Here is a 144,179-nt window from a genome sequence, read left to right as displayed (position 1 = left end):
CTTCCCTAACGTCGCCAATGGTACTGCTTCTTTCTTGGAGCCGTCTTCACCATTTGCCCCTAATTCTTCTTCCCTGATACTCAGAAAGTGTCTGTTCTGTATAGAGGAGGCACCTTTGTTTTCATTAGAGATCCAGGAACTGAAAACAGCAGAAAAGCAAAAAGAAAAGAGAATAAAACAGCTGTATGTGAAATATTATCAGCAGGATCTAAGGTTTGAGTTCATGCTGCCTAGCGGGTATTGGAAATGGCAACCCACTCCAGTGTTCTTGCCTGGAGAATCCCAGGGACGGGGAAGCCTGGTGGGCTGCCATCTATGGGGTCACACAGAGTCGGACACGACTGAAGTGACTTAGCAGCAGCAGCAGCAGGGGGTATTGGCCCAGATGTGATAGAGTCTGCCTGCAATACAGAAGACCCGGGTTTGATCCCTGAGTTGGGAAGATCCTCTGGAGAAGGGAATGGCTACCCACTCCAGTATCCTTGCCTGGAAAATTCCATGGACAGGGGAACCTGGCGGACTACAGTCCATAGCATAGCAAAGAGTCGGACGCAACTGAGTATCACTTCCACACTTTCAGAAGGTTGACCAGATGTCGTATAGAAACCTGGAATAGTTCTGACCTTGTAATTACGTGCATGGCCACAACACCAAATAATTCACCTAATTAGGAATATATCTACGCAAGGACAACTCCTAAGATGCCCATTGTGTTGGACCACCAAGGATATTCTTAACAATAGCACTGTCTCTGTAATCAGAGAAGCTAGACGAGTTGACTCACTGGAAAAGACTCTGATGCTGGGAGGGATTGGGGACGGGAAGATAAGGGGACAACAGAGAATGAGATGGCTGGATGGCATCACCGACTCAATGGACATGAGTTTGAGTGAACTCCGGGAGTTGGTGATGGACAGGGAGGCCTGGCGTGCTGTGATTCACGGGGTCGCAAAGAGTCGGACAAGACTGAGTGACTGAACTGAACTGAATGGCAAAAAAAAAAAATGTTGTAAAATTCTCACCTTAGTTTTATGGGTGGTGGGTGCTTCATTGCAAGGACCCCCTTAATTTTGATCCCAACACTGCACTTTCCCTTTCCATGCTAGTCATAGGGAAAAAAAAGAAACCTTGAAGTGGAATCTATAACCTGTCCCTTTAAAGAACACATTAAAGTATCCAGTCCTAAGTGGTTTTCGGCACACAGCATCACAGGACTTGATAAATAATTGATTTAAATTAATGGCCAATGAAAGAAACATATCTGCACTGATCTATAATTACTGGAAGCAACCTCATATATTTTTCATGAAAATGTCATTTCATAGCAGTTTTTTTTTCTCTGAAATCCCATGTATTTAGAATTTAAATTGCTTTCAATAATTGCTTTCAACTGCTTCCAGTGGTGGGGTTTCTCTGTCAGTACGGGCACCAGAGAAGCCTGTGACTTGGGTATTCCTTTCTTACCTTCTGATTCTGTCTGACTCTCTGACCAGGAGCGGTGACATCAAAGAGGGAGACTGTGTGGGTTGGGAACACCTGTGGACACCCTTAAGTGCTGGTTGCTCTGAGGGTGGCTCTCCCTGAGCCTCAGGGGGAAGGCCATTGCTTCAGGAGTTGGTGGGAGCAGAAGCCAGGTCTGCAGCTGGCCTGAGAATGAGTTTACAGCCCAGACAATTGAGGGTTCCATAGGGTCTGGTGTAGACATAGGATTTCACAATGAAGTGAACATTTTAGGCAATGATTGAGCTTTCAGCTAGGGTTCTCAATTATCTTTGCCAAAGCAATCATTCAGACAAAACAACAATAAAAACAGTTCTGATTTGGTAACTGACTTTTGTTAGTGAGTCATTGGTGAAAGGGAAAGTATAAAAGAAAGACGAGGAAAGAGAGAGAAGGGAAGACAGAGGCAGACAGAGATACAGACAGAGAAAGAAGGAAATATTCTTCAAGGAAAGAGAATCACGTTGAAACTCCCGTGCTTTGGCCACCTGATGCAAAGAGCTGACTCATTGGAAAAGACCCTGATGCTGGGAAAGATTGAAGGCGGGAGGAGAAGGGGACGACAGAGGATGAGATGGTTGGATGGAATCACCGATGCAATGGACATGAGTCTAAGTAGGCTCTGGGAGTTGGTGATGGACAGAGAGGCCTGGCATGCTGCAGTCCATGGGGTCGCAAAGAGCTGGCCACGACTGAGCGTCTGAACTGAACTGTGAAGATAAGTATTCATGTGCACCTCCATTTCACCTGCAGCATAAATAAGAGGGTGCCTGCTGCTGTCTACCTTTGACAACTTTCTGTCACTTGACCCTAGAAAGAGAGTCGTTTGCAGACAAGAGTATCCTGATAAAGGAGACGTCTTACCTTCAAGTGAAGGTAGAAAAGGGACTCAAATTCAACAGGAGGGGGAAGCACAGGTGGAAAACCTGTGTTTGTTCTCACTGTCACATCATAGCATGCATCTTGGCCATCTGAAGTCACTGTGGTTTTATGCAGATGACTCAGTCCATCCATCAGTCAATGAACATCTCTTTGGCACTGGTAGTGCCAGGAACCATAGGAGACACATTATTGGGCTGTTACCTCTCCAAGGCCTAAGGTGGCTGACGCCTGAGATATCGCATCACACAGGAACTAATTTTCCATCCGTTTGTGGTTTACAGGAAAAACAAGCAGACATCTAATGTATTTACATCTGGATTATTTATCCAATTCTGGGATTAGGAAAAAGTTCCGTTCAGTTCCGTTCTGTCGCTCAGTCGTGTCCGACTCTATGCGACCCCGTGGACTGTACCCTACCAGGCTTCTCCGTCCATGGGATTCTCCAGGCAAGAATACTGGAGTGGGTTACCGTTTCCTTTTCCAGGGGATCTTCCCGACCCAGGGATCGAACTGGGGTCTCTCGCATTGCAGGCAGACGCTTTAACCTCTGAGCCACCAGGGAAGCCCCAAGAAAAAGTTAGGGGCCAGAAAATTTCAAAAAAGTTCAAAAGTTCACACACCAGCGCACCTACGGTTCCTAGGACTCCACATCTATGTGTGTTGAGTCTTGCTTGTTGTCAGAGCCATAAATTTATAGTTAAAGGCTGAAAATGTATATGTTAGATCCTCAACCCACATTTTCTAATTAATCAAAGATGATATACTCCAAAGAAAGTACAAAACTTTCTTCTGCTGTGTTTTGTGGCTCTAGGCTTCCCCATCCTGAGGGTCCTACGTACAGATGCAGATAGCACCAGGCCCTTCCTCGCATCCTTTGATGCTTGCTGGTATAGCTGGCTGCCATGGCTTTAGCCGAGCTTGATTGAGCATCACCAGGAGCCGGGTGCTTTGTTACATGAACCCCGGGAACAGCATGGCAACCCCAGGGAACAAAGAGAAACCAAGTGCAAATAGGGCTTTCCCGCATATGAAAACTTGCCTCCTGAGGCAGCCATGTCCAGGCAGGCAGCTGTCACTGTTTAGCCTGAACAACTGGGAGCTCTGAGGAGCAGAGCAGTGCGGTGGCTTCCAGGGCGAGTGCCGAAGCGAGTGCCCAGGCACGGGTCTGTGACTCTCGTTTCCTGTGTTTCTAACACAGCCTTACCATTGCCAACAAAACATGATCCTGTTTGCTGGACTTCATTTTCCATCTTTACTCTGTTACTGTGTGTGCTGTGCTTAGCTGTGTCTGATTCTTTGAGACCCTAGAGCCTGTAGCCTGCCAGGATCCTCTGGCCACAGAATTTTCCGGGCAGGCGTACTGGAGTGTTGCCATTTCCTCCTCCAGGGGATCTTCCTGACCCAGGGATTGAACCTGTGTCTGTTGCCTCTTCTGCATTGGCAGGCAGATTCTTTACAGCTGTGCCACCTGGGAAGCCCACTCTGTTACTGTAATTAATGTAATAAAGGCCAATAAAAGTAATAATAGTACCAAGTACCAATCAATAAATAGTACCAAGGAAGTGTTCTTCATTGGTCTCTCCTTAGCTGAGTCCTGAGTTGAAATTGCAACCCACTCCAGTCTTCTTGTCTGGAGACTTCCGTGGATATTCCATGAGGTTGCAAAAAGTCAGACACGACTGAGGGACTAACACACTCACCTTTTTTCCACTTAGCTGAGTCACTACATGTGAATGGTGCTATTAATCTGCTCGGTAGAATCTTCTGGATTTGGTCCAGGTCACATCAAATCCTTGCTGCTACTCAGTCACTTTTTAGAAGGACTTTGAACCTCTCCTTCTACCACTGATGGAGAAGGAAAAGCAATCCACTCCAGTACTCTTGTCTGGGGAATTCCGTGGACAGAGGAACCTGATGGCTGCAGACAATGGGTTGCAAAGAGCTGGACATGGCTAAGTGACTAACACGCAGTTTCCACCAATAAAGGAAGCTGTTAAAACCAGCCTTGGTCCTTATAGCTAGTAAGGATAGCTTGTACGTAACTAGGATCGTATCACTTCAGTTCTGTTCAGTCGCTCAGTCGTTTCCGACTCCTTGCAACCCCATGGACTGCAGCATGCCAGGCCTCCCTGTCTGTCCATCACCAACTCTCAGAGATTACTCAAACTCATGTCCATTGAGTCACTGATGCCATCCAACCATCTCATCCTCTGTCATATCACTTGTTTGCTTGCTTGCTAAGTCACTTCAGTCATTTCCGACTCTGTGAGACCCCATAGATGGCAGCCCACCAGGCTCCGCCGTCCATGGGATTTTCCAGGCAGGAGAACTGGAGTGGGGTGCCATTGCCTTCTCCAGTCACATCACTTAGGTTTGTGTTATTCTCCTCCAGCCTACCGAACAACAGGCTCAGGGAGTTGAAAGAAGAAAATCCTAAGAGCAATGAATTACGTGCTCTTGTAAAGAGTGCTGGTGCCAGGAAGCAGCCAGAGGACTTTCAAGAAAGGGATTCTGACCCTGATTCCCTAGCTGGACATCTGCTTAGGCAACAGACTGGTTGACATGCCCTGCATTTCAGGTGGTAGGATAAAGATAAGTCTACTATGGGGCAGTTAGGATTCCCAAGGTTTAGCAGGACAAAGATGACAAGTGTCCCATGGGCAATGTGGACACCTCAGAGAGAAATTAACCTGGAAACTCTTATCATAATTCACCCAAGAGGGTTGGTCATGTGCAAAGAAATCCCATCAAAAAAGTATAAAATAACTGATGAGAACCTATTGTATAGCACAGGGAACTCTGCTCGATGATCTGTGGTGACCTAAATGGGAAAGAAATCTAAAGAAGTGCATATAGATATATGTTGTTGTTGTTGTTTCGTCGCTCAATTGTGCCCAACTCTTCGTGACCCCATGGACTGCAGCTCGCCAGGCTCCAGAGGGAAGATGTCCCTCGCCATCTCCCAGAGCTTGCTCAAACTCATGTCCATTGAGTTGGCGATGCCATCCAACCATCTCATCCTCTGTCGTCCCCTTCTCCTCCTGCCTTCAATCTTTCCCAGCATCAGGGTCTTTTCCAATGACTGGGCTCTTTGGATCTGGTGGCCCAAGTATTGGAGTTTCAGCTTCAGCATCAGTCCTTCCAATGAATATTCAGGACTGATTTCCTTTAAGATTGACTGGTTGGCTCTCCTTGCAGTCCAAGGAACTCTCAAGAGTCTTCTCTAATACCACAGTTCGAAAGCATCAATTCTTCTGTGTTTAGCCTTCTTTACGGTCCAACTCTCACATCCATATATGACTACTGGAAAAACCAAAGCTTTGACTAGACAGACAGACTTTGTCAGCAAACTAATGTTTCTGCTTTTTAATATGTTGAGACCCTGATGCTGGGAAAGATTGAAGGCAGGAGGAGAAGAGGATGCTTGTAATTACCTTGGCCCCATTGGAGAATCCAGGAAAATCTTCTTACCTAATTCCCCTTGGTCACATGATCTAACATGTTAGTAAGTTCTGTGGAAAATTCTTAAAGAGATGGGAATACCAGACCACCTTACCTGCCTGCTGAGAAATCTGTATTCAAGTCAGGAAGCAACAGTTAGAACCTGACATGGACTGGTTCCAAACTGGGAAAGGAGTATGTCAGGGTTGTATATTGTCACCCTGCTTATTTAACTTATATGCAGAGTACATCATGCGAAATTCCAGGCTGGATGAAGCACAAGCTGGAATCAAGATTGCCAGGAGAAATATCAATAACCTCAGATATGCAGATGACTCCACTCTTGTGGCAGAAAGCAAAGAGCCTTTTGATGAAAGTGAAAGAGGAGAGTGAAAAAACTGGCTTAAAACTCAATATTCAGAAAACTAAGATCATGGCATCCAGTCCCATCACTTTATGGCAAATAGATGGAGAAACAATGGAAACAGTGACAGACTTTATTTTCTTAGACTCCAAAATCACTGCAAATGGTGACTGCAGCCATGAAATTAAAAGCCTCTTGCTCCTTGGAAAAAAGCTGTGACCAATCTAGACAGCATATTTAAAAGCACAGACATTACTTTGCCAACAAAGTTCTGTCTAGTCAAAGCTATGGTTTTTCCAGTTGTCATGGGATGGGAGACTGGACCATAAAGAAGGTAGAGTACTGAAGAATTGATGCTTTTGAACTGTGGTGTTGGAGATGACTCTTGAGAGTCCCTTGGACTGCAAGGAGATCCAACCAGTCCATCCTAAAGGAGATCAGTCCTGGGTGTTCATTGGAGGGAATGATGCTGAAGCTGAAACTCCAATACTTTGTTCACCTGACATGAAGAACTAAGTGTTTAGAAAAGACCCTGATGCTGGGAAAGGTTGAAGGCAGGAGGATAAAGGGACAACAGAGGATGAGATGGTTGGATGGCATCACCGACTCGATGGACAAGAGTTTGAGAAAGCTCCTGGAGTTGGTGATGGACAGGGAAGCCCAGAGTGCTGCAGTCTATGGGATCGCAGAGTCAGATATGACTGAGTGACTGAACTGAACTGAGGTTCTGGGCATTAGGACATGGACATCTTTGGGGGCTATGATTCAATTTGCCATAGCATTTTCAATTGAATGCATCTCAGGAGTCTTTAAATTTTTGCTGCCCTTTAAAGAAACTACATCCTACCACGAGCTCTGATGGTGGTTTGCTAGAGGGTTTCTTCTGTAGTTGCAAGGAGCACAGTGCAAGTGAGTTAGAAACAATTGTGTGTGCGTAAGCCTCCAAGCGTGATCTGGACAGCTTGGCTGATTCCCCTTCTTTCTCATATCCTATATTCTAGACCTTTTATGATAATAAAAACCATCCCTCCTCCTCATCATCACTATCACTCTCCTCTTTCCTTGTTGAGACAGAATTGTTTCTTCATTTTCATTCTTAACTTGACCACTGGGAAGACTCAAGGATGATCTTCCTAAAACACAGCTCTGGAGATGACCCTGTGATAAAGTTCTTCAGTGCCTATGTGCTCCCAAGATTCATTCCGAAGTCCTCTCCCAGGCTCACACAAGGCCCCCTCCCACCTGCTCAATCTCCAGTCCCTCAGTCCAGCTTCCACCCTTAAACTCTAGCCACAGCCACCTATTTGCTGACAGGCAGTCCATGTTTGGGCTTCCCAGGTGGCTCAGACACTGAAGAATCTGCTTGATGTTGGGGAGACTTGGGTTGGATCCCTGGGTTGGGAAGATCCCCTGGTGAAAGGGAACAGCAACCTACTCCAGTGTTCTTGCTTAGATAATCCAATGGACAGAGGGGCCTGGAGGGCTACAGTTCATAAGGTTGCAAAGAGTCAGACATGACTGAGCAACTAACACACACACACAAATCCCGCGTGTGGTTCTTGCTCCTGTAGGAACATGGCGGTCAGGTAGGAGGTCTTATCCTCCTGTTCCGTGATGCGGCACCTTCATCCTCTACTACACTGCGAGGCGTAAAGCAGGTGCCAGGTCTTACCAGCCTTGCAGACTTGGGTGCTCAGTGTCAGATCAGTTCGTGGTTGGTGCTCAGTAAGTGGCGGGTTGATGAACGAATCGAAGGATGGGTAAAGAAATAAATCAGTGTGTAAAGAGAGAGGGGAGAGGGAAATACCAGAAGGTGTGTCTGCACTTGGGCGCCAGGCTAGACTTGCCGTTGAACCACAGAGAGCATTGACTGGATGGCAGCACGTGAGACCCGCAGAACGTACCACACAATGTCAAGACCGCCTGTTAAGGTTTGAGGCGCAGCAATGACTGGACCGGCGCAGCAGAATAACAACCCCAGGGAACAAAGGGGCATTTCCATATGTGCAAAACTGACTTCTGTAACTTATTTTGTTCATTTGGCTTTTGCTGATCCCTGGCAGCTCAGAACAGTAAAGAACCTGTTTATAATGGGGGAGACCTGGGTTTAATCCCTGGGTTGGGAAGACACCCTGGAAAAGGAAATGGCTCCCTACTCCAGTATTCTTGCCTGGAGAATTCCACGGACAGAGGAGCCTGCGGGCTACAGGCTCCATGCAGAGTCAGAAACGACTGAGCAGTTAACACAACACCATGTGCTACAAGCACTACTCCAGGCCCGGGGGGAACCCTTGTCAAGAAGACAAGGCTGCTGCCTCCCTGGTGAGGCTGAGTAAAGGTTGGGGGGAGAGAGAGGAGATCAGCAACGTGGAGCAGCAGAATCGAAGAGCTGGTGGTGATCGATGCGAGGGTGGAAAACAGGACAAGGCGCCAGAACACAGAGTGATTGACCTGGGGGATCGGGGAGGACTTCCTGAATGAGGGGATGGTCAGAGACTGGGAGAAGGCTGTTAAGAACACGGCGATGATGATAATGAGCATTTCTGAATGCTTCCTAGGTGCCAAGTGCTATCTTGAGTGTGTGGCACAGATTAACTAATAAAATCCTCACAAAATATCTGTGAGGATGGTATAATTATCTGCATGTACAAACGAGAAAACTGAGCCCAGAGAAGTCAGGGAACTTGTCCAAGGTCACACAGGGAGTGGTGGTCTGACTCTCGAGTCAAAGCTCACAGTTGATTTGATGATAACAGTAATAACAATACCACAGTGCACATGCTTAGGGAAGGCAGTGCTCTGAGCGCTTCACGTGGGTTAACTCATTAGTTCTCATGAGAGCCCTGGGTAGATACTGTGATTATCTTCACTGTTTTCTAGGTGAGGAAACAGCACAGGGAGGCTAAGAAACCTGCCCAAGGTCACCCAGGGGCAATGGTGGAGGCAGTGCTCTCCTGGAGCCTGAGTTCTTAACCTCCACCCTCCGCATCCTCAAAGCAGCCACGTGCTGGAAGATCTGGGGGAGATGGGAAACACCAGGAGCTGGATGAGGACAAGAGGGGCAGGTCTTATCCCAACTTCAGTGGGAGGCCACCCAAAGAGTGTAAGGAGGGGGCTCATACGGTCTGATGCTTTGACGAGATGGCTTTAGAGAAGCGGGAGAGGGGATCGTGGGAGCAAAACTGGCAGATCAGCTTCCAGGAGACAGGTGGCAGAGACTGAGCAGGAGGAAGGAGTGGCAGGAATCAGAGAGATGGTGGGTTTGGGGTTTGCAGGATTGGAACTGGAGGCAGAGACAACAGGGATTATGGGTGGGTTGGGTCACAGGGGAAAAAGAAACGGGAATGACTCCAGAGTGGAGGATGACTCCAGGAGCCTGTGAGCTGCCATGGGGAGGGTGTAGATTAAGAGAGAGAGGAGATGGTTGGGACTCAGACACCATGGATGGGACCTACTAAGTCTGGGATGTGCATATTGGACACGTCAGTGAAGACGTCAAGGGCAGTCCTTGGAAATCCCTGAAAACATAACTTGTCTCACCATAGGAAGGCTGGAAAGGACAGCTGAAACAGCCCTGACCTTTGCTTTTGATTTGGGCCACCTTGCCTCCCTGTGCCTCTGAGCTGAGTAACTCTGAGTGTATGTGTGGGTACGTGTTTGTGTGTGCGTGCATGTATGTATGTGTGCGTAGATATGTGTTTGTGTGTGCGTGCATGTATGTATGTGTGTGTAGATATGTGTTTGTGTGCGTGCATGTATCTATGATGAGTGTGTAGGTACATATTTGTGTTTGTGCGTGTATCTCTGTGTGTGGGCACGTGTTTGTACGTATCTGTGTCTAAGCGTGTATTTGTGTGTGTGCGTGTATCTATGTGTGTGTAGGTATGTGTTTGTGTATACATATCTGCATAAGTGCCTGTAACAGAGAGGTCAGACAGAAGGGCTCCAGAACCACGCAGTCTGGTTACCAAAGCTGGCTCTGGCACTTGTTCATAATGTAACTTTTGGCAAGTTGTCCAAGCCATCTGTGCCTCAGTTGCATTATCTGTAAAATGGGGTTGGTGGTAGTATGGCACCCCCCACTCCAGGTTTTCTGGACGGTCCCATGACTACGCACACGTCAAGAACCAAGAAGTGTGCCTGACGCAGAACAGGCTCTCCGTAAATATTAGCTGTTGTCATAGGTGTACACATGCACGCAGTTGCAGAGCAAGTTTGTGATGGTAAATCTCAGAACCGAAATTTCTGGTAAAATAAGCAAATGGTCCAATGATTTCCCACCTGAGATGTCATTCAGTTCAGTTCAGTTCAGTCGCTCAGTCGTGTCCAACTCTCCGTGAACCCATGAATTACAGCACGCCAGGCCTCCCTGTCCATCACCAACTCCCGGAGTTCACTCAAACTCATGTCCACAGAGTCGGTGATGCCATCCAGCCATCTCATTCTCCGTCGTCCCCTTCTCCTCCCGCCCCCAACCTTTCCCAGCATCAGAGTCTTTTCCAGTGAGTCAACTCGACGCATGAGGTGGCCAAAGTATTGCAGTTTCAGCTTTAGCATCAGTCCCTCCAATGAACATCTAGGATTGATCTCCTTTAGAATGGACTGGTTGGATCTCCTTGCAGTATAAGGGACTCTCAAGAGTCTTCTCCAACACCACAGTTCAAAAGCATCGATTCTTCGGCGATCAGCCTTCCTCACAGTCCAACTCTCACATCCATACATGACCACGGGAAAAACCATTGCCTTGACTAGACGGACCTTGACAGAATGGATATAAGGAGGAACGCTTAACAGAAAGCCTATCCTTGGCTGTTGGATGGACTGCCTCACGGAAACTGACCAGAATCCCAATTCAGACACCAGTTTCTCCTGCAAGATTCTTCTTACTGGACTGAATTCATAGTGTCCAGTCTTTTCCTTCAATGTATTTGAATTTGCAGCCCCTAGATTGGATCCTGGGCTTCCCTGATGGCTCAGCTGGTAAAGAATCTGCCCGCAATGTGGGAGACCTGGGTTCGATCCCTGGGTTGGGACGACCCCCTGAAGAAGGGAAAAGCTACCCACTCCAGTATTCTCGCCTGGAGAATTCCATGGACTGTGTAGTCCATGGGGGCTCGCAAAGAGTAGGACACAACTGAGTGACTTTCACTTTCACTTTTCAGCCCGGATCCTGGCAGCCAGTCAATGCTGGTTGGATGGATGGGACTTCTAGGGGTCAGCAAACTGTAGTGGTTGCTCTCACCTTGGAAAATGTCTTTCCCGTCAGGTTACTTTGAGGACAAATATTTAGTTATAATTTGGGTTAGCTAGGCTATTTTTGATTCTGACTCTTGAACCCTTTTCCACTTAGGGACCACTCTGTGGGATGGTAATACTTCTAATAATCCTAATTGTCCACTGTTTGCATGTTCTTTTTTCCATTACACTTCATCAACCATAGCCATCATGCTTTTAAATAGCATTCAAGCATCCTTTCTGTCTTTGGATGGGTTTCCCTTCCCCCAAAGGAGAAAGAAGACAAGCAGTTCCGCTAATCCAAGTGGGCCTGGAATGCGTTTTTCTTCTCGCACCATTACCACATAAAAGTGGTCAGAAATCACTCAGAGAGTCTTTTGTCTTCTCGAGCAAAGTTTCGGTAATTTGGGTAAAAGGGAAGAAATGTGTTCTTATTGCCCGAAGCGCCAAAATGGGATGGAGAAAGGTCATATAGGCCAAATGGACCACTGTGAGTATTTTCAATATTCAGAGTTTCATTTCTTCTCATACTTGGAAGCTGGAGCACACTCAGGCTGGAGGCAGGCCAAAAACATTTCCTCAAAAGACACTCTTCCATCTCACCACCCCATTTGCTTAGTCTATCGGAATTGCAGATTTCAAAGTGCACTTTCCTCCGTGGCTCTTTGAAAGGATCTACTTGAAGTCTCATAACCCACTTTGAGTTCTGTTCATCAGTGCCACGGACACGCTTGTCTGACACTCACGGAGTGTTTGTGCATTGTTGTCAGAGAGCACACTGCGGTGTGTAAGGAGCTTAATTCTCTCAGCAGTGCTGGATGTTCACTGACTCTTTACCCTGTATCATGACCCTTGAGCTGAGAGCTTTAGAGGGGGTGCTGGAGGGGAAGACGTTGAGTCAGGGAGGTCAGGGACCTCGTCCAAGGTTGTCCTGGAGCCTGGGCTTAAATCCAGACCTGTCTTCCGGAGGTGGAGTGCTTGGTGCTACGGTATTCTGTCTCATTCTGAGCGTTCTTGTAAAAGCCTCAGGAACATTATCAGAGTTTACATTTATGTAGTGAACGGCACCTACTTGGTCTCCGAGTCTGAGTTACTCCTGGTCCGCTTCACTTTGGTGCTTCTCTCACCTCCACCTCCACCTCTGCCTTGCTGCTTCTTCGTCCACATCTCCATCCTCCTCTCTCGTCTCCACCTCCACCTCTGCCTTGCTGCTTCTTCGTCCACATCTCCATCCTCCTTTCTCACCTCCACCTCCACCTCTGCCTTGCTGCTTCTTCGTCCACATCTCCATCCTCCTCTCTCGTCTCCACCTCCACCTCTGCCTTGCTGCTTCTTCGTCCGCATCTCCATCCTCCTCTCTCACCTCCACCTCCACCTCTGCCTTGCGGCTTCTTCATCCACATCTCCATCCTCCTCTCTCGTCTCCACCTCCACCTCTGCCTTGCTGCTTCTTCGTCCACATCTCCATCCTCCTTTCTCACCTCCACCTCCACCTCTGCCTTGCTGCTTCTTCGTCCACATCTCCATCCTCCTTTCTCACCTCCACCTCCACCTCTGCCTTGCTGCTTCTTCGTCCACATCTCCATCCTCCTCTCTCGTCTCCACCTCCACCTCTGCCTTGCTGCTTCTTCGTCCGCATCTCCATCCTCCTCTCTCACCTCCACCTCCACCTCTGCCTTGTGGCTTCTTCATCCACATCTCCATCCTCCTCTCTCGTCTCCACCTCCACCTCTGCCTTGCTGCTTCTTCGTCCGCATCTCCATCCTCCTCTCTCGTCTCCACCTCCACCTCTGCCTTGCTGCTTCTTCGTCCACATCTCCATCCTCCTCTCTCGTCTCCACCTCCACCTCTGTCCTGCGGCCTCTTCGTCCGCATCTCCAGCCTCCTCTCTCACCTCCACCTCCACCTCTGCCTTGCGGCTTCTTCATCCACATCTCCATCCTCCTCTCTCGTCTCCACCTCCACCTCTGCCTTGCTGCTTCTTCGTCCGCATCTCCATCCTCCTCTCTCGTCTCCACCTCCACCTCTGCCTTGCTGCTTCTTCGTCCGCATCTCCATCCTCCTCTCTCGTCTCCACCTCCACCTCTGCCTTGCGGCTTCTTCGTCCGCATCTCCATCCTCCTCTCTCGTCTCCACCTCCACCTCTGTCCTGCGGCCTCTTCGTCCGCATCTCCAGCCTCCTCTTCTCCATCTCTTTACCTGCCTCTGTCTCTATGTTTACCTCCATTTCCATTTGTCTATAAAACTCCTGTTCATTCTTGCATCTGGCCCCCGTGTTGCTTCTCACGTGAAAAGCGACTTGGCTGACATAGCAAAACTATGGAAGAGCTTCATCTAGTCTCTTAGGTCTGGTGTAACGGAGGAGGGCTAGCCATGATGTGAGAGAGTTTTAAGCCCCTGCTTCTTATCAAGTCACTCAGGAAAACTCTGATCTCTAAACAGACGTCAAGCCACACAGTTCCCTTGTCAGTTCACCTGCAATGGAAGTGGGATGCAGGGAAATATAAGTGGCACAGGGCAAGTCAGGCTGAGGCTGGCCAGCGCTCTGACACCTTGAAGTCATGGCTAGAACAGGAGCCTGTCACTGGAGACCAGAGGAGAGACTGGTGCCTTAGTGAGCCAGCTACTTCTGATTCTGCCAGTGGAGCAGAATTTGGGGGGGCTGGGGAGATGACTGAGGAGCACAAAATCCAGAGGGACCCCTTCTCCCCTAGGCAGAGGTGGTTCCTGGGTTCACCTGAAGGACCATTTTCAGGTGGGTGGCACTTTATCCTGACCACTTTTCTGGTTCCTCCCTTTCTCATGGCTGCTGGTCTTGGAGTTGACTGTGGTCCTGGCAGAAATCTGGTTCTTTCTGTTAAAGATGTAGCATCCTTGATCCTGACTTCTATCTGCTGAGCCAGGATCTGCCGTTAACAAGATCCTCAGCTGGTTCATGTGCACTTGAAGGTTTGAGTCAGGGCCAGGGCCGAGTTTAGGCAAATGGTCAGGGAAGGATGGTCTCATGAACTCATGAAAAGTTGCAAGTGCAGCCTCTTCTTGAGGGTGGACTCTTCATGTAAGGCTCACATGGGTCCTCCCACCCTGGGGCAGAGGCTGTGTCCTTGCAATCAGCTCCAGTGGAGCAGACTCAGTCAGAGGGAGAGGCTGCCACGCACAGCTGTGCCCGGTCTTTGGGGGGAAGGATGCGGGAGAGCTGGCCCAAGTGCCTGGAGTGGAGGCAGCCCCAGTGGACCTGGAAGTTGGGAGTTTAGAGAGGGAGCAGCTTGTGAAGATGGAAGGGAGCCAGGGCAGGGCCCTTGCACACATGCTGACGTCTGGGCTCTGTTTCATGGCCTCTGTACATCTCCTATAGGAAGCCTCTGTACCAGGGGTGGGGACCATGGAGGAGGGCAGGACAGCCCTGCTTTGAAGATGGGTTCTTTTGGGGGCACAGTTGGCCGAGAAATCTCTCCCATGACCTGTGGGGTCTGCAGTAGCTCAGAGTCAGTATATAGTACACATTGTATATATACTGCAGATAGTATGTATGGGCTATTTACTATACTCTCTGGTGGCTCAGATGGTAAAGCGTCTGCCTCCTCCTAAAGCAGGAGACCCAGGTTCAATCCTTGGGTTGGGAAGATCCTCTGGAGAAGGAAATGGCAACCCACTCTAGTACTCTTGCTTGGAGAATCCCATGGACAGAGGAGCATGGTAGGCTAGAGTCCATGGGGTCGCAAAGAGTCGGACACGGCTGAGCGACTTCACTGCACTTCACTGTATATATGGGCTTCCCTAATAGCTCAGTTGGTAAAGAATCTGCCTGCAATGCAGGAGACCCCAGTTCAATTCCTGGGTTGGGAAGATCCCCTGAAGAAAGGATAGACTACCCACTCCAGTATTCTTGGGCTTCCCTTGCGGCTCAGCTGGTAAAGAATCAGCCTGCAGTGCGGGAGACCTGGGTTAGATCCCTCTGTCAGGAAGATCCCCTGGAGAAGGGAAAGGCTACCCACTCCGGTACTCTGGCCTGGAGAATTCCATGGACTAGTTCATGGGGTCGCAAAGAGCTGGACACAACAGAGCGACTCTCACCCACTCACTCATACTGTATATATGGTATTCATGTATGGTGAAAGTGAAGTCGCTCAGTTGTGTCTGACTCTTTGCGACCCCATGGACTACTGTAGCCCACCAGGCTCCTCTGTTCTTGGGATTCTCCAGGCAAGAGTACTGAAGTGGGTTGCCATTTCCTTCTCCAGGGGCTCTTCCCGACCCAGGGATCAAACTGCAGGCAGACGCTTTACCCTCTGAGCAACCAGGGAAGCCTATGTATATAGCATATAGTAAGGAGACAGCGGTATAGTAGAAAGAACCTTAGCTCTGGGTGAAAAGTGCACGTGTTGAACTTTGCTTACGCTTGCGGACAAGGAGCCTTGTAGGTGACATTGGGGGTCCCCCAGGGAGTGTGGCCACTCTTCTGTGTAGTGGTCCAGCTCCCTGTCCCCGGACAGCACATTCACCGACACCCACTGGCCGTGCTCGGCCTTGTTCAGCTGACTGCATTTCAACTGCTGGCACTTGTTTCTTCAGAGCTGCAGTGGTCAAACTCTGTCACACCTGAGAAACATCGGATTCCTGGTTCAGCAGGTCTCAGGGGTCAGGGGGGGAGCGTGGATGTCATTTCCAAGCTGAGGCCCTGAAAGGCTGATGCAGGAGGTCATGGGTCACAAAAGGAAACGTGGGCGGAAACACACTGGGGCTCGCCTTCCTGCCTCCGTGGGTGCTGGCAGACAGAAAAAGGCGCCTGCCCGGTCTGCAAAGAGGCGCCCAAGACACAGGGCTGCCGAGCTGAGCGGACAAATGTCAGAGGAGGAAGGATGCTAACATGGTCAGTGCCTCCACAGCGGCTGTCCTCTCAAAATTCCCCCCAAATCCTGGCACAGCCTGAGATGCAAGTGTTAGGATCCCGCATGGTGGAGAGGAGCTGGGAGTCGGGGGTTAAGCTGCTTTCTTGAGCTCCCACAGTTAGCAAAAGCTCAGAGCCAATTTCATTCAATATTGTGTGTATGTGTGTTTGTGCGTGTGTGCGTATTCACCTGAATAGTCAGGGAACTTTCACCTATTTTATTTAGGTTTTCATTTATTCGAATTCCAACCAGAAGCTAAATACAACTGGAAACGGGTAAGCACTAAGTTTTACTCCAAACGAGTAGGATCATTCAGATTTACTCCAATTAAAGTAGGCAACCCTTAAGCAAAGATTTTCCTCATTTAAAAGAAAAATGAAACAAAACAAAACAAAAAGCAAAACAAAAACTATACAGTAGTCTTTCCTTATGTTCATTGCACAAAATGAGTTCTGCTTTTAGGACTTTGACACTCAATGGTGCTTTTTTTTTTTTTCTCCTCGCACAATTTAAGATCCCAACTTTAATAACTTTTCTACATCAAAAAAAAGACAAAAAAACCCCAAACAGATTGCTAAGGTTTCCTTTCAGTTCAGTTCAGTTCAGTTGCTCAGTTGTGTCTACTCTTTGCGACCCCATGAACTGCAGCACAGCAGGCCTCCCTGTCCATCACCAACTCCTGGAGTCCACCCAAACCCATGTCCATCGAGTCAGTGATGCCATCCAACAATCTCATCCTTTGTCGTCCCCTTCTCCTCCTGCCCTCAATCTTTCCCAGCATCAGGGTCTTTTCAAATGAGTCAGCTCTTCGAATGAGGTGGCCAAAGTATTGGAGTTTCAGCTTCAACATTAGTCCTTCCAATGAACACCCAGGACTGATCTCCTTTAGGATGGACTGGTTGGATCTCCTTGCAGTCCACGGGACTCTCAAGAGTCTTCTCCAACACCACAGTTCAAAATTCTCAATTCTTTAGTGCTCAGCTTTATAGTCTAACTCTCACATCCATACATGACCACTGAAAAAAACACAGCTTTGACTAGATGGACCTTTGTTGGCAAAGTAATATCTCTGCTTTTTAATATGCTGTCTAGGTTGGTCATAACTGTTTTTCCAAGAAGCAAGTGTCTTTTAATTCCATGGCTGCAGTCACCATCTGCAGTGATTTTGGAGCCCCAAAAATAGTCTGTTACTGTTTCCACTGTTTCCCCATCTATTTGCCCAGAAGTGATGGGACCAGATGCCATGATCTTAGTTTTCTGAATGTTGAGCTTTAAGCCAACTTTTTCACTTTCCTCTTTCACTTTCATCAAGAGGTCCTTTAGTTTCTGCCATAAGGGTGGTGTCATCTGTATATCTGAGGTTATTGATATTTTTCCCGGCAATCTTGATTCCAGCTTGTGCTTCTTCCAGCCCAGCGTTCCTCATGCATATAAGTTAAATAAGCAGGGTGACAATATACAGCCTTGATGTACTCCTTTTCCTATTTGGAACCAGTCTGTTGTTCCATGTCCAGTTCTAACTGTTGCTTCCTGACCTGCAGGATGGTGTAAAAACCAGTATTTCTGCACAATTCACTGGAATTGTTTTTCTTTAGAATAAAAATCTCTTCTTTTCAAAATAAAAAAACAAAAACCAAAAGGAAAGTCCTCTGTCCTCTGTCTGGTTCCTGCAGCTATGAATGTATTTCTCAGTTTCACAGTCACTTAGCATCTTAGACTCCAGATCTGCTTTAACATGTGTAATTGTATCTACAGTTGGCAGAATACTCTTTCATAACAGCAACTTAGGGAAAGAGATCTGGAAATAAAATACATACATTTATGAGTACCAGGAAACAAACATAACCCAGTAATATATGAGGCAAGACTGCCTACAATGAGATGCTTTTTCATTCAACATTTAAAAAAAAATATTTTTCATTGACATATGAAATCATTTCGTTGACCTGACATAAGATCTGCCATCTTCCCCATTTTTAAGCGTCTAGTTCAGCAGCATTCATCACATGCATCCATGCTATATCGCTCAACATCACCTGCTAGTGGTAAAGAACCAATTTACTGTCTGTCTGCCAGTGCTGGAGACAGAAGAGACACAGGTTCAGCTCGTGGCTTGAGAAGATCCCCTGGAGGAGGGCATGGCAACCCACTCCAGTATTCTTTTCTGGAGAAGAGTCTGGCAGGCTACAGTCCATAGATTCACAAAACGTGGGACACGACTGAAGCGACTTAGCACACACCACCATCAGCTTCTAGTTTATTCAATTTTGGCTTGTTTTCTCACAGCACAGAAAACAGGGAAGCAAAAGTGAGAATCTGGTCCACGCACTGAGCTGATGGACTCTGCTCACTGTTGTGGGGCTGAGAGGGCTCTGAGGGACTCGTCGGGCCAATGCCAGTTTTCACCTGTGAAGCCTGTTCTGGGCATAAAGGTGACTGAAAGGTCTCTCTGGCTTGCCAATGAATTTGCTCAGAGAAGCCTCCTCCTGGCACAGAAAGAGAGCACAACCTTGTACAGTATTTTAAATTCTCTAAAAAAGTCATGTTTGTCTCCGTAGAGGAATTCGGGCATTTCAATAAGTCTTGGATAAAATGAGAAAGTTGTAGGCTATATACCTATACTCTGTATTTATATGCACACATCTTTGCTATGTCTATGCCTGCACTTCTGCTTCTATTCCTATATGTCTACATTTACCTGTGCACCTCTGGGCTTCCCTGGTGGCTCACATGGTAAAGAATCTGCCCACAATGTTGGGAGACCTGGGTTTGATCCCTGGGTTGGTGAGATCCCCTAGAGAAGGGAATGGCTAATTATTGCTTGGAGAATCTCATGGACAGACCATGGGGTCACTAAGAGTTGGACACGATTGAGCAACTAACACACACACACACACATCTTCACCTCCATCTTCATTTTCACCTCCATCCTTCCCGTTGGACAGCGTTTACTTATGTTAAGGTTCCATTCACTGAAGAATTTAAGGACACACTGAAGACATTTGAATGGGGCTTGTTTAGGCCAAGTGATACTTTGTTTGCTGTGGATACAAGTTTGGAGTTACGATGAAAATTGGGACAGAGCAAAGAACTTGATGGTTTAATAATCAGAAAATAAAAGAGAAAAAGTCCTTTGTTGCTTCATTTATCTCACTCTGAGACCGAGACGGGTTACTTGGCCCCCAGTATTTCTATCAGTTACAGTAAAAGCCCATTTTACCTCTCCTCAGAAGGACACAGTTGCTATACGGTGCCGAAGATGGAGGCTGGGGATGGGGGTGCCCCACAGTCTCCCCTGGGAATTTTCTGGTCTTTCTATGGGCATCTGCGGTGGGTCTGGCTTTCCCCAGGGAGATTGACAAGTCCTCCTATATCTGGCCTGTATGAGTTTTCTCGGGCTGCCCGAACAAAATGCTACAGGCTGGGGGGCTTAAATAACACTTATTTCTTCAGTTGTGAAGGCTGGAAGCCCAGGGTCAAGTCTGCATGCAGGTTTGATTTCCTCTGAGGTCTCTCCTTGGCATGTTTTTTTCTGAGTCTTCACATGTCTTTCCCTCTGTGTCTGTCTATGACTTCTTCTCCCCTTCTTATAAGGACACCAGTTGATCAGGGTCCACCCTAACAACCCCGTTTTAACCTGATTAATTTTGCAGAAATCCTGTATCCAAATATAGTCACATCCTGAGGTTCTGGGAAAGCGAAAGTGAAAGATGCTCAGTCGTGTCCGACTCTTTGCAACCCCATGGACCATACAGTTCATGGAATTCTCCAGGCCAGCGTACAGGAGTGGGTAGCCTTGCCCTTCTCCAGGGACTCTTCCCGATCCAGAAATCGAACCGGGGTCTCCTGCATTGCAGGTGGATTCTTTACCAACTGAGCTAACAGGGAAGCCCCAAGGTCCTGGAGGGTAGGAGTTTAACACAGATTTGGAGGGAGACATGATTCAGCCCATAACGGGGGTAGGCAGCATCCAGTCCTGTCCTGGCCTCTTCATGCTCAGAGAGCCCAGCTTGCCCGAGACCTCGGAGGGCCTGCGTTTGCCCGGGGACTCTCATCTCCCCTGGTCCCAACCCCTCCAGCTCCTGCTGTTGCGACTTTCCCTGTTACTGTTGAGGACCACAGGAGATTGCCCTGCAAACCCAGAAAACCCAAGTCTAAGCCCTGAAACCTGGGGCTCAAAGCCGGGTTATTCTGATTCCTCAGGACCGTGACATTCCTCCGGTCTCAGCCCGGTTGGTTCTCCCCAGCATCAAGGCAGCCTCCTTCTCCTTTGGTTTTTCCTCCCTAGGTATAGTTTAAACCCCAGAGGAAACTGTACACCCTGTTTTGGAACTCACACCAATTACTTGGCAGCATGTACTTTTTGTCTTTTTAGAGATTTTTTTATGTGGACAATTTAAGAAGTCTTTATTGAATTTGTTACAATATTGCTTCTGTTATAAGTTTAGGTTTCTTAGCCTCAAGGCATGTGGGATCTTAACTCTGCAAACAGGGATCCAACCAGCACTCCCTGCGTTGGGAGGTGCAGTCTTAACTGGACCATCAGGGAAGTCCTGGCAACAAGCATTTTGAATCTTCTTCTGCAAACACAGCTCTAAATCCCCTCGTTCAACGGCTCTCCATGGTTCACCTGAGGAGCTCCTCCTCCCCCCACCATCTCTCACACCTCCCCCACTCTGCGCTCATCCCCCTCTGCTCTCGGCTTTCCTTCTGCCAGCCTGGGGTCACTGCACCGCCAGCTTTAACAAGGATTATTCTCCACAGCAGAGCAGTATGCAGTTGGTTCTTCAGTCTCTGTAATTTCCTAGCTTTCTAGCCTTTTTCAGTTCATAGCTTGGTTTTCAAACTAAACGTTAGGCTCTGCTTTCCAATTCCTTTGCATCTCTAAAATTACCTGGAAGGATGCCGTGCAGATTGCAGTCTAAGGACAGAGAGGACGAGATCCGTGGCCTTGTCTGTGTGTGTGTGTACATGGGTGTGTGTCAGAAAGGAAATTGTGGGGTTAAGGGTGTGAGAGTGTTTAGTCCTGGGCTCCACATTTGTGGCGATTTTGAGATTGCTCTGATTCTCTCTCTGCTTCTGGCTAGATCTCTTCTTACGTGGGTCCTCATTCAGATGCGACTCCAATGTTCCCAGTTTTCCACAGTCCTCACCCTTCCCTATTGCTTCACACTAGGTCACATTATTCATTTTCATTGCCTGTCTGACCCTTGGAGTATTTGTGGCCGTATCTTAAGCTTTTTCTTAAAGATTTTCTTTGTCAACAGGGTTTCCTCCCTGAATTGAATAAGCTTTTCCTAGGAGTTACCACTATAATTAATTATGTCATCTCCCTCCTTTCACATTTTGATCAAACCCCTCTGTCTTTACAAAATTGCCCCTTGACTTCCATTATATTTAATCCCTAGCCTCTTGGCATTTGCTTATCAAATTTTAAATTATACCATCCTATTTCTACTTACCTGAAATGTATACTTCATATATGGCTACACAACAGAATCGGTTGGAGAAGGCAATGGCAAGCCACTCCAGTACTCTTGCCTAGAAAATCCCATGGATGGAGGAGCCTGGTAGGCTGCAGTCCGTGGGGTCGCTAAGGGTCGGATACGACTGAGCGATTTCACTTTCACTTTTCACTTTCACACATTGGAGAAGGGAACGGCAACCCACTCCAGTGTTCTTGCCTGGAGAATCCCAGGGACAAGGGAGCCTGATGGGCTTCCGTCTATGGGGTCACACAGAGTCGGACACGACTGAAGTGACTTAGCAGCAGCAACAGAATCGGTCAGTTGGTAAAGAACATGCCTGCAATGTGGGAGACCTGGGTTCGGTCCCTTGGTTGGGAAGATCCCCTGGAGAAGAGAAAGACAACCCACTCCTGTATTCTGGCCTGGAGAATGCCATGGACTGTAATCTATGGGGTCGCAAAGAGATGGACACGGCTGAGCAGATTTCACTTCACTTTTCAAGGAACATTATAACAAAACTGTTTAAATGATGCTTGTGGTACATCATTTAAATAAAGTGACTGAAAATTGTCCACCACTGATTATTATTTTATCTCTCCTAGTGGAGTTTTCACAAAGACAAAGCATAGTTTAAAGGGGGCATGGAAATAACAATAAATTAATGAAGCCAGGCTTGCTGAGTTTTAAAAAATATTTATTTATTTGACTATCGAGGCATGCCAGTGTGGCATGTGGGATCTAGTTCTGCGACCAGAGATTGAACCCAGTCCCCCTGCATTGAGAGCAGGGAGTCTTAACCACCGGGCTGGCTGGGAAGCCCCCCGGCCTTGCTGAGATCTCTTGAGACTTGCACCTCAGCCCTGCCAGCCATCCCAATACTGAATATATGTCAGTGTGGAGAAAGTTAACAAAACCAATGAAAATACATGTGCTAGATTTCCTCTACTTAAGAAAATTTCTTAATCTTCATCATTAGCTTTTAATCTATTAATTAATCTTGTCATGACTTTCCATAATGAGCGTTTCCTATTTCATTTGTGGTTTTTAAAGTGTGCCATCATTGTAGAAATTCAGCTTTAGTGTGTATAATACTATGATACAATTGGCAAGCCAAGAGTGGGGATTTGGTATTCTGCTTTATGAGCATTTAAAATACTCTGTTCTGTGAATATGCATTCTTTACTCAAAGTCAGTGTATTTGGTGCCTGTAGTTATTTATTTATTTATTTTGGTTCCTCCTCTTAAAAGAACTTCAGAGAAGAGGGCGGGGCTGAGAAGGCTCAGGTTATAAAAAGCCACTTCCCTGTGCAAGCTATCAGAGGAGCAGGATCCTTGGAGTAAAGCAAATCCTGTCTGATAAACTTCCAGGGGTAAGTTACCTACTTTTGCTTTTCATCTTTCCCTAAGTGTTGCAATTGTGTAACTTGTAGAATTGATGTGTGAGTTTCGTGTCTCTGAGGAGGACACCCTTTGTTTTTTCTATGAAGGTAAGAAACTAAACGAAGATGAAATTGAAAATTTCTCAAAGATTTGTGTGGATAAGCAAAATGCTAGTGCACAGGTGTCTTTAGTCTCATTCGGATTTATTTAGAAATGTAGAAATCTGTGCTGGATTTTTGAGTGATTTAAAACAGATCTGCAGTTTTTTCCCCTCTGATCGGCAGAGTCAGAAATGTCCTCAGATGAGTTTTACTAAAATGTTGTCAGCTTCTTACTTCTGCAACTGACTACTTTAACCTGTCCTGTGTTTCCAAACCTATTGGGAGCTAAACAGGTTGTTCTTTTTTTTTTTAATTTTTATGACTTCAATTAAAAAAATATTTTTTTTTGTATCGGAGTATATCTTATTAACAATGTTGTGATAGTTTCAAGTGAACAGGGAAGGGACTCAGCCATACGTATACCTGTATCCATTCTCCCCCAAACTCCCTTCCCATCCAGCCTGCTTTAGAACATTGAGCAGAGTTCTCTGTGATATATGGCAGGTCCTTAAAACAGGTTGTTCTTAAATCTAGACTATGGTGACATGTAAATGAACATTCAGAAAGTATGCATTCAGATGGTCAATGGTCTTGATAATAAAAGGAGAAAGGTATATTTGACTTACTTTTACACACTGTGGTTTCTTTAGTTTTTTTTTTTTTTTTTCAGCTTCTGAAACATGCTCATTGTTTGTATCATTTAGAAGCAAGAAAGAAACTCTGAGGAGTTGGATGAATAATTAAAGGTTTTATTTCTGTTTAATTTTGAAGCCATTATTGCTCATGTTGACTTTTTCAGTGTAAAGATTCTTAAGCAGAAAGTAAGAAAATGGTTATTCCTCAAGTCTGTTTTATATGTATGCCTACAAATATTCTTATTATGGCAGGAGTTTTAGCTTGTCAGTATCGTAGAGGATAAAGAAATTTCTTCCAAGGTTAGGGCTTTGGATGTACAATTCTTTAAAATTTGGAACAAAGTTGTTATCATCCATTATTAATTTTTTTTCACTTTTGCCTAAGAACTGATGTGATTCTTGGCATCACATCAGACAATAGAGTTCCAGACACCACAGGGACCCTCTGCCTTTCTTCTTCAAGCATCATCTGCTGCCCTGTCCTGCCTCCTGTCTCTTTCCTCTTCCTATCTTTGGTTCAGGATATGTGGGGACTTCCCTGATGGCTCAGATGGTAAAGAATCCTCCTGCAATGCAGGAGATGCGGGTTCAGTCCCTGGATGGGGAAGATCCCCTGGAGAAGGGAATGGCAACCCACTCCAATATTCTGGCCTGGAGAATCCCACGGACAGAGGAGCCTGGCGGGCTACAGTCCTTGGGGTAGCATAAGAGTCAGGCACTTATAATAGCGACTAACACTGTTATTTCATTTCACATGAGATTGATGACTTTAGGAGCTCCATTGGCTTCTGCTGTTTCCCCAGTTCTTAGCCATCTATTCAAATCTCAAAAAAATATGGTCGACAGAGGCAATTAGAAAAGCAGGACGACTCCTCTAAGCAAACAAATCTCAGTTCTTCTCTAAGGGTGAGTGAGGTGTGGAGACAAGGGCGTGGGCAGCAGACCCTGCAGGCCACTGTAACTGTCGCAGCATCGCTGCAGCACTTCTGCCAAAGTGAGAGTTAAGATCTCTCTGGATGCTGTCATTCATTTTTGAAGCCTCTGCAAGTGTCACACTCGTCATTACAATGAATAATTGATGGGAGTGAAGAGTGGAGATGTCTGGGGTTTGGTTTGGGGCCTTTTGGAACATTTTCAACAAAACATGAACAATTTACTTCCTCTCTCATTCAGGATTGATTAGTAAGGAGAACTTCTTATTTATTCTTCCTTTTCTTTCTGTTCTTTTAGAAATCAGAGACTTACAACTTGAAAATGGCATCTTAGAACTAGTTTGAACATGGTGATAGGCAGGCTGAAACACAATTCTAAAAGCATGCAAAAAGCCACTCATGTGTTAGAACAATAACAAAGGAAGTTGACTTTTGTTTTTGTTTGGGGGGTCACAGGACGAAAGCATATTCTGTTGTTGACGGGTGACCATTTGAAATTTCTAGACTATTTGAAATTATCGTGATTGTCAGCGATAAAAGCAATGTCAGCCTACTCCCCTCAATCAATAAAACAAGGTTTTTGATCCTTTAAATTTTGATAGTGTGTTGATACAGTAAATATGACAACCTTTTCTTTCACAAGGGCTTAGTGAAGTGGCAAAGGAGTTTGAATTTTCAGGATTAGCCTCCCAGGCCAGGCTGCTTTGGTTTGAATGCTATTTGCCCTGCTTGTCAGCTGTGTGGCTCTGGGGAAGTTACTTTACCTCTCCGTGCCTTGGTTTCCTCATCCATTTAAGAGGGAAAATAATCCATCTAATTCACGGGAGGATTAGAAAAGTTGACACGTGTGAAGAGTGTAGCACAGTGCCTGACACATGACCAGCTTTACGTGAGACAAAGCTGTTATTTATTCCTAGCTTGATGAAGATACACGTGTCATATGATGTCAGGACAACTTGTGTTGTTTATAAACTCAACTTGCAACCACAAAAGAGCACTCAGCAAAAGGTTTTTTGAGAGTAGTTTTATATTTTTCTAGTCAAAGATGCTTTTATTTACTAAAATTTCTGTAACATATTTCATTTAGTCATATACTCAGAATATTTTCTTTTTAACATTCAGCCAATATAAAAATCATACATGCCATGTTTTACATTATTTTTTCATTTTAAATCTTCGAAATCCACTGTGTATTATATGCTTACAGTGTATCTGTTATACCAGCCACATGTCACACGCTCACCAGCCACAGGTGGCTCAAGCCTGCTGGACTGGAGAACTCAGGTCTAGAGCCTGTGCTTCTTAGCAATGCAGTGTTTAGTAGAAACTTCCAGACAAAAATGCTAGCATTATTGTTTGTAAAAATGTTGTAACTGACCATAGAACTTTAATGGATAGAGCCAACATAACAAAATTAAGAGCTGGAACAGGATGAAGAGAGGAGGGTTATTGGATTTCTTAATTCCAGACTGTCTCCAGAGAGGTAAAAATCTCTTTCTTAGGCTTCTCCACATCTTGCTCCAAATAGTCCCTCTCCCCCTTCCCAGGTCTCCTTATTTTTTTTTTTTTTTTGTGAATAAAAGAGGTGGCAGAAGGTGGATGATATTGATATTGATAACAGTGTTCACTTTTGCACCCCAGGCTTACGAGACCAGGGTTTCTCTAAATAGAGACTGAGGGCTTTCCTGATGGTTCAGTGGTAAAGAATCTGCCTCCCAATGCAGGAAATGCAGGTGCGATCCCTGGATCGGGAATACCCTCTGGAGGAGGAAAGGGCAACCCACTGCAGTATTCTTGCCTGGAGAATCCCGTGGACAGAGGACCCTGGTCGGCTACAGTTCATAGGGTGGCAAAAGGTTCATGACTGAGTGACTCAACAACAAAGTACAGACTGAATACATGACACGCGACCTCCTCTCAAGTGTCCCGTCAACTACATGCTTGAGCTTGGAAAAGATTCCGGTGCCAGCTTTGATAAAGCCTGATTGGTGTTATTGGCTGCCTCCTGGGTGAGCTGAGTGGTTCTGCAGCAGCCTCAGCAGCATCAGGAAACATGTTAGAGTTGCTGAATCTGCGTCCCACCCCAAATCTGTGGGGTCCCTGTGGGTGGGGCCCACAAGTCTGAGTTTGAGTGAGGCCCCCAGTGATTTTGCTGCCCAGTCATCATGTGTTTCCATGTGGGAAATTGGAGAAAGTGGGCAGAGGTTAGCACAGAGCTGCTGTCCTGATGTGGATGGTAAGCAGTATCTTCACGATCTATGGTAAAGTTGGAAACCATGAATGCTGGTTCAGAATCCACTGTGACTTTAATTGTCACTGAGGTAGCCTTCTTGGTGGTTATTAGGACTCCATTAATTTAGTAAGAGTCATCTGCAATCTGAGAATAAGGACTATAAGTAAAAATAATTGAGATATTAATGAAATCAAGAAAGATTTTACATCATTCAACAAGTAAGAAAGAGATCCAACCAGTTTATCCTAAAGGAAATCAACCCTGAATACTCATTGGAAGGATTGATGCTGAAGCTGAAGCTCCAGCACTTTTGCCACCTGATGCAAAGAGCCAACTCATTGGAAAAAACCCCGATGCTGGGAAAGATTGAAGGCAGGAGGAGAAGGGGACAACAGAGGATTAGATGGTTGGATGGTATCACCGACTCAATGGACATGAGTCTGAGCAAACTCAGGGAGACAGTGAAGGACAGGGAAGCCTGGAGTGCTGTAGTCCATTGGGTCACAAAAAGTCAGACACGACTGAGCGACTGAACGACAAGAAGTAAGTCCTAAATCTGGCCAAACTCTCAGACATTCTATACTGGAGCCATCATTTGTCCCCAGTACAGAATTGCCTGCACTGAATTTTACCTTAGTGATGAATCTTCCACTGGCATTCAGGGTTTATACTAGATGGCCACACAGTTTGGTGCTGTAGGTATTACAGGGTTATGTCAAGATGTCTCCTATCATGTGGCCCAGTGTTCTTTTTAACTTATTATTTTGAGATAATAACAGACTTAGAGTAGCCCACCAGTCAGAGTCAAATTGCTGCCTCTGAGGCCCTCTTAGATTGTAGTTTGGAAACTGTCACTGCTTTTGCACATGCTAAGAGTCAAACTGATGCCTTTCATACACTCTCAAATATCTATGAAACGGTCTCATAGGATTATCCATTTGAAATTGAAAACATAGTACAGAGAGATCCCAGGTCACCTTCACCTGGTCCCCCACAAAGGTAACATCATGCATAACCAGAGTATACCATCAACACCAGGGGACGGACACTGCTATACCCCGCAGCCTTTATTTATTCAGATCGCTCTCGTTTGCCTGCGTGCTCAGTCATGTCTGACTTTTTGTGGCCCCGTGGACTGTAGCCTGCCAGGCTCCTCTGTCCATGGGAAAAGCCAGGCAAGAATACTGGACTGGGTTGCCACTTCCTACTCCAGGGGATCGTCCCAGCCTGGGGATCAAACCCTCTCCTGCATTGGCAGGTGGATTCTTTGCCGCTGCACCACCTAGAAAGCAGGTGTAGAGTTTCATGCAAGTTTAGCATCAGGAGATTTGTGTAACCACCACCACAATCACGTTGTGGAAGTGTTCTACTGCTGCTGCTAGAAAAACATCCCCCCCCCCATGCTGCCCCTTCACAGTCTCGCCGTCTGCCCCATCCCACCCAAACTGCAGGAGCTGTTTGTGTACTGGACTCTGGATCAGGGAATATGGGTTTGATCTTGCTTTATGGACTCTGTGAAACGTGAAATTGACCGTGTTTCCTTGCTTTCGGTTCAGTTCAGTCGCTCAGTCGTGTCCGACTCTGCGACCCCACGAACCACAGCACGCCAGGCCTCCCTGTCCATCACCAACTCCCGGAGTCCACCCAAACTCATGTCCATCGAGTCGGTGATGCCATTGATTGTTGCCATTGATTGTTCCTCCTCTGGAGGAGAAGAATTCAATCCGGGGCCAGAGACGAGGCTTAATCGCTCAGAGCTTCTGTGTAATAAAGTTTTATTAAAGTATAAGGGAGATAGAGAAAGCTTCTGACATAGGCATCAGAAGGGGGCAGAAAGAGTACCCCCCTGCTAGTCTTCACCTGGATGTTATATTGTCACTAGCAGTCTGTTAATGAAATAAAGGAATGTCTTAAAACTCAGAGTGGCACCAGGCCCCTCACCCATAAGATGCATTTTGGGATAATTTTGACACCAGATGATTCATCCCGGGCCATAAAATGATTAACTTAAATCTTGTAGAAGGGCTGCTGCTGCTGCTAAGTCACTTCAGTTGTGTCCGACTCTGTGTGACCCCATAGATGGAAGCCCACCAGGCTCCCCCGTCCCTGGGATTCTCCAGGCAAGAACACTGGAGTGGGTTGCCGTTTCCTTCTCCAATGTGTGAAAGTGAAAAGTGAAAGTAAAGTCGCTCAGAAGTGTCCGACCCCTAGCGACCCCATGGACTGCAGCCTACCAGGCTCCTCCATCCATGGGATTTTCTAGGCAAGAGTACTGGAGTGGCTTGCCATTGCCTTCTCTGAGTGTAGATTACCCCCAGTAGTTTCGTTTACATAGATTAGGGGAACAATATCTGAGTAAAACATACTGGTTTGTCAACTAGGTTCTGAGCCATTAGGCGGAACTGACTTGAAGACAGAGTCTGGGGTAAATGCATAGTATATTAAAATAGCTTAAGACCAATATTTCCATAAGAAAAATGCATTGGTTAACTCAAGGTTTGAGAATAGTTAACCTCAGGTGAAACCAGGTGTCATTATGGCAACACAGTATTTTAAGGGAAACTTCCTTCTAAATTTGTATAGAGAAGAAAAAAGTGCTGCTAGTTTGTTTCCTCCTGCCACTTAAGAGGCATAAAAATGCCTGACACTTGCAGGCTATTTCCTCCATTTGGAGACCCCTGGCCTTCCTGCCTGTTGCCCTCTCACCATCCAACTGGCTCATCCTCCGTTGTCCCCTTCTCCTCCTGCCCTCAATCTTTCCCAGCATCAAAGTCTTTGCAAATAAGTCAGCTCTTCACATCAGGTGGCCAAAGTATTGGAGTTTCAGCTTCAACATCAGTCCTTCTGTCAGGCGAGTGTATGCTCCTTGGTTTTTGCCTCGTCACAACAAAGATTTGGGGTGACAGACATTAAAGCCCCCTCGGCGTGTCACAGCTCTTGGGTCTTGGACAGACCATGTTATGGCTCTCAGGTCTCGAATGGACCATGTTATAGCTCTCAGACAAATCAGTGTTACAGCTCTATTTATTTAGAAGATAGCAGGAAAATCCATCTTCAAGGCGTGAGGGCACGTCGGTCCAAAGACACGAAGAGAAGAGCGCCCAGCACGCGGGAGAGAGAGAGAGAGAGCTAGCTTTGGCTCCTCTTTTTATGTTTTTATTTTTCCCCTGGGCCTGCCCTATGTAAATTGGGCCAGCCAGGAGTATTGTTTTACCTGAGGTCCTCACTCCGGTCCTCGGACCTTCCTTTGTTCTGTTTTGCAGGCTTTTCCCTTCCTTGTCTTTTGGCCACTGCCATTTTGGACTTCTTTTCCCTATTCTACCGACCTAACACTTCCAATGAACACCCAGGACTGATCTCCTTTAGGATGGACTGGTTGGATCTCCTTGCAGTCCAAGGGACTCTCAAGAGTCTTCTGCAACACCACAGTTCAAAAGCATCAATTCTTCGGCACTCAGCTTTCTTTATAGTCCAACTCTCACATCCATACATGACCACTGGAAAAACCATAGCCTTGACTAGGCAGACCTTTGTTGGCAAAGTAATGTCTCTGCTTTTTAATATGCTGTCTAGGTTGGTCATAACTTTCCTTCCAAGGAGTAAGCATCTTTTAATTTCATGGCTGCAGTCACCATCTGCAGTGATTCTGGAGCCCAGGAAAATAAAGTCAGCCACTGTGTCCATTCTTTCCCCATCTATTTCCCATGAAGTGATGGGACTGGATGCCATGATCTTAGTTTTCTGAATGTTGAGCTTTAAGCCAACGTTGGTTTTTCATTCTCCCCTTTCACTTTCATCAAGAGGCTCTTTAGTTCCTTTTGACTTTCTGCCCTAAGGGTGGTGTCATCTGCATATCTGAGGTTATTGATATTTCTCCTGGCAATCTTGATTCCAGCTTGTGCTTCCTCCAGCCCAGCGTTTCTCATGATGTACTCTGCATATAAGTTAAATAAGCAGGTGACAATGTCCCTTGCAATTAGGTTGCAATTTCTAGCCATGCGCCACAAGCAGGCTTTCCGTGTGCTTCAAGAGTCCTTCACCGTACTAGTTTTTCTTTCATTTTAATCTCTGCTCACCTCTTTCTCTCCAGTTCCTTTGCTTTCAATAATATCTTAGTAAGTCTCTTCAAATATTTGTGCACTGAGATAGAATACAAAACAATTAAAGTGCAAAAAAAAAAAAGAAGTTCCACCATATCTTCTCCATTTATTCTTTAAACTCATCACCCCTTCAAAACCCTTTTTCTGAACTGCTGCAAGTTGTGTGGGTGCCTTCTGACCTCCTCCTCCAATTCCTGAGGGTGCTTTCTGCTGCATTCACATTTGTATTGGCTGAGGATACAATTTCTACATCACAATCTTTCCCCTTATATGCAATGCTCTTTGTTATCTTGAATGCTATAACCAATAACAAACTTAATTAGAGGAAGAGACAGAGGGAAATCTCAGATACTGAGGTGGATTTCTGGGCAGATTTAAAACCTTTAAGGGTTGTTCACAATGTCTTTTTTTAGATGTAGGGCTTTCCTCTCACTGGGCAATTTTCACTTAACAGTTCTTACATTGTGAAGTTCAACCAGAATCTTATGCCTGTAAAGTTTCCAAGAACATCTGAGATTTAGTTTGTACATATATCTGGGTCATTTTTAAAGCTACTGTAACCTTTAATTCCGGAGAAGGCAATGGCAAGCCACTCCAGTACTATTGCCTGGAGAATCCCAGGGACGGGGAAGCCTGGTGGGCTTCCGCCTATGGGGTCGCACAGAGTCAGACATGACTGAAGTGACTTAGCAGCAGCAGCAGCAGCAACCTTTAATTCAAGAAAATTCATTGTCTTGAACATTTTTAAAAGTCAAAAATCAAGACATCCTTAATAAAGTTTCAAATTTAGACATTTAAATGTATGTGAAAGTACAAAGAACACAAACTATTCCTAACATCCATACATATCAAAGAAATTTTCTGTTTTGCCTGCTTGTATGGCTTTATTCTTATTTTTATCCTTAAATAATTTCACTGGGTACCTTTAAGCCTATTAATTTCACCTGGCATGAGACTTTTTTTTTTTTTAATATTGAAGACTCAGTTGGCAACCCACTCCAGTGTTCTTGCCTGGAAAATTCCATGGAGGAGCCTGGTGGGCTACAGCCCATGGGGTCGCAAAGAGTCAGACATGACTGAGTGACTTCACTTTCAGTTCTTTCCCTACTACAGGGAAAAAGATTTATCCTATTGACTTTCGCTATGTCTGCTGTGTGGAACTTTTTCTTCTTTCCTTTTTTTAAACAACTGATTATCAATTTATTAAAAACGTTGATTTAGACATTGGCAGTGGCAGCTTCCACCTTGACTTCTGGCTCAGTCTTGATAGAAGGGATCTGCTTGACAATCTCAGAAGGACTGTGTGGGCCCATGAGTCACTTGTGGATCCTCATCTGGAATCAATCCCAAGTCTTAGAACCATCACCACGAGGAGTTTTCCTTGCAGTTATTCTCAGAGTCTTGGAAGGCATCCAAACAGGTCCTTTCACTTTGAGATTCTTTTCCTTCATGCTTCTGATCAGGTCAGCACATACCTTCTTCAGAGACTTCACATTGAGGCTGGTGACGGTGATCTTACAGGAATCAAGATCTGGGCTTCCCGGTGGCTCAGTGGTAAAGAATCCACCGGCAATGTGGGAGATCTGAGTTTGATCCCTGGGTTGGGATGATCCCTTGGAGAAGGGAAAGGCTACCCACTCCGGTATTCTGGCCTGGAGAATCCAATGGACTGTGTAGTCCATGGAGTCACAAAGAGTCGGATTCGATTTGCACTTTCACTTTTGAAATTCTGGCCTGTTTATGAAGCTAGTGTTTTCCTGATGCATTGGCCAACCCTACAGTTTTTTAAGAAGTAGAATAATAGAGTAAACTGTGTGTGTGAATTCCATGAAATCCACCTTATCAGACGTCATATCCACATTACGGAGCATGTTTGGTGTCGTTTTTCTGGTGGATTCTTACTTGGGGAGGTCCCCCCGGTGGGGTTAGTCCACATCTGGTGCTCTCACTTTCCTACTCCTCAGTGAGAATTTCATTAACTTAGAGAACTACACTCAGACAAAGCAAGAAGAGGGTCCTAGGCTTGAAACTCATGCTTGACAACATTATACTCCACTGCCCTCCAACTGGGTGGAATATCTCTTTCATGTGGATACCAAATACCTCATTAAAAAATATAATTTATTTACTTTTATTTTTGGTTGCTCAGGGTCTTCACTGCCGCACGCAGGCCTTATTACTATGAGCAGGAGCTAGACTTTCTTGTGGTCAGTGGGCTGATTGCAGTGGCTTCTCTTGTTGCTGACCACACAGGCTTCAACAGTTGTGGTCCACAGGCTTAGTTGCTCCTTGGAACCAGGCATGGAACCCATGTCCTCTCCATTAGCAGGCGAATTCTTAACCACTGGACCACCATACCTCATTTCTGAAGTCCCAAACATCTCAATTCTGATCGAGAGAAAGTAACATATAAGAGATAACTTTGGCTAGGCTTTAAGACCATAAGAGTTATGTATTATGCTTATGTCATGTTCCATTGTGTCGTGTTACAGTTTGAAAGTTACATGATCATGTATTCCAAGATGTGTGTGAAACTCTGACTCCTAAGTGTTGGGGTTTTGGGCAATCAGCCCATCACCTTTAACTTCTGGAGCTTGGTAAACCATTCACTTCTCCTCAAGTAAAGTTGTTCTTTCTTCTCCATTCCAAGAGATGGAAGCCGCCGCAGACGTCTCCTGGCTGCCTGTGCAGTTGGGTGACCAGGAACGAGTGTGCAGCCAAGCCCCAGAGCAGATGTGTCCAGATGCTTTTGGGCAGCATAAACCCTTCCCCAGAGGGAGCTTGTTAGGAACCTGAAGATACAAATCTGAAGGAGCAGCACTCTTCCCACAGGTGTGGGGAGGGGTCCTTGAGCCCCTCACAACCGGGAAGCCCTAAGCTCCACCTTTGAGACCACTACTCTAAACTTGGCTTTTTAAGCGACTGCTCTAGAGTTTCATAGTGTGCAGTTTCACTTGCGTGCAGTGTCCCCAGCCAGCCTCTCGTCTGGGGCAGACTTGGCATTTCTTCTCTGGAGTACGTGTCAGACAGTCCAGTTGAGACCAAGCACCTGGGGTCATAGGAAGTCAGTGTCATGTCCAGGAATGATTTCAAAGAATACGAAGTGAGAGGGGGAAAAAAAAGATCCCCCAAATTGTCATCAGCATTTATTATTCTCGACTCCCTTTTCCTTTTCTCTTCGATGGATCGTTCATCCTCAGTTGATCAGTTTCGTGCTGACAGTCTTACTGCTCCCAGCTACCCCACGAAGTCCTACTCTGTACCTCCCCCAGGATTGAAACACGGATCCCACCCCTCAGGGGTTAGCAAGTCAGCCTGTGACCCTCCCCTCCGCGGTAGCTACCCACTCCCCATGTGGATGGGGAGGTCCGTCCTGTGGTCTTCAGTCTCCCACCCCCACTTACTGAAATGTCATCACTAAGGTCATCGCTTATCTTTGCCTTACCCAGGCTCTAGAGACTTTTCCTGTTTATTAAATATGTTTTCAGGATTGCATAAGGAATATATTTAATTTTGCCAAATATAGAAAGTGAAAGGATGGACATAAAGTCGCTCAGTCCCACCCACACTCATAGCAACGGTCACCGTCTCGGTGCACTGACTTCCATGTGCCTTACACACGTTCTATGTAATGACTGTACACTCCCTTCTTTGATAGCTGCCCCTCCTGAAGGTGCGTTGTGTGCTGGCTCCTTTGTTGTTGCTGTTTAGTGGTCTGGACTCTGCGACCCCAGCACCCCAGGCTTCCCTGTCCTTCACTGTCTTTCAGAGTTTGCTCAAACGCATGTCCTTTGAATCGGTGATGCCATCCAACCTTCTCATCCTCTGTCATCCCCTTCTCCCGCCTTCACCTTTATAGGGAAGCCAGAGGGTGAAAGACCCATTAAAGGTCATAGGGTGAGTGGTTGAACCCAAGCTGACTGTCTCTCTAAGGTCAGAGCTCCTGACCACTGGGATTTCTTGCCTCCTGCTGTTCTTCTGCTCACAATGCTGCTGCTGCTGCTGCTAAGTTGCTTCAGTCGTGTCCGACTCTGTGCGACCCCATAGACGGCAGCCCACCAGGCTCCCCCGTCCCTGGGATTCTCCAGGCAAGAACACTGGAGTGGGTTGCCATTTCCTTCCCCAATGTGTGAAAGTGAAAAGTGAAAGTGAAGTCGCTCAGTCTTGTCTGACTTGTAGCGACCCCATGGACTGCAGCCTACCAGGCTCCTCCATCCATGGGATTTTCTAGGCAAGAGTACTGGAGTGGCTTGCCATTGCCTTCTCCATCTGCTTACAATAAATCTTATTAATTTTTCCATGTCATTAAAATACACCTCATTCATGGTACCATCCTCTTACTCCTTCTGCATGTAATGTTTTCCTATTGTTGGAACTTAGATCATTTCTAATTTTTTCTATGAAACAAAGATCTTCTGAGTATACCCTTTAATGTCTTTCTAATGACTTCTTTTATCTAGAATTCTCCAGAGCCCCAAGGATAATATTTGAACTTTTGCTACATTGTTGCCACACTGGTTTGCAGGCTGGAAAATGATTTTTACCTCCCCCGGCCACCCAACCATATGAGAGAGTTTGCACTAAGCTCTTTTCAACATCAAATGCTGTCATCTGAGACTGTCTCCCCTGGATGCTTCATTGTCACTGGAGGTTTATTATTTTTATTACTAGGAAGGCATAGCTTATGTTTGTGTTTATTAGTGACTTGTGTTTCCCTGTTTGATGGCTTTGGATTCTTTCACCCATTTTTCTACAGGGTTTTGTATTGTTCGATCTAGTGGTATGACTTTATGATTTTTCCTTTGTATTTGATGCATTAACTGGTTTCTCCCTTGTGTGACTTTCACTTTCTCCTCCTCATGGTTGTCATTTTGCTTTTCCAGTTTGCCCCCTTTCAAGGATCCTGGGGGCCCCTGTAGACCCTCTCCTCTCCTCTCCAGACCTCCCTAGAAGCCCTTGGTCCTTGACCCTATGTCCCGTCTCCTAATCCCCTTTCACAGCCAGGCCTTAACTCCCAACTGTGTTTAGGAGATGGATAAACGGTGTACCTGGAATACCTGGCATGTGAGGCAGTGTGAAGGTGGTCCAGACCCATAATTAGTCAACTAGAATATCAGCTGACCTCAGAAAACCAAATAGAAACTAACATGGGATAAAGGCCCCTGAAATGTCAGAACAGGACTTCTTCCTGCCCTTTTTACACAGCCTTCCCATTTCTTATTTAAACTGTGATTAAAAAGCAAAAATAGACATTTTCTGCTGCAATGCAATAAGCAGTTTTTTCATTGCGAGCAAATGAAATCACTTGCTGACCGTTGGTGCCCTGCTTAGAAGCCATTTGCTGCTGTATGGGAATCGCAGTAAATCCCTGGCAGGATTGATTTGTGGTTTTACAATAATGTATGTAAAGTACCGATTAATACTCTGAGTCTCTGTGTGAAACGCCTAGAGAGAGAAGTAAAAGGAGCGCTTGTTGTTTTAAACAGCCTGGCCTGAGGGTTCTCAGCGGACTTTAAAGAGGCCATCGATCTCTGTGGCATGGGAGGGTTTTGAGGCTGGGACTGGTGATCTGGAAGGAGGAGCCAGGCTGAGAGGTCAGGAGCTGAGTTGAGCCGTGGGTCTCAGCCTTTCCACGTGCAGGGGTTGCGGAAGGCGAGGTGGAAGTAATTTGCAAACTAAAGGAGGATTTAGGGGGTGAGGGGGAGTGTTATATAATTGCTATGTATTCCATCAGTCTTGGTATTAATACATTCTGCTCTGGGCTCTGTGCCAGGCTCTGGGAGTACAGTTGCTGTTCAGTTGCTCAGTTGTGTACAGCTCTTTGTGATCCGATGGACTCCTCTGTCCTCCAGTATCTCCTGGAGTTTGCCCAAATTCATGTCCATTGAGTCGGTGATGCTGTTTAACTGTCTCATCCATCCTCTGTCGCCCCCTTCTCCTCCTGCCTTCAATCTTTCCCAGCATCAGGGTCTTTTCCAATGAATGGGATCTTCGCATCCAGGGACCAAAGTATTGGAGCTCAGCTTCAGCATCCTTCCAATGAATATTCAGGGTTGATCTCCTTTGGGATTGACTGGTTTGATCTCCTTGCTGAGCAGACAGATCTGGTTTTCGTCGTAAGTAGACAGACAGGGGGCCAAACAGATCTGAAACAAATCAGGATACTCATGTCTTGGTGGAGAGTGGATGGTGCTTCCAGAATAGGCCACCGGGCATCTGTGTCAGCCTGGGCATCATTGGTACCTCCCTGAAGAGATGGTGCATAAGATCGGGAGGTTGAGCAGGAGATAACCAGCTGGCGGTGGGGGGGAGTTGGGGAAGAGGGCTGCAGACAGACCGTGGGACTCACATGGCAAAGTCGGGGCCCAGTGAGGAGCCTGGCCCAGAAGGAGAGGGAAGTGTGTGAGGTCAGGTTGAGGTACCTGGGTCTGGGGGGCAGCTGTGGGCCACTGGAAGAGCTAGAGAGGGGCGAAGGGGTGGGACTACTCCTTGGATGTGGTGATGACAGAGGAAAGGGTGGTGGGGGGAGAGGTCACAGGCAGCTGGGGGAGCTTGGTCCCAGCAGACAGAGGGTCGGGGTGAAGGGTGGAGGGGAATGTATGCGAAGGATGATGCCATTGTTCTAGGAGCCCTGAGTTTGCTGTGTCTGCTCGACCACCATGTGGTGTAGCTGTTGGTGGATACAGGTCTGAGATAACGTTCAGGAGACAGGAGGGACATGATCTTCAGGATCATATCCTGAAGCTGGGTTAGGAGACTCGGATCCCCAGAAGAGCAGGGGGCATCCTGGGGGCAACTCCATGGCAACCGAGGCTTCTGTGATACCCCCGGCTCATGGCCTGCTCCTGGAGCCTGGGAGGAAGTTGTCAGGGGCCCCTGGGACCCGTGTGCTGGCTCCAAGTGTCAGGGTGACCCGGAGCTCACTGGTCCTCGGGCCCTACTGCCCCTGTTGATGAAAGCCCTCCTCCCCCTTCCTGTGACTGGATCAGGGCAGGAATCCTCTCTCCTGCCTGCCCACTGGTCTTCTAGCTGCAAGCTGCTGGTTACAGCTCTCTCCAAAGCCATCAGCTTGAAAGGAGCCATCCTTCAACTCTTATGTGGTGGTCAGGGATGCCGGATCCCACTCTCTAGACAAGAGGGCGCATCTGGAGGGCCCCTGCCCAGGCGGGAGGGGCCAGGGAAAGTGTAAGGAGGGACTGAACTCAGGCTGGGTCCCGGAGGAGAGATAAAGGGAGGAGAGCAGGGGTAGGGGGACAGTTACCCCATTGTGGGGGCGGTGGGTTGGGTAGGGATGGGGCTCTGGGGGGCGAGCGGGGAGGGGCTCGGGGAGGGCACTGCGGTGAAGCCTTCAGTGCAGCCTGGCCACCCCATCTTCCCTCCTCCCCTTTGTCCACAGGAGAAGAGATGTCCTTCAAGGGCGCACGGCTCAGCATGAGGAACAGAAGGAACGGCACGCCGGACAGCACCCGGACCCTGTACTCCAGCGCGTCCCGGAGCACCGACGTGTCCTACATGGAGAGTGTGAGTTAACCGGCCCCCTCCAACACGCAGTTAAGGTTCTTTGGGGACTTACTCCTTCTTTCTGGTAAAGAATCCGCCTGCATTGCAGGAGACCTGGGCTCATCCCTGCGTTGGAGTGATCCCCTGGAAAAGGTAAAGGCTACCCACTCCAGTATTCTGGCCTGGAGAATTCCATGGGCTTGTCCATGGGATCCCAAAGAGTCGGACACAACTGAGCGACTTTCACTTCACTTCACTTCACTTCGCTCCTTCTTTAAAAAGATCAAGACTAATCTCATTCATGTCTGTGTTTTATTTTCTGTGTTGTTTGTCAGACATTCCTGTTTTAAAGATTGTAACTGTAACCTTACCTTGTTAAAGAATGCATTTGTTTTGGGCCTTTAAAAAATAGATATTGAAGTGTAGTTGATTGACAATATATTAATTTTTGCTGTACAGCAGAGTGATTCACTTAATACACACACACACATACATATATGTATCTTCCTCATGTTCTTTTTCATTATGGTTTATTACAGGATATTGCATATAGGTCTCTGTACTATACAGTAGGAGTTTGTTGTTTATTCATTCAAGAGTGCACCTATTAGCTGACTTATATAATATTTTAAATACTGCACTTTAAAAAAATATTTAGTTTTAATTGAACGATAATTGCTTTTCAATGTTGTGCTGGTTTCTGCTATACATCAACATGAATCAGCCACAGGTATACATACGTCCCCTCCCTCTGGAACCTCACTCCCACTTCCCACCCCATCCCACCCCTCTAGGTTGTCACAGAGCCCCAGTTTGAGCTCCCTGAGTCACACAACAAACTCCCACTGGCTATTGTATATATGGTATCTATTTGACATATTTTATACATGGTAGTGAAATACCATACTATGAATATTTGTTTTTATGAGTTGATGCTTGGTGTTCTTGCTTCCAGCCCTGTGGGTTCACCTTAGAAGTGAGTTTTGAAGTCCTTTGATTTAATTCCGTGGCTGGTGGCTCCTGCGTCTGCGTTTCTTCTGGCTGTAGCTTCCAGCCCTTCTCTTTGGTGCCTGTCTCGCCTCTCGCCATTCTGCGTCCCCGCGCACTGAGCTGTTGCCTAGGACTCGGGCAGGGAGGCGCGAGTGGGCAGAAGGCTCCTCTCCGCACGCCCCTCCCACCCAGTCCCACCTGCACCTCCAGTGATGCCCGCAGGCTTTCCGCTCGCTCTCAGGTCCTAGAGAACACTCTCACATGTCAGGAAATAAAGACAACATTCCAGTCTGATACCAAGGTCCCCTCAGCCAGAGTGATGAAAGTCAGGGTGGTGGATGACTCCGGAAAAGGGAAGGAGGAGGAGGGACTGGGCTGGGGCTTCTGGGGTGCTGGGCATGTCAATACATATTTTTTTAAAACTATTTATTTATTTATTTTGGCCAAGCCCCTGGACATGCGCGATCTCATTTCCCTCCCCCAGGGATCAAACCTGTGCTCTTTGCAGTGGATGCTCAGAGTCTAACCACTGGTCTATCAGGGAAGTCCCCATGCCAGTATTTTGATCTGCGGGATGAGGTTCTCTGGGCACCCAGGCTCTTGCCACTCCCACCACCCAATGCCCACTTAGATTTTGTAACTGCTGCGGTCACCCTGGCCCTGTGAGAATTACACCATGGGCAGAGGACGCTGGTGACTTCTCCAATGCCCCCTCCTCTGGCTTCCAGCAGGGCGAGACTCCTGGGAAGGCAGAAAAGGTCCTTCCGGATCCCACGTGGAGGCAGGCATGGGTGCTGCTGGTAGGCAGAGACCGACTCTTTCATGTTCTGCTCCTCTGGGCTCCCCCGGAATTTCTGGATGGATTTCCCACTGTGCTCAGAGATGCCAGCGGTCCTGTGGGTAGGATTTCTGAGACCACGCAGGTACCTCCCGGTTCTGAGGGTCCTCTTTATCCCTGAGAACACACACCTCTGCAAAGTACATTTTCCAGAGGGAACTATTAGCAACAGGTAGTGTTTATCCCCACCCCTCCTCCATCACTGTCATCGATTTCAAAAGCTTACACATGCAAGCTGATAGTGTGGAGCTTTCTTTATCTGTGAGAAGTAGACTTAAAACTAGTGAAGAGCTAGAAAAAATTATGAGGAAGAAAGGACATCACAGGGCTTCGGAATTTTTTCATTCAGAGGATATAAGATTTATTTTTGCTTTCTACATTATTATTATTATTATTGGTAGAAAAGAACCTACAAACCTAAACTCCCAGCCTAAGGAAAAACAATACAACTAACACTCTTGCACCCATCACCAGAACTTTTCAGGAGACTCCCATGTGCCCCCCATGTCAAAGCCCTCCACGCTGTCCTGAATTTTGTGTTCCCCATTCCTTACTTTTATTCATAAGCTTATGGTTTGAATATATGTGCGTAAACAGTGGATGGTTTGGTTTTGTCTGTTTTGACATTTGTGGAATCCCACAATCAGTACTCCTTTGTGGATTCGGTTTTTTGCTAGCGTCCTGTGTTCGTGGTTCCTCCGAGTGACCAGGTATAGTGGTTGTTGATTCAATCCTGCTGGGCTGGGCTTCCTCCTGCGCTCCTTTGTTGCCTAAGGGGGATGAACATTTGAGTTTCTGATTTTGCTATTAGGAGAAGGGCTATTCTGAACCTTCCTGGATGTGTGAGGTAAAGGGTGGGTGAAGGTGAACACTTCTCCCTAATTGGGGTTAAGACAGGATTTATGACAAAACATCATTTAAAGGACCAGGTAAAGGGGACATGTGGTTCCCATTCTCTGATGTCTCAGAACGTAAGTGGTGGGCGCCAGATGGCTGGAGGAGACTACTGAAGGCATGGTGGACCTTTTTCCAGGACAGGGACTGTCCCCTCCTTTTTTGTGGTGGCCTCGCTGTGGGGGATGAAGAGTCAGACTTGGTTTTGGTGCAAAGACAGGAGGAAAACCCACAGGACATTGTCTGAGAACTGTGGGTGTCCAGTGACCTGACGGAAGTGGGTTTGGGCTGCCAACCCCCCCTCAATGGGGCAAGTCAGTCCCCTAAAGCTGACAGTCCTGTGCCAGGCATCTGAGCATGCAGGGCATTCCCAGGACACAGGGACTATTTTGAGGGGACAGCGGTGGCCAGTTTTCCAGAGTTGTGCCAATTTGCTCACTGCCCACAGTGGGTCTGAGGCCCCCTGCCTAGCTGTTCCCAGGCTATTGGTGCCAATGCTTTCTTAATTTTTCCAGCCTGATGCGAGTGTCGTGGGACGTCATTATGGTTTCCCTTCACGTTTGCCTCATTCCAGAGGAGGCTGAGCACCTCTCACACATTTATGGGTTGTGTATCCTCTTTTATTTAATGCCTGTTCACGTCTCCTGCTGTTCTCTTAAGACGTTGTCTGTCTTATTCTTGGTGTCTCATCATCCTTTATATATTCTATTTACCAAGCCTGTGGTGATCAATACATGTTGCAAATATCTCCTCCCACTCTGAGGAGTATACATATTTTCAAAGTAGTTTTCAACCTTTGCCAGTTGGTTTGCTTCTGTCACCTAAAGGGAAGTTTTCCATCACGAGTCAGAATTAGGTCCTGGATATGCCTGACCACCTGCCCGTTGGGGGACAAATGCAAGTCTGGAAAGAGCGTTTGCACTTTATCGTCTTTGGAAAAGCAAGCATTAGAGGAATGGGAATCTGCAGTAATACATTATTTATGCTAAGCTACCAACAGATCCTTATTTTCCCCTGGTTGCCTTAGAGTTGAAAAAACATGCTTTGTATGTGTGACATTTGTTACAAGATAATGCCAAGTAACTGTTAGAAAAATTTGCATTTAGTTATAAAAATGTAAATGTATGCCTCTTTTTCACAAGCTCTGTATACTCTAAAGGCGTGACAGGATACTGGGTGCTACTGATCTGCAGTGAATCCTTAGACCCTTTGAAGTGGGTTTAGTTCATTCATAAAGAGCAGCAGGGGTTAAGAGCAATTTAGTGATGTGTTGTTCCATGTTCTCTCTCCAAAGGACTTGGTGAATTTCATCGAAGCAAATTTTAAGAAACGGGAGTGTGTCTTCTTTACCAAAGATTCCAAGGCCACGTAAGCACCTCTTTTGCCTCCGATTTTGCTAGTATGTTCAAAGATAAATTATTAACAACCACGACAACAGACTAGTTTATTATTCAAGTTATTTGCATCTTGCAGTTCTCAGAAATGGTGTGCGAGCAGGAAGAATTTGGCAAGCAGCTTGTCCCTAGAGAGGTATCATTTCATATTTTAAGCTTTGGCAGGAGTGGGTGAAGGTTCCAAGACAGGCTGTCATTCTCCTGGTGTTCCCGTGAGCCTGGAAGCCCACCCGAGTGGCCATGGCAATGAACCTTGTTATTTCATAGCCTTTGGCAGGAGACAGCAGGCATGCACACTCGTGGCAATCTGACCGGCTCCTCTGTCTAGCTGTTGACTGTGGCTTCTCCTGTCTGATTGCGTGTTCATCTATGCTGAGTCTCCCATGTTTTGGAACATCCAGGCTGAGTCACAAAAGCCTTGGGGAGCAACCCCGGGGAGGTCCCCGGTGAATGTTACCTAACGGGCCAGTGATAAGTGGACTGATGATGTTTCCCACGGAAGGCGCCCTGGGCTCTCATGAAGAGATTTTAGCTCTCCCTTTCTCTCGTCTTCCTCTCTGCTCCCTCTCTTTTGCCTGCTGGCCATAGGAGAGAGTCTAGCTACTAATTCTATAAATAGGAGTATAGTCAATTTATAATGTTGCATTGCTTTCTGCTATATAGCAAAGTGATTCAGTTATACACACACACACATATATTCTCTTTAAACATATTCTTTTCCATTACAGTTTATCATTTATTGCTGTTGTTTAGTCGCTAAGTCATGTCTAACTCTTTCGCCTCCCCATGGACTGTAGCCTGCCAGGCTTCTCCGTCCATGGGATTTTTCCAGGCAGGAACACTGGAGTGGGTTGCCATTTCCTTCTCCAGGGAATCGTCCCCACCCAGGGATCAAACCCATGTCTGCTGCACTGCAAGAAGATTCTTCACCACTGAGCCACCAGGGAAGCGAATGGTTTATCACAGGATGTTGAATATAGTCCCCTGTGCTATACAGGAGGACTTTGTTGTTTATCCTTTCTATATATAGAAGTCTATCTATTAATTGATTGTTTAGTTGCTGCCATAGTTTATGTTTAAAGACTGACTCTCTGTTGAACAGAAGCAGTTAGAGCAAGATCAGGAGTGTTACAATCAGCCTTAGATCCAACCTATGCTTGGCTGCCTGTTCACTGCGTGAACTTGAACTAATTATTCTCTTCTGAACTGAATCCTCTTATCCTAGAAATCCAGCAAAGTATACATTCTGGGTTGTGGTAAGGATTCAGTGGGATGTTTCATAAAAGTCCTACCATAGAAGGTTCTTAGTCAATGTGCTTTCTTTGTACAAATTAGAAAATGAACATCAGAAAAAAATAAGAGATTTCTATTTTGTCATTGGTATAAACTTAGTCATTATGAAGCATTTTGACAGAGTATAAACTCTGTGAGTCAGCTGTCTACGCCCCACATTTCCCTAAAGATTTTGTGTTAATTTGTTTGACTGGTAGAAAACACCATTCATTCATTTAACAAATATTTATTGAGCATCGACTGTGTCAGGGGGACTTGATATACTTGATCGTGAATTCTACTACTGCCCTGCAACGTAGCTCTTATCATTTGACCTCCCAGTCAAGTGAGGCCTGGAGAGGCTCAGTGTTTTACCCAGGGTCATGTTGCTGGGCTTCCCTTGTGACTCAGATGGTTAAGAATTGGCCTGCAATACAGGAGATGCACATGGGGTGGCAAAGAGTCGGACACGACTGAGGGACTAACACTTTCACTTTCATATTGCTGGTAGGAGAGAAATGAAGGATGGAACCCAGTTTTCTGATTCTTCTTTGTGCATTCTTTTTTTAAATTATTTTTTAATTGGGAGAAAATTGCTTTACAGTGTGATGGTTTCTGTCATACAGCAATGGAAATCACCATAATTATACTTACATCACCTCCTTCTTGAGCCTCCCTCCCCTGCCCCCTGGACCCCCTCTAGATCAGCACTATTTACAAGAGCTAGGACATGGAAGCAACCATGTGTGCATTCTTTTCAGGCCAAGCTCCTGCCCCTTCTAAGAATGACCCTGCCTTGGGCTGACTGTATTCATCAGTACCTTGTCATTTGCAGATATCCAATCTAATTGGCTTAAATGAGTGGTAGTTGTAATGGGAACTTGTGGCTGGAAAGCACAGCCAGATCCAGGGCTTAGTGTTACCAAGACCCTGCCTCTTTTTACCTGTGGGTCTGTCCTCTGGGTGGGAAGGCTCCTCGTTTGTAACAGCAAAATGGACACCACAACTCTGGCTGATGCCATTTTAGCTTACCAGTGAGGGGAAAGAGGGCCTGGTTTAGCAATTCTACCCAAAGTCCTGGAACCTTGATCTTGGAGTTCATGGCTCTTATTGGCCTGGCATGTGCCATGGACCCACTCTAATGCTTGGGAAGGTGATGGAATATGTAATTAGCTAGTCTTGGGTCATTGGAAGGACTGATGCTGAAGCTGAAACTCCAATACTCTGGCCACCTAATGCGAAGAACTGACTCATTGGAAAAGACCCTGATGCTGGGAAAGATTGAAGGCTGGAGGAGAAGGGGATGACAGAGGATGAGACAGTTGGATGGCATCACTGACTCAATGGACATGAGCTCGAGTAAACTCTGGGAGTTGGTGATGGACAGGGAAGCCTGGCGTGCTGCAGTCCATGGGGTCTCAAAGAGTCGGACACGACTGAGCGACTGACCTGACTGACTGGATGTTGTGTCCGTATGGACCTGGTGTGGGAAGGATGGGTCCTCAAAGGAAAGTCAGGGTGTTTCTACTAGCAGCAGCAGAAGTGGATGGAGGATAGGGAACACCAGCTGAGGACAGGAACACCTCGGGGTCTCCCAGTGCCTATCTCAGAGGAGACCCAAGGTTATAGACCAGAGTCAAGACTCCATAAGCTTTTTAACTTCTCATATTTATTATTTTCATCTGTCTATCGGCAGTGCGGATGCTCTCTGTGATCTAAATTACTCTTCAGACAGAGGAATCAGGGAAGTGACTGGTAACAGTGATACTGTAACTTTGCTGCTGCTTGGCGCACCAGCTGATGTAAGCTACTGCAACTCTCCCAGAGGTGTCCCGTATATGCTAAGCCCAGACCACTCATGTTTTTCTTCTTTAACCCCTTTCGGATGTCTGCTTCTTGTGTGGTCACAGGAGAGTGATGCCTGACTGTGGCCCCTGTTGCTGAGGGTACCCTCTGAGACACTGCTGCCCAGTTAGGGGTCGCCTCCTGGCACTCCTGAGGCTGTACGTCCCTGGATCCGGGTTTGTTCTCTTCAGTTCTCACTGCCTCAGCCATCCTGGGTTCTAGGTAGAGACAGGAAGAACTTTGCTTTTGCTGTAATGGGCTCTGTGCGGTGGACCTTTCTATTATAATGGGGATATTCTTTATCTGCATCATCCCATATGAGCATGTGAAATTGGCTAGTGCAACCAAGGAGCTGAATTTTCAAGTTAAATTAAATAGCCACACATGGCTGCTGCTGCTGCTGCTGCTAAGTCACTTCAGTCGTGTCCGACTCTGTGTGACCCCATAGACGGAAGCCCACCAGGCTCCCCCGTCCCTGGGATTCTCCAGGCAAGAACACTGGAGTGGGTTGCCATTTCCTTCTCCAATGTGTGAAAGTGAAAAGTGAAAGTGAAGTCGCTCAGTCTTGTCCAACTAGTAGCGACCCCATGGACTGTAGCCCACCAGGCTCCTCTGTCCATGGGATTTTCTAGGCAAGAGTACTGGAGTGGCTTGCCATTGCCTTCTCCGACACATGGCTAGCGGCTACTATATTTACAGCGTAGTTCTGTAGGATTCTGACTTGTCCCGAGGGTAGAACTAGCATCCTGACTCTCTCCTAACCCTCCCCATCCCCCTCCTCTGTCACTTCTACGCCTCCTCCAAGTATCTGTGCTCCTAATGCCTTCCTGGCTTCTTCCCGCCTCCTCTCCATCTGTAGACCAATTCATGTGCATTGGTGCTCAGATGTGCAGATGACACCACCCTTATGGCAGAAAGTGAAGAAGAACTAAAGAGCCTCTTGATGAAAGTGAAAGAAGAGAGTGAAAAAGTTGGCTGGAAGCTCAACATTCAGAAAACTAAGATCATGGCATCCGGTCCCATCACTTCATGGCAAATAGATGGGGAAAGAATGGAAACAGTGGCTGACTTTATTTTTCTGGGCTCCAAAATCACTGTGGATGGTGATTGCAGCCATGAAATTAAAAGACGCTTGCTCCTTGGAAGGAAAGTTATGATCAACCTAGACAGCATATTAAAAAGACAGACATTACTTTGCCAACAAAGGTCTGTCTAGCCAAGGCTATGGTTTTTCTAGTAGTCATGTATGGATGTGAGAGTTGGACTATAAAGAAAGCTGAGCGCCGAAGAATTGATGCTTTTGAACTGTGGTGTTGGAGAAGACTCTTGAGAGTCCCTTGGACTGCAAGGAGATCCAACCAGTCCATCCTAAAGGAGATCAGTCCTGGGTGTTCATTGGAAGGACTGATGCTGAAGCTGAAACTCCAATACTTTGGCCACCTGATGAGGAGAGCTGACTCATTTGGAAAGACCCTGATGCTGGGAAAGATTGAGGGCAGGAGGAGAAGGCGATGACAGAGGATGAGATGGCTGGATGGCATCACCGACTCGATGGACATGAGTTTGGGTGAACTCCAGGAGTTGGTGATGGACAGGGAGGCCTGGCGTGCTGTGGTTCATGGGGTCGCAAAGAGTCGGACACGACTGAGCGACTGAACTGGACTGAGCCCAGTCATCAAGTTGGAGCCAGACAAGCTTCTCATTCGAGGTCACCCAAAACACACCCCTATTCTTGGGAGGGAAAAGGGTTCGAGAGTCACTCTTCAGCTGTAGCAAAGACAGATGGGACACGGACTTCCCTCCCCGATCCTGCAATGAACGTGGGTGGGTGTGGAAGGACGCCAAAGGGTAGTGGGACAGAAACAGCTAAAGGGAGAGGGGAGGAAGCCAACTTGGACCACAATAGTGGGGAGGATCCTGAAACCATCAGGAGCAGCCTCAGCTCAGGAAGTGCCCCTGGGGTTAGTCAGAGAAAAGACTAAAGCAGTTGTAATCAAGTCCAGTTGACTTTTAAAAATTTTTCTTAGCCAAACTGAGTGATGTCTGAGAGAACTGTTCCAAAAGAGAGGCAAGGTTACTGGTGGAGGAGTGATTCTGGATTCCAGGTCCTAGCTCAATTTTTATAACTCCAGAAAATAGCAAATGTTTTGATATCAATACAGATAATTTCGATACCCTATCGTAACTAAGATTTGGGCTTCCCTGGTGTCTCAGTGGTAAAGAATCCACCTGCAATGCAGGAGACATGGGTTTGATTCCTGGGTCGGGAAGATATTGGAGAGCAGGAAATGGCAATACACTCCAGTATTGTTGCCTGGGAAATCCCATGGACCGAGGACCCTGGCAGGCTCCAGTCCACGGGGACGCAAGAGTCGGATGTTACTGAGCTACTGAACATACCTACGTACACACACATACACAGTGTTAGTAATTAAGACTTTCAGTTACAAGGAACCCGAGTTATTTTAACCTAAATGAAGAAATTTACTCTAAAGAAAAGGAAGTACCCTGCAGAACCTTAGAGATAAGTGGCTGGGAGTCTAGAACAGTTGGGGCTATCGCCAGAGCACGTGAAGGCTCAAGAAGCCTTCTCTGTTGTCTTTGATCCCCATGCCTCCCTGCACTCCTGCTTCCTTCTTTCTCAGTGGAGATGCAAGTGCAGTGTAGTGCCTGAACCTTCCATGGCACAGGGATAAAACATCAAGATGGTTTTTAAACAACCAAGATGATGAAAACAGTCTGGAAATTAGATGTGATGCTAAAATCTCTTTTTGTGTTGATTTAAGCTAATCACGTGTGGTCTAAGAGACGTGATGAAACATTTAAGTAGGTTTAATGAAATCTGTTCCTTCCTGTCAATATCGTCCTGCTCAGGGAGAATGTGTGCAAGTGTGGCTATGCCCAGAACCAACACATAGAAGGCACCCAGATCAACCAAAATGAGAAATGGAATTACAAGAAACATACAAAGGAATTTCCCACTGATGCTTTTGGAGATATTCAGTTTGAGACTCAGGGGAAGAAAGGGAAGGTAAGCAATGATTTTCTGCCTGAACTAGCTAATCCACGTGCTAACACAGTAGGTCACTGAAGTATCTTGAGTTATATCAAATTGTCTGATAGTGTGTATGAAAGGAGAAGAGACGGGTTGTCAACCCAAACATGATACAGAAAAAGAGAAATCCTGTGAGAAATCAAGTGCTGTGATTAGATTACATGCCATGGCAACGCTGCTCAGGTGATTGTTAAGGCAGTAGTGAGTAGCGAGAAAGAGCAGAATGAGTTCCATCTGTAAGGTGTTGGTAACGCCAAGGTTGTAGGTTCAGTTCCCATATGGGCCACCAAATGTTATGGCCATCCGGGCGTGGGCTGGAAAAGAATTTCCAGACACAGAGTATTTTAGAAGAGAGGATTTATTGAGACCAGAGGACTGAGGTAGTGAGAGGTGCTGCAAAGACAGCAGGCCGACTTTCTGACAGACCAGGGAGAGACGACCGCCAAAGGGAGAATACAGTGGGAGATGCTATCAGAAGAGCAGGCTGATCCTGAGGTGTTTTCCAGAGAGAGCTGATGCTTTTGTGGGCTCGCAGCCAATTTTTATAACCTCCAGACAAAGAAAATTCTTAAGGGAAGGGCTGGCGTTAAGTCATTGGTTCTATACAGTGCATGTGTTACTTAAGATAGAGACGGGAGCTGGCTGGTTAGGGACAGGATGGCTCTTGACAAACAAGATGGCCTTTGACAGTGGTTGTCATGGAGTTTGGCTCATTCTGGAAATATTGGCCTGTGACCCCAGCATGGGGCTCCACAGGGATGGCCTGTCACCCAGTATCCTTTCTCCAGGCACAGCGCAGGCTCATGTGACAGCCTCGTTGACCCTCACTGCTACAAAATGCCTGACAGATGCATTTATGAGTAGTCTGGTTTAGTTTGGCAAATGACATTCTCGAGAGTAAACGTGGCCTTGAATAAGGTGACATTTTCCTTTGCACACCCACACTGCAGGCTCTTACACAGCATTTTACAAAGCTGTTTAATGGGTTGCGTCGAATGGAAACAAAAAGGACAATGTGAGAGTTGCGAGTTAAGTTTTACTGGGGGCAAATGAGGACTATAGCCAAGGAGACAGCATCTCAGATAGCTCCGAGGAGCTGCTCCCAAGAGGTGGGGGGCAAGGTCAGTGTTACATATGATTTCAGGGAAGGGGGTCTGTGCCGTCAGGCACCCACTTTGGTAGACGCTTGCTGCTAGTCACGAGGAGCAGGTGTCTCCATGAATGATTTTAGTGCTTTTGTAGATATGAGAAGATGCAAGAATTTGGGCTCATATAAAATCCTGAAAATACCTAACTGTCTGAAGCCCTGTTCTGTGGGTGTTCCCCAGAGCACAGACAGCTTCATTCTTGATCTCCACCCTGAACTCATTTCACGATGTGTCGAAGGTCAGTGACTACAGTGATTGACTGCATCCTTGTAAAGGCAGCTCCCTGGTGGTTAGGATTCGGTGCTCTCACCGCCGCGGCCTGGGTTTGATTCCCGATCAGGGAAGCCTTTCTTCTTCCTCTCTCCCTGCCACCTACCGACCTCCCCGGTGCGACCATACCACCCTTTAGGGCTTCCCTGGTGGCTTAGAGAGTAAAGAATCTGCCTGCAATGCAGGAGACCCGAGTTCGATCCCTGGGTTTGGAAGATCCCCTGGAGAAGGGAATGGCAACCCACTCCAATATTCTTGCCTGGAGAACTCCAAGAACAGAGGAGCCTGGCAGGCTCTAGGCCATGGGGTCACAAAGAGTCGGATACGACTCAGCGACTAATATTTTCCCTTTCAGAGGCAGATGGCAGCTGCCCGTTTTCGGTTGGCCATTATTAACAGTTTCCTTAAATTCTCCTCTGTCCACTCTGTCTCTTCCTAAGGCCTCTGTCCCCGGATGGGCCACCACTGTCTTGCCTTGTCCCCAGCTCTCCCCAGCTGTCTTGGCTCACAGTCCGTAGTCAGCACTTCTGCAGGAGGGTTCCCTAAAATGTAAATCCCCTCTGGCTTCTACTCTGCTTATAACACCTGACGGGTGCTCCACTGCCTTTAGTGAAGTTTCCAGCCCTCCAGCTGGCTGCGGTGTCCATGCAGGGGCACCCACGTCCCCTTCCACTGCCCCAAGGGGAGCTTCCTCACCTACCATGCGCTCCCGTCCCAAAGGAACAGGTAGACTGGCCCACGCCCCCGCCATCAGGAGAACACCTGCGGACCCTGATGCTTCTGCCCTTCCCCACAGTATATCCGACTGTCCTGCGACACGGACGCGGAGACGCTGTACGAGCTGCTGACCCAGCACTGGCACCTGAAAACGCCCAACCTGGTCATTTCCGTGACTGGCGGCGCCAAAAACTTCGCCCTGAAGCCGCGCATGCGCAAGATCTTCAGCCGTCTGATCTACATCGCGCAGTCGAAAGGTGCTCGGGTCCCCTGGTGGCCGAAGGGACCGTCCCGGGCGGGAGCGCGGCGCCCGTGGGTTTGTCCATTTAGGCTGCGCCGCGTCTTCAGAGACTGAACGAAATTGTCCTCTGCTATTCATGCGCAAGACTGCAGATACTCTCGAGCTGTATGATTAATCCTGATCTTAATTAGAAACAAGATCCTTAAACGAGGAAACAGATCCGGAACTCCGGGGGGTGGGGTGGGGTGGGGGGATTTCTTAATCAGAGCTCAGGAAATTGCACGTGGGTAGTTGCATGTTTCTCTTTAACTAACATTTTCATTTAGTCGTTTTTACATAAAATACTCAGAGTATTCTGGCCAATCAAAAAAGGAAGTTTAATGTTTGCTCATTCATTTGGGGACCAATAATATGCTTTGAAAAAAGTGACCTTGCCTGGCAGGTTGTGAGCGCCAGGTGAGTGTCTGATAGGGATCAAAACACATAATCCTGCTTTGTTATTTGAAATATTTTGCTTATTTTTTTTTTGTTATGATAAATGTTAAACCTACAGAAGAGTTGTAAGAATAATCCAGTGAATTGTTAACAGTTTCTCGTGTCTGTCTTCTCCCTCTCTCTAGGTATTCACCTATTATGACTTTAACAATCGTTTGCGGGATTTCCCTGCTAGTCCAGTGGCTATTGTTGTTATTGTTCAGCTGCTAAGTCGTAGCCGACTCTTTGCAGTCCCATGGACTGCAGCATGCCAGGCTTCCCTGTCCTCTGTTATCTCCTGGAGTTTGCCCAGCTTCTTGTTAGTCGAGTTTTGTTGTTCAGTTGCTCAGTTGTGTCTGACTCTTTGGTGATGCTATCTAACCATCTCACACAGTGGTTAGGACTCTGAATTTCCACTGTAGAGGGCACAGGTTCAGCCTCTAGTCAGGGCATTAAGATCCCTCAAACTGTGGGGCGCAATAGCAAAAAAAAAAAAAACAAAACTCCTTTGAGAGTAAATTTTAGGTATCATGAGCTTTAGCCCTTCAGTTCAGTTCAGTCGCTCAGTCGTGTCCGACTCTTTGCGACCCAATGAATCACAGCACGCCAGGCCTTCCTGTCCATCACCAACTCCCGGAGTTCACTCAAACTCACCTCCATCGAGTTGGCGATGCCATCCAACCATCTCATTCTCTGTCGTCCCCTTCTCCTCCTGCCCCCAATCCCTCCCAGCATCAGAGTCTTTTCCAGTGAGTCAGCTCTTCTTAAGCACACATATTAGCACATGTCTCTGAAGAACAAGGCTGTTTCCTCATGTAACTCGTATAACTTTCAAACCTGAGGAAGTTCACACTGACCAGTACAGTTATCTAACAAAAGGTTCATGTTTTAATTTTGCTAATTATCCCAACAATGTTCTTCAGAGTAAAAAACGTTTTTTGTTTTTTTTTCTCCACCTGGATTCCAATCCATTTAGCTTTTCATATCATAGAAAACTGAAAAGCTTTCTTTCCTCTGGAAATGTTCTTTATTTTGCAGAATTCCTTTCATTTGAACTTGACTAATATTTCTTTGAGATTTGATTCTGTTTATCAAAGTCTAATACTTATTTTATTAGTTTATCTAATGCTAAGATTTTAAAAACTTAATTTTTTTTTTGTTCATCATGGATTTTTTTGGCATCAGTTTTTACATTTATTTATTTACTGGCCATGCTGCATAGCATGCAGATCTTAGTTCCCGCCCGACCAGGGACTGAACCCTTGCCCCTTGCAGTGGAAACTTGGTGATAACCCCTGGACCACCCTTGAAGTCCCTTGAAAACATCTTTATTAAGAATATTAGTTGACAGAACTAGGGTAGCATGTCTCATTCTAAATATGCTTTTTCTTAAAATCAAGAAGAAACAGTGGTTTCTCCCCATATTTATTCTTAATTTCCTGATCAACCAGATGGGACCACAGTAGATACTTTGTTATGAAACCTGGCAGCTGACTTCCTCACCACTAAATCTGAACATGCATAATGCATTCCTTCAGCAAATACGTCTTAAATGCCTGTCATGTGTCAGAAATTAGGACAAATAGAACAAATAGAGTAGAACAAAGCAGACAAAAGTCCTCAGGCTGGGATTCTTAGATGAGGTGAATGGCCAGAGCTGGGGGTTCATTGTCTTCTTGTACTCTGGGTCAGCCATGTGGAAAGCAGCTTCGTCTCCCATTGCCTCATTTGAAACAGAGTATTGACAACTGTAATCTGTCTGCAGGAAGGGGACTGGGTGCCAGGGGATCTGAATTCACATCTTGTGAGAACTGGCCAAAGGAATGGGGTCTGAACGTTCTAGGGACTACATCACATTTACCGTAAAATATTGGAAGGACTTTTATGTGGGAGATGACTAAAGTAGCTCCCTATTGGGAAGTCAGAAACAAAATTGGAGAATGGAGACAACAGTGAACAAAAGGACTTTCTAACAGTTAGGGGAGGGGGCTGCCTCGGGACTCCTCAGAATTCAGGGAGGCTGGTGGCCAAGCCTCAGGCTAGATTCCTGCCTGGGTGGCACGCTGGCCTAGGCACATTTTCAATTTTAGATTCCATTATTATGTGAAATCATATTTTTAGGTATTTTTTTTTTTACTACAGTTTTGAGAACAAAACTGAAAAACTCTTGGCTTTGCAAAGATCATCAAATAAAAACCTTGAAACACCAGCGTGCAAGCTTGTGCAATTTTAAAGTTAAATCATAGGCACCAGAGTCATGCTAGAAGACCCCATGGACTGTAGCCCACCAGGCTCCTCTGTCCATGGGATTCTCCAGGCAAGAATACTGGAGTTGGTTGCCATTCTCTTCTGGGGATCTTCCTGACCCATGGATCAAACCCAGGTCTCCCACATTGCAGGCGGATTCTTTACCATCTGAGCCACTAGGGAAGCCGAAAGTTAAATCGTAGGCACCAGGGTCTTGCTAGGAAGATCACTCCAGATCCATGGGGGTGGGGGGTTTAGGAGCAGAGCGTTCCACTTTCCATGATGACATTGCTTAACTTGCTCAATAGCTAAGGGCAGGCACTTATTAGCCATGAAAAGATTTACCCGAGAGGTGGTTAAAGGGATAGATTCCTTGGTCCCGCCTCCCAGAGAGTCTGATGATGTGAGTCTAGAGTGGGGTCTAGAATCTGTATCTTTTTAACCAGCATCTCTTAGACACTGGGACATCCTCTCCTTTTTCCCAAGTCCATGCCGTAGGTTGAACGTAGTCCCAAGTGTGGCCGGCGATGCTGGGCCCTGGTGCGCACGGGTGGGGCTTCTTCAGGGATGGAGCACAGGATGAAAACCTTACTCAGAGCCTCTGTTCTCCTCTCTTGTTGACAGGCGCCTGGATTCTCACTGGAGGCACCCACTATGGGCTGATGAAGTTCATCGGGGAGGTGGTGAGAGATAACACCATCAGCAGGAATTCGGAGGAAAACATCGTGGCCATTGGCATCGCTGCTTGGGGCATGGTCTCCAACAGGGACACCCTCATCAGGAATTGTGATGTGGAGGTACAGGCAGGACACGAGGAGGTCTGCGGGGTCACGGGGGAGAGTGACCCTGGCACGGCGCTCTGGGATGCCATCAACTCTTAGGAAGTTGGCCTTACAAGGTTCCTTTGGAACCTCAGCAATTAAAACCAAGGATGACATAATCAAAGGAGTTCTGTGAAGGAGTTACTGATGGATGTGTTTTGGTCATTAAAATTTGTTCCCAGCACATCCTGTTTGAGTCAAATCTTTAGCTTTTTATCCTCTGGTACTGTCTTATGACAAAGTATCTGTAATTGCCTCTTTTCATGATCCTGTGACTATGTGCTCCTCAAGAGCTAAGGCTCCATTCTATTCATTTTCTAATCCCTAGACCCTGGCATAGGTCTTGGCATATGATGGATTCTAAACAAATATGTGTATATCAATATCTGCCTCTACCATATCCATACACACAGAAATATATATGTCTGGACACACACACACACACTTTCCCAAGTGCTATCAGTTTCAATGAATTTATACAAAAGAGCACAGGGCAATGGAACAAGAACTGGATTGGGAATCTGATTCTTACACTGCCACCGGTCATTTATGTGATAATAGGCAAGTGATCCAACTATTTTGCACCTCCATTTCCTCATTTTTAAAATGATGGCCTGAGCTATAAGATCTCTAAGACCCTTCTGCACTTAGGAATCTGGAAAGAGGCATCAGTATAGTTGAACTCAAAGAATCAGCCTTCTGTGAACCTATAAAGGTATCATCAGGCATTTTGGCCAACAAGCAAGTCTCAAAGACAAGTTGCTGTGTGCTTTTCAGGGATATTTTTCAGCTCAGTATATTATGGATGACTTCAAGAGAGACCCTCTGTACATCCTGGACAACAACCACACCCACCTGCTGCTCGTGGACAACGGCTGCCATGGGCACCCCACAGTGGAGGCAAAGCTCCGGAATCAGCTGGAGAAGTACATCTCTGAGCGCACAATTCAAGGTTAGTGTTTACGAGATGGGACATTAGAAAAACATATGAACAAAAGCAGCAGCAGCAGCATCAACAATAGCTCCCAGTTGTCTAGTGAAGCCTGGTAAACCCATCCTATCAACTGCTCTACTGCCAAAGAAGAGCCGTTGTATCTCTTCTTTAATATACTAGAAATGCTTCTGCTCATATGATAGGTACCCTCCAATGTGCTAGAACATTGATGAATGCTGCCTTGTCCCACCCTGGTTTGACAATAAAGAGACCTGCTGTCCATTCTGCTTGACAGCATTTAAGACCTGGTAAAATTCACGGTAGCAAAGTGCACTGATGAAGCAATGGGATTTGTTAGGGTAAAAGTGATAAAAACCAGACCACTGGCTTAACAGTTGGATGATTTACTTCTTTGAATATTGGCTACTTTTCTATACCATTGTTGTTTAGTTGCTAAGTCCCGTCCAACTCTTTTGTGACCCCATGGACTGTAGAATGCCAGGCTCCTCTTGCCCGTAGAAGTTTCCAGGCAAGAACACTGGAATGAGTTGCCATTTCCTTCTCTAAGTGATTTTCCTGACCCAGGGATTGAACTCGTGTCTCCTACTCTTTACCACTGAGCCAACCAAAACCATCTAAAACATTGGTTTCAGGGGGAGAATGCAACCGTCGAGCGAAAGCCTTTATTTACTTTGGAAAGTGATAAATATTCTCTTCCTGCTACTGAGATGTTGGTGTTGAGATGTGTCCGATTGTGGAACCAGATTACCACATAATCTAGTGACAGTCTCCATCACAGAGACTTGTTGGAGATAATCTCGATCTTTTCTTTTCTCAATGGGAAGTCTGTGGAGGAAAACATTGATATATGCAGTCGTTTCTCTGGAGAAAACACATAGTTATGCAAATTTTTCATGTACTTGAGAAAGCATAGATTTTGCAAAGAGTGAAAATGTAATCATTGTCAGGATAAATTTGAACCTGGCTTAATGTATATTCAATTCAGTTCAGTTCAGTTACTCAGTTGTGTCCGACTCTTTGCAACCCCATGGACTACAGCATACCAGGCCTCCCTGTCCATCACCAACTCCCAGAATTTACTCAAACTCATGTCCATTGAGTAGGTGATGCCATCCAACTGTCTATCCTCTGTCGTCCCCTTCTCCTCCCGCCCTCAATCTTTCCCAACATCAAGGTCTTTTCAAATGAATCGGTTCTTCACATCACGTGGCCAGAGTATGGGAGCTTCAGCATTAGTCCTTCCGATGAATATTCAGGACTGATTTCCTTTAGGATTGACTGGTTTGATCTCCATGCAGTGCAAAATATTTATTAGCAAAAGTCAATCATTCACAGACTTTAGCATTTTAAATATTAGTAAAAAATTGCAGTGTGACTCATGTCATGCTACTACTCGTTTGGAGCCCAGAGATGATCCATTGTGATCAACTGATTGTCAGGTTCGTTAGGTCTGCAGCCAGCACCTCCACCCTGGGCTCAAGGGGTAGAAGTTCCCTTGAGGTAGGTGAGTATTTCTGATGAGCCCAAACTATACTTTATGTTTTATATTTTACAGATTCCAACTATGGTGGCAAGATCCCCATTGTGTGTTTTGCCCAAGGAGGTGGGAAAGAGACTTTGAAAGTGAGTCTTGGTTTGGTTTTCTAGAAGATTGGTCAACACGTTTGCTCAACCAGTTTGTATTTTCATGGCTTTGGGGGCTCAACTAACCTAATCTGATTGCTTTCTTTTCTACAGCAAGTAATTAGCATTTTTCCACTCACACAGTGTGTTGCCCTAATAGACTTATGTTGTCTCCTCAGCTGAGAAGATTTAGGAAGAGACTTTGTAGCAACAGGAGTAATCTGTGTACTCACTGTAGGCTTTGGCCATCAACCCACCGAATAGAAGGGCTTGACATGAACTCAAAAGACTCAGGGATGGTAACCAACACGTATGTTGGAAAACCATGGCCACCCTGTGATCACACACACTTAGAATTACATGAAATTTCTGGCAGAGTTAGTTGGAATCATCATCTAATGCTTCTCTTTGTTTATTATTTTCTGTAACAATGACCCATTCATTTGTTCCTTCATCAGCAGGCATTTATTATGTACCTTCTATGAGACCTATCGTTGAAAACATTATTAAATAAAGATTTTTCAGGGAAAGACTTTTCAGAGAAAAATTAGAGATTTTTTTCAGTGTGAAATAGTTAGTATGGAAATACTGGAAGAGGCAGTCACATGAAAGGAAGAGAGACGGAGAAAAAAGTAACTGAAGATGGTTGCCTCTATTATCACTCAGATTTTAGATTTAGAATTAAGGTTTCCAGCGAGGTGCTGCCAGCCTAGAGGGTCGCATTTCCATAGCATTTCCCTCAAAGTCTGTTCAGGCAATTCACAACCCACAGATCCTACAGGAGAGAGGAGAGACTGCCCACTGAGCCCTTCATCCTTCAGCTCACTCTCCTATCACCCCCCTCCCACCCCACCCCAGCACGGCCCCGACACCCACCTTTGGCACAGGTAGGGAGGTGCAGATGGATCCCAGCCTGATCTGATGAAGGCTCCACTCTTTACGGGCAACGTCTTCTGTAAGGGTGACAGCACTCCTGGCTAAAGGAAGGGGCTGTGCTCACATGTACATCACTTTGTCTTGTCAAGTGATTAAAATTCTTAAGACCTGATTCCCCTATGCTAGTCTCTGTGGTTTTTAATCAAGGAAATAAAACTGTGGTATGTGTTTATCCAGAAAACAGATATATTTTTCTTTTCTTTTCATAAAAGGAGAAAAGAATATGTGAATCAGAAAAAGTGTGCCAGCTTCTGGGAAGGTATTTTCATACCTTAAAACTATGCATATTATTCACCTCTGTCAGCTAAGCCATCAATGGCAATGTTGAGTATCATCTTAAGAGCTGACATTCAAATCTATGATGTCAATATTTGGAATGATCAGTTTTGTATAGAGGAATATTTTGAAGCACTTATTTGTGGAAAACTTGGCAGTCACATGTGTCTTTATAATGGAATTTGATATTAATACAGGACATAAGACAACTGGCTTACATTTCTGATTCTTAAAGCGGTTGCAACTATTTGCTTTGCTTCTGATTGAAAATGAACCTCCCCTGCCGCCACAGATGGATACAGTGCAGAGTTGTGTCCGTGCGATTTGTTCACCAGCTTGATTAGAGCCTCGGTCCCAGGCTGGGTTCTGTTGATCCTCTGGTTGACTCTTACCTCCCTTCTCGCAGGCCATCAATACCTCCGTCAAAAGTAAAATTCCCTGTGTGGTGGTGGAAGGCTCGGGGCAGATTGCTGATGTGATTGCTAGCCTGGTGGAGGTGGAGGATGTCCTGACGTCATCCATCATCAAGGAGAAGCTGGTGCGCTTCTTGCCCCGCACGGTGTCCCGGCTGCCTGAGGAGGAGACCGAGAGTTGGATCAGATGGGTGAGTTGCAGGGGGGGCAGGTTCACAGGAAGGGAGGGGGCGGGCGCCTTCACTGCCAGCCTCTACTAGTAGCTCTGGGTGTTTATACTTTCTCAGTGCTTTGAAACTGCGCTCCAACCCAAACTGAAGCTCACATACATTAAATGACTTGTCTAGTCGCCATACCTCATAAGGTGTAGCAGATGGGGCTTAAATTCCAGTCTGCCTGTTTTCAAGGCTGATACTCCTTTCATACCCTGCCAATAAGCGTTGAGCTTCTGTGTCTTGTATCAGCAGTGGGGGATGAGGGGGTGGGGGGGTGAAACCCCTGTGATGATGTTTTAGAAATGCAGAATTCTAAATCGAATCTGTGTCTAGTAGAGAAGCTGTTACTACAGAAAGATTGCCTGTCTGAGTTAACTGGCCTGTGATTTATTCATAATCTCTCATCTTTCCCATTGGATCATGTAAGAAATGTGCGCTGATTGAAATATCTCCGGCTTCTTATTGCTAAGCCTGTAAAGTATTTTAACATAGTGGTGTGCTTTCTCACCTTTCTCTCTGAATCATGACTGGTGTTGACTTGAAATGCTTTTCATCTTGTTGACTGTTCAGTTTGTGATAGAGTTCGCATTGATAGGAGTGGGGACGTTCCCATCAGCTCATTTGAAAATGGCCTTCGATGTTTGGGTATTCTTAAGAGCATGTGCTACACTTGGAAAGATTTCCATAAAGGAAATAGCAGGATGTAGACGGCAAGAGTTATTTTAATCATGGAGCCCATTTCATCATTAGAGTGAAAGGTTGAATTTAGTATAAATAATTTTTATAAGTTCTTTAATTAGCTTGGTATTTCAGCAGCATTTCATTGTGGAAGAACCTCGAAGTGTCAAATTTGGCAAACTGAAATCTTGGAGTAGTAAAGACAGTCTTGCTCATGGTAGCATTTGTCATTGTGTGTGTGTTTTTTTAAATCTAAGCATAGTTGATTTACAATATTGTGTTCATTTCAGGTATACAGCAAAGTGATTCATTCATATATATATATATATATATATATATAAATATGCTGTGCCCATTTGCTCAGTCATGTCTGACTCTTTTGTGACCCCATGGACTGTAGCCCACTAGGCTCCTCTGTCCTTGGGATTCTCCAAGCAAGAATACCGAAGTGGGTTGCCATGCCCTCCTCCAGGGGATCTACCTGACCCAGGGATCAAACCCCTGTCTCTAATGTCTCCTGTACTGGCAGGCAGATCCTTCACCACTAGAACCATCTGGGAAGCCCCCATATATGTAACTTTCTTTTGCACATTCTTTTTCATTATAGATTATTGCAAGATACTGAATATAGTTCCCTGTGCTAAACAGTAAATCCTTGTTTATTTTATATGGAGTAGTGTGTATTGGTCTTTGTCATTCTTTAAAGCAAGCATGGACAAATCAAAGTCTTGTAAATAATGAGAAAAATCAAGCCCACCGTCTAGGCTACCAGGTACTCTATGTTAAATTAATGAACAGCAAGACTCTCTTGGTTTTATTTAATTTCACATGACTGGAGTTAGGTGATGATCCAGGGAAGGTATGGCAGGATCAAAGTGACCAGGACACAAGTCCCTTCTGGATTAAGCTTCATTCCTAAGACTCAGAATTAGAAGATGCAGCTGCATCTTCTCCCTACACCCAAGAGTCTCTGTTGGCGCTGAATGATGCCCTGTCCCACAAACGCTCACGTGATGTTCCTACTCGAGGTGCTGCGTTACGCAGATTTTGCTAAAAAGGGTAAAGCTGGTGGTTTTCTGTGAAAGTTATTGCTGGGATTTGCTTGTATCTTTTTCAAGTCCAGTTGAGGTGAATAGAGTGATATCAGCTTCATTGATGATGAAGGCCAAGTTGAAAGATGTGGCTTAGGGGTACAGCAACCATGGACCTCCTCATGCTGAGCCCCAGAATGAGACAGATGAACCCACCCAGACAGAGGCAGCCCTGGAGGACTGCCAGCCCGCTGTCAGGCAACACTTGCGGTGACAGCTGACACTGGAGCATTCGTGCCCTTCAAGGAGCAGGTCCCAGCGAAGAAGCCGGAAGGGGCTGGCTGGGCAAGGCCAGAGTCGCCAGTTGCCTATTTCACTCCCCAACCTTGAGCCGATTGAGGTTGTGGTGAAGAATCTGCCTGCCAGTGCAAGAGGGGCAGGAGACATGGATTTGATCCCTGGGTTGGGAAGATACTGTGGAGAAGGAAATGGCAACCCACTCCAGTATTCTTACCTGGAGAATCCCTTGGACAGAAGGGCCTGGTGGGCTACAACCTATAGGGTCGCAAAGAGTTGGACACAGCTGAACATGCACACTCAGAAACACCCTGAATACCTAGCAGCCTGATTTGAATAGAATGCCCTTTGGGTGAAAATATGTGGGTGAGAGAAATACGTGTAACCCACAGTGGTTATTTCCGGTTTTCCATATATTCAGACCTAAACAGCTCGAGTCATTCCAAGCATATCAAGGGAGAAACCCCAAAGCATAGATACAAACCTGACTTTGTGTGTTGAGCAATGTCCTCCAGGTAGTTTCCTGTGATGGCTGGAAGAAACTCAGCGGTCATTTCAAGGATGCTTGCAGACAAAGGAAACAAACTCTTAACTCACCCTCAGAGATGGCCCTGGGTCCATTCCAGTGACTTTCCTCTTATTCCTTATGCACATTGCTTGTAGAGTCCAGACAAGGTCATGTCCAAAGGGCCATGCCACCATATGGGTCCCCATAGCCTTTATGAAGGATATTTTTAAAGGTTTTTTTTTTTTTTGATGAGGGCCATTTTTTAAAAAGTCTTTATTGACTTTATTATAATATTGTTTCTGTTTTATGTTTTGTTTTTTTGGCTGCAAGGTATGTGGGATCTTAGCTACCCAACCAGGGATTGAATTGGCTCCCCTTACATTGGAAGGTGAAGTCTTAACTACTGGACCACCAGGGAAGTCCCTTTATGAAAGATTTTGATTTTCTGCTTTAAGAAAACTGCTACGGAAAGTCACCTGAAGCAGGCTAAATGTCAGACACATTTCACTTTCTATGATTATATTGCCCTTTCTGGGATGCATATCTAATTCATATGCTAATGATTTATCATAATTATAATCATGTCAGTCAGAAGAGATACATCAATAATAAAAATTAGCCTGGCATTTTAATTATGCACTTATATGGGGTTTTGGCAGTTGGTAGAGATTTCCCAAAAGACAAAGCTCAAGAGTGGGATTATTAAGGAATGAATGTATGCGTTCGGTCAGATACTCGTCGAGCAGCCTCTCAGGGTAATTGCGGGTGGCTTCACTGGTCATGTGGACAAGCATCCCTTAAGCCTGGCATCACAGTTCCTCATCCTCTTCAAGAGACCCCATATACTTGCCCACTGGGACCAGGCCCTCCTCCCCTACCAGGGCTCTCATAGTTCTCTAATCTGCCTACTCCCACCTTCTCAAGAACTTGACCCTTCAGGGTCTCCCAGCCTGCCGGCCAACCCGGTATCATTCATTTCCAACACTTGCATTTATTCAGTAATTTATTTATTCAGAACACATACTGATGCCTGATCCTGGAACAGACATTTCAGAAAGGAGAGTACACAACAGAGAGTGCTTGTCTTCAGAAAGAAAATGGAAATTAAAAAAAAAAAATTCGGGTTGAGTGATTACAGTACAGTGCAGTGTTTAATTTCATACCAGAAAAGGGAGTTTTGAAGAAACGTAGTAGCGTGGATGCACTGGGCTTGAGCCAAGGGAGCCTGGCCTGGTGTGGGAGGCCTTTCAGCAGAGGGCTTCTCAGAGGAGGTGGTGTGGGAGCTGAGATCTGAGTGATGGGTGGGGGTCAAGGGTGAGGGCTGGGGTTGTTTGGGGCACAGCTCCTGAGACTCGCGATAAGCCCAGCTCCCCAAGGCACTGAAAGACGGTGGTGAGGATGGATGCTTTTGGGTGGAGACTGTGGGACTTAGGAGGGGCCAGGCCAGGGAGCTCCTTGAACACTGTCTAGAGCTTTTGGTCTTGTTCCAGTGTGTTGGGAAGTCACCGAGGGATTTTGGGGCAGGGTGCAGTGTGAGCTGAGATTGTTTCAGTTGAGCTCACACGGGCTGCATTTGGGGTCAGGATCCTGGGGGACGGAGTACGGGTGGGCGCCCCTGCAGAGTCTCTGGGTTCCATCCATTTGCTCTGGATCCATGTGCATCTTCTCTTTCTTCCTTTTCATTCCGAAGGAAAAGTTGTCTCGGCCCTTCTGTGCTGCCCACCCCCAGCTGGCCCCAGAATCTTGGCACCTGGACCCCTCCTCACCTGTCATTTCTGGCCAGACCCCTTTCCTTTGCATGAACAAAGGCTGCCAGCGTGGTGAGAGGACCCTTCCCTTCCTGCCGTCAGCCCCTCTCCCTCTCCGTCAAACTCACTGTGGTCTGTGCTTTCCTGCAGTTTTCATCTATTTCCTCGTCACCCTCAGATGCCTTTTGAATGAAGCCCTCGGACACCACCTTTCTCAGGAAACTGCAACCTTAAGGTCACCTCCTAAAGTCAATATTCAAGGGCTCTCCTTTTTTCTTTTTAAAAAATTGAACTCAAGTTATAACACTGTGTTCTATCAGGTGTACAGCCAAAGGATTTAATTATATATATGCACATATAAATACGTGTACTTATTGTTGTTGTTGTTTAGTCACCCAGTCGTGTCTGACTCTTTGTGACCCCATGGACTGCAGCACGCCAGGCCTCTTGGTCCCTCACCATCTTCTGGAGTTTGCACAAGTTCATGTTCATTTCATCGGTGATGCTGTCGAGTCATCTCATCTTCTGGCCCCCCCTTCTCTTTCTGCCCTCGATCTTTCCTAGCAGTGGGGACTTTTCCAATGAGTCAGCTGTTCGAATCAGATGACCAAAATACTGGGGCTTCAGCCTCAGCATCAGTCCTTCCAGGGAATATTCAGGGTTGATCTCCCTGAAGATCGACTGGTTTGATCTCCTTGCTGTCCAAGGGACTCTCAAGGGTCTGCTCCAGCAACACGGTTTGAAGGCATCAATTCTTTGGTGTTCTGCCTTCTTTGTGGTCCAGCTCTTACAACCATGTGTGACCACTAGGAAGACCACAGCCTTGACTCTGTGGACCTTTGTCGGCAGAGCAGTGTCTCTGCTTTTCTAGGTTTGTCGTCGCTTTCCTGCCAAGAAGCCATCGTCCTCTGATTCACGGTTGCAGTCGCTGTCCTCAGTGATTTTGGAGCCCAGGAAGAGGAAATCTGTCACTGCTTCCACCTTTTCCCCTTCTATTTGCCATGCAGTGATGGGGCCAGATGCCATGATCTCAGATTTTTAAATATTTAGTCTTAAACCGGCTCCTTCACCCTCCTCCTTTACCCTCATTAAGAGGCTCTTTAGTTCCTCTTCGATTTCTGCGATTGGAGTGCTATCATCTGCATATCTGAAGTTGTCGATGTTTTTCCTGCCTGTCTTGATTCCGGCTTGTAACTCATCCAGCCCAGCATTTCTCATGATGTGCTCAACGTGTAGGTTAAACAGACGGGGTGACCGCAGACAGCCCTGTCGTACTCTTTTCTCGATTTTGAACCAGTCAGTTGTTCCATACAGGGTTCTAACGGTTGCTTCTTGACCCACATGCGGGTTTCTCAGGAGACAGGAAGGTGGTCTGGTATGCCCGTCTCTCAGCTTTCCACAGTTTGTCATGATTTACATGGTCAAAAGCTTTAGCATAGTTGATGAACAGGGACAGATGGTGGTCTGTACATAGATATGTGTGTGTCTATATTTAAGAATATATATACACACATATTTTTATGTAAAGAATATGTATATATTATTTTCAGATTCTTTTCCATTATAAGACATTGCAGGGAATTCCCTGGTGGTCCAGTGGCTAAGACTCTACTAAATGCAGGGGCCCTGGGTTCAATCCCTGGTCGGGGAACTAGGTCCCACATGCCACAACTGAGACCAAGAACAGCCAAATAAATAAAAATACATTAAAAACCCAACAAGACTTTGCATATAGTTCCCTGTGCTATACAGTACATCCTTATCATTTGGACAATCCTTGGCCACCTCGTGCGAAGAGTTGACTCACTGGAAGACTCTGATGCTGGGAGGGATTGGGGGCGGGAGGAGAAAGGGACGACAGAGAATGAGATGGCTGGATGGCATCACCGACTCTGTGGACATGAGTTTGGGTGAACTCCGGGAGTTGGTGATGGACAGGGAGGCCTGGCGTGCTGTGATTCATGGGGTCGCGGAGAGTCGGACACGACTGAGCGACTGAACTGAACTGAACTGAGCATGCATCTGTTAATCCCATACTATTAATTTACCCGTCCCCTCCCCTTCCCCCTTTGGTAACCACGAGTTTGTTTTCTATGTCTGTGAGTCTGTTTCTGTTTTCTAAATAAGCTTATTTGTATTATTTTTAGATTCCACATACAAGTGATATATAATTTGTCTTCCTGTCTTATTTCATTTAGTATGATAATCTCTAGGTTCATCCATGCTGCTGCAAATGGAATTATTTCATTCTTTCTTTATGACTAGTATTCCATTGTGTGTGTGTATTCACCACATTTTCTTTGTCCATTTATCTGTTGATGGTGTTATGACCTGGCTGTTGTAAGTAGTGCTACTATCAACATTGGAGTGCTTGTATCTTTTCAAATCAGGGCTTTCATCTTTTCTGAATATATTCAAGAACGCATATATAGCCAACCTGACCTGAGGCTTCCCTCTCTGCCCAGCCAAGACTCTGTAGTTCCAGATCTTTATGTCCAAATGTTGCTGGGGAAACCTGCCACCACCTTGAACTTGGTGTAACCACAGCCAGACTCACTTCCTCCTCTAGAGGGAGCTCTTCATTTTCAAGCTCCCTCCAAGCTGGCCTGAAACCTTAGAATCAGGGGCTCTGCCTCTCCCCAGGTTCTTGTTTTTTTTTTTTTTAAGTCTTTTATTGAATTTGTTATCATACAGCTTCTGCTTTATGTTTTTTGGTTTCATTTTGTTTTTGGCTGTGAGGTATGTGGGGATCTTAGCTCCCTGACCAGGGATTGAACCTGCATCCCACCACTGGACTGCCAGGGAAGTCCCTCCCCCAGCTCGTGAATCTTACAAAGTGTCTTAAAATTACACATTACAGAAAACCACAAAGGAAAATATAAAGAATCCTTCATCTCTTTATTCAGTCACCACGTTGTCTTGGCTTTTATTCACACTGAGTTTTCCTTCCTATCGTCTAGGCCCTTAGGACCACACTTGGACCATTTCTGTGGTTTTTCTGTTGCCTTTTCCTGATTTACTCACTGATTCAGTGATGGAGCGCCCACATGTGTCACATACACACTCTCACTCACCCTAGTCATTGGTCTTGCAGCTTTCTGATAGATTCTTTTTGATATACGTGTCCTTGTAGAAGCAGTGCTTTATGCTCATCGTGGTCAAGGACTCACTATTTCAACTTAGAAATTAGATGCTGTGAGTATGGGCACTGTAGAAGAGGGAAGAAAATCTGAAGGGTTCCTACAGGTGGTCTTTAAAAAAACGGAGCAGGACATCCCTCACCAAGAGAGAGAAGTTTATACTCCTCGGGCCTGACATCAGTTGGCTGACGATTCTGCTCTTTGAATCTTGCCAGCTCAAAGAAATTGTCGAAAGTTCTCACCTATTAACAGTTATTAAAATGGAAGAAGCAGGGGACGAAATTGTGAGCAATGCGATCTCCTATGCGTTGTACAAAGGTGAGTAAAAATAGCTCTTCTAGAAATGTGACTTTTTGTGGCTTTTAATGGCTGGCATTTATTTTTTAAACAGCTTTACTGGAAATATAATCTTGCATTTTGCATTTTGATTATCATAGGTTGAAAGTTAGAATAACTATTATTGACTTCCTTGGATGTATGTATTTAACAGAACAAGAAGTTTTATGTCATTAGAATACTGGTTAAATATGATCACAGTGCTTTCCAAAGAATTGTCTCTAGTAGTGCTTTGAAATCCTTTTCTGAGCCTCAGACACCTGGGAGAATGTGATAAAAAGCTCCAGACCTTTGTCCCAGTGTTCCACAAACATGTACACATGTGCGCACACGCTTCACACACAGAGGATTCTGCATCAGTTTCAGGCGCTAACACATCTCCTGAAGCTTGTGAACGAACCTCAGTTTTAAATCCTCATGTGTGAACTTTGCTTCCTGAGAATCCCATCCAGGTGGAAATAGATCCTTGACAAAGACCATGAGGAGTTGAGCCGCCTGGTTAATATCTGTAAGGTATGCAAAGCAGGGCAAGACACCTCGGAAGTGCATTTTAAGCATTAACTATTTATGAGAAACATTCTTGTCATACTTGTCAGAATTTGGTTGTAAGGATATTTATTGAAATGGGGCTACATCTGTAGAGATACATAGATATAGAAAATAATAGCTCTGGAAAAGACAAGTAGAACATTGTTATAATATAGCTCTTTATTTCATAGATTTAGATATAGTGTAAGTCAGATGTGGCCCTGGAAATGTAATATTTATGGAATCTGAATCTATAGGAAGATATCAATATACCATAGTTACATTGTTAGGATATGGAATGGAAAGATATTATCACCTAAATTGATCCTCATCATTTACTTTGGGACACAGAGAATACGGATAAGAATCAGTGAAAATACAGTGTCACTGAAATGACAGCTCTGAGTGTCTGATTCCTTTTTTTTTTTTTTCAAGATTTTTTTTTTTTTTTTGATCCGGACCATTTTTTAAAAACCTTTAATGGATATGTCATAATATTGCTTCTGCTTTTTAAGTTTTGGTTTTTCGGCTGCAAAGCATGTGGGAATCTTAGCTTCTTGTCCAGGGATTAAACCCACACCCCCTGCACTGGAAGATAAAGTCTTAACCACTGGACCACCAGTGAAGTCCCTCTAAGTGTTTGATTCTAAGAGAACATGTTTAGAATCTCCTTTGACAAATGGCTCTGATAATTGGCCATATGGAATGGTTCCAATGCTCTTGATTCTGGGTGTTTGGTAAGTTGACTTTCTCCCTGTCCTGTTACAGCCTTTAGCACCAATGAACAAGATAAGGATAACTGGAATGGGCAGCTTAAGCTTCTACTGGAGTGGAACCAGCTGGACATAGCCAATGATGAGATTTTCACCAATGACCGCCGATGGGAGGTAAATAAGAAGCCCTCCTTGGTGATTCCAGTGGCAGGTCTGGTCCATTTCCCAGAAGGCCTTTGATGCTGAATCTTGAAATGGACGTTCTGTCCGGTGCATCTGTGTTGCTAGGCCTCACTTTCTTCATCTGTTCTTGCTGTTGTTCAGTCGCTAAGTCGTCTCTGACTCTTTGCGACCTCATGGACTGCAGCACGCCAAGCTTCCCTGTCCATCACTATCCCCGGGAGTTTGCCCATACTCATGTCCATTGAGTCGGTGATGCCATCCAACCATCTTATCCTCTGTCACCCCCTTCTCCTTCTGCCCTCAATCTTTCCCAGCATCAGGGTATTTTCCAGTGAGTTGACTCTTCACATCAGGTGGCCAAAGTATTGGAGCTTCAGCTTTAGCATCAGTCCTTCCAGTGAAAGTTCAGGATTGATTTCCTTTAGGATGGACTGGTTTGATCTCCTTGCTGTCCGAGGGACTCTCAAGAGTCTTCTCCAGCACTTCATCATCTGTAGTATGGGGTAATAACATTGACTTTGTAGGTTGGTTGTAAGGAGATAATAAAACTAAATACACTAATGTAAGGTAACATCAAGCCACCAATGTCATCTAAAGTTTACAGCTTTTCAGCTGTGACGTGAGACGCAATTCTCCATCTGGGTGTAGAGGTGGAGATTTCCTCTTGGGGGAAATGTATGCTTGACAGCAGTACCTGTATTGTGCCCTACTCCGTCTTCCTAGCCAAATTCTAATGAGAAAATTGTCAGACGTGAGATGCATAAGAGACGAAAAGAACAAGTTGATTGAAGACATACAATGAATATCATAGAAAATCAGGCCTCCCCCAGGCAAACCTGGCTTCCAGTATGGAAGTTGTATGTCCAGGAGATCTGTATTTTTTCCAGTAAGCTGACTTTGCTCATTTAGAATTAATTTTTTCACATTTATTCCGCTGCACTGAGTCTTAGTTGCAGCATGAGGGATCTTTAGTTGCAGCATGGGAACTCTTAGTTGCAGGATCTAGTTCCCTGACCAGGGATCGAACTTAGGCCTCCTGTATTGGGAGCACAGAATCTTAACCACTGGACTACTAGGGAAGTCCCTCTCGCTTTGAATTTGGTGAGAGCTGTAAGGCTACACTTTCCAACAGCATCCTCTTGTATACAGCTAAACTGAGACCCACTTCAGGAATTCTGTTTCATAGGGACAATTATAAACTGTCACACTTGGATCTATATAGCAGGGGGCTTCTTTGTTTTCCGCTCTTCAGTCATTGGTGGGCAGTGAGAATTTCATTTTATATGTGCGTAACAGTATAAGGCATGTGTATTTTATAACTTTGTATCCTTCCCAGTCAGATTCAGAAAACACTTTTAGGCCCGTCATCATATAATCAAAGATGAAGAATTCATTTATACTAACACGATCAATTTTAATAATAAAATACAAGTAAAATCATGGCTTATGGACATTTAAATTATTCATTTCTTTAGCAAACACTGTCTTTGTTTGGTTTTTGCAGTATAATGAGCCCTATCTCATATGGTAAGCCTTGAGTTAGTTGAGGGAAAGTAGAATTGCAAGTAGATTTAGTTAATTGATTCATAAATGAACCAATGTGTGTGAACTGTCCTGTTTAAGTGAAGTTAGATGGTACAAATAAACATAAAGTTGGGCACATATTGAATTGATCGTTTAATTTTACTAACTTAGATAAAGACAGTTAAGCTTGAAGGGTCTAATGGTTGAGAGAATGGACTCCGGAACCGGCCCCACTTCATGACTTAACCTCTGCAAGTTACTTAACCTTTCCATACCTCCATTTCCTTGCACGGTGGTGAGTTGGGGTCAGCTCATACTGTTTTTAGCAAAAAACAAAGTCAACTGCTAAAATTTGTAAGGATTTTTGAGTTGGTTGTTAAATATAGTCATTAAAAATCAAATAATGTAAACTTAGAACTAAATAAATTTTATGGAAAACAAAGGCGGCACTTCATCAGACGCATCACTTTCTAAGTGTTTTATTGCGTTTGCTATGATCTAGCCTCTGGAAGTTACGTCTGTTGTGCCCGTGTGCTGGAGACACCGCACCTGGTACTCTGCGTTCAGTGATCCCACATGCCAGCTGAAGACTGGCCGTGGCGGGAGCATTTACACCATAAAAATGGGCAAATGCCACAGATCAGGGCTTATTTTCTTCTAGAGTTGGTTGTGATGTATTTGCCTGCATTCCACTGCTCATTTAAAAATGGAGATGGTAATTAATAGCAGTACCTACCTCATTGGATTGATACAATCAGATGTTTCTAAAGTGCTTAAGACATGCTGCTGCTGCTGCTGCTAAGTCACTTCAGTCGTGTCCGACTCTGTGTGACCCCATAGACAGGAGCCCACCAGGCTCCCCCGTCCCATAGGCACCTGTTAAGTCCAATGTAAGTCTTTGTTTAAAAATAAATACAAATCTTTGGAATCATGGTAATATTTGTGTAACCTCTTACACAGCACAAAGCGGTTTCACTGTGCTAATTCACGTGGCCCTCATGCCAACCATCCCAGGGATTATCTCATTTTGATGGTTAATAAGCCAGGGCTCCATGGGTACCGCAGGGGGGCATTCTGATGGCATTTTGGGGCCTGTTCTGAACTTGAATCTCTAAAGGCATCTTGACCTGTGTTACCTCATTTCATCTCCACACACACCTATTTTACAGATGAGAAAATGAGGTTCAGAGACACAGTCTCACTCAAGGCTGCACATAAGGGAAGGTAATGGTAGAACCAAGGAATGGAAACAAAGGCATGTCTGACTTTGACGCTGTTCTCTTTCCCCGTGTGCCAGGAGTTCTCACAGAGTGATCCCTGGACCGGGGGTAGTATGGGCTTCACCTGGGAGGTGGTTAGCAGTGCAGATCGTCAGGGCAGCCACCGCTTTCTGCCTCTGTCCCACTGGGAGCCACAGCGTGGGGACTCAGGGCCCCTTGGCAGTTCCCTCTGCATGCAACGTGTGATCCTCCTGAGACCAACATCAGAAACAGAAACCGCCAATGCTGCCCTTGGCCGGGGATATTCCCCTGAACCGGGGCTCAGACAGAAACTGCTAATGCTGCCCTTGGCCGGGGATATTCCCCTGAACCGGGGCTCAGACAGAAACTGCTAATGCTGCCCTTGGCCGGGGATATTCCCCTGAACCGGGGCTCAGACACATGAAGTGAGGAGAATGGCCTGGGTGGGCGACAAGGAGACATGTGGGAGTTCGGCGCTGTGGCGCCCAGGCTCCTGGAACTGCCCCCACTGGCTCCAGCTGGTGGTTGTCCCTGGTATCAGATCTTCTGGTGTTTACTCGTGAGTGTTAGTCACTCCGTCATGTTTGACTTTTTGCAACCCCATGGACTGTAGGTAGCCCGCCAGGCTCCTCTGTCCATGGGATTCTCCAGGCAAGAATACTGGAGTGGGTTGCCATTCCTTGTTCCAGGGGATCTTCCCAACCCAGGGATTGAACCCAGGTCTCCTGCATTGCAAGTGGATTCTTTACTGTCTGAGGCATCTGGATTTTAATGCTGGAATTGTGGATTTTTATGAACCATCTAATTTTTTATTAATTAATTTTTACTGCAGTATAGGAAAAGACTCTGATGCTGGGAAAGGTTGGGGGCGGGAGGAGAAGGGGACGACAGAGAATGAGATGGCTGGATGGCATCACCGACTCTGTGGACATGAGTTTGAGTGAACTCCGGGAGTTGGTGATAGACAGGGAGGCCTGGCGTGCTGTGATTCATGGGGTCACAGAGAGTCAGACACGACTGAGTGACTGAACTGAACTGAACTGAGTTGCTTTATAGGACTTTATAGTGGTTTTGTAGGACTTCCCTGTAGCTCAAATGGTAAAGAATCTGCCTGCAGTGCAGGAGACCAGGGTTCGATCCCTGGGTCAGGAATATCCCCTGGAGAAAGGAATGGCAATCCACTCCAGCATTCTTGCCTGGAGAATCCCAGGGACAGAGGAGCCTGGGGAGCTATAGTCCATGGGGTCACGAAGAGTTGGACACGACTGAGTGACTGACACACACACACAGTTGCTTTGCAGTGTGGTGTTTGTTTCTAATGCCCTGCAAGATGAATCAGCCGCACGTGTACATATGTCCCCTCCCTTCTGGATTTCCTCTTTAGGACACCACAGTGCATTGAGTTCCTGTGTTATACGGTATATTCCTATCAGTTTTCTATTTTATACATAGTCTAATTGTTAATGTTGGCAACTGGATCAAACTGTAAGAAATATTGGGTTGGCAAAAAAATTCATTCAGGTTTTGAAACACCCGAATGAACTTTTGGCCAACCCAGTACTAAGGATGACACTGGAAAACAGTGGTGTGATCTGTGGACCGCTGGTTTGTGCCTGGAGAAGGTATTAATTACCTTTATTAAGATTTTCAGTAAGCTTCTATGGGATAAGACTTATCAGGAGCCCATACAGTAGAGATGAAGGGAAATAACAACTGAGAATCATTGTCAGGTGTCCCAGTAACTCATGTTTTTTAACATGGCCAGGCGTCTGCCTCATGGTGTGTGAAGGGCAGCAGGGTGACCCCACGGCACAGACGGAAGAGTTGGTTGGTGGTTGGCTCATAATGGTGTCTACTGTAGACCTCAGAGAAATGGTGTGAGCTGGATGGCAAGTCCTGTGCCCCCTAACAGAGCCAGTGCTTCCTCTGTACCAGACATTGGGATCAATTCTTGATCAATGTTATCCCTACATGGTGCCATCATTTCCACTTTACCATAGCACGAGGCCAAGTCCCATCCAAGCCCACGTCTGGCTGATTTCAGCTCCCACCACACTGCTTCCTTCTCCTGCCTCAACGCTTGAGCTAAAATCCAACATTGTGTTACAACTGAAAAGGTAAATTTTATTCCCAAAGCAGAACTGAAAGAGAAGCTGATGATCCTGTTACTTTGTGGTTGAAAATGCGATGTAAGCTGAGAAAGAAAATGCCTTGCTTCTAGGATTTAGGGTGTGCGTTCTCTCTCTGCTCTTTCTCCTCAGTCTTCTGACCTTCAGGAAGTCATGTTTACAGCTCTTATAAAGGACAGACCCAAGTTTGTCCGCCTCTTTCTGGAGAATGGCTTGAACCTGCGGAAGTTCCTCACCAACGATGTCCTCACCGAGCTCTTCTCCAATCACTTCAGCTCCTTGGTGTATCGAAACCTGCAGATCGCCAAGAATTCCTATAATGATGCCCTCCTCACCTTTGTCTGGAAACTGGTTGCTAACTTCCGAAGAGGCTTCCGGAAGGAAGACAGGAATAGCAGAGATGAAATAGACATAGAGCTCCATGTATGTACTGGGATGGTTGTCTGCCTGAATCCTCTGATCTCTTGAGTCTTCCTTCAGAAAAATCTTTCTACCTCTCTAGATTCCTATTCCCTACCTCGTCACCATCATGTAGTCAGCATATTTGGTTTGTTAATTGTTTGGTCCTACTTCATTTATTTAAGCTAGCAAGTCCTATTGAGATAACAAGTGGTGCATTTTCTTGCTTTATTCTCTGTGCTATATTTGCAATTAGTTATTGCAGTGTTTATTAATTGCAAAGGTTGGTGTGACACACTTTCTGAAGGCACCTAACAGAGAACAGGGCCAAACAACTGTCAGCCTGTTCATGCCTTAGCCTTTTGGATGTGATCTGCCTAAACTCGTTCTGTTGTACCCATGCAAAAGACTGGAGAACTGCCAAGTTTTCCTTTGTGAATGAAAAGGGAAGCGAGTCTTTCCAAAAGGATATTTCCATTTGAGAGGATGTTATGGCTGTACCACTTATATTCTTTCAAGATTTTCTGCTTAAAGGACAGGCAGGGCCAGCTTCCTGTACCTGCAACTCTTTGCTGAAGGCTTGCTCTGGTCAGAGCCCACTGAAGGTCAAGTCGGTGTATAAATACCCCAGCAACCTTCCTGCTCAGAAGGGATAATTCTGAGGCCTGTGTCCCACACTGGCCCCTAAAGTTGCCTAGTGGGATTGTTGTTGTTGTTTAGTTGCTAGGTCATGTCCGACTCTTTGTAGGCCCGTGGACTATAACCCGCCAGTCTCCTCTGTCCATGGGATTCTCCAGGCAAGAATACTGTAGTGGGTTGCCATTTCCTTCTCCAGGGGATCTTCCTGACCCAGGGACTGAACCCACTTCTCCTGCATTGGCAGGCAGATTCCCACTGAGCCACCAGGGAAGCCCCACCTAGTGGGATTAGTTTCTGGTTATTTACCATGATAACCTGTTGGTCCTTTCTTTTCTAATCTCATTTCCTCAACCTCCTAGTGGTTTTCCTGGAATCACTTCTCACATAAAATGCTTGTCTCAAATCGTTTTACTTCTGGGAAAACTCAAGCTAGGTCATTATCTTTTATAGTTCTAGAATTTTAATATATGTGTGTGTTGCAAAAATCTAAATGAGCTAGGTGTTTGAAGAAGTTGGAAGTGTTTAAAAAGCTGTTTGATTCTATTTATAGTGAAACTCTCCACAGTATCCATAACTGTGCCAGAAACATTTTGTATCTTGGTAAAACTTGTAGGAAAGATTAAAAGGAATCTATACATAGAGTTGTTTTTCTATCTGAAAAAGATTCCCTTGGAAGATATGGGCGGCTAAATGAAGCTGGGATTCTAACTGAAACATTAGGAATTGAAACTTTGAATAACACTCCAAAGAAATAACTATAGTTTTATGTTGTGATAATTGAACTTTAACTATCGGAAAGTAGGAATTTAGCTTGAGCATTTTTCTAGATGAGAAGGAGATTTATATGGTGAGAAGGAATTGCTTTCTCTTCCGGCTGTCAGAGTCATTCAGTTTTTAAATTGCTGTCAGCACGTTTTTTTCACCCTTTATACTTTTCCATCTACTTGTACATTGCCTTTTATGATAGATCAAAGATTCCGTGTCAAATTATACCACCTGGTGCATTGTGGAGATGAAACTCTATTCCCTATTCTGTGAAAATGGATTCAGGCACCAAGTTACAGAGCCCTCCAAACACAGGGTGCTCCCCAGGGCATCCTGACCCCATTTTCATTCTTATACTAGTGTGTCTGTTAAAGTAATGTTCCAGCTGTAAGTGCTGACTCCCTGCTCTAACCCCTCCCAGGATGTGTCTCCTATTACTCGGCACCCCCTGCAAGCACTCTTCATCTGGGCCATTCTTCAGAACAAGAAGGAGCTCTCCAGAGTCATTTGGGAGCAGGTAAACGCCCAGCTCCTTGGCACATGTATGCTTTGTTGTGGTTGTTCTGACCCTCTCAGAACTCACACATGTGTGCGCGTGTGTGTTCATGCTCAGTCACGTCTGACTATCTGACTACCCCAGAGAGTGTAGCCCACCAGGCTCCTCTGTCCTTGGAATTTTCCAGGCAAGTATACTGGAGCGAGTTGCCATTTCCTTCTCCAGGGGATCTTCCTGATCCAGGTTTGAAGCTCTGTCTCTTGCATCTCCTGGATTGGCAGATGGATTCTTTACCACTACTCCACCTGGGGAGCCTAATCTTAAAGCATCACTAATGAAATGAAATATTTGATGTAAAGAAAATGGTTGTGGCTTGTTTCTATGTGAGCAGAGGTGTGTTTGGGAGGGGAGGTCTCTGGAGAGTCCTGGGCTTGGTGGTCAATCCAGGAAGCACTTACTTCTTCGGATGTGTGATTGTTTTCCAAGTGGATGAGGTTTTTAAGTTTAGTTTAAAAATTAATTTCTAGCTTTATCACATTATAGACAGGAAGGCAGGGCCTGTCCAAAATCTGCTCTGGGAAATGATTGATATTTTTCTCTGTGATTCCATACATAATGATTTTTATAAATGATTTATGAGCAGTTGAAAAGCAGTTTTTAGAGCCTACAGTTAGGTACTTAATATTAATTCACACACAGTCTCACTAACTACATTGTCGGATCTTCGTGTCCTTAGCCACTTTCCCACCTGAGCTCTTACAGCATGGGGGTGGGTCTTCAGACCTCCCACTGCCCCATCTAACTATCAGTGTGTCCTACATTTATCTTGATACTGTCTTTTTGTCCGTTAATCCCGTGTTCAAGACAGTGAATATATTCAGGCTCAGAACTCTCAGTGCACATTGCACATCTTGCTGGGAATCCATTTCCTGCTTTTGCCACAATTTTTTTCCTTGTCTGACTTTGATGTTGGCTTGACCACAAGGGATTTAGAATTAACTGCAGCATGCTCACCTCTCTGAAAGACCAGGGGCTGTACTCTGGCCGCCCTGGGGGCCAGCAAACTTCTGAAGACTCTGGCTAAGGTGAAGAATGACATCAACGCCGCAGGGGAGTCGGAGGAGCTGGCAAACGAGTACGAGACCCGAGCAGTGGGTAAGCCTCCCGGAACGGGATCTGGGGCTGGCACAGGCACGCTAGGGGGCATTTACCGGCTTTCCTAAGAGTGAAGGTGGGGAAAAATGGGGGCTTCCTCACCCCACAGCCTCCCAGAGCCATATCCAGGTCAAGTCTAAGTAGCTCAGCACTGTAGGGGAGCCTTGGAGTGTTGCTATTCAGAAACCGTGACAGATCTGAGGTTTTACCTGACATGTGAGCTCATGGGTTAGCCTGCCAGTCTCCCATACCCATACCTAGGGAGGACCCCAGAGCCCTTGTTAGGGGACACAGATAGTTTATTACTAATGGGAAAGGCAGCATTCAGAACAGTATCCAGGGTTGTTACTCGTGCCTCGATTCCCAAGGGGTGATGTGAATAAGAACTGGTGTTGACAGCCCCACACCTCCCCCAGATCAGGAGACTCAGGGCTTCTATAATATAAGACGACAGGCAAGCTGCCTAGCTCGCCTCCAGGGGAGGTTTCTCATCGCCTGGAACAGGAGAGGGCAGAGGCCTTGCTGAGTCGGATGCTCCCGGAACATCTGTCCTCTGTTTGCTGTTCACCTGCCCTTGAACAAAGCTTATCAGCGCCCCTGCTCACAAGGCCTGGACCATGCGAGGTGTGAGAAATCTAGGACCAGGTTGCCTCCCAGCAACACAGAATGTTAGGCCAGTTCAATTTTTTTTTTCCTCCACTTGGGAGTTTTAAGTTTGCAGTGTGGCACATTGCCAACTGCAGGCGTGTTTATCTGTTGTCTTATCTAATGACGAAATCCTCATGAGTTGAGCTTCTCTGCGTTGGAAAAAATAGGTGTCTGATTTTTTTCTTCTAATATATTTAAAATTTGAAGATATCATGTTGATTTCAGATTGACTTAGCTAGCCAATGACTCTTAACATTTTGACTTTTAAAATAGTTCCTCTGAGGATCAACACACCAATCTCTTTGTCATAAGAGCACAAAATATGAGCTCTTCTGTGTCAAAATTCGAGCACATCCTCAATGCAATTGGTCAGTGTTTTTTATTACATCATTTTGGCTTTTTTTTCTTTTGGCACTGTGCCTTAACTGCAAAGACCCTCACCAAGAACGCACAAAAGGTTAACAAGATAGCTGAGGGTCTGAATGCTCCCCGCAGTGGCTGAACCCCATCAGAGCGGGGACTCCCTGTGTTCACTGCAGCTCAATGGGCATTTCTGACACCTGCCATCAGGAGGTGCTGTAATGGGCATGGGGTGCCCAAAGAAGATCCCTTGCCCTGTAGAGAATTCTCTTGTGTTGGCCTCTCTGCTTTTATAAACCGGGATAGTCACAGCTGGGATTTTGTGGAAGTCGGGGCTTGGCGGGGGAGAGGGGGCAGGGTGAGAAAGTTCTAAGTTTTGGCCAGCCCTGCCTCCCTCTTCCCTCTCTCTGGGGATGCTGTCGCTTAGAGCTGTTCACAGAGTGTTATAGCAGCGATGAGGACTTGGCGGAACAACTCCTGGTCTATTCCTGTGAAGCCTGGGGTGGAAGCAGCTGTTTGGAGCTGGCGGTGGAGGCAACCGACCAGCATTTCATTGCCCAGCCCGGCGTCCAGGTAAGCAGCACACCGTCACCAAACAGCACACCCAGCAATGGGCCTTTCCCATCAGCTGGGTCTCAGGATCCAGTGTGCCTCTAGCTTGGTGTAGGGATGGGCCGGGTTATGCAAGCTCTCTGAGCCTTAGTTTTCTTATCTGTAGAATGGGCAGAGTAGGGGAAGGGTTGCTATGAGGATTCAGTGAGACAGTATGTGAGTGGAACCAGCCCTTTATGGTAGCAGTTACTGTTATAGCCATTATCAGTAGTAATGGCAGCAGAGAGTTTAGTATGAAGTGGGTTCAGCCACTAGATGCTTTCTGCCTTGAGTTACTCTCACAGCAGTTTGCATCTTGGGTCTCAGGTTTGGGAAGGGAGCTGTTTCACCCACCATCCCAGCTGGAGGAAAGGGAGGAAGGTAGGGAAGAGATGGATAGACTGACGTTCATCTACACTCTCCTTGTACACGCAATCACGCTTCATCTTCACAGCGTGAGTCCAGGTCGACATGGTCCTGTTTTACTGATGAAGACTTACACGATAAGAATTACAGTTGGTTAAGGTTCATAGGTTTAGTGAATTTGGACTCATACAGCCTCTCTTTTAAAGTCCACAGAACTCAACGTAGGACAGGACTGAAAATCAAGCAGAAGTGTCAGTGGTTTAATCATAGCCCCTTAGAATCCACGTAACCAATATAAAAGAATAAGGATCTCAATTCAGAGAGTTGGGGGAGGTTTGAGGGCTGGGAATAAAGGTCGCATACCATCCGGCAAGTCATTGCACTGATAAGGACCTGTTCCTTTGTCTGTTTCCTCTAGAACTTTCTTTCCAAGCAATGGTATGGAGAGATTTCCCGAGACACCAAGAACTGGAAGATAATCCTGTGTCTGTTTATTATACCTTTGGTTGGCTGTGGCTTTGTATCATTTAGGTATGAAAGCAAGGCACACAATAGTGTGTGTGTACATGCATCTGTGAGAGTACACGCACCTGTGGGTGTATAAGCATCTGTGTGTATACATAGATCTGAGTGTGTACATGTACTTGTGTGTGTACAAGCATCCATGTGTGTGTACATGCACCTGTGTGGGTAGACATACTTGTGTGTGTACAAGCATCTGTGTGTACATGCATATGTGTGTACATTCTTCTGTGGGTGTACATTCTTCTGTGGGTGTACATGCACCTGTGGGTGTATGAGCATCTGTGTGTATATGCATATGTGTGTGTACACTTCTCTGTGTGTACACTTCTCTGTGTGTACAGGCATCTGTCTGTACAAGTGTCTGTGTCTGTACACACATCTCTCCGTGTGTGCTCTTTTGTAAAGCATCATAAGACCTGGAATTTATGACATACACTCTAGTGCCTGCACATTAGGTATGGGGTCTCCATGGGTTTTCCCTGGGTGTGAAACAGGTAGAAGTGGGGTCATGTTCTCATCCTGGAGGCAGAATTTGGGTCTGTTAACCAAGAAATGCCAAGGCTGACTTCTGGCTGCCTGGCCCCGGCCCGGCTGTGGGTCTGTGTTCATCTGTGTTGAGAAGGAGAGATGAGGCCCACACAGCGACTTTGGCTGGGATGGTGACAGGGCTGTCCCCTTGTGGTCCAGGAAGAAGCCCCTGGACAAGCGCAGGAAGCTCCTGTGGTACTACGTGGCCTTCTTCACCTCCCCGTTCGTGGTCTTCTCCTGGAACGTGGTCTTCTACATCGCCTTCCTCCTGCTGTTTGCCTACGTGCTGCTCATGGATTTCCACTCTGTGCCCCACGCCCCGGAGCTGGTCCTCTACGCGCTGGTCTTTGTCCTGTTCTGTGACGAAGTGAGACAGGTAGGGCGGCCCTCGTGGGTGCCCCCTCCTTCCCTCCGTGGGCGGTGTCGCCCTAGTGCCACGGAGGGACACAAGCTCCAAAGTCACTGTTTCCCCCAAACAAGTGTTCTCATTAGGTGATCGCCCGTGAACACGAAGACGCACGTGCGTGAGGTCTCTTAGCCCCAAGCCCATGCTCTGCTCTGTAATTAGTGTCAGCGGAGATGAATTGCTCGGGATCGGGAATGTGTTCAAAGAGCAGGTTGAGCTTGGACTCTGAACCCACTCCTGAGTTTAGGGTTTAGGAGCTATTTGTGGTCCTGTCAGTACCATGACCGGGAGGCAGCGCCAGGAGTGGCAGGGGGACTGGAAGGACTTTCATTCAAGAGCATCTCAATGCCCAGTGTGTCAGATCGACCGTGTTGGGAATCCATGTTCGTTCTTGTGAGTTTCAGGGCGTTCTTGTCAGTGATTCATGGCGCTTTTCTGTAGTTTTTTGGGATCTGCATTGTTTGACGTCCTCTTCCCACCCTTGAATCCAAACTTGGCCCAGGCTGGGCACGTAGCACTGCTCAGTTAATAGCTGTTGAATAAATAAATGTTGATGGTAAAGCTCAGTGCTGTCCCTAAACCACCATAAAGGGTCATCCAGAAAATCCTTTTAAAACGGTAACTTACAAAGTGTTTGAGAATTGCTCTTGCTGTCACTCTTGTCCCATATGAACCCAAATGCAAGAACATATCCATTCAACAAGTACAGCCTAGTGCCTGTAGGTTATGAGGTGCTGTGCCAAGTGATACAAGATGTTTAGAGGAGAAAGGATACTGTCTTGACCTCACAGAGTCACTGCCTAGAATGGGAATCCTAAATTGGTTTCAACTATCATGCCAACTCTAATAGATTCCTTTCGGTGGCTTCTAGGATCCCTGGGTTGAGACAGACTCTAGTCCTCTGTTTTCAGCAGGAGAGCGTCTTAATGAATTAGCAGCATCTGCCATGGGCACGAGGGGTGGCAGAAGTCCTGGCACCAATGCCCTGGATCTGCCTTTGCTTGTCCAGTAGGTGGGAGTTGCAGGTGTGGACTAAAGACAAGATACAGATGGAGGTGTGTTGAGCATGGTGAGATTATCAGCTTCTGGTCTACCAGCAAGTCTTCACCGGGACCTGGTCCTGCTGATGTGCAAAAGGCTTCTATGATTTCAGATCAGCCTCATAGGAGCCCCAGCACTGGCTCAGGAGGTCACAGTTCAGTCCAGGACCCTTCTGTATGAGTTCATGAGGGCTAGGGCTGCGATGATGAAGCACCACCAGGTGGGTGCCTGAAACAGCACAAGTTCATCATCTCATTGTTCTGACGGTCAGAAGTCTGAGATCAGGTTGTCGGCAAGGTTGGTTCCTTCTGAGAACGTGAGTGGAACCTGTTTGAGGCCCCCCACTAGTTCCTGGAGATTTGCTGGCCATCTTTGCTGGCTCCTTGGTTGTATTGGCTGTAGATGTGTTGTTTGACCCCTGTCCTCATGCCCACACCACCTTCTTCCCACGTGAGCATCTCTGTGCCAGCCTCCCATGGTCATGAGGACACTAATCATTGGGTCAGGGGCCCATCCTGCTCCGGTGTGACTTCGTTTTAACTAATCCACACCCGCAAGGACTCTACTTCCAAACAAGGTGCTGGGGGGTATTCCTTGGAAGCATCAGTTTGGAGGGGACACGGTTCAACCCACAACTCTTTCCATGCAGTCTGTCAGTGCTGTCTTTACTTGTTAGTTCTCTCTCTCTCTCTCTTTTTTTGAGATTTAACTGCATATCAGCAGCCAGGGTAGGAAAATACCTGCATGAGAGAATCAGGGAAAGATGGAAGGAGAGTCAACAATTAAAACAGAAATGGGCCATCGTGAGAGTTAACCAAGTTAAACTCGCACCTCTTGAGTTGTGTTGTCATGGGAGTTGGCACTGCCCAGGGTCACACATGCTTCCTCATAGACCAGTGGGGTCGGGGGCTGGGGCACTGCCTCCCTCCCTGTGCTCCACTCCTGGGCGTGGTTGACTACCTTTCAAGGCCACATCAAAGAGAAAGCTTAGCTACTACAGAGGAAGAGGATGACAGGGTGAGTTTGGGGGACTTTGTCTGGCTGCAAGGGAAAGCCCTGAGTCTCAGGCCATCTTGGAAGCTAGCAGACCTCTTGTCCTCTGTGGATGGGGGATGCCCAGCAGGGAAATAAGTCCTGAGCACAAAAACTAGAGCGAGAAAGGGAAAGCCGGCAGGAACTGCAAACAGCATGGTGGTTGTTCAGTCTCTCAGTCATGTCTGACTCTTTGTGACCTTGTGACCCCATGGACCGCAGCACGCTAGACTTCCCTGTCCTTCACTGTCTCCCGGAGTTTGCTCAAACTCATGTCCACTGAGTCAGTGATGCCACACAACCATCTCATCCTCTACCGTCCACTTCTCCTCTTGCCCCCAATCTTTCTCAGCATCGAGGTCTTTTTCAGTGAGTTGGTTCTTCCCATCAGGTGGCCAAAGTACTAGAGTTTCAGCTTCAGCACCAGTCCTTCCAATGAATATTCAAGACTGACTTCCTTTAGGATGGACTGGTTTGATCTCCTTGCAGTCCAAGAGACTCTCAATAGCATGGTAGTGACTGAATTTCTTTGATCTTCTGGTTTCCCATCCATAAACGGGCATCTTTCCTACTATCAGCTATCAGTATAAATACCTTCCCTCCCTTTTGAGCCTCCCTTCTACCTGTCCATCCCACCCCTCTAGGTCATCACAGAGCACCGAGCTGACCTCCCTGTTACACGGCAGCTTCCCGCTAGCTATCTATTTTACGCGTGGTGTTGTATGCATGTCAACGCTACCCTCTCAGTTTGTACCCCCATCCTTGTCCAGTGTGTCCACAAGTCTGTGCTCTGTGTCTGAGCCTCCATTCCTGTCCTGCAATTAGAGTCATCAGTACCGTGTCTCTAGATTCCACAGATGTGCATTGTACGTGTGCATGTTCAGTCACGTCATGTCTGACTCTGCAACCCCAATGGACTAGCCCTCCAGGCTCCTCTGTCCATGGGATTTTCCAGGCAAGAATATTGGAGTGGGTTGCCATTTCCTCCTCCAGGGGATCTTCCTGACTCTGTGATCAAACTCACATCCCCTGCGTCTCCTTCATTGCAGGCAGATTCTTTTACTATTGAACCATCGGGGAAAGTCTATATATATGCATTAATATACGATACTTGTTTTTATCTTTCTGACTTCATTCTGTATAACAGGCTCTAGGTTCATCCTGTAAAAATTCTTCTTGAAGGAGCAGTTTGAATCCAGCAACCTTGCGTATTAAGGCAATGGTGAAGGACATGCTTAGGGTCAGGAGCGTGGGGCCCAGGCCAGCCCTGCCGTCCGAAAGCCGCTCTGATTGTGTGGTCTGTGAGCCAGTCTGCGATGCCAGCCAGCCTTGCTGATTCTTGTCATTACAGGACTCTGACACTAGAGGTCGCTGTTTCCCCTCGGGTCTGCAGTCTCAGGCTCAATCCTCCATGCGGTTGGTTTCCACAAACCATCAGTTCTGCTAGGCTGGTGCTGTCTTAATTAACCCAATTCACACTTGTTAGTGAAAATGAAAACCAGGCGGGATGTTACCTGTTTCAGATCGTGTCTGGGTGTCAAACGCATGCTCCTCATGTCTGCCTGGGTCCCCTTGCCCGTGGGGGGATGGTGGTGGCAGAGGTTGCTCTGTTAATTGGAATTTTTAACCAAGGCAATCAATAAGTGCAAACAGAGTTAGTTGCTAAATAGCTCTTAGGTCTATTAAGCAGTCTGTGAATGTTTATTTAAAATGAGGCAAGTCCCAGCATCCCTTCATGGAGAGCACACTCATTCTTCAGGCCCTTATATCCCCCAGTCCTGAGAAAGATGGTGAAATATGGCATTTTATGAATGTAGCCTGACCCTGGCATTCCATTCAGAAAAGAGACTGCTGTTCCTTTTTAAAAATGTCTTCTTACTGTAACAGTGTCTCCCAGCCGCAGAATTGATCTACTTACTGTCCCTCCCATCATGAGTTCAGAGGCTGAGCCAGGCTGGCGCTGCCCTATTGCCCCGTGTCTACCTGCCTCGCAGGCCAAGGTCTCAGAGAGGGAAGTAGGTGGTAGGTAGAGCCTGTCCCAACCACCCTCATCTTGCCCTGGTCGGGTGGTGATCCATGTCACTGGGGTCACCCAATGGACCGTTAGAGATCTGAGCCCATGAGATCTGCCACCCCACAGGGGAACAGGGTCAGATCAGGGTGCTTACATCTGGGGGATTTTTTTTTCCGTGTTCTTTTTTTTTTTTTAATTAAAGTTTTTATTTTGTATTGGGGTATAGCCAATTAAGGGCTTCCCTGGTGGCTCAGCGGTAAAGAACCCACCAGTCAAATGCAGGAGATGTAGGAGACCCAGGTTCAATCCCTGGGTTGGGAAGATCCCCTGGAGAAGAGAGGGAACCCACTCCACTATTCTTGCCTGGAGAATCCCATGGACAGAGGAGCCTGGCGGGCTGCAGTTCATGAGGTCACAGAGTCAGACACGACTGAAGCGACTGAGCACGCATGCACATAGCCAGCTAACAATGTGTGATAGTTTCAGCTGAACAGTGAAGAAACTCAGCTGTGTATATATACATGTATCCATTCTCCCCCAAACTCCCTCCCATCCAGGCTGCCACACAACATTGAGCAGAGTTCCATGTGCTATATGATAGGTCCTTGTTGGGTATCCTTTCTAAATATAGCAGTGTGTACCTATCCATCCCAAACTCCCTAACTACCCCTTCTCCCGGTACACCTGGGGGATTGTAATACTTTGCTGGTGCTTGATTTCATAACGTTCTCACCCCCTTGCCCACTAAACTTGCCATTTGCATTTATCAACGAGTGAAGAGAAGGGCTTCTTGAGAAACTGATACTGTTTCTTGAATCTCTCCCAAGTCTAAGACTGGGGGATCCCCGTGGAGTGTAAAGAAGCAGGGTGATGCTGGAGAGAGGAAACTGGATTGCAGAACCCCAAGACCCACCGCTTGCTGGCTTTCTGTCGTTGGGCGAGTGCCTTTGTTTCTTGTTCTTAGGCCTTTGTTTCAGGTGCAGAGTAGGAAAGGAGATATCTGGGTAGCGGTGGCCCGTGGTGGTGAGTTCATGTAGTGGATTTGAGAAGTGCCATGTTCCTTTGATGACGCGTCTTTGTTGTTATTTTCCTCTTCTTGAGTAAGGCAGGTACGTGGTTTCCTTATCTGACTCACTGGGACCTTTGGTCTTACCTCCCCTCCGACCCTTATCACGTTTCATTTTAAACATGTTTAACATCTGTCTTTCCCATGGCCCAGTGGATTCCTTGAGAGTCCACGTTGCACCCAATCTGATGTCTTTGTGTCTTAGGAGTCCAGCACAGGTATTTGTAATCCTGTGGACTCTCGATAAATATGTTCTGAATGGATGAGCAAATGACGGGTGAGATGACCTCCCTGGAATCTCCCAAATCTAGTGGATGGATTGCCAGAGAGGCAGTCCAGATGCAGCCTCTTCGAATGGATAATCTTGTCCCTCTTTTAGTGTTTTCCTGACCTGCTTTCTTCTGAGAAATCATGATTGATATACATACATCATGACAAAAAGATGCTCAAGATCCTTGAGACACATGGTTCCTGTCATTAATTTCTGTGACCACATCTGTTCTCTTAGGTGCCATGTATAGCACCTGCGTGCAAATAAGGGTTTTTAAATCTTCTAAAAAAGTCCCATTTTTCAAGATGTTTTATTGTCATGTGTCAGAAAATATTTATAGTAAACGCACGAATCTGTGATGACAGCGGTTTGGGTAACACCCTTGAGGAGTCGTTCAGTGCACAGCCTACACCACTGTACATGGCGGTTGGGGGAGGGTTCCAACCTGGCCCACACAGGCTCTGCAGGTTCCTCTTTAAAGAACAGTGAGGATCCGTGTGTCTTTTTTTCCTTGACTTTGTTAGCAACATATGAACAACAGAACAGCAAGCATGCAACCTTCCTTTCCAATCCCCCGGGAATCACAGGGGGCAGTTGCAGGGCGTACTTGGTACATCATGGACTCAAAATGGATCTGGAGAGAATCGTGTGAGTGTGAATAAACCTGGATGCAGCTGATGTTCCAGCTGCTATGTCCTTTCTGTCCCTCTGCCCTGCAGTGGTACGTGAACGGTGTGAATTACTTTACCGACCTGTGGAATGTCATGGATTCTCTCGGGCTTTTCTACTTCATAGCGGGAATTGTGTTTCGGTAAGTAGTCCTCACCACATTTTCAAGTGTCAGGTGTTTGGGGATTCGCTCAGGTGGAAAGGTGGAGGAAAGACATTTCAAGCCCGAGATAAGTGAGAGAGGATGAAATATGGCCCTGATATTTTATGAATACAGGGCTTCCCTGGTGGCTCAGTGCTAAAGAATCCACCTGCAATGCAGGGGACAGGGGTTCGATCCCTGGGTCGGGAAGATCCCCTGGAGGAGGAAATGGCAATCCACTCCAGTATTCTTGTCTGGGAAATGCCATGGGCAGAGGAGCCTGTGGACCATAGTCCATGGGGTAACAAAGAGTCAAATAACGACTTAGCGACTAAACAACAACAACAACGTTATGAGTATAGTGGTGGTGGTTTAGTCACTAAGTCGTGTCCGACTCTTGCGATCCTGTGGACTGTGGCCTGCAAGGCTCCTCTGTCCATGGGATTCTCCAGGCAAGAATACTGGAGTGGGTTTCCATTTCCTCCTCCAGGGGATCTTCCACCCATTTAGACCTAGGAATCGAACTCAGGTCTCCTGCATTGCAGGCAGATGATTTACCAACTGAGCTATGAGGGAATAGACTATCTCCAGAACACCATTCAGAAAAGCGGTTGCTATTCCTTTAAAAAAATGTTTTCTTACTACAGCAGTCCCTCTGAACCCCAGAATTGGTTTGCTTACAGTTCTTCCTATCACGTGGCTGGAGGCTGACCCAGTCTGGGGCTGCCCAGTTGCTATGAACCCTCCGGTCCCCCCCATTTAGAGATTATTACAAATGCCCATTGTCTCTGCCTCTTGGAGACACAGCCTGGTTGATACAAAGTTGTGTCTCCTCTCATCCCGCCTCTTGGTGATTTGTAATCGGAAACGGGTTCTTCGTGATTTTTCTCTTTGTGCTTATGGAATTTGGGGAGAGGAAATTAGAAATTGAGGGCCCTAGAGAATGATGAGGCTGTAAATATCACACAGCATTTTCCTTTGAGGCCATATAATCTAACATGCATTTAACTTCAACTCAAATGTTGGTTCTGGAGCCTGACCTCCCAGCTGCAAGGTTTCCTCAGTCTCAGAGCTTGTGATTAGAACAGCCAGTTGGAAATTGTGTTTGGAGGGGAAAAGCAACGTGCTGCACCTGCTAGGGATATTGGGGTGTACCCAAACTGTGAACCCTCTTGCCCAGTCCTGCTCCATCCAGACCTGCCTCCCCAGTAGCTTCAAGGTGAAGCTCGTGGTTCCGATGGAGCAGAGGAGCTTGACTATTCGTATTTACACCCACTTAGAATGAGAAGCTTTATAGTGAGTGCTCACGCTATGATGTGAAATGGGTAAAGCTCAATTTCCTCCTTCAAAACCTCCCTTTCTGCTTGGGTTAAAGGCCCAGCTTTTAGATCATGGTTGGACATGACTTCTGGATCATTCCAGTTAAAAAGCACACAAGGTTTTCAATGAACATGCTAGCAGATGGTTAGTTAATCAAATGATCTGGTGCAAATGAGGTAAGTTTCACTGGGGGGGAACCTGGCAGGCTCAGGTGCCAAGTGGTTGGCATCACTGTGGAAGCCTTGTGAGCAGGGAAGTTAGCGACGATGGGATTGGGTCCTACAGTAGTACAATAAATCCCCTACATTCAAACGTGTTATGTTTGGGGAGTGTGTTCCTTAAGTCTGACAAAGTTAGCCTAGGGACCCATGTAACACAATCTGCTATATAGTCCTGTACTATAATAGATTGATAGTACTTTTCACACAAATAATACGTTAAAAGCAAACACAAAAAATGAAACATTTTTGATCTTACAGAATGGTACCTTGAAAATTACCGTAGAACCAGCTATATCTCTGCTGCTTTTACACTTCCTTCTGGACATCCTAGGCTTGAAATAAAGTTACAGTACTACTATACTAGACACTGTTGTTTAGTCACTAAGTCGTGTCTGACTCTTGTCGGCCCCATGGACTGTAGCCCACCAGGCTCCTCTGTCCACGAGATTTCCCAGGCAAGAATACTGGAGCCAGTTGCCATTTCCTTTTCCAGGGAATCTTCCTGACCCAGGGATCGAACCTGCATCTCCTGCATTGCCAGGCAGATTCTTTACTGCTGAGCTGCTTGGGAAGTCCATGCTACACAGTACTGTACAGTGAAGTACCCAAAGTACAGTTCTAGAGGATGCGTGCTCTTGACAGTGTACACCAGACAGCTGAACTAACTTACATAATTGAGCATGGGAACCCATATTTGCATCTTTGAAAGTTCATACCTTGAAGGTTCATGTGTAGAGGACTTACTGTATTTAGGCTGAAGGACTAGAGTATTTAGGACTTGGGAATCTTGAAAGCTCTGCTGTGTGTGATGTCCTCATCTCTCCTGGATTCCATGAGGGCAGTGCACGTGACCTTTGGTTTTCAGTGACTGAAGGGTAGGTGCAGACCCTGGTCTGTTTCCACTTTCAGTTCCCAGGCTTTTGGCTGTTTCTTCATGTTTGGTTATTTTGAAAAGTAAAACTTTGATTATAAATCAACTGCACTTCAGTAAAATAAAAAAAAAATACTAGCAAATAAAATCCAGAAATAAGTAAAAGTGATACAAAAGCACAGCTTTGAAGTGTTTTGTCAGCATCTCACAAATTCTTTCCCCTTCTTTCCACAGGCTCCACCATTCTAACAAAACCTCACTGTACTCGGGACGAGTGATTTTTTGCCTGGATTACATTATATTCACCCTAAGGTTGATTCACATTTTCACGGTCAGCAGAAATTTAGGACCCAAGATTATAATGCTGCAGAGGATGGTAAGACTAATGAGTATTTGTGGTTAGTTGTCCATCTGCTGACTATGCCCAGGGTTCCTTTTTCTCCACAGTGATAGTTGTATTTCAGAATCAGCAGCATTTGTGTTTCTGATCTGTTTTCCTCAGGTGCCCCTTCCAGGTTAAAATTTAATGAAAGATGACTGTTGGGAGCAAACTGCATAGCTCAGCACATTGCTAGTAAAGATCTCTGTTTAGACCGTCCATATTACCAAGTGCTTTCACTTGAGTCTTAAGTATTCACTAGGGGTGGCACTGGAGAAGGCAATGGCACCCCGCTCCAGTGTTCTTGCCTGGAGAATCCCAGGGACAGGGGAGCCTGGTGGGCTGCCATCTATGGGGTCGCACAGAGTCGGACACGACTGAAGCGACTTAGCAGCAGCAGCAGCAGGGGTGGCACAGTGGTAAAGAATCCACCTGCCAATGCAGGAGATGCAAGAAACTCAGATTCAATCCCTGTGTGGAAAAGATTCCCTGGAATAGAAAATGGCAACCCACTCCATATTCTTGCCTGGAGAATCCCGTGGACAGAGGAGGCTGGTGGGCTACAGTCCGTGGGGTCCCAAAGTTGGACATGACTGAGCACGCGTGCGATAGGGACTTTTACACCCATTTCATAGATGTGGACAGTTGGGTTTGGGAGGTTCACATGTTTGTCTGGAGACATGCAAACAACTCACTAGTTAGAAGCACAGCGAGGTCTGGAACTTTAATCTTATAACCACGTAATGCAGACCTCAGGGAAGCACCGCAGACCCATTTCATGGGGCCAGATAACAGAAAGATAATTGCACACTGACCACGTTGCTTCTCCAGCTCGTTTTCCACGTGACCCAAACCTCCGTGTTTTTGTCTTTAAATCAGATGGGCGTTTGAATGAGCTCATCGCGAGGTTCCTTTCCAGCGCTGAGCTCCTTTGAGTTTGTGGTTTTAATTCAAAGCATATCTGGGGCATCGAGTCACCATGAAGTCATGCTATGTGTGCAGAACATTAAAAACAATAAAATGGTGCATTGTTGTTTAAAAAGGAGAGCTTTTATTTTCTTAAAAAAAAAAAAAGCAATAGCTCAGGGGTCAGCTGGAGAGAAGGGGGCCGCTGCGGAATTGGGGTCTCTTCTGCTCCCAGGCTGGTCTCATTCAGAAAGTCTCTGCTGCTGAGCTGGCCTGGGGACCTGCAGACAAAGATGTGTCCATCAGTGGATGCCCCGAGACCCAGGGGTGATGATGGCCATGTTTAAACATTGGTGAGAGGATGATGTTGGCTGCCTTAGGTGCCTGGGGCCCCTCTGCCCTTCTCCGTGGTCAGCGGGGCAGTCGAGCCGCCCTGGTGCAGTCCTGACTCTGCTGTCCTGTCCTCCTCCCTCGACAGCTGATCGATGTGTTCTTCTTCCTGTTCCTCTTTGCCGTGTGGATGGTGGCCTTCGGCGTGGCCAGGCAGGGGATCCTTAGACAGAACGAGCATCGCTGGAGGTGGATCTTCCGCTCAGTCATCTATGAGCCCTACCTGGCCATGTTTGGCCAAGTGCCCAGCGATGTGGACGGTGAGCCTGATGTGGTCCGGGGGGGACAGCTGGGAGGTGGAAGATGCATCCAGCACCGGCCCCCAGGGAGTCTCCAGGGCTTCCTGGTTCGAGCCTGAGACCTGTCCTAGGAACAGTCTGCTGGAGTCCGGCCAACATCAGGCAGTGGACACTAACCCTCAAAACTTTTTCCTTCTCCTGAGCGGGATCTTATGTACCCTGGCAAGCTTGTCCCCAGCATCTCAGCCTGAAATTTCTAAACCTTCTTAAAAAGAGTGTTTCTCAAATTTCTGACAGTGGCATGACCGATGACAGCCAGAACCCTCACCGGTGTAGAAACGAGTGTTGTGGGTCTGTCCGGAGTGACAGGGCACCCATTTATTTCAAAAAGTGCAATAGTGAAAAATTTTGCCCTGGAACCCGGAATTTAAGCTTCTGGTATGAGCTCACTGCCAACTATCTGGAGGCCGGGTAATGGTAGCAGAGATGGCATTAATTTGATCACAGCCAGCTGGCATAAGGAAGGCGTGGGGCATGTGCAAACTGGTGTGTGTTTTGGATAAACTGTGGAACGTCTTTGTGATGCTGGCGGTAGCGTGGGCTCATCGCGTTCTGTTCTGCCCCAGACACCGGGAATCCCCTGGTGTTCGCCCTGCCCTGGGCTTGCGTCTCCCAGCTCCTGGCATGTTCTCAGCTATCCCCACAGCCTCAGGTGGTCTTTCTGGCGTCTCCTGCCGCAGTCTCTTCCAAGACCGTGGAAACAACTCTTTTCCATGCGCTGGTGGGAAGGCGCCTTGTTATTCTTTCCCAATCTGCACTCCATACTTGCCACTTTACACAAGTGGGTGTGTTTTGTCCTCCCGACAGTCCTATGTGTTGGTGGCCTTAGTCCCACGGGAGGCGGTTCGTGGTGGCAGGCAGTGTCCGAGTCCTGGCCCCACCTCTCGTGGGCTGTGTGACCCGGGATACAGTGGGCACCTCTCTGAGTTCTGTTGCAGGCAGCGTGGGTGCAGCACCATCTTCTCTGACGGGCATCTCACCAACCAGCAGGGCCAAACTCGCATGCTCAGAGGAGGGCCTCAAGTCCAGAGTGCCTCCTGGAGGGCCAGATGCTTACATCCACTGCCTTCTCTAAGAGTCCCAGGCAAAAGTCCTCATCTTCCCTTCCAGACCCAGACTTTCTCCAGGGCCCCATTCTAGGCTGCTAACGCCTGTCACACAGATGCGTGTCAGCCTTTCAGTTTAGCACACACCCCACCCCCGCCACCGTTTCCTCCCTGGTAGCCGTGTTTGTTTTCTATACTTGTGACTATTTCTGTTTTGTAGATAAGTTCATTTTTTACCATTTTTTAGATTTCACATATAAGTGATGGGGCTTCCCTTGTGGCTCAGTTGGTAAAGAGTCTGCCTGCAATGTGGGAGACCCAGGTTCTATCCCTGGTTTGGGAAGATTCCCCTGGAGAAGGGAACGGCTACCCACTCCAGTATTCTGGCATGGAGAGTTCCATGGACTGTATAGTCCATAGGGTCGCAAAGGATCAGACACGACTGAGAGACTCTCACTATAAGTGCCATCATATGACACTTGTCTTTCTCTTTCTGACTTATTTCTCCTAGTGTGATAATCTCCAGGTCTTTCCACGTTGCTGCACGTGGCGTTCTTTCAGCACAGTATCAGTCAGTGAATGAAATGAATTCTGAGGCTTATGCCCAGTTGGGCAGAGTGCCGTGGAACAGTGCCCAACGCAATGCACGATCGTCCCCTCGTGTCCCGCTGGGGTGCCTTAGTGCGGCCCTTCCGAGTGTCCTCACCTTGCCTGTTGGTTGCTGCATCCTCAGGTACCACGTACGACTTCTCCCACTGCACCTTCACTGGGAACGAGTCCAAACCCCTGTGCGTGGAGCTGGACGAGCACAACCTGCCCCGCTTCCCCGAGTGGATCACCATCCCCCTGGTGTGCATCTACATGCTGTCCACCAACATCCTGCTGGTCAACCTGCTGGTCGCCATGTTCGGGTACGTGCTCGGTGAGGTGCTGGGCGTGCTCGGTGACGCGCTGGGCATGCCCGGAGACGCACTGGCTGGCTGGGCTGGAGGCACTGGGAGGGAGGCAGCATAGGTCCCCCTTGAGGAGCGCATGATAGAGGTCTCTAGGGCACTGGTGGTCTAGAGTAGGGAGGGGGCCTTGAAGGGTCTATATTGCAAATATAGTGTGTCCCTGTAAGCTATAACCTGAGTTTATTTGACCCCAGTGAGCAAAGGCTTCTAATTCTTAAGATAGAATGGGCTCCTGCACACTGGTAAAAGAAAGATGAGCCAGTAGAAAATGGACAGAGGGAATGCAATTCAGAGAAATTTAAATGGTCCCTAATCATAGGTGGTGATGGACAGGGAGGCCTGGCGTGCTGTGATTCATGGGGTCACGGAGAGTCGGACACGACTGAGCGACTGAACTGAACTGAATCATAGGGAAAGGGGCTCACCCTTGTTGCGGGAAAGGTCAGATGAAGGCAAGAGCGAGGTGCTGGTTTAGGGTGCATCAGGTGAACAGACATCACAAGAAGGGTTGGGGGCGGTTCTGGGAGTCTGAATTGTCTCTAGCTTTTGGGAGAGTGATCTTAAAATAGCTATTAAAAATATACAAACCTTTGACCCAACTCCTTCATGTCTGGGAATCTTTACTAAAGGTACATATGTAAGAGCATTTATTAGATCATCATTTGATGCCTGTCAATAAGGTGATGACAGAAAAAAACATATTCTAGCCACACCATGGAATATTATGCAGCCCTTAAAAAGAAAAGGCGGGGTCTCTCTTTATTGACTTGGAAGGATATTTTGCTAAAAATAAAAAGCAAAGTTCAGACTTATTTTAGGGTATAATCTTATTTTCTGACAATAAAAAAACAAGAAATTTTAAAAAAAATCAAGTATATATTTCCCTCATCACAATGATCACATATTACTTCTATAATTAAAAAAAAATCAGTCAGTTGTCACACAGAGCCGTGAGGGGCACCAGGATTGTAATCGAGGGTCGTCTTTCTCTGTTGGTCAGTGGCCTGTCCTTGAGTGAGGCTGGGTGGGGGGACTCACGCCTCTGGGGACATCACGCGTCCGTGGCACTGAGCAGCGAGTGGTCACCTGACCTTCAGGTGCGCAGAGACATCCGCCTCTAGTCCAGGTGCTTCCAAAATGTCACTGCTTTGCTGAGAATTCTGGAAGTATGTTAGTATTTCCCCATGGTGTTTGGGGTAAATTTCAACCCCCTCCAAGGCCGTCTGTGACCTGAGCTTTGAAAACACCTTCAGGATTCCGTCTCCAGGCCTCCCACCTGTGCACCCCTGCATGGGGTGATCTGTCCTGCCTGACACGTTTGCACATGTCACCGCTCTGCCAGCATCACCTGTTCCATCTTGATGGCTTCCTCCTTCCTGCTTGTCCTCTAAGGAGCCCAGCAGCAGCCTTGGCCTGAGTGGTCCACGTGCCCTCCTTGCTGTGCATAGCGACCCCATGAACCCCCTTCACAGCCACAGCCTCCTCTCCTTCCAGACTGTAAGCTCTGGAGGGCAGAGACTGTGTCTGTCTCAGTGCCTGGCCCTTCCTGGGTTTGTTCCATGGATGAAAAGAACAGGATTCTTTCTGCTTTTAGTTCATTATTCGGTCACCAGTGAGAAGCTTAGCTTCCTGTTCTGTTACTCAGGGTGAAGTGTTAATAGTGAAGTCGCTCAGTCATGTCCAGCTGTACGACCCCATGGACTGTAGCCCACCAGGCTCCTCCATCCCTGGGATTTTCCAGGCAAGAGTACTGGAGTGGGTTGCCATGTCCTTTTCCAGGGGATCTTCCCGACCCAGGGATTGAACCCAGGTCTCCCGCATTGCAAGCAAATGCTTTACCAGCTGAGCCACTAGGGACGCCACTAGGGAAGTGTTAATGGTGAATGTCAAGTTAGCGATGTGTTCATCACATAGATTACGTCTGTTCTGCGTCAGGTGTGTGGGCCACGGAGGTCATGTGGCCATTGGTCCCTCTAGGCCTTAAAGAGGGAATGTGCAGCCACTCCCCTCCCTCCACCATCACTGGCTCTAACGGGGGTCCTGAAAAGGAATTAGGGATCCAGACACCTGTATTGCTTAAGAGAAGCTGGACCATGTCAGGCTGCCAGAAGTCTCCAAGTCTGAGCTTGCTGAGAGAGATGTCAAGAAGAGTGATTATGTATCCTTGTGAGGGCAGAGAAGGGAGGACCAAGTTCCAGACTTGAAGCAAGAGTTGGGAGGAAATGAGATGGCTGGGGTTCTATTTGACAGTGATAGCCTCTCCTATCAACCTTTATGTTGAATGCTGGGCAGCCCCTGTAAAAACTGACCATTGATATAACATCTACAATGATTAAATGAAAAGGCCGACGGCTCCCAGTGCTGTGGACTTTGAGTGACGTGAATGCAGCAGATCTCAACAGGCAAAGTGGAATAGTGCTTAGAGCTTGCCTGAGTCTGTGTGCTGTGAGTGTGTGTGTATGTGTGTGCTCAGTTGTGTCAGACTCTTTGCGACCCCATGGACTGCATGCAGCCCGCCAGGCTCCTCTGGCCATGGGATTCTCCAGGCAAGAATACTGGAGTGGGTTGCCATTTCCTCCTCCAGGTATTCTCCAAAGCCATTCTTGAGGACTGTATCCGTTTGTAATTCATTATGCCCTTGACAATCATAAAATGATAGAATCTGGAGCTGAGGGGGACAGGAGCCTGGCCTGTGATTTTTGGGTCGAGGAGGTGCAAGTTGGGCAGCTCAGCATCTGCGGTGCTGGCCACACTGCCGTCCAGCTTGCTGTATCCATTCGAGACTTGAGCCTGAGTGTTTTCCCCACAAGGCCTGAGCCATTGGGCCGGCAGCAGCCCACTGTTGCCTTCAGCACTTAGTGTAAAAGCTGGAGGAGTTCCCTTCCCAGGGGGGCTTCCTGGATTCCTCTTGGGCTCAAGCAGAGGCCTTTTCTTTGTTAATCCCTGTCTGGGCACTTGAAAACAGCCCCCTTGCTATCCTTAGGCTAACTGATCAGAACACTGTCTTGGAAGATGGTTGTAATGGTTGTTCTGGGCTTCCCTGATAGCTCAGCTGGTAAAGAATCTGTCTGCAATGCAGGAGACCCTATTTCGATTCCTGGATTGGGAAGATACACTGGAGAAGGGATAAGCTACCCACTCCAGTATTCTTGGGCTTTCCTGGTGGCTCAGCTGATAAAGAATCTGCCTGCAATGCGGGAGACCTGGGTTCGATCCTCTGGGTTAGGAAGATCCCCTGGAGAAGGGAAAGGCTACCCACTCCAGTATTCTGGCATGGAGAATTCCAAGGACTGCGTAGTCCATGGGGTCGCAAAGAGTCAGACACGACTGAGCGACTTTCACTTTCACTTTTTGAGCCCACAGCTCTGGGCTATGACCCCCATCTGGCATTACATCAAAATATTCATGTAACAGTTTAACTATACACAATGGCAGCCTTTTGAACTCAGAGTAAATGAACACTTGGGATTTTAAAGCGATATTGGAGTATTCTCTAGATGGTATTCAGCGGGGAAAGGAAGTGGATGTGAACATCTGTGATTATCCCACATTAAAATTATTGATCACAGGCTCTGTGAGGCTTATCAGAGCATGGAGTGAACTTAATTGTCAGTAGATGACTTGGGGTCACGTTAACACACAGCTGTGGGGCTTGCAGGTGCTGCGTCCTGAAGATCAATCCACCAGAGACTTTTCTGCTGAAAGGGACCCATCAGACATGCCCCGTCTAGGGTAATTTCTAAGAATGACTTTTTAATCTTAGGACTAATGTATGTTCATTACAAATATGGAGCAGAATAGGAAAAAAAAAATTATCACGTGTACAGACTTAAGCGTTTGGGTGACTTCATTAGTCCCAGGCAGGCTATTGAATCAGGATGAAAAGGGAGCAGTTAATGGTAACGATAATAATAGCTAATATTTATTGACACTTTATTGGGCTAGGCACATCCAAGTGCTTGACACGTGTGGCCTTATTTAAATTATTCATCGTTTTCGTGTAGGCGTGGCTTTATAACCATTTATAAATGAGGAGTTGGAGGCAGAGAGAGGTTCACATCTCTGCTATTTGAGACGCAGAGAGTGGGCATGTGGAGATGGGGGTGTGCGGTGGAAGGGGAGGGTGGGACAGACTGATAGAGAAGCACTGACATATATGCACTACTGTGTGTGTAACAGATCTCCGGTGGGAAGCTGCTGTCTAACACGAAGAGCTCAGCCTGGTGTGCCGAGATGACCTAAGGGAGCAGGGAGATGGGGACCCAGTAAGGAGGGAAGCTTAGAGGGAGGGGATGCATGCTTACCTATGGCTGAGTCACGTTGTTCGGCAGAAGCTGTCACAACATTGGAAAGCAATTATTTCCCACCCCCCCCAACAAAAAAAAATCCCTGCTATGTGAGGGCGATGGGCCCGAGGCATAGTCACCCAAGGCATAGTGATATAAGACGATTTGATGTGATACAAACAATATGAACAGAGCGGAAAGGCCCTTGACAAACAAAGGACCGCGGTGCAGAGTGGGGGTCCTTACTCCCGACAGACCCTGGGATGGGCAGCAGTGAGCGGAGGAGACCTTTGCCCTGTGAGGTCTGGTTGGAGAGGGAGAGGCAGAGGAGATAAAGCCGTCTGGGGAGGATCAGCGACTAGAGGGGAGGGAGTTGGCAGCGGTCGGTTATGGAGTCTTTTCTGCCGTGGCAAAAGATAGGGAGTTTTTCCTGCAGGTGAAGGGAGATTTTCATGGGTCTCTACACAGGCAAGCAGCATAATCTTAGTTGTGTTACTTTGACAAAAACAAACTCGACATTTAGCCTCACAAAAACCAGTGCCATGAAACCGGTGACTGTCTCTCACTGTTCGCTTTGGTGCATTTTTGGTGCTGCAGAGTCAGAGGGGAGCCTGGATGTGCGGAAACATTTTAATACACCCACTGGGGCACTGCATGGGTGCAAAACGTCAGGGTGATCCAGGGTCCCTGGATATCGCTGGTGTGTCAGGCAAAGAAGGGCAGATGGAAAAATGCCTGAAATCTGTGAAAAGCTTGGAAGAGAGGTTGATCTGCTTGCCGTCTAGCTGGCAAGTTTCTTGTATTTCAAGTTTTTCTAGATTCTGCCATCATTTTAGTGTCTACTTTTTCTTTGTAAATTTTTTGCAGACTTTCCATTCTGCTCTGTGGATCAGCCTTTCTGTTTTCTTTTTTACTACCAAACGGCTTTAATTACTGATTTTTAAAAATCATTTTAACATCTGTTGTATGAAGGCCCTTCATTAGTCTTACTCAGACTTTTCCTGGCTTTTCTTATATGTTTAATCAGATGGAGGGCCTAAGGCGTATCTTCTGAAATCCATTTTTCTTTCCTGTTCCAAAAATTTTGTTAATGAGTTTTATTGTGATGATGTTGACTTTGTAGACTCATTTAGGGGAAGCTGACATCTAAAAGAAGTGCCAGAAAAACAATGGGTTTTCCTCCACTTACTCAAATACATATAGTTCCTCAGTTTTATGGATTTTTTTCACATGGATATGGTCAATGTTTTGTACATTTTTTCCCAGCCATTTGTGGTTGTGAGTGACATGGTCTTCTATTATGTTTTTTCTATAACTGTTTTTTGATTCGTAGGGAGGGTATGAAATATAACTTATTTTGGAATAGCTCTCTTTTGTTATTGTTGTTCAGTGACTAAGTCATGTCTGGCTCTTTGCGACCCCATGGACGGCAGCATGCAAGGCTTCCCTGTCCTTTACCATCTCCTGGAGTTTCAAACTCATGTCCATCGAGTCGGTGATGCCATCCAACCATCTCATCCTCTGTCACCCTCTTCTCCTCCTGCCCTCAATCTTTCCCAGCATCAGGGTCTTTTCCATTGAGTTTAACAAATAAGAAACAGGAGGAAACTTCCATGACATGATGAAAAGAAAAGAGAGAAAAAAAGAATTCCATGTCTCCTTACTGAATTCTTTTTTTTTCTCTCTCTTTTCTTTTTATCATGTCATGGAAGTATCCTCCTATTTCATATTTATTAAGCTCCTTCTTTCTTCTTATTTTTTTTTCCTCCTAATCAGAAATGGATGTTGCATGTCGCCAGGAGACTTTCTAGCAACAATTGAAATGGTATTTTTTCTTTTGATCTATGATGTATTACGAAAATGATGAATTACATAAGTGACCTTAATATTTAGTCATCCTTTTGTTCTTTGGTCAGGCACATTACTCTTTTAACGTAATGCTGAATTTCAGCCATGTGTATTACAAGACTATTTGAATCCTAAACATTTACCTCTCAGGAACATTTTCACTGTCAAGGGATGTCTGAGAGTTCATCTCCCCTGTCTCTTCATCCTCTCGTACTCAGCTGCTCCTAGGGGACAGGGATCCCGCCGGCTGGGTAGCTGAGGGCACAAGATATCACGAGAGATGTTTAGTCAAAGGGGACCTTGATCAGATTTCCCTGGTGGTCCAGTCATTAAGATTCTGTACTTCCAATGCAGAGGGTGTGGGTTCCATCCCTGACTGGGGAACTGAGATCCCACATGGTGCGTGATGCGCTAAATTTTTTTTAAAAAGGGGGAGACCTTGCAGAATTTCTCCCAAGGAAGACACTAGATGGCCAGTGCTTGGCAGGGAGAGTACTGACCATCAGAGTTGGGTGGATGAGAGCCTGAACCTGAGGGAGGGGCCCCGAGCTGCTCTGGACATTTCTGTTTGCTGAGGGGGTTGGGATGCATCGACAGCAGAACTCAGCCCCTCCTCTATGGAAATGGAAAACCATGTCTAAAGAACATCAAAATCATTTGCGCAAAGTGCTTTGAAGCAGTGCCCAGTTATCAGCCTCCCCTGGGGAGTCCTCATGTCTTTTTGGCCGAGTCTGGGGCTGACTTGAGAGAAGAAGAGCAATCTGGAAGGTCTGGGATGGGATTTGTCTCCAGGTCACATTTGTCCTTTTCTGCTGCTCTCTGGGGGAAGGCGGGCCTGAGTAAAGGTGGACCTCAGCATGGTCAGTCCTGGAAATGTGTGATTTCTGCAAAGCGGTCTTTGGGCATTCACGTCCAGTAATCAGCCAGCTCATCCACAACCCCTGGGATGCAGATCAGGGCTTTTACTGCTTGCCCAGGAGAGGAATGCCACTCACTGGATCCACCTGGACCCTGAAGTGCGGAGGAAGCAGTGGTTTCAGCTGGGGGTTCCATGGAGCCTGTTGGGTTGGCCTGAGGAGCCAGTGGGGGCAGAGATGGGAGGCAGAGTTCTTCAAAGTGAAGAGTGCTACCAACACCAGCTCATGTTGTGGGCACTGGTCTAAGTGCATTTCAGACCAGGGCTTGGCAGCCTTTTCTGTAAGTGCTGGCCAGGTTCTCGGCTTCGGCCAGATGTGTGGAAAGAAGCCATGCCTCGTGACCTCGCACCATCCCCTCCTTTCTGCTCATGGCCCCTTACAGAGCAGTTTTGGCCCCTGGGTCACATTGCCAGCTCCTTTTCTAGATGCCCTGGGGGGCTTAAGATGTTTTCTGTTGCCTCTGAGTGACTGGTGAAGCTACGATGCCAATCTCTTCCCACTAGGAAGGACCCTTCTCAGCCATAGTTCCACTCAAAGCTCCCCAGGAAGATAGGGAGAATTCATGTTCTCCAGCTCTAGGCATCCTGTGTGTTCCTCCCTTCAATAGGAATGAGTAATTCCTTTCAGATAAAACTTCAGAAGACAACATTTGATGTGTGAAAATGGATGCAATTTTTTTTTTTTTTTTAATCTGGGGCATTGCAGTGGAAACTGGCAGAAACCATTTTTGGCTGCATAGGTAAGAATTTAGGATGCTGCTCCTAGGGCATCACCATTTGCATGTTAATACTGGTTCTGGCACAAAGAACAGAGTAAAACGTGATTCCTGGCAGGCTGCCCGCCTGGGCTTCGTTAACCCGGGTGTGCCTGCCGTCCTCCCTCATTGCAGCGACAGAAGCCGGCGGTGTCCTCTGCAGACACAGAATCAGCAGGGACTGGCCAGGACAGATAATGATGCTGGGTGTTCGTCTCCGAGCAACCTGACCTACATTTGGAAGGAAGCGGCAGCTTCACTGCCAGGTTCAGTTTGCTGCGCACTCACGCATCACAGTCCTGTCTGCTTTTCACCTAGAGAATCTACCACGATGAGATGACACAGGATCAATCAGGAAGCTGTTTTACATGCCTAGTCTGGGAGGTTATGGATAGTAGATACTCTGTAAATGTGAATTCCCTCCGCTTTAAAGACCACCCTCTATTGAAGAGGCATTCCCTGCAAAAGCCTGCCCTGCACAGACCCCAGGACCTGGAGGAGTCTGATTCATCAGTCAATGCCAAGAGAAGCAGAGCTGAACTTATAGGCAAAGCCACAACCGCGCTCCGTGTGGGTTAGGGCTTTGCTTGTGTGTATGACCATCACTTGCCTGAAGATAAAATTTAAGTCTTAGGTGGTAGTGTGGCAGAGAGCAAGAGTGAGGTCTCACAACAAATCTTTCCCATTTGGTCTGCCTGAGAAGTTTGGCCTCTGAAGTTTTTACCCAGAATTTGGAGAATTTAGTCTATCTGCAATCAGGATTATTGGAGAAGGAAATGGCAATCCACTCCAGTGCCCTTGCCTGGAAAATCCCATGGACAGAAGAGTCTGGTAGGCTACAGTCCATGGGGTTGCTAAGAGTCGGATACGACTGAGCAACTTCACTTTCCCTTTTCCCTTTCCTGCATCGGAGAAGGAAATGGCAACCCACTCCAGTATTCTTGCCTGAAGAATCCCAGGGACAGACGAGCCTAGTGGGCTGCCATCTATGGGGTCGCACAGAGTCGGACACGACTGAAGCGACTTAGCAGCAGCAATCAGGACTTGCTTGGAGGTGATTTCTAAGCATTCACTGCTACTTCCTTGGCTCTTAAAGGGGTGGTTTGATGTTAGCAGTAAAACTGTCTTAGATGATTGAACTTCAGCGAATGGTAGAATGCTTCACAGTAATCTTTTACTAAGTAGTCCAAGCAGATCAGCGATTCAATGGACATGAACTTGGGCAAACTCTGGGAGATTTGTGAGGGATTTGTGAGGGACAGGGAAGTCTGGCGTGCTGCAGTCCGCGGGGTTGTGAAGAATCGGACACGACTTGGCGACTAAACAACAACAACCAAGCAGATCCTTTTGAAATGAGCATAACTCAGAACATTCATGCTCCATGTCATGAGATGGCATCATGGAGTGACAGAGCAAACAGGCTCTGGAGTGGGTCGTAAGGTCCACATTTTGGCTTCATCACTTCCCAGTGGGGAGACTCAGACAATTCATCTACCCTGGTTCTGCCTCAGTTTCCTGATCTGTTAGTCATAGGTGATGGTAGCACTTACATGCTACAGAGTTGTTTGCAGATTAAATCAACTAATAGACTGCTTAGAACAGGGTCTGGTAGATACAAGTGTTGGCTACCTTGCAATCTTGGTTTAATTCGTAACCGATAAGTCAGTAGTGTAATCAGACATTTTCCCAATAAATAGACATCCTAATTTTCCTTATGGGGATCTCTTTCTCCCTATGAACTGTGATTTACACAGTGGGATGATATGGTAAGTAAAAATCCAAGCTTTATTATTTTCACTCACATATAAGCATTTTCCCAAAGTATAAAAGTTAGTTATAAACGTAATTTTTAATGACTGCATAATGTAATCATATGGATTAGCCATGATTTGTGATCCATTTTCTTAGTGTTGAACATTTTGGTTGTTCCATGCTGCTGGGTGGATGGTGGGGGCACCAGACACCCATGGATGTATAACCATTTCTATATTCTCTTTTCTCAGTGTCTCCTTATTCTTAGGTTAGATTTCCAGAAATAAAATCAATGGGTCAAAGGGATAAATATTTTTAAGTCCCTTGATAAATATTAACAAACGGCTCTCCCAGATCGTTTATAATTAAACTCCCACAATGACGTAGCAAGTTATTCCTATGAGAGTCATCCCCTTGGGCCTCAGTATGAAACACGATACCGGACTAATGGACAGAGAGAACCCTTGAGAGGCCTTGAAATAGGAATCATTTTAAAGTTCGTTGGACAACCTTTTGTGATTAGCAACAGCAAGACAGAGGGCAGATCTAATTTTGACCCAGCATGAACTGTAGAGTGCCTGAGTTGTTCAGGCTCTGATACCAGCATGAATGTTTCTCTCCTGTGTCAGTGAGGGCGTGACACCGATGGCGCCCTATTCGGCGCTGACATGGCCAGGCCTGCGGAAGGCTGAATCTTGACCCTTTCTCCCCTCCTGCCAGCTACACTGTGGGCACCGTCCAGGAGAACAACGACCAGGTCTGGAAGTTCCAGAGGTACTTCCTGGTGCAGGAGTACTGCAGCCGCCTCAACATCCCCTTCCCCTTCGTGGTCTTCGCCTACTTCTACAAGGTGGTCAAGAGGTGCCTCCGGTGCTGCTGCAAAGGGAGGAGCGCCGAGCCCTCCGCCTGCTGTGAGTGGCTCAGCCCTTGTGCTGGGGCCCGGAGGCGGGGCTTCGTTTCTGGGAGCGTGTCTGGGCCACATCTCCACAGGTGGGGTTAGTCACAGTTACTTCAGCACTCACAGGGCTGTGTCCTGAGACGTCTCTGATGGCCCAGTGGTTGAGACTGAGCTCCCAAGGCGGGGGTGGCGGGGATGTGAGTTTGATCCCTCGTTGGAGAACTGAGTGAGAGCCCACGTGCCACCCAACCGGAAAAATAAAAAACAAAACCCAAGTGTTCGTCTGTGAAGGTCAGGCATCGAGTCCCCCAGTGACTTAATTCAGGAGGAAGAGTAGATGAAGAAAGACATCGAGATCTGCTGGGACAGCCTTGTTCCAGGGGGCTCGCTTTTGGGCAGACATCATAATGGTGTAAGTAGGGTGCTGAACAAACAGGATGGGTGGGATAGTCTCACAGTGTGACTTGGCTCTTGCTCTCTGTTGCTTCCATGACATTTATTCTCTGGGAAACCTTAGGTCTGATTCTGACAAGGCTCATTGTTGCAGAAACCAGTACTCGAGATAAAGCACCACACTCGGAGAGTTGGAGAACTCAGGTTTATTAAACCGGCAGGCCCAGTGGAGTTAACACTCCAGTCTCTGAGCCCCGAACAAAGGGATTACAGAGTTTTTATAGACAGACTGTAGTGGGCAACACTAGCTGTTAATAGGCTGGTTTAAACTAAGGGGTTTCACGCATGCGGGAACGGCTGTCAAGATGGGGAGGGGGATGCCTGACCTGGACAGGCATTATTAAGCAGGTTTGCAGGGGCTGCTGCTGCGGCTGCTAAGTCACGACAGTTGTGTCCGACTCTGTGCGACCCCATAGACGGCAGCCCACCAGACTCCCGTCCCTGGGATTCCTCAGGCAAGCTGGGCAATTGCAAAGGGCAGGACAAGGATAAGTGAGATAAACTCCAGTTTCTAGTATTGCAAGTCCCTACTTTCTGAGACTACGTGACCTACGTGATCTAGTCTTTGCAAGGGGCAAGCTGAGTTACAGAGGCAGGAGAAGGAGGTTATGCCAAATTTTAACTTTTCCTCTTCATTCATGACTTTTCTGGTGGTTCTTAGAGAAAATCTTCCAATGACCTTACTTGGTAAAAGAATCTCAGTTTAGGTATTGGGACCTGCAGTCCAATAGATTAACCAGCCCGTTCGCCGTCTTCCAGAGGGGAGGCTCCCCTTAGCACCACCTCTCAGGCAGTGGACTCGTCAGGAAGGGTGGGCCACTGGCTTTTCTCTCTCCCCGCCTCCTTCCCACTCACTCACCAGCTGCCCTAACTGACCTTCTGCGGGTTGGAGAGCGGGAGAAGGGAGAGGAAAGAGCAGAAACCCTCTGTGGAAACAGTGGCCCTGCTCTGGGCTGGCGCCGTGCTCCCTGGCCTGTGGTGTTTCCAGCTGACCCGTGATCATGTGGCGCATGGTGGGTCCTTCAGCCGAACCCTGCCTGACCCCTTCACACCGGCCACCACTCCTGGGGTCTGCAGTGCTTCCTCCGGGGGCTGCTCCCTGACCCGAGCCTCTGGTCTCCAGGGGTGTCTTCTGCACACGCTCCCACACTGCCTTCCGGAAGGCAGGAGTCTACGTGGCCGTGGGGTTTGCTCTGTCTCTCTCGCAAGCTTGCCCGCCTCCTCAGCCCTGTTAGGCGCCAAGCAGGCCGTTCCCCGCCAGCCCCTCTCCTCGCCCCGGCTGTGGGGGCTGGACTCTCTGACCCTTGACCCTCGGTCACACCTGGCTCCACCAGCTTTTTGACTGCAGAGAACCCGCATCCAGCTCTCTCCCCAAGACCCTAGGGTTTCCTAATGCCCCTTCCTTGAGCCACTAAGCTGGGCAAGTCTTCCTCACCCACAAATGTGTTTCCACCAGATTCAGCCCAGGGGAGAGAGAGAGAGGCCTGTTTTCACTCCTCCAGGTGTTTGGACACAAAGAAAGAGTGGCAAAGAGCACACTGGCTCCTGTAGCTTGTCCCCTAGCCTCAGGCTTGAGCCGGGGGCTCCATCTCTGTGTGGGAGTGGGCCACGGCGGTAAGCCAGGTGTCTGCACATTGATGGGGCCCAGACCCTTTGGGGTCCACATGGATCTTTCCATTTCTTTTAAAAGTCAGAAGGAAAAGAAAGAATTTTTAGGTGACAGAAAATCTATTGGTACATGTGTGGGAAGCCACCACTTCCCTGATAGCTCAGACGGTAAAGTGTCTGCCAACGGTGCGGGAGACCCGGGTTCAACCCCTGGGTCAGGAAGATTCCCCTGGAGAAGGAAATGGAAACCCACTCTAGCACTCTTGCCTGGAAAATCCCATGGTTGGAGGAGCCTGGTAGGCTACAGTCCATGGGGTCGCCAAGAGTTGGACATGATTTCACTTTTGCTTTCATATACGTGGGTGCATGTTCAGTTATGTCCAACTCTTTATGACTCCGTGGACTGTAGCCTGCCAGGTTCCTCTGTCCTCATGGAATTTTCCAGGCAAGAATGCTGGAGTGAGTTGCCTTTTCCTTCTCCAGGGGATCTTCCTGACCCAGGGATCCAACCTGTGTCTCCCATGTCTCCTGTACTGGCAGGTGGATTCTTTACCACTGAGCTGTCTGGGAAACCCCTATTGGTATATACTTGTCTTTATACCAACCCAGTCATATAATCTTTTTAATATTTTCTTCATCCAGGAAGGGGCCCATGATGGCAAAACTGCCAGTGCTGAGGGCCTAGGGTGACTGACTTATCTCAGTTGCCACGGACCAGCCCGACAGTAAAATTAGAAGTCCTGTATCCCAGGGACTCCATCAGTTCAGGGACTCACAGAAGTCATCAGTGGCTCTGTGCGCTGCTTAGGGATGCAGAGTTGATGACCTAGATTGGACTTAGCCTTAGAACCTGAGAGATTTCCATTCTTACGAAAAGCCCAGAAGGGTCTCAGTGAGTCTCTAAGAAGATCTCTTGTGTCTTATTTAACAACTTCATGAGACCTGGTTGCTTGAAACAGCTACTATTTATCTGCTCACTGACTGGGCTTCCCCAGTGGTTCGGACAGTAAAGAATCCACCTGCAATGTGGGAGACCTAGGTTTGATCCCTGGGTTGGGAAGATCCCCTGGAGGAGGGCATGGCAACCCACTCCAGTGTTCTTGCCTGGAGAATCCCTGTAGACAGAGGAGCCTGGCGGGCTGCAGTCCATGGGGTCGTAAGGAGCTGGACACGACTGAGTGACTAAGAATGCACCACCGCCATCGTGGGATTCATGCTCCATGTTGGGCCGGTCACCCCTGTCTTTCTAGTATATACCAAATACTTTGACGGTTCAGAAAGTAAAAACATGAATTTTACCAACCTAGATATGGTAATTGGCTGTAATTAAGAAAAATTTAATTTGCCAAGAACCATCATTTTTTTGTTTGATTCCTGCAAAGAAAAACGGAGAAAAGATACTCGGAAATGACCTTCAGTATTGTTCACAATTTGCTTCTGTGTTACCCCTGCAGTCGTGATTCCCTTTAGGGATCCGGCTTTCAGAATGTAAGTGTGCAACAACCCCCATCTCATGTCACAGTTTAAAGGATCCTCGTTGTCTACTCTTTTAACATCTTTTATTTCAAGATGTTAAATGTCACTTTGGGGATGTCATTAGCTATCACATGTATGTAATTGCCTTTCCTAATGAGGAAAAGTGTTTTGACAATTTGGACAAGTTACTGTTTTTCTCCTCATTGTTTTGCTGTGGAAGACAGAGTGAGTCGTTTCTAACCAAAAGACTGAGAAGTCTTTATGTCAGGGATGGGAATTGAAAGCTGAGACTTGGAATTTGTGCTCAAAGGTTACACCCAAAAATCAGAGGTGTGTCGCGAAGCGTCTCAGAACTACCTTTGAGTCTGTTTTGAAGCCATGTCATGGATGAATGTCTGTAGAACCTGTGGGAGGACTCAGGGACCAAACCAAGCCTGCAGACTTGGAGGCAAATGCAAAGTAAACTTAGGAAATGTGTTGCCAACTAGAGTCTTTGGCAACAAGTTTCATACTTCTTCCTGAATGGCTACAGAGAAAAAGCAAATGATGGAGAAACGTGGGGAGGAAGGTTTGACGAAGTATAAAGGAAAATGAAAGTGAAAGTGGCTCGGTTGTGTCAGACTTTTTGTGACCCATGGACCATACGGTCCGTGGAATTCTCCAGGCCAGAATACTGGAGTGGGTACAGCCTTTCCCTTCTCCAGGGGATCTTCCCAACCCAGGGATCGAACCCAGGTCTCCTGCATTGCAGGTGGATTCTTTACCAGTTGAGTCACAGGGGAAGCCCAAGAATACTGGAGTGGGTAATCTATCCCTTCTCAGGAGGTCTTCCGCACCCAGGAATCGAACCAGGGTCTCCTGCATTGCAGGCAGATTCTTCACCAACTGAGCTATACAAGCCATGTCTAACAGTGCTGTCTGGGAATAATGTGGCACCTTGTGAGGTCGGGAATTCCCCACCACCGTGGGATTCCAGTTGGGAGTGGGGAGGTAGAGGGACTCCATGGGAGGAAGATCTGCTCTCCAGCCCAGAATCAATAGAATCAGGAGATGTGATGCACGGGTGAGGACAAATCAGTGCTTTGGATTCAGGATGAGTTGAGAAGGCAGGGAAAAATGCAGATATCCTCCCCAAACTTATTTGTGATTAAGCATAATAAGAGCATAAATGTAGAAAATAAGCACGTGGACAGGAACTTCCACGAGGGAAAGCAAAGAAGGCAGAAGTGAGCAGTGTTCATCTGCACCTGTCTCTCTGCTGGGCTCACAGCAATCAGAGAAATAGTGAGCCGTCAATGTTCTCTTTAGATAGCTCTTAGTCTAGGAAGGAATAAAGACATACTGGGGGGTGGGGGTGGAGGACAGGATCCTCCAGCCACCGTGCAATGATGACAGAAGACAGGGAGCCAAGAGCTGTTTACTCCCTGGAGATTCTGGGGCATCTGGTCACCACCTGCCCTTCTGTCTCTCCTTCGGGATGGCTAATTCCTGAACCACAGCAGTCTGTGGCCGTCGACTCCTCTCACAGTAATTCATTCCCTACATTTACTTTGCATTTGCCTCCAGTGATAGGAGATTCATGGGGTTTAAGCTTCACATGGCTCTTCTTTAGAGAAAAATGCAAGATTTTTCAAATAACTTTTCAGAAAATGTAGAATCCAAGCTTCCCTGTTTCATACTTTATGGGCGATACTTTCAAGTGATGGTAAAATGTATGCTACCCAGTGATTACAGTTTTATAAATCCCATCACTTTTCATGAATGAAAACGTACTTATTTATAGAACATTTGAAAATTACAGAAAAGCTCAACTAAGGGTAAGAGCAGATGGGCTTCAGACGGTAAAGAACCCGCCTGCAGTGCGGGAGACCTGGGCTCGATCCCTGGGTTGCGAAAATCCCCTGGAGGAGGGCATGGCAACCCACTCCAGTCTTCTTGCCTGGAGGATCCCCATGGACAGAGGGGCCTGGCAGGCTACAGTCCATGGGGTGGCAAAGAGTCAGACACGACTGAGGGACTAAGCACAGCAGCACAGCACATCTAGAGGTAAATGTTGATAACATATTGGTATTGATTCTGTTATTCTTAGGTGGGTGTGTGATAATTTGATTGTGCATACATATTCAAAATCTGATTTGCTCATTTAACTAATAACCTCTTATAGAATATCTCCCATCACCATAAATATATACCTTTACAACATTTTTTAGCTTTGGAATATTCTAACCTGTGGATATACCATACTTCATTAAACCAATCCCTTGTTAAGCATGTATGACGGTTTCTCCTCTTTTGTTATTATGTCACACTATGATGAACAGTTTTATACATTCATTTTTGAGCTCATCAGTGACTTTTTTTCCTTTGAATTCTTTCCAGAGGAGAAATTTCTAGATACAGTGTATGTACATGTTGAAGTCTTTTGATATGTCTGCTCCCATCCCATCCCTCATTCCCTAAGGCTGTAACGGTCACAGCTTTTTCCCAGTATATGGGAAACCTGTTTATTCACCTCTTGGCCAACACACGGTGCAGTCATTGTAGACCCTGCCCAGTTTCCAGTTTGGTTGTGAAAATGCTATGTTATTGTGTCAGTAAACATTTCCTTGACTCTTAGAGAGACTGGACATTTAGTCATTGGCCATTTTTGCTGTCTAACCACCTGAGTTCAGGAGCATCTATCCTTTTCCCATTGATTATTAAGTTCTCCTATTGGACTTCCACATACGTTTAGTTTGAGGAAAAGACATTGAGAATGACTTTGCTTGGAAAAATCCAGTTAAGAGAAATTCAGTTAGGAATTATATTTTAAAGTGAATGACCACCATTGAAAAATAAATCTGGATTTGCTATCTGGGATCTGCTTCAATTCTGCCCCTTGCATCTTGGTTCTGCCTTTGACTCCCAATTAATTCTTATTACACCTAGGAAAATCTTCTAGCAGTTCCTAAACTCTAACATCTTGAAGAACAAATTTAAAACTAAACACTAGATAAACTTACTCTGAGTGGACACCTGCATGAACGTATGTGCTTTTCTTTCCCCAAGAATTCACATGAAGGATTGCTGTCCATTGCACTAGTCCTAGGAACACAGGTGGCACATTGATCTGTTCTTTTGTTTGCATGCCATCTGAAAAGTTAAGACACTGTAAAAAGTGTTAGTTGCTCAGTTGTGTCTGACTCTTTGCGACCCCATGGACTGTAGCCCACCAGACTCCTTGGTCCATGGAATTCTCCAGGCAAGAATACTGGAGTGGGTTGCCATTTCCTTCTCCACAATATCTTCCCAATCAAGGGATTGAACCCAGGTCTGCTGCATTGCAGGCAGACTCTACTGTCTGAGCCACCAGGGAAACCCTACTGTAAAGATATATGAACTAAAAATCTTGCTGGAACATCCGCCAGGCCAATTGGCAGCACACCTGGCTTAGGTGAGAGGAAAAGACTAAACATAAGATTTTCCTTGAGGTATACGCCCAAGAGGGTAGGAATGAAGTCCAGGGATGATTCTCCTCGCCTCCAAAGTTTCTACCCCAGCGTTAGGTTGAGAATAGACAATCCATCAGTAATTATCCAACTGAATAATCAGCGTAGCATTCTGATGTCATCAAAATGGAACATAAGAAATGTGAGAACCAAATTGACTAGTGAAATGATTTTGTTAAGTCATAAAACACACAGACGGGCTATGGCTGGATCTCTGTTTGGAGTGAAAATTACATTCCTATTTCATGCAAACTCCATTTCCTCATTGATATCAAGAAACTCATTACTGTTCCATCGCTCTGCTGCAGTCACTAGTGAGTAACATTAGTCAGACCAGCCTGTGCAGGACGAATCTAATTCCTTTGGTTCCAGAGTATGGCAAAATGCATAGCAGGTGTTGATTTAGGAGGGAAAGGGGTAAGTGAAAAAATTTGAATGTTTTTCTTTGTCTCATTATTCAAGGTTTCAGAAATGAAGACAACATGATTCTGGCATGGGAGGGTGTCATGAAAGAAAATTACCTTGTCAAGATCAACACGAAAGTCAACGACCCATCAGAGGAGTATGTCATCCATTTATTCCTGCTTTGCGAGGCTCCCCTTGTGTACGGAAGCTAGCAGATCACAGGCAGCTTATTTGAACAAACTCTATGTAAAGAAAATTTGCACCAGAGAACAGTAGCATAAGGCTCAGACAGCCAAAGGTGACAAACACAAAAGGGTGTGTCAGCCTTCCAGGAAGGGCAAAACTTCCCCACCTGCTATCTGATGGTCCTCCTGATTGCAGGGAGGAAAGAGGTGTTGATATTTGGAACCCGCGAGGCAAGGCCATGGGACCAGGTGACCAGAGCATGGGTCCCTGTGCCATGGCTGCAGAGGTGAATTCTGGGAAAATCCACAGATCGTGGGCAGTAGTCATTACTTCACAGGGTCCACACATGTGTCTCTGCGAGGAAGAAGCAGATAGATCAGAAGATGGCAAATCACTTTGGTTGATCTGTCACAGACTGTTATCCCTGAGAAACCCTGAGCGTCCTCTATGAGGCACATGGAGTTGCTGTGAAAATCCCGTAGAACTAGATACATCGCTTACTCCATAGATAGTCCATGAAGAATGTGGGCTGCAGGACCTCCAGGAGCACGCCCTTTGAGCTTAAAATGGGATTAACAGGGTTAATAGTCAAATGTAATTCTAACTGAGAGCTCCAAGCACACCTCAGAATTCAGTCTAAGAAACAGTAAACATAAGAACAACTACTCCCTTTGTTAGGCTTAACACAGCTACCGGGAGGCATGCTTTTTCTCTTCAGCGACAAGGCAGAGGCCTCTATCCTCCTCCATCCCTGGACTCAGAGATCTTAGTTTTGGAAGGAAGGAATGAATGTTACGTGTCATCTTCCACCCCCCACTCACATCAACAAAGGTTGCATCAATTTGCTGTTCTTCCAACTGGGACAAGAGTGCAATTCTGCTTTGGTTCGGTATTAGGAAGAAAGTAAAAATGATAAAAGCAGCTGATGATAATTTAGTTGAAGATGAAAATGATCTGTATTTTGTTCTTTAAAATGGAGCCTAATAACCCTTTTCTCTCTGTCTCTCTGTTCTCTCTCTTTTTAAACATCTTTGAAGAATAAGGCATCGTTTTAGACAGCTGGATACAAAGGTAGGGTCCTGTCTATAGTTTGGGAAATATTTTTTAAACTCTATTATCTTTGAGCTTTCAGCGAGAGGCCAGTGTCCAAAAATAAATGAAGTTAATTGTCTTGAAAAATGGGTGTGATCTTGTTCTGTGTTCAGTTGTCTTTGCTCACTGCGTAAAGTCTGACTGCTGGAACAAAATTGCTTCTCAGATGTTCCTAGCCCACATGGGAATAGTCCTAAGTCCCATTTCTACTACGTCTGAAATTTCTCCTGCTTCCGTCTAACCCAGGACCCCATTTCTCTTTTTCTCTCAAGAGAAAGATGCTGGCAGTGACCAGGAACAGCAGGCAGGCTCAGGAAAACAGCTTGGGAGCGTGGGAGCCTCTATGCCAGTCTTTGTTGCCGCTCTAATTTGTCACCCACCGAATCTGAATTGCGAATGCGCGCATACACACACAAAGGTGAAGCCTAGAGAGAGAATGCCCACCTCCACCCTGAGCTGGGCCGCTGGAAATTATGATGTGGTTCAGGAGAAGTGACAATCGATTCATAAATACTGGCTCCTTGTTAGGCTCTGAGGAGGAGGCGGTATGTCTCTTATCCTGGTGTTTTGAGGATGGGCCCTGGGTGTTGCAGTCACATGTCACATCCGTGCTCCCTCCCTTGCCACCCCCAGCCGTTTCACTGGTGACAATACCCCATCAGGGGTGGCAGGGTCTCCAGTACCCAGATCCGCTCCTGTAGGAGGGTCTCAAGGAACATTGAATAAATGAACCAAAAGTGCTCTTTTCAGAGCTCTAACTGATGATTTATCCAGTCCACAGTTCCTTGCATATGTATTTCTGTCTTAGTTATCAGCAGCATGTGACACATCTGAGGCCATGTGTTCATGGGTCTCCCTCCCTGCACTCTGGTCCCATGCAGGATGCTGAACTGATGCCTGGAACCTTCCCCCCTGCCCCCATAGCTTGTCTCTTCCTTCATCTCCTTCCCTTCCCTGGAGCCGCCTGCTCCATACATTGGTGTCAGCCACTCAGGATGACGGTACATTCTGTGTAGAATGTTTCTGTCTCAATCAGCTTTAGTTCCCTACACTTTAGGTACTTCAAACAACCATCTTATTTCCCTCTTGCTCTTCTGGATCAAGAGTTTGGGAAGGGATCATCTGGGCAGTTCTTCTGCTTCTTGTGGTCTCAGCTGGGTTTACGGGGCTGGATTCAACTGGCAGTAAGGCCGGGACCTGGCACCTTGGTGCTCCTCCTCATTGCTTTTCTCCCCACATGACCTCTGATCCACGTGGCTTGGGCATCTCAGGTCAGTTCCCTTTGTTCCATAGGGGCTAGCTTCCAAGACTGAGGAAGCGCTTCCCAAGGTGGGATCTGGACCTGGCATGACGTTGAGTAAAGAAGCCCCAGGCTGACTGAAGTCTAGCTGGGGGAGGAGTTAATGCCACACGTCCTTGCTCTACCCCTCGAGGCGGGGTGACGCCTAGACATGGAGAGACGTGACAGCTATCTTTGGAACCACACCATCACACAGGAGCATATCCTGCTTCAGCTGCTCTCCTTCTGATGCTGTGCTATTGCTGGTTTTTAACTGAGTGACTGGGAAGACCCCTACTATGCTAAGGCTGTGTATTGTCACCCTGCTTATTTAACTTCTATGCAGAGAACATCATGAGAAATGCCAGACTGGATGAAGCACAAGCTGGAATCAAGATTGCCGGGACAATCAAGTATGCAGATGACACCACCCTTATGGCAGAAAGTGAAGAGGAACTAAAGAGCCTCTTGATGAAGGTGAAAGAGGAAAGTGAAAAAGCTGGCTTAAAACTCAACATTCAGAAAACTAAGATCATGGCATCCAGTCCTATCACTTTATGGCAAATAGATGGGGAAACAATGGAAACAGTGACAGCTTTTATTTCCTTGGGCTCCAAAATCACTCCAGATGGTGAAGCAGTCATGAAATTAAAAGATGGCTTGCTCCTCAGAAGAAAAGCTATGACAAACCTAGACAGCATATTAAAAAACAAAGCATTGCTTTGCCAACAAAGGTCCATCTAGTCAAAGCTGTGGCTTTTCTGGTAGTCATGTATGGATGTGAGAAATGGACCATAAAGAAGGCTGAGGGCCAAAGAATGGATGCTTTTGAACTGTGGTGTTGGAGAAGACTCTTGCGAGTCCCTTGGACTGCAAGGAGATCCAATCAGTCCATCCTAAAGGAAATCAATCCTGAATGTTCATTGGAAGGACTGATGCTGAAGCGGAAACTGCAATCCTTTGGCCACCTGATGCGAAGAGCTGACTCATTGGAAAAGTCCCTGATGCTGGGAAAGATTGAAGGTGGGAGGAGAAGGGGACGCCAGAGGATGAGATGGTTGGATGGCATCACTGACTCAATGGACATGAGTTTGAGCAAGCTCCGAGAGGTGGTGAGGGACAGGGAGGCCCGGGGTGCTGTGGTCAGTGGGATTGCAAAGAGCTGGAGACGACTGAGTGGCTGAACAAGGAAGACAGCATTGGGCCAAGTGCCATCAAAGCAGATGCAGCCCCCAAATTTCATGAACGGACCTTCTGTTGAATGTTTTGGGGTGGGAGCAATTTCAAGCCGAATTATGTAGGATTAAGTAGGAATAACACTTTGCAGTATCAGGCATGTTTTTCAGATTGCCTGAGTCTACATTATCAGGGAACAAAGTCAGCAGCTGTGAAGACCCTAAGTCCAGAGAGGCATGGGATGTTCCAGAGTAGAGAGGGACAGTGTGAATGAGGGGGAACCCCGAGTGGGAAGAAGGGGGAAGCTGTGTCGTCCTGTGAGGGAACTTGTTGGCCTCTTTAGGGATGGGTTTTATTCCCCCACAAACCTCTGGGGACACTCCCTTCAAAGAACCCTCTGAGCGGCCAGAGTGGCCACATAAGAGGGGCTTAAGCATTTGGCTTGGGAATAGAGGTACGAGGGATGTGTCTAGATGTGTGTGTCTGTGTGTAGAGAAAACAGGCTATTTTTGGTTATTCTGTTGCTTTACTTGTGGGTCCACTTGAGGTGGCTTTGGAGGGAGTCGATGGAAAGTGGACTTGGGGTTGAACTCAACCTTCTGCGTGCCTTGCTGGGGGGCACGCAGAGCCTGGGCAGGATGGCAACACGGAGACGGAGCAGAGTGGGACTGGGGTCAGAGGTCAGCCGGACATCCGGGCACTGGACCAGCTGAACTGATTCCCAGAGTTCAGGGGGGCCTCCTAGTTGGTGAGCTTCTGGGAGGGCTGGGGTGATCCGGTGGTGGGGGTGGTGGGCCTGAGCAGTGGGGGCTGTGGGGGCTGCTGGGGGGGTCCCAGATGGGGGCTGTCCACACATATGTGTGAGCCTGGGTTCTGTGGGGCCTTCAGGGGAGGGCCTTGGGTCCAGGCCCCTTGGCGTCTCTCTGACTGTGGAGCTCAGCCTCTTTGTGGGTTCCTACAAGAGGTAGGTTTTAGTAGAATTTAGGCAGATCCCTGGGAAACCATAAACCACACAACACAGAGCCCTCGGCCCCCACCCACGGATTCCACCGCCTCTCTCTGCTCTTCTAGTCCTACCGCTGTCCTCTCTCCTTTTTACCTCCTCCCCCATCCTCTGTGCCTTCTCCTCTGAACAGCAAAATGTTTCTCCTTCATATCCAAAGAGAATCTTAGGGCTGGCCACTTGTTTCTTGAGCAAGCTCTTGATGTCTTAAACCATGCTAAACACTGTATTGAAGTCCTTTTACTGCAACAAATACAGAGATTTCCCCAAAGTCCGCCAGTAAAAAAAAAAATTCTCCATCTCATTCTTACACCAGGAAACAAAGTCATTCCTTGACCTTAAATCTGTAAGTAGGAATCTTACTGTGGCTTCTTTATTTTAGGCAGCCCTTATGGTTTCTATTTGTCCTTTTCTAAGAACAGTTAAATGATGAGGTTAATACTGGAAAGAAGCCATAGTTAAACTGAGAGTTTTCCTTGAATGAGTGATTTAGCAAGTTGGAAACCAGCTATACAGAGATTGTGTTATGTCTATAGCTTTTATCAATTATAACAATATGGCTTGTAATTTGAAGTGATCTTTATCATCTTCATGTATCTTGTGTAAAAACTTGTGAAATATGCATGTATTGAAAATAATTTTATCATGCTTTTTACCTAAATTTGTTTTGCTATTTATACTGTGTTTTTGGTGAAGGGAGACACCTTATTTGCAAAAACTTGATTAGTATTATATTATTTTCACTAGTGTTGTACTTTTATCAAAGCAAAGCTTTATTGATATCATTTATTGGTATTAGTTACATATAACGTTATGATTTATATGTGTAAATTATATATATACAGGTTATATATTATTTCTGTGTTGTTAAAAATCTATCATTTCTATGTGGGAATTACTAGTGATTAAGATTTGTGCTTCCCTGATGACTCAGCGGTAATAAAAGAGAATCTGCCTGTAATTCAGGAGACACAGGTTCAATCCCTGTGTTGGGAAGATCCCCCGGAGAAGGGAATGGCAACCCACTCCAGTATTCTTGCCTGGAAAATTCCACAGACAGAGAAGCCTGGTGGGCTACAGGCCATGGGGTCACAAAAGAGTCGGGCGTGACTTAGTGACTAAACAACAACAATTGCGAAAACTAATCCTAATTGGTGCTAATGCTTATTTGCTAGTGATTTGATTTCAGAAAGTCTGTAGTGAACAAGCTCTGAAATATCCCGTCTGATATTCTGCTGTACTCCAGGCATGGGCCATACTTCTTATTTCATGTATAGTTAATCTATTTCATGGAAAAGCCTTAGAGTCATGATTTAAAATTTAAGTTGGAAAATTGATCTTAAGACCAGTTCTGTTTTTCCCCTTTCCAAGCTTAATGACCTCAAAGGTATTCTGAAAGAGATTGCTAATAAAATCAAATAAAACCGCATGGACTCTGAAGGAGAAAAATGTAATTCTAGCAAGGTAAGTCATTTTAATAGCTTTCTTCTTTTTTTGCTCTGAAAATTTACATATTTTGAGACTAATTCAAAACCATGATATTTTCTCAGTTATTTTATTTTCACATGTGATCAGATTTGCAAAATAACGATGGTGTAAAAAAAAATCAAACAATCAAGGGATATAGAAAGGATACAGGTGGAAATCCACCTCCCATAGCTCCCCCTCATGCCCCCATTCCAAGACTGTTCCCTGGTCCAAGGTGAGCCCTGGTAGCATCCTTCAGAAACTTTTTTAAAAAAACTTGCAAATTGTACAGCTATTTTGACATTAATTGAGTCAAGATCAGACTATTCTAAGAGTTGGCTTTTTTTTTTTTTACTTAACTCTAGATCACGAGTGTCTTTGCAGGCCTGTGCTTCAAATATGTACCTCGTTCTCATGGTGCATCATTGATGATTATTGCTGTAGAGGGTACACAGACGTCTGGGTCTTTTGGTTGGTTTGTTTTATTTTCTCTCAGCAAATTCATGTTGATCACATCTTACTACCAAAAATGTTTTCGTAAAGCTTTTTAAGATTTGGGGGGCTTCCCTGACAATTCGGATGGTAAAGAATCTCCCTGCAGTGTGGGGAGACCCCTGGGTCAGGAAGATGCCCTGGAGAAGGGAATGGCTACCCACTCCAGGATTCTTCCCTGGAGAATTCCATGGATAGAGGAGCCTGGCAGGTTACAGTCCATGGGGTCACAAAGAGTCCACCGAGCCACTAACCCTTTCTTTCACTTTCAAGGTTTTTAGCAATAGCTCATTTGCACAATAAAAATGTAATTCAGTTAACTGGCAAAATTGAGCCCAAGGCTTTGCACCATGATCTGAGCATTTACTTTAATTAAGTTTTCTCATTACCTGTCCAAATGCTGAAACCAAATGTTAACAATGTTTTTAGGGAGTTGTAGAGCTAGGAGGAAACAGCTCTGAGCATTCCATTTGATTAGAATTTTTTTGAGAAAGTGAATTGCACGGAATGGAAACACAATTAAGGCTCCCTCCCACCTTCCCTCTTTCCCTTCTGTTTACTGAGCACCTTCTAAGTGCTGAGGCTCAGACCCTGATTTCTATCTTTGCATAAATCCTCTCAGAGCAGAATTTCTATTCACAGAGTGGCTGCATTAGAGGAGTAACTGTGTTAGGACCCTTTTGGTTTATCTGGTCACTCAGCACTTTTCCTTGGGTTCTGATAATTACAGATCATATTCTAAGCCCTCTATCCTGGAAGATTTTATAAGGGCAAGATTGGCGCATATTTTATTTGCATATTTATTGTGTGAAGGCAGGCATAGCCTCGCAAGTTTCTCAAGAAAATAAACCTTGTATATTTAGGAAGAATGCATTTCAACTCTTCCATCATGGTGCTTCATGAACACAGCATTATACTTTACAATAAATTATAATTCGAGTTTTGAAGCATTTGTTATTTTGTTTAAGAGCTGAGCCATAGAAAAAGCAACCAGGAAGGGATAAAACAATTCAAAATGATTAAAAAACCCGTAGAGGAGTAATAATCAGAAAAGATGTACTCATCCACCTCTTAAAGCTCTAATCGCATCTTTTTTTTTTTTTTTCCAAAAGTGTTGACTAAGGAAAATGAACACGCAGACTGGTTTCTTAGCAGCCTGCTCTTTGCTTAGACTTAATTATTTTTTAAGGTAGGGAGAGTTAATTCATTGGTGAACGAAGATGGATTGGGAAAAAGACATTACTTCATGTCCATGTGGGCATCTGTGAGCCTGGGGATGAGAAGAGCGTGAGAACACAGAGGCCCGAGATAGTCTCAACCGCAGATAGCTTTAGAAACAGTGTGCTTGGCACGTCCAGTTTGTTGGTATACTTTTTACTTCTGGGTAGAAGATCCATTTTCTTTCTTTGATGTCGTCTGTCTGGCATGTCCTTAAGAAGTTCGCAGAAAATGTAATTTTATAGGCAACCACCTACATGCTGCTAAAATATATATATTTTGATTTTTTAAATTGAAGTATTGTTGCTGTAAAATATTATAAGTCTACATTATAGTGATCTGCAGTTTTAAAGGTTAATTCTTTAAAGGTTAGCTCTATTTATAGTTATTGTCAAACGGTGGCTATATTCCCCGTGTTGTATGATATGTCTGTGTAGGTTGTTTTCTGCCTATTAGCCTGTGCCTCTTACTCCCCTCCCCGCATCCTATCCCTCTCTCTTACCTCTCCCCACTGGCACATGGTGCTGAAATACTATTATTATTGTAGTGTCTCCCTGATACTGCTTTCTCTAGAGAGGTGAGGATATCTTTCCTGGGAGTAGGGGCAAGGAAGTGAATGCCAACTCAAGTGGGTGTAAGCTGGGAACCAGTGAAGGCAGGGCAGAAGGGGACATCTGGGGGCAAGTCTTTATCAATTTGCCCATCGGGTCTCTCCATCTTGAATCAGCCTTTGATCCAATAACTTGGGATGAGATGTTTGGGTATAAATATTTCTTCCTGCCATGCTAAAATTGAAAGGAAGTAAGAACCAGGGTGAGAGAAAGCTGTTTGTCTTCTCGTACCCTTACACCTTCCCTGAGGACTGGATGGAGTGAAGATGGGGTGGGGAGTACTTCCTTTGGGTACCAGAAATTGTTTGATCCCTCCATAATCATCCGTAGGTTCTTGTGTTGGCTGCACTTAAATTCTCGCTCATCTCTTTGGTACATTATTGCAGTTCTTAATGTTATTATCAACTCATCCTTGTGCAGAAATCACTCAGCAAATAGGGCACTTGGAAGCTTTCTGGGTCATATCTTTGAGTTGAGTCTTAACTCTTCAACTATAGTCGTTTTGTTTACATCGGCAAAGTGGTCAGAACTCACCTCTTTAAGGGAGGAAAAAAGGTCATGTAATCACTTCAGTACTGAAAGGCAATGTCTCAGTGCCTGGTTTAGGCATTTAGGCCCTCTGTCAGTATGTCGCCAGTGTGTTTTGAAGCAAACAGTGTCCTGAAAACAGAAGAGGGAGACGACTCTTAACTCGTTGTCTTCACAGGTTGTATCAGACGTCTACATGGAGAAGATTCAAGGGATCCTGCTGAACAGTTGCATCTTGACAACAACTGTGTTCCTGACTAAGCGAGAATTGTTCAGGCCCCCGGGTGCACCGTGATGGCTTTAATCACTCCAATGTGCTCAGTCTGAGGATAAAATGTGTCTCTGATTTCACTCAAGAAGACGGATGCAAAGGAAGAACATTTCCTACCCCGTGCTTCCCCCCAGGCCGCCCTGTACTCTCTGCATCTCTGTGGCCAGAGCCCTCTGTGGATGGTTTAAGCTGCCCGTTTCCTTCTCTTGTCCTCCTTGGACCCATGAGCATTAGGGAAGGTCTCTCCTAGAAACAGCAGCCTGGTCCTGCTTTCTCTCCTGGATCCTTACTTTGTCTTCAACTGATTCTTTGTTTCCTTTTTTTTGTATTATGTGACTAATTAGCTGTTATAGTGTTAAATGTTTCCTTAGTCAGGTCAGATTCTAAGACGTGCTGCAGCTAGAGGACTCTGCTTTTTTTCAGGAGAAACTCTGATCATTTCTCTCTATGATTTTAATATTAAAGCAGGTGATGAAGCATCATCTTCCCGCACGTGCCCCAGGAACCCCACTTGACAGAAGTATCCCCTTCCTAGCTGTGTGAAAAGGCACCTGAAAATGAACTCCTCAGAAGAGCATCTGATTTTGTTTTCACTGAGTGTTCCTCTTACTTATTATTTTCCCATTATAAATAATTCATGGGTATGATAGGAAATTCATGGGTATTATAGAAAATGTAGACTATGGGAAAAGTAGAAAATATAAACAGTTTCACTATCTGAAGAAAATCACTGCTAACAAGTCAGAGTGTTTTTCCAGGTCTGCTTTTTTTTTTCCTATGCATGTTTTATGTCTCTTTTAAAATTTTATATAAAGTCAGCATACCACATATACAATTTTACATAAGCTTTTTCACTTATTATTTTATCCAAGATGTACTCTTTATATGCAGGGTCTTAAACTTTACATTGAGAGTCCCTTGGACTGCAAGGAGATCCAACCAGTCCATTCTAAAGGAGATCAATCGTGGGTGTTCATTGGAAGGACTGATGCTAAAGCTGAAACTGCAATACTTTGGCCACCTCATGAGACGAGTTGACTCACTGGAAAAGACTCTGATGCTGGGAGGGATTGGGGGCAGGAGGAGAAGGGGACAACAGACAATGAGATGGTTGGATGGCATCACTGACTCGATGGATATGAGTGTGAGTGAACTCTGGGAGTTGGTGATGGACAGGGAGGCCTGGCGTGCTGTGATTCATGGGGTCACAAAAAGTCGGACACGACGGAGCGACTGAACTGAACTGAACTGAACTGAACTGAAACTTTACATTAACACTCGCATGCTATTCAGTCTCTAATGATTTCTGCTATGTTGGTCTTTGAAGGTGGTTTCTTGTTGGCCAATGGGGTGAGCATCTATGTGCATGAATTTTTTTCCACAGTTGGGAAAATTTCCCATGGGTAGATTCCCAGGAATATGTACTTCTTATCAAACTATTTATAAGGTGTTTTTTTTTCAGAAATGTTTAGCAAATAAGAATTATTAGCTTGATATCAGTTCAGTTCAGTTCAGTCCCTCAGTCACGTTTGACTCTTTGTGACCCCATGGACTGCAGCATGCCAGGCCTCCCTGTCCATCACCAATTCCTGGAGTTTACTCAAAGTAATGTCCACTGAGTCGGTGATGCCATCCAACCATCTCATCCTCTGTTGTCCCCTTCTCCTCTCGCCTTCAATATAAACCTTATCAAACTATTTATAAGGCTTTTTAAAAAAGGTTAAGCAAGTAAAAATTAGTGAAGAGCTACAGAACCTAGAACTCCTAAGATAAAATATTACATCTAACCCTTAGTTTAGAAAGAAATCAGTATATTTATTTTAGTATTTTAGAGGGTGAGAGCATTGGTGTAGAATTAAAGATATTATCTTATTGAACACCTGTAGTCCCAACTTTGTCTAGAAGTAGTGTTATCTTTACACAGAAGAAGTACATAAAGTTATCTAAACATCCGTGATTAGTTTTTCCACTTTGAATAGAATGTACTCAGTGGCTAAAAAAGAAAATCTTACAAGGAAACTATTAAATGATTATCTCATTAGAAAAACTACAAAAGCATGAACCAAAAAAATGTTTTTCTGTTTTGTCTGGGAAGTAGTTAAAATGACACCTCACAACATTCATGATGTCTGTAGGGACTGAACATAAGTAAAAGGTGTCTTTTTAGCTAAACCTCTTTAGTGACCTGACAAGGAATCTTAGTGGTGGGGATGATCAATTCATGGTTTTGGATTCTGAAAGGTGGAATAAAATTTACTTGACAAAAATTGTCGATGAATGGAATTTTCAAGTTTTCTCTGTTAGCCAGAGAATTTCATTTTTGTTTCACCATGGCAACTAGAAGAACTGCCTTTTCTGAATCCACCAAGAAGAGGCTTGTGTTATCACCATAGTGACTGGAAAAAAAACAAAGTATTTGGCCCTGCCCATAAGACCATGTGGAGAATGACGACCATCCTCACCTTCTATCCTCAATTCAAATGGTGAATGTGAATAAAATCAGTAACTTGAAAACCTCCTAGAAGATGAAACTTAGCATAACTGTTGGCTGATCTCCTTAAATGTGCTTGTCCCTATGCTCACGTTTTCACAGACTGTGCTTTTGTTAGTGTAAGAAATAGGCCATGTGCACGTCAGCATCATGAGTAAAACTGCTCCGTTGATGCTGATGATGGAGAACTTGGCCAATGCGTGGAGTTCACTTGGAGGAGCTGCCCAGTGTTTCCAGCTCAGCTTGTCTGGCAGAGGCTTTTGCATGGTTCCTCTCCGTGATCTCTGTGTAGGACAAGTCCTTGTTTTAGGTGTAGCTCATGAAAACAGCACACGTCTTGGCTGTACCTCTAATCAAAGGTGCTGTCTTTGTGTGTGGTACTAAAAGTGTCCTGTGCGTGTGTACATGGCTGCTGTTAGCCTTGTGGCTTGGTTCAAATGACTGTGTTGAATTAAATGAGGAGAAAATGTCATGGATTGCCTTTGTCATTCTTTTGAGAGTGAAAAAAAATATAATCCCTCCCTTCAGATTTATTTCTATGGGGATTTGACTCGCAGAGTTACATGAGCTGACTTTGATAAGCAGATGACTCGAGCATTCTGATCGCATGCAAGCAGAAGGCTGTCCCCCATGGTTCTGATTCTTGCATCAGGGCCAGGTTTGGATACATGGTCACCTTTTGGTGCCCCCGGTTGGGTATCCATCTGCACCCCTAGGGTCTCCAGCTTCTGTGACTTGGAGACACCCTGCTAGGTCACCACCCTTCAGATATGTGTGGCTGTTTCTGAGCTTACAGAGTCTCCTGTGGGCTCAGGATCTGTCCTGGAGCCAAGATGGTGCCTTATGTCCACAACCCCACGTGCTGATGGAGGCTGAGGCCCAGACCCGGTTTCCTTGCTGAAGGCAGAGTCCTCCAAAGCCACCTTGGTTCCAGACACAACTGGGGAAGTGTGTCTCCCTCCTGCCGCCCATCCCCCTTCATGGTCCATGCGGTAGACTGAACTTGGTGGCTGTCATGGACACAGCCTCTGCCCACAGCCTCCACCTCGAAAAGGAAAGGCTTAGGAGTTGGGCCCTCTGTTGAGCTGGGGCTGGATTTTGGACACAAACATCCCATTGCCTTTCCTGACCCACCCTAACCCAGGCACACGTGGACTGGACAGGTCTTTATTCTCCTGAAGATAGAAAACATGCAGGACAAGACGGCCTTCAGTGGCCTGCCCCATTCACCCATCAGACCTCGGTGGATGTTTCTGAACCATAGTTTAGGATCAGGCTGGGGCTTTGGGACTCCATGGGCTCATTTATAGCCTCAAATTTTTAATCAGTGTTTTTCCTCCTGCAGAAGCCTTGTTTGACTAGGAGCCAGTTCCCTCATTTTTCTCATAATGTGCAATGTGTTGTCAGTAAGTGTCCGTTAGGAATACTTCCTGGGGATTAAGAATAAAATGAATTAAAAAATGAAATCAAAATAAGAAAGGAACAGGAGGCCCTGCTCTCCAACATCTTATAGTCCATTAGAGGAGATAAAAGAAAAGTGAAAGTGAAGTCACTCAGTCGTGTCCGACTCTTTGAGATCTCCAAGGGATCTTCCTGACCCAGGGATCAAACCCAGGTCTCCCGCATAGCAGGCAGACGTTTTAGTGTCTGAGCCACCAGGGAAAAAGATTGATTTAAGAAAACAAGGACTTGATGCTTCCTGGTGCTGCTGCTGCTGCTAAGTCGCTTCAGGCGTGTCCGACTCTGTGCAACCCCATAGACAGCAGCCCACCAGGCTCCACCATCCCTGGGGTCCTCCAGGCAAGAACACTGGAGTGGGTTGCCATTTCCTTCTCCAATGCATGAAAGTGGAAAGTGAAAGCTTCCTGGGTGGCTCAGTGATAAAGAATCCACCTGCCTATGCGGGAGACCTGGGTTTGATCCTTGGGTTGGGAATGTCCCCTGGAGCAGGAAATGACTACCCACTCCAGTACTCTTGCCTAGAGAATTCCATGGACAGAGGAGCCTGGTGGTCTACATTCCATGAGGTTGCAAAGAGTCAGACATGACTGAGTGACTAAGATGTGTGCATGCATGATGCTGCAGGCAGTAAGCCGAGTGCAAAGGCCATGAGTGTAGACCCAGGAGGGACTGTGGGGTGAAGGGTCCAAGAGACACCTGGTCTTGCGGAGACTGGCTTCCCCTGAATCCCTTCGTGTTTGTATCAGAGAAATGCCCTGAGACGCTCCCCGGGGTAGACAGTGAGACCCAAGCAGCTAAAGCCAGTCACTGACTGCTGTTTGCCAGCAGGGCTGAGGTCTTTGAAGTTGCTGGAGGCGGGGGAATTGTGGCAGGTTTATTGAGATGGGGAGAGAGAACGGTGCAGGCCAGGAGGGGTGTGTGGAGGGGTGTGTCAAGGGGTGTGTAGGGCGCTGTTCTTGGGAGCGCCTCTTTATGATGGTACTAATCATCAGGAAAGAAATACAAACCAGGAAGGACTCGTGACAGCAGACAGAGAACACGTGCAGGGACCAGATCGCACCTGGAGCCACCCGTGGGCTCCCATCACACTGGACCACCACAACATCCTTCTCCGTGTCTCCATCACAGCACACTCTCCTCCTGATCCTTGGCCCTGCCTGAGAGTCATCTTCCTGACAGTCCCCACTGAGCATCCTGTGCCCCGCTCATGAGTCCTCAATGGCTCCCCACTGAATTCCTGCCCAAATCCCAAAAATGGAGCTTATGACTTGCGCAGCCTGGCCCTCACCCACCTCTGCAGACACACGATGTGACCTCCTGGCCTAGTTCCCAACCTCCAGGAACAGCTGTCCATGTGACTCTCCTGGTCTAGTCAAATGCTGTATCTTCCTCCCAGCCGGTTTCTTACCACTGACCATCCAGCATCCTGTATCCCAGGAAAGCCACACTGCTTCTGCGGTTTTCCTATGTGCCTCAATGTATCGTTCACTAGGGACCAGAAATCTGGGACACACTTATCTTGCAGTGAATCCTAGCTTCGCTGCTTTCTGGCTGTCTGACTTCGGGAAGGTTACTTAAACTTCCTGTGCCTCAACTTCAGTTCAGTTCAGTTGCTCAGTCATGTCTGACTCTTTGCGACCCCATGAACTGCAGCACGCCAGGCCTCCCAACTGCCGGAGTCTACCCGAACCCATGTCCATTGAGTTGGCGATGCCATCCAGCCATCTCATCCTTCGTCGTCCCCTTCTCCTCCTGCCTCAATCTTTCCCAGAATCAGGGTCTTTTCAAATCCATCAGCTCTTCACAACAGGTGGCCAAAGTACTGGAGTTTCAGCTTCAACATCAGTCTTTCCAATGAACACCCAGGACTGATTTCCTTTAGGATGGACTGGTTGGATCTCCTGGCAGTCCAAGGGACTCTCAAGAGTCTTCTCCAGCACCACAGTTCAAAAGCATCAATTGTTCGGTGCTCAGCTTTCTTTAGAGTCCAACTCTCACATCCATACATGACCACTGGAAAAACCATAGCTTGACTAGATGGACCTTTGTTGACAAAGTGATGTCTCTGCTTTTTAATATGCTGTCTAGGTTGGTCATAACTTTCCTTCCAAGGAGCAAGCATCTTTTAATTTCATGGCTGCAATCACCATCTGCAGTGATTTTGGAGCCCCCCAAAATAAAGTCTGACACTGTTTCCACAGTTTTCCCATCTATTTGCCATGAAGTGATGGGACCAGATGCCATGATCTTAGTTTTTTGAATGTTGAGCTTTAAACCAACTTTTTCACTTTCCTCTTTCACTTTCATCAAGAGGCCTTTGAGTTCCTCTTCACTTTCTGCCATAAGGGTGGTGTCATCTGCATATCTGAGGTTATTGATATTTCTCCCAGCAATCTTGATTCCAGCTTGTGCTTCCTCCATCCCAGCATTCCTCATGATGTACTCTGCATATAAGTTAAATAAGCAAGGTGACAATATACAACCTTGACGTACTCCTTTTCCTATTTGGAACCAGTCTGTTGTTCCATGTCCAGTTCTCACTGTTGCTTCCTGACCTGCATACAGGTTTCTCAAGAGGCAGGTCAGGTGGTCTGGTATTCCCATGTATTTCAGAATTTTCCACAGTTTATTGTGATCCACACAGTCAAAGGCTTTGGCAGAGTCAATGAAGCAGAAATAGATGTTTTTCTGGAACTCTCTTGCTTTTTCGATGATTCAGTGCCTCAATTTACTCATGTGTAAAATGAGCTCCTTCCCTTCAGAGAGGTGGGAGGGTTAAATGAGGTAACTTTAGAGGTGCTTAGGTCCAGGCTGGCATTTCTTTACTGCTCAGTGAAGGCTTGTTGTTTTCCAGTTGCTAAGTCGTGTCTGCTTTGGAGAAGGAAATGGCAACCCACTCCAGTATTCTTGCCTGGAGAATCCCATGGAAAGAGGAACCTTGCAGGCTACAGTCCATGGGGTTGCAAGAGTCGGACACGACTGAGTGACTTCCACTTCACAAGTCGTGTCTGACTCTTTGTTACCCCATGAACTGCAGCATGACAGGATTCCCTGTCCTTCTCTACCTCCCAGAGTTTGCTCAAACTCATGCCCATTGAGTCAGTGATGCTATCCAATCATCTTATCTTCTGCCACCCCCTTCTTCTTTGATCTTTAATAATTCCCAGCAACAGAGTCTTTTCCAATGAGTTGGCTCTTCGCATCAGGTAGCCAAAGTATTGGAGCTTCAGCTTTAGCATCAGTCCTTCCAATGAATGTTCAGGGTTGATTTTCTTTAAAATTGACTTTTTTTCCCCTTCTATTTACCATGAAGTGATTCAATGAAGATTAGCACTCTTATTGTCACCACTCTTAGTTTGTTCCTTTGTTCAAAATCTTTCCACCTCTCCTACTCTGTTGCCAGGGCCCAACTTGGGAATCACCTCTCCAGAAAGCCTGACTTGACCCTGCACTCCCAGAGAAGCTCTGTCCTGAGAGAGTTTCCCAGCTCTTCTGCCTCCTGCCTGTGTGGAAGATATGAGTGCCTATGGGTCACCAGAGTGCTAGAGGGGTGAGCACCTCATTCACTGACCCCCTGCTTGGATGGGCATCCTGGCCAGGAAGCTGTGGTTAACAGTTTCCACCATGGTCCGTTGTGGGTCTCACTTTCTCCCTCGCTGTGACCTTCCAGAGGGAAGGGCTTTGTGTTCCCCCTGTGTCTGGCTCACTTCATCTAGACGATGCCCGATCTATTGTGGGAGCTCAATCAGACACCTGTGCTGTTGGACTAAACTAGTCACCATTTTCCATATGCCCTGTGGTCTCCTTATTAGTCTGTTCCTCCTCCCTTCTTGGCTGGTTAGAATAGGACTCATCCCTTCCCAGGTGGGCTCGGTGGTAAATAATCCACCTACCAATGCAGGAGACGCAAGAGATGTGGGTTTGACCCCTGGGTTGGGAAGATCCCATGAAATAAGAGATGGCAACTGCTCCAGTATTCTTGCCTGGGAGATCCCACGGACAGAGGAGCCTGGTGGTCCATGGGGCTGCAAAAGAGCCAGATGTGACGGGGCAGCTGAGCACATACACACGCATCCCTAATTCAGTGCCATCCTGCTCTTTCCTCGCGCCACAGGCAGAGGTCACCAGTCCTTCCCATGCGAGTTTAGAACCTGATTTGTAAACTTGGCTGTAGCCCTCCCAGCCTGTCCATGAGGTGTGGTCGTTGTGTAGAAAGCTGTCTTTGCACGGGTTTAGGAGCTATTGTAGGACAAAGGCCTGGTCTTTTTATGATTTCATTCATTTGTGCTCGCAGACACACACGCTGTGTGCCTCACCGTGCCTAGACATTACAGAAACCCTGTCCCCAGGGATCTTACTCTCTGCAGGGAGTCCTGAGGCTTGGAGGCCGATGGGGGTCCAGGGGGCAGGTATGAGGGCCTCTCAACCTAGCTCTGGGGCAGAGGCAGGAGGGATTCCTCAGAACCAGCAAAGCGATAGAGAGGGTTAATCCAGGACAGGAGGGGAGTGTCTGAAGTGGAGGGAGCACACACAGCAGCAGGGAAGAGGTGGAAAGCAGGAACTTGAACCAATTCGAGTACGTGTGCTAAGTTGCTTCACGTGTATCTGACTCTATGTGACCCCATGGACTGTAGCCCACCAGTCTCCTCTGTCCATGGGGATTCTTCGGACAAGAATACTGGAGTGGGTTGCCATTTCCTTCTCAAGGGGATCTTCCCGACTCCGGGATCGAATCCACATCTCTTCTGTCTACTGAATTGGCAGGCGGGGAAGCTCGGGAAGCGCCGCTTGGGAAGCCCTTGAACCAGCTTGCTGCTGCTGCGGCTGCTAAGTCGCTTCAGGCGTGTCCGACTCTGTGTGACCCCATAGACGGAAGCCCACCAGGCTCCCCCGTCCCTGGGATTCTCCAGGCAAGAACACTGGAGTGGGTTGCCATTTCCTTCTCCAATGCATGCAAGTGAAAAGTGAAAGTGGAAGTCGCTCAGTCGTGTCTGACTCTTGGTGACTCCATGGACTGCAGCCCACCAGGCTCCTCCGTCCATGGGATTTTCAGCTTCCCTGGGCTAAAGTCCTGACCCCGGAGTATACTTAGACTTGACCTGGCAAGAAGCCCCAACCCACATGACGTTAGCCTTGAACCTGTGGGTCCCTTATTAACTTCCTTTAAATTCTGGATTCTGTATTCTCTGCAAAATGCTTCACCATGTGGTGATCATGTGAAATTCACCCTTACATGTCGGGAAAGTTTAGCTGGGGAAGACAGCAGCTAGCAGACACCTCCAGGGAGCCATGCTCATGCTGGCACAGAGGAGGCTGTCTTCCTTCAGGGCACAGGGGACCAGCGTGGGGGCCACTGAGACGCGCCTCCTTCCCACCCTCAAGCCGAAGTGTGTTCTTCACACACAGAGGAGCACTTGCTTTTATTTTGTGTGTTCACTCGTTCAGTTGTGTCCAGCTCTTGTGACCCTATGGACTGTGTAGCCCGCCAGGCTCCTTTGTCCATGGGATTCTCGAGGCCAGAATACTGCAGTGGGTTGCCATTTCCTACTCCAGGGGAGTTTATTTTAAAAATAAGCCAAAAAGGATGTAGCTCCCAAACTGAGATTTACTACATGTATGTACACACACACACACACACACACACACACATATACACATACTTCTGAGGCAGGAGAATAGCGCTTGCAGTAATTTTGTGCGCGTGAATGTAAAACCTCACCTGCTCCTTTGCCTTCCTGCTGTTGTGTTAGTGTTAGTTGCTTAGACGTTTCCGACTCTTTGCGACCCCACAGACTGTAGCCCACCAGGCTTCTCTGTCCATGGGGTTTCGCAGGCAAGGATACTGGAGTTAGGTAGTCATTCCATTCTCCAGAAGATCTCTTTGACCCAGGAATTGAACTCGGATCCCCAGGCAGATTCTTTACCGTCTGAGCCGAGTACAGAATAACAAATTGTGTTACAGCGCTGCGGTGGCCCCAGCTGAATAGATGTTAAGCAGCGATGGTGTCTGTCCCCGTGTACTGTCCCCCTGCCCCACTCCCTGCCCCCCTCCCCCTCCCCTGCATCCCTGCCCCTCCCCCTGCACCCCTCCCCCTCCCCCGCACCCTGCCCCCTCCCCTGCACCCCCGCCCCCTCCCCCTGCACCCCGCCCCCTGCACCCCTCCCCCTCCCCCTGCACCCCCTCCCCCTGCACCCCTCCCCCTCCCCCTGCACTCCGCCCCCTCCCCCTGCACCCCCTCCCCCTCCCCCTGCACCCCGCCCAAGTCTCTTCCAGCCTTTCCCTTCCTCATCGTCTCCCTCCTTCCAGTTCAGTGCTGGCAGATGACTCTGATGTCTACTTCATTTTTCTTGGAGACGGGTGAAGAACAAGGGTGAAGATCAAGAGCGAAGCTGCCCTTCCACGCTGACAGAGAGGCTTTTCGCCTCCGATTTCACCTCTCACGTCCCCTGGTTCAACCTCCGGGCACAGACAACACCCCCTACCCCTTGCAAAGTGAAAACCCCCTGGGCGCCCTCAGCTTTGCCTTGAATCTGCTCGCAGAAGCTGCCAAGCTCTCTTATTATTCCAGAAATGGATTTTCTTTCAAGCTCCACTGTCAGTTTCTTTCAGGCAGATCAGGCGATTTATGGATGCTTAAGGAGCCGTGTGCCTTCAGTGACCCAGAACGGAAGACACTCAGGAGCCCTGGCTCCGGTGGCAGAAGGGCGGGGGTCGTCAGCACCCTCACAGGGATTCCTTAACACCCCACCTCCTCGGGGATACCCCAGGCACAGCCTGCATTCCCTCTCCCTGCAGACCCCACGCTGTCTACCCACCAAAGCCCCAGCCTCTGACCCCCGCTGTCCTTGGAGAGTGGAAACAAGAGACTCTCATGGAAAATGAGGGTTGTTTCCAGGTCAGGAGATTCATTTCCTTTCCACTCCGGAGAGCAATTGGAGTTCTGGCTCCAGAATACTGGGCCGTGTTCCTTCCCCTTGAGCTTTCCTCTGATCCGTCTGAAATGAGGCGACACCGTTTCTCCCCTGATTAAGCAAAGAGAGGCTTTCATTTTCAGACTTGTGGTGCATTTGACTTGGAGGGAAGCGTTTGGGGGTTTGGAGAGTGGGAGATAAATTCACTTTCTTCAAGCATTCATCGCCTGCCTCTGGATGCAGTGTGCCCAGATTAATTCTCAAAGAAGGAGGACACCTGGGGGTGAGCAGCCACCTTTCAGCCTCTCTGGGCTTTGGGCTCCTCATTAGAGGGAAGAGAAGTTGAGCTTCATCGCTCCCCAGGCCCTCCCCTCTCTGATACGCCAGACTTCGCGGCTCCCTGGGTAGATGAGCAGAGCTTGGCTTTGTCCAGAATGCTGATGGATTTTCTCTTCTGGGTCATTTCGATGGCTTTGAGCTTATTGCTGTAAATGTGTCTGGGACGAGGTGGAAATGAACTGAGGAGTGCTGGCAATGATCTTCCCTCTCACCAGCCGCCCAGGCTTCAGAGGCTTCCTCAGGCCACCTCTTGCAGGAAAGCTTACGGTGACAGGACTATGCGGGGATGGACACAAGCGGGCTAGTGGAGGGGAGAAGGGGGCCCGGATGTGAGGGAGTGTTTACAGGGTGGAGAGACTGAGGTCCTGGCCTGTGTGTATGTTGTGTATGAATGTGTGTGAAGCATGTGAATGCATATGTATGCGTGTGTGTGTGTGCATATGAACATGTGCATACGTGAGTGTGCCGGCGTGTGTCTGCATATGTGTGCATGTATGTGTGTATGTGTGCAGCATATGCACACAAGGCTGTGTGCCTGTATGTGTGTGCCACGTGCACATGTATGCATGTAATGTGTGAGCGTGTGAGAGCACATGCATGTAGGAGCGTGCATTCACACACAGGCACACATGTGTGTGAACATGTATGTGTGCACACATGTATACAACGCGCACATGTTCGTGCCTGTGTTGACATGTGTGTGCATATGCATATGTGTATGTATGTGTGAACATGTGTGTGCATGTGCGCACATATGCTTGTTTGTAGGTATGTGTGCCTGTGCATGATGAAAGTGAAAGAGGAGAGTGAAAAGGTTGGCTTGAAGCTCAACATTCAGAAAACAAAGATCATGGCATCTGGTCCCATCACTTCATGGGAAATAGATGGGGAAACAGTGGAAACAGTGTCAGACTTTATTTTTTGGGCTCCAAAATCACTGCAGATGCTGATTGCAGCCATGAAATTAAAAGACGCTTACTCCTTGGAAGGAAAGTTATGACCAACCTTGATAGTATATTAAAAAGCAGAGACATTACTTTGCCAACCAAGGTCCGTCTAGTCAAGGCAATGGTTTTTCCCGTGGTCATGTATGGATGTGAGAGTTGGAGTGTGAAGAAAGCTGATCGCCGAAGAATGGATGCTTTTGAACTGTGGTGTTGGAGAAGACTCTTGAGAGTCCCTTATACTGCAAGGAGATCCAACCAGTCCATTCTAAAGGAGATCAGTTTTGGGTGTTCATTGGAGGGACTGATGCTAAAGCTGAAACTGCAATACTTTGGCCACCTCATGCGATGAGTTGACTCACTGGAAAAGACTCTGATGCTGGGAAAGGTTGGGGGCGGGAGGAGAAGGGGACGACGGAGAATGAGATGGCTGGATGGCATCACCGACTCTGTGGACATGAGTTTGAGTGTACTCCGGGAGTTGGTGATGGACAGGGAGGCCTGGCGTGCTGTGATTCATGGGGTCGTAGAGAGTTGGACACGACTGAGCGACTGAACTGAACTGAACTGAACTGTGCCTGTGCATGTGTGAACACACATGTGTGTTCGTGTGTGCATGTGTGCAAACACATGTGTGTTCATGTGTGTGTGCATGTGTGTGTGTGTCCTTGGTCAATAACCTTAGTTCCTCCTCCCACCCCCATTCCCACAGGCTCACTCGGCCACCCCCTTCCAGATTTGCGGAGACCCTGACACCCACCGAGGGGCCTTCTTTCCCACTACCCTTTGTCTTCTCCAAGTCAGTTTCTTCCTCTTGCGCTTTGACTCCATTCCGTGCTTGTGCGTCTCAGGAACCTTCTAGGGCTGGTTGCTCTTCCTCCTCACTTTCCTTTCACCCCTTCGCTTCTCAAGGGGATTCTCCCCACTGGAAGTGTTTCTGCTTGCTTCCATATTTCCCGTCCTCAGAATCGAACACCGCTGCCTTCCACCTGCCACAGCCCTTCTGTCTCCTCCCTCTCACCGCCTGAAACCTCACAGAGGTGCCGGGACTCTCGGCCTCCGTTCCTCTCCCTCTCACAGGTGGCTGAGTCTCCTCCAGCCGGCTCCACAGCCCTATGCTTGCGTGGACCACCAGTGGGTCTTCCTGTGACCTCTGTCCTCCAGGCTTTCTGGAACCTCAGTCCGGGCTTCTCCCTGACTCCATAAGCACCTTCTCAGTTGCCTTTGAGACTTGCCCTGCTCTGCTCATCTGTCCGCGCTGGCTTCCCAGGCTCCATCCTTGGCTCTCTCCTCCCATCCTTGGGTCCCCTCCTTCACACCCGGCTTCAGTTAGCATCCTGATGATGTCCGTTCCCGGGTTATGGCTCCAGCCTGTATTTCCCACCTGAGCTCATACCTGCTCATCCCACTGCCTAGTTAGCATTTCTCCTTATGTTCACTAATATTTCCTGTGATAGCGCCGGACAGAAATTCCAGCGTCATCACTGATGATCCATTTACTCCCAAGTCATAGCCTGTCCTTTGTACCCCCTAAGTATCTGGAGTCTAACCATGTCCCTTCCTCTCCACTTAAATTCAACTTCTTCTGGCTTTCCCATTCTCATTCAAGCCACTGTTTTCTCTGTCTGAACCACAGTCATAGATTCTGATGACCTCAGCATCTCCTCTAAATTCTTCTCTGCATCGACACCAAAGTGATCTCTTCAGAATGAAAATCTGCTTATGTGATGCTCTTGTTCAAAGCCCTCATACAGTGCCCCATTGCTCTTGGGATAATGACCCAAGTCGTTAGCAGTGCCTGCAAAGCTCAGCCTGCTCTGGCCCCGTTTATCTTTGTAGAGCATCATCTGAAACATGCTGCCCTTTCCCTGAACTCTGAACCTCTCAAATCCTCAGATGGCACTATTTAAAAAAACTTATTGGAGTATAGTTGCTTTACAATGTTGTGTTATTTTCTGCTCTACCACAAAGTGAATCAGCCATACGTATACACCTGTCCCTTCTTTCTTGGATTTCCTTCCCATTCAGGCCACCACAGAGCGCTGAGTGGAGTTCCCTGTGCTGTGCAGTCGGCTCTTATTAAGCCTCTAGCTTATACACAGTGGTGGGCATGCACCAGTCCCTCATCCCCTCTCCACCCTCGGTGTTCATGCACTTGTTCTCTACGTCCATGACTCTCTCTCTGCTTTGCAGATAGGTTCACCTGTCGCTTTCCTCTAGAGCGAAGAGGGATGCAACTCATGATCAGTCTGCAGCAACTGGCTTGGAAGAGACAGCAATTGTGGGAAAAACTGTACTACTCTCCCACTCACGGGGCCATCTGTGCCCTGACTCCGGGGCCTTTGCTCGTTCTGTCTCATCTGTCTGGGACTCTCTTTCTTGCCACGTCACACTTTTGTAGTTTCCACTGTGATATGTCTCTGTGGCGGCACTGAGCCCTCCTCAAAGGGTCTTCACCACTGTTGCCATTTTGCATGCCTTCACGTGATCCTGAATGTATGATTATCTTCCTGGCTAAAAGTGTAAGCTCCCTGCAGTCAGGAACCATGTCAAGGTTTGCTCCCAGATATATATTCAGCAAGCAGCTCAGTGCCTGGCATATAATTGCTAAGTGATGTCCAGTGTGTGAGCAAATGGATAAATCAGGTAATTTCTGGGAGACAGCAATGGATACATTGGTTTCTCACGAGTCTGCACATTTGCCTCTATTTCTATTTGTTCAAGGATTTTAGTATGAGGAACAGCCTTGGAGATAGAAGTAATTTCTCCCTTTAGAACAAAGAACGGGCCCACTAACGCTCCGTATAATAAAGATAATATCTTCCTCTGGAAAAAGAAAAAGGCAGGCATGCTCACTGCCCCTTAGAAAAGCCTCGGGTTCTCTAAGATCTTCTGTAATGTGGTTGATCATGTGTGCAGGTACCACCTGGCTCTTTTTCATGTTGCCCGGTGGGAATCAGGGCTCAGGTAACCAAAACAACAGATGCTGACACCCTGGCTACTGCTGTGAGTTATGGAGCCTCATCTCTGACGCAGGAGTATTGGGTCTTCTCTCAGCGTCCACGTCAGCTACATGTTGGGGAAAATTTCAGACTTTTCCCAGGGCCTGATATTAACTAGAGTCCCAGGTGGCGCAGTAGTAAAGAATCTGCCTGCCAATGCAGGAGATGCAGGAGACAAAAGTTTGAGCCCTGGGTTGGGAAGATTTCCTGGAGTAAGAAATGGCAACCCACTCCAGTATTCTTGCCTAGGAAATCCTGGGGACAGAGGATCCTGACAGGCTACAGTCCATGGGGTTGCAAAAGAGTTGGATACAACTGGGCATACCCTATTCTAGGCATAATGAACATGAAAAGCAATTCTATTTTATCCATTTTGCATGTTTCTTGGATTTCAGTATCAAGATGTGAAGAAATGAAATGTGAATGCTTTGAGGACCATCCCTTTATTCCTTCCACACAAATAATATCCTTGAAATACTCTCTGAGCCAACAAAGGTCCGTCTAGTCAAAGCTATGGTTTTTCCAGTGGTTATGTATGGATGTGAGAGTTGGGCTATAAAGAAAGCTCAGCACTGAAGAATTGATGCTTTTGAACTGTGGTGTTGGAGAAGACTCTTGAGAGTCCCTTGGACTGCAAGGAGATCAAACCAGTCCATCCAAAAGGAAATCAGTCCTGAATATTCATTGGAAGGACTGATGCTGAAGCTGAAGTTCCCATACTTTGGCCACCTGATGCAAAGAACTGACTCATTGGGAAAGACCCTGATGCTGGGAAAGACTGAAGTTGGGAAGAGAATGGGATGACAGGATGAGATGGCTGGATGGAATTTCCAACTCGATGGACATGAGTTTGAGTAAACTCCAGGAGTTGGTGATAGACAGGGAGGCCTGGTGTGCTGCGGTCCATGGGGTCGCAAAGAGTCGGACAGGACCGAGCAACTGAGCTGAACTGAGCTGAGACCCTCTGAAGCCATCAATGGTTTTCATCTCTTTCTTGCGTGTTCTCTGTTTCTCCTTCTAATTTTGCAATTTTTTCCCTCCTAGGTCTTTAGTCTCTATTCTCTTCCAAGTGGTTAAACTAATTTCTCCCACACTGCTATCCAGATTTTATAGAGGACTCTGAAAGAGGACACACAGTCAGGGTTTAGTAAAGCATCAGAGAAAAAGCTCTGGGCTGGAAGTTAGGAGACAACTTCTACATTCATTAGGAGCAATTGGTTATGGACAACTGGGGAGGTTGCAAAACTTGTTTCCTCATCTGAACTCCCTCCCTCACTCAATGAGTCACTTATCGAATTATTTGCAATAAATGACATTGTTGCTACCTTCAGAGGACTCTCCCTCTAATGAGGGAGGCAGACAAGAGAACTCAGGATCTTCACACGGTGAACAGTGTGACTTCAAAGGAAATCCTGGAGCGCCACTGCAGAGCCCTGCAGTGGGCAGAGGAAGGTGATCTATCAGAGTGAACTGGGGCCTGAGCCCAGTCTGGTCGGGCGACTGGCCATGAAGAAGGCCAGGACAGGGGTTTTAGTCAAAGGAAGCAATACCTACAATTTCTACTGAGTCTTTCCCTTACCATCCTTGCTTGCCAGGCTCTGCCTCTATGATCAAACCTCTAGGGCTAGTCTCCCTCCCAAGGGAGAATCTTTATCACCCCTAGGGCCACGTGTACCTCGTGGACAGCAGTGTGAGGTTACTGTGAAGGGCCCAGCCCCACTCCACCATAAGCCTACTGTCGGGACCCAGCCTTCTTGTCTGCCTAAAGGGGATCCTATTAGCATCCCCCATGGGGTGGTCATGCTTCACTGATGGCTCAGCCATAAAGAATTCACCTGCAATACAGGAGATGCAGGTTCGATCCCTGGTCTGGGAAGATGCTCTGGAGGTGGAAATGGCAACCCATTCCAATATTCTTGCCATGAACCGAGGAGGCTGGTGGGATACAGTTCATGGGGTCAAGAAAGAGTCGAACATGACTGAGAGACTCAGCATGCACACAACAGGTGGTTGTGGGATGTGAGGACTTGACACAGACTTTGGTGAAAGGCAAGCATCCAAGTGCCTGCATCCAGATGGGGGCGGGGAAACTTGGAAATTATTCATGACCTCTAGTCCCATCACTTCATAGCAAATAGAAGAAGGAATAGTAGAAGCAGTGACAGATTTTCTTTTCTTGGGCTCCAAAATCACTGCAGATGGTGACTGCAGCTATGAAATTAAAAGGTGCTTGCTCCTTGCAAGGAAAGATATGACAGCATATTAAAAAGCACAAATATCACTTTACCAACAGAGGTCTGTATAGTCAAAGCTAAGGATTTTCCAGCAGTCATATATGGATGTGAGATTTGAACCATAAAGAAGACTGAGCACTGAAGAACTGATGCCTTCCAATTGTGTTGCTGGAGAAGACTCTTGAGAGTCCCTTGGACAGCAAGGAGATCAAACCAGTCAATCCTAAAGAAAATCAACCCTGAATATTCATTGGAAGGACTGATGCTAGAGTTGAAGCTCCAATACTTTGCCACCTGATGCAAAGAGCTGACTCAAATGCTGGGAAAGATAGAGGGGAGGACGAGCAGGGGCAACAGAGGATGAGATGGTCTGACAGCATCACTGACTCGATGGACATGAATTTGAGCAAACTCTGGGAGACAGTGGACAGAGGAGCCTAGAATGCTGCAGTCCACGGGGTTGCAAAGAGCTGGACAGGACTTAGCCACTGAACAAAAAAAAACTTTCTTTTTTGCCTGTTTGAAAATACAAGCATTTCCCCAGTTGGCCTAGCATTTCCATCTGCCTGGGGTGGGAGGAGGGAGCCCAGATCAGAAACATATCAGCATCCTGCAGGGAGGCAGAGATAATTCCCAGTTTCTAACATGCATAATAGGATTAGGTTGTAAGCAGTTAGCCTTGGAAGGCAGCATACTGTCTAGAGGTGGAATTTACAAACTCTATTACTCTCCTGTCTTGAGTCTTTTCCCCACCATTGTCTTTAGAAGGAAGACAAGAGTGATTCAGGCATCTGGTGAGGATATGCAGGACTGTCAGTATTATTTACCTCTATGTGAGTCAATAGAAAGAGTTTAACAGCCTCAGTCACCTGGTGTTGGCTGACCTGCCAGGAACCAGCAGAGAGACAGAGCCATGCTGGCCCCAAATAGGTCCCATTCCTTCTGTCCTTCAAGCAAGCATATGCTTGCAAAATGACTGTCATGAAAATATCCATATCTTATCAGGTAGAAAAAAATTAATATTTCTAATTCATTTCAGAGAGGTGCAAACAATCTCAAGAATTTGGAAAAATCACAGAAGCTTTTAAATAAATCTTTGGAGTGCATTCAGTGATTCAGCCTGCAAACAGGTCCTCTGATTTACATTTGTAAAAGAAAAGTGTGCTATTTTAAAATTAGCTTTATTCCAGTCTCATAGAAATGGCATTATGCTTCCAAGGTTGGCGCAGGGCTAGATGTGGTTAATAGAAAGGTAAAAGCATGCAAATCATTCTTTGGTGGAGGTTACTGAGTTCTTTAGTTTTCTTTGCTCTTAAGTGATGCTTATGTGTTTGTTGGTTGTGAAAGCAGAAACAGACTCAGGATTTGCTCCAGGGTTGAGCACTTGGAGTTGTGTGGCAAAGATGTCAGTAATGCAAATCATCTCTTTCCTCCCTTTTCTGCAGAGAGAGATGATGTGGAAGAGGGCATGGCAACCCACTCTGCTACTCTTGCCTGGAGAATCCCATAAACAGAGGAGCCTGGTAGGCTACAGTCCACGGGGTGGCAAAGAGTCAGACACGACTGAGAAACTTCACTTTCTTTCACTTTCTCTTTGAGACTCTCCATTAAAGGGTTGGCTCCAGCATACCCCACTGCCAACAAACACAGAATTGTCATCCTGGAGATCCTCTTTATCTCAAAACTTAGGAACATTAAACCCCTGGTTCCTGCAGCTCAACTTGGCCAAGATTATTATCCCTACCTCTATAACTATTCTTCTAATTAATGGATTGTATTTCCTGGCCTTCTTTGCAATAGGTGCGCTCTATAACTTATTTTTGGCCAGTGAGATACAAACAATAATGTATGTTAACTTTGGAAAGTGTCCTTAAAGAGAAGAGGCTCACCCTTTTCTATCTTTTTTTCCATCAAACTGCATGTAATAGAATGTGATCTCTGGAGCTTCTGCAGGCATTTTGGATCATAATGACAAGGATATTTTGAAGAGGTCTAGGCCCCTAATAATTACAGCACCACAAACCAAGCACCATTCTGTTCATTGCCACATTTTTATTTTTTAGTGTGAGAAATATACTTTCATCTGGCATTCAATCTGGTATTAAACTTTTGGTCACATGAGGTTGAAGCTGATTCCAACTGATCTTTTTGCTCAGTTAATTCTTTTGTTTTGGTGAAGCACATCCTCTTAGCCATGGCTTAGTCAGGAAATAGAAGCAATTCATATCCAGGTACGAAGACTTTTAATACAGTAAAGAAACTGTTAGATCATTACTTCATAACTTTTATGAAAATTAATTCCAAATGGATTAATTAAGTATAAAAAAGGAAATCTAACTCATAGGTAAACACTGATATGATTCTAAGCTGGAGGAAGACCTTCTAAAGATGACACTAATAGAAATCATGTTGAGTGGGTTTAAAATAAAAATAAGAAATGAAAAGTAAAATCATTTGGAATACATGAAACACCAAAAATAAAATAAAATAATAAATAAAAATGAACAGGAAACATTAAAACTCAGAGTTGCTCATCAGAGTTCTTTCCTTTCACCACGATTTTTCAGCCTTGGAGCTATTGACATTTTGGACTTGGATTCTCTGTTATGGGAATCTGTCCTGTGCCTTGTAGGGTGTTCAACAGAACCTTTTACTTCTATCCACGAGGTGCCCACTACAACCTCTCCCCTAGTTGTTGACAACTAAAAATGTCTCCAGATGTTGTCAAATGCCCTGGGAGTGTGAGGGCAAGCTGACCCCCAACTGAGAACCACTTGAGTGTTCATCAGAACCCCCTGGAGCATTTGTGGAACACCGATGGCTGGTTCTTCTCTCTAGGGTGGCTGACATAGTAGGTCTGGTGTGGGGTTTGGGAATTTACATTTTCAGTAAGTTGCCAAGTGATGCTGAAACTGATGGCCCAGGGAACACCCTTTGAGAACTGATTTCTGCCACTTTGCTTGCAAATAAACATGCCATCCCCTATAAAATAAAAGTAAGAATAATATTGACATTTTCAGAACATGGAAAAACACAATGGAGTTCAGGAGTTTAGAAACCAGGCTATTACATGAAATTGGAAGACAGCTGCAAAATGTGTGGTTTATGGATTGGATGAAGATATGGTTTATGCTTGGTCTTCCCGGGTGGTGCTAGTGGTAAAGAACCCACCTGCCAGTGCAGGAGACGTAAGAGACATGGGTTCGATCCCTGGGTCAGGAAGATCCCCTGGAGATGGGCGCAACGCACTACAATATTCTTGCTTGGAGAATCCCATGGACAGAGAAGCCTGGTTAGCTATAGTCCATGCGGTCACAAGCAGTTGAACATGATTGAAGCAACTTGGCATATATACACATGGTTTATGCTTGCTCTAAATTTAGTGATATTTCTCAAATAATATTATTATAAGGATGACCACAATGAAAAGAAACTGTCTCAAGAGAAATGATAAATGCAATAGCAATGAATCTTATTAATGTATAATGGATGTCATACATCTTTATTCAATATTTTTTTCCAAATTGCTCATTAAGGTTCTGATGATAAGTTTTATATAAATTTCCAGAGGCCACATAAGAAAAGTTACAGTGTACTCTTCCCTTAGTGACACAGAACTTTTAATACCTTAACTCAATAATTTTTGTTGGAACAGCAGGAAACTGCTGGAATTATTGCTATGTACATTTCTGCCAATCAGAAAAAGAATAATGAAAGAAATCATTACGGCTTTAGTTTCAGTGGTTAGCTTCCATTTAATCTTCTAGGTTTACCAGACATGATGGAACTCTGCAGAGACATTTTTAGTAGCAATTGCTCTTTAGCACTAATCAGTGGCTGCCCTGCATGCCCGGTGTCAATGTTTATCGTAACCAAATGAATCTGAGGAAGAAAATGATTTATCCTCCGCACCAGCAGGCTGCAAACAAAATCAATAGCCCTGAGCTGGCAACGGTGTTTCATTCTTGTCTCCTTAATCTCCTCTACTCTTTTGCAATTACTTTTATTATTACTGCTCATTTAATGAGACCCTGGAGTTTGGAGCCAGATGGTGCAGTTAGTTAAATCTGGAAGGCCATAATAGAGTTGAGTTCAAACCAGGTTGAGAGTACCAGAATCACAAACCTTAGCGGTCATCGTCTCATAGGGCATTGTTTTGTGTACATTTTATGCACCAGAGATCAGTGCAGGCTTCAAACAGAAGGACTGGGGTTGAGGTTCAGAGAGACCAAGGGGGCTCACTCACTCATTCGTTCATTTACGGGTTCAACAAATACTTAATCATGTTCCTACCTGGGTGCTGCACTTTGACATCAACAAGTCAGGCGTGGATCCTGCCCTATGGAGCTTATAGTCTACTATGAAAGTGAAAGTCTCTCAGTCATGGCCGACTCTTTGCAACCCCATGGACTGTAGTCCATCGAATTCGCCAGGCCAGGATACTGGAGTGGGTAGCCCTTCCCTTCTCCAGTGGATCTTCCCAACCCAGGAATCAAACCAGGGCCTCCTGCATTGCGGGCGGATTCTTTACCAACAGAGCTATCAGGGAAGCTACATAGTCTACTATAGGAGAAAAAAAATGTCAAACAAACAAGCAAAATTACTACCCCTTGTGTTAGGTGCTGGGAGGAGGGAAGAAGCAGACAGCTGAAGTAGGCAGAAAGGATGTGTGACGTTCATGTGGGTGGTTAGAGAAGCACTCCGGGGGAGGTGCTATTTAAGCTGAAACCCAAATGATGGAAATGATGCAGGTGACGAAGTAAGAGAAATGTCCACGTCCTGTTGGAAGGAAGGGCACAAGCAAAGGTCAAGGAATGGAAGTCGCTTGTCCTGGAGGAACTTCAAGGATACCTGCGTGGCTGGAACCTAGGGCAGGAAGGAGGGTGGCCCAACATGAGGCCAGGAGCTGGGGGACCCAAGGATGATGTGTGTGTGGGGGGGTGGGGGACAATGGGTATTTAGGCACTGGGATTTTCTGGGGATTTTAGATACAGGCTTTGTGTCAATGTGCTGATGAATAAGACTTACAGGAAGAATGCCTTTCGGGTGACAGCAGTAAGTATTCATGATCCAGACGGTAGGTAAAGTTTGAAGCACGAGTTTAGCCCTTTGTGCAGAGGGCAGGGAAAGCAGAGGCAACATTTTGGTTAATAAAGTTGCCTTGTGCAGTAGCAACAATTGAAAGTTTGAATCGCCGCACTTCCCTTTAAGGCACATCGTTCCTGTTGAATCTACCCGGAGTTTCTGCTTCCCTGTCCCCCCGCCCCCTTTCCTCCTCTGTGTTGGTAACGAGGCCTGGCCTGCCTCTGGCAAACATCACCTCCCCACATCTGTCACACCCTTGGAAAGTGGCTGCAGCCTTCTCCCCGTGGTTTCCGGTCTGCTTTCTCTTCCTGGTCTGAGTCTGCATCTCTCCTGCAGGATGCCTCTGCATCTGTCAACCAAAGTGACAGACAGCCATCCGGGAACCAAAGTCGGGAAGACTGAGCAAATTGCCAAAGACCCCAGTGTCTCCAAGGACTCCCATAGCAACATACGCTTCCCTTGTTGGCACTGACACGCGCCTTGTTTAAGCAGGGTGAGCCGGACGGCTCGTTCATTCAGATATCCTCTGGACCCCTCGCCTTTTACATCAGTCAGTCATCAGCTCAGTCTCTCAGTCGTGTCCAACTCTGCAACCCCATGAACCGCAGTGCGCCGGGCCTCCCTGTCCTTCACCACCCCTGGAGTCCACCCAAACTCATGTCCATTGAGTCAGTGACGCCCTCCAACCATCTCATCCTCCGACATCCCCCTCTCCTCCTGCCTTCAATCTTTCCCAGTATCAGGGTCTTTTCAAATGAGTCAGCTCTTTGCATCAGGTGGCCAAAGTATTGGAGCTTCAGCTTCAACTTCAGTCCTTCCAATGAACACCCAGGACTGATTTCTTTTCGGATGGACTGGTTTGATCTCCTTGAGTCCAAGGGACTCTCAAGAGTCTTCTCCAACACCACAGTTCAATAGCATCAATTTGTCAGCACTCAGGTTTCTTTATAGTCCAACTCTCACATCCATACATGACTACTGGAAACGTCTTTTACATAGCAGATTTCTAAAAAATATTTATCGAATTAAATTCTTGCCAGCAGTTCCTATTTATTGAGCAATTAATTTGCTAAGCATTCTCTCTAGGGTTTGTTATTTAATTTTTATGTGATGATTGATTTTACGTGTCACCTTGGCCATGGTGCCAGATATTTGGTCAAGCATTATTATGGATGTTTCTGTGATAATTTTTAGTGAGATTAACTCTTAAATCAGTGGACTCTGAAGAAGGCAGATTGCTCTCTGTATGTGTGGGGGCCTCATCCCATCAGTTGAAGGCCAAAATAAACAAAGACGGCTCTCCCCATGAGCAGAAAGGAACTGTGGCAATAGATGGCTTTTGGAGTCGAGCTATAACTTTCCCAGGTCTTTAGCCTGCCATCCATCCTGCAGATTTTGAGTTTGCAACATTCCCACCATTGCATGAGCCAACTCCTTAAAATCAATCTCTCTCTGTGCCTTCCTGAAAAATAACACGTCTTTACATCTAAACATTTATGCCCATTTTATGAATGAAGAAGTTGAGGTTCAGAGGTGCTGAGTACATGCCCGAGGATACATATCTGACAAGCATGGAACCAGGATTCTGGTCCAGGTGTTTCTGAGCCCCAGAACAGTACAGCTTCTAAAGCATGAATTCAAGTACTGAGAATACCATGAATTACA

The 144,179-nt window shown here is 46.5% G+C and overlaps 1 protein-coding gene across 1 annotated transcript; it reads left to right on the top strand.

Moving 5' to 3' along the window:
• The first annotated feature begins 38,564 nt into the window (after positions 1-38,564).
• Positions 38,565-116,881, top strand: TRPM8 (transient receptor potential cation channel subfamily M member 8). Its single transcript, XM_055402424.2, has 24 exons — positions 38,565-38,681; positions 42,677-42,750; positions 48,768-48,924; positions 51,163-51,340; positions 54,670-54,842; positions 55,644-55,818; positions 57,377-57,444; positions 59,063-59,260; positions 66,902-67,004; positions 68,319-68,437; positions 73,473-73,763; positions 75,565-75,660; positions 76,665-76,794; positions 78,230-78,375; positions 79,178-79,290; positions 79,972-80,188; positions 86,362-86,453; positions 89,100-89,241; positions 90,629-90,800; positions 92,619-92,796; positions 103,116-103,306; positions 110,781-110,880; positions 111,947-111,980; positions 116,831-116,881. Exons 1-24 carry the CDS (start codon positions 38,565-38,567, stop codon positions 116,879-116,881), a joined length of 3,315 nt encoding a protein of 1,104 aa, XP_055258399.2.
• The last annotated feature ends 27,298 nt before the right edge of the window (positions 116,882-144,179 follow it).

The sequence above is a fragment of the Moschus berezovskii genome, chromosome 4 (assembly GCF_049115385.1).
Source record: "Moschus berezovskii isolate FMDL1 chromosome 4, NW_MosBer_1.0, whole genome shotgun sequence".
Classification (NCBI taxonomy): Eukaryota; Metazoa; Chordata; class Mammalia; order Artiodactyla; family Moschidae; genus Moschus; species Moschus berezovskii.
Note: the sequence above shows the minus strand (reverse complement) of the source record. Positions and strands in the feature narration are given on the sequence as shown.

Coding starts and splice junctions, on each gene's coding strand:
- TRPM8 (XM_055402424.2), top strand. CDS start 38,565: ATGTCCTTCAAGGGCGCACGGCTCAGCATGAGGAACAGAAGGAACGGC. Junction 89,242..90,628: donor TTATAATGCTGCAGAGGATG/GTAAGACTAATG, acceptor CTCCCTCGACAG/CTGATCGATGTGTTCTTCTT. Junction 90,801..92,618: donor AGTGCCCAGCGATGTGGACG/GTGAGCCTGATG, acceptor CTGCATCCTCAG/GTACCACGTACGACTTCTCC.